Genomic DNA, 144,179 nt, shown 5'->3' with positions numbered 1-144,179 from the left:
TAAGCATACATTGATCAGTGCATGTCATGCCTTTGGAAAAGGTCAACTGAACCAATAAAATTAAATGTAACTACAGTATTGTCCTGTGTCCATATTAGCTTGAATAGGAGATTCCAATTTGATAATCACATCAATGCTAGAATAACATGAAGAGAGAGATGTCTGTCACTAGGACCAATTGTACAGACAGTACAATAAAGGATGAGTTAACAAGCATTTGAAATGACTCAAACTTTATTCAATTTATTTATTCATTCAATCATTCGAGAGCTTCCTCAGGTACACGTTTTTGTGCAGAAATGACCTAATATTGGAACATTGTACGGAGAACTGTGGGAAGCATCGCAACCATAGGATAGCACCAAGCAGAATGCAAAAATAAAACAAAAGCATCCAAAACAAAATTTATCTGTAAACTTACAAAGTATGGAACAGAATTTTTGGAATACTGCTTCAGTAAAATCATTGAGCACGAATAAGAAATTCTGATCCACAGCGGCACACAGTTTGAAGCAATCATGTGTGATTCAATCCCTTGTGCAGACAATTTCTCAATCTCAGCCCCATCATTGAGAGGAGGCACATAGTGGAAGCCAAGCAAGACTCAATGGGGTGCAGGAAAAATTAGAGGAATGCTATTCCTAACTCTTTCTTCCACATCTCCTGGATACTGGTACAGACTGTCATTGGGAAGATCGGGGAGTAAGTCTACCTGTGCCTCAATGGCTCTAGAGGCTCAGAAAGGAAGGACTGGAGAGAAAATGCAATTTAAAATAAGGAAATTGTTGATCAACAAAGTAAATTTTCTCTCTCAAGATAAAGCCTGCTATCAATAGGTACAATTTCAGTTAAATCAGTACAATCATTAGAGAGACATAAACAATGACATTCACCGTTCTGTGTCTTAGAACAGGGCCTTACAATCAAACAAAATTTGAACTAGGCATTTCTTCACATGCGTTTCTGCTCAAAGAATGCATCATTCGTGCTCTTCATATTTACCATGCACTAATAAAAAAGACTTGGTGAGGGGAATTTTATCCCTACCCGCCCGGCGGAAACCCGTGAGCAGTTAAAATGACACCGATTTCCGCGCCCGCCCGCTTCACTCTGACCTCCTGAGCAAATGGCAAAAGCATCCGCCTGAAACTGCTGGGGTCCTTCTTTAAAATGCAGATCAGGATCCAATGACATCATCATTTTAACTCTGACCTTGGGGGGGGGGGGGGAATGTCGCTGCGGCTTTCTCGCCAGGTGAAAACGGCGAGTTGGCACTACGCAGGACGAGAAGAGACCATTTAAAGTACGTTTTTTTAAAACTTTTCTCGTGGGGCCTGGAGGAGCAAGAATGTTTTTTTCCAGACCCAACAAGGGACGTATAGGTCTCCCCCCTGCCCCAGGCTGCCCCCTTTCCCTCCCCAAGACCAGCCTGAAACCACCGACTTACCTTTTTGCCAGTGAGACCTCCGCTCCCACCCACCAACCAACTGCTGCTTTCCACCTGTTTCGGGAGGGCAGCTGATAAGGTCCGGTGTTAAAGCTTGCCCTGCCCCGCCCCCTCCCAGTTAAAACTCCCCCTTTGGAATACAGAAATTAACCCATTTTGTGTATGATTTCATATTGAAGAAGTAGTTTTGTAGATGCTCAATATTTTACTGATGTTTAATCTGTAATAATAACATTCCTTCCTGCCTCTCATGAATTGACCTAGTTTTCTTAGTACAAGTAACATAAACAAAGCACTAGTCTAAATTTTAACTGAATATATGATGGTTAAACATGTGACACATTACTTAAAAAGAACAAGAAAATTGTAATACTGTGTAAACAATGACTGAACTCGCTGTTCGTCTTACCCATTACGTTTCTCATGTTATATATTTACTCACAAGGCTACCCTTGCATTAAGGGCACACACCAAACTTGAGTTCTACCTCCATAAAAAATGAATAAGTTCCCCCCACTTAAACCATTTTTTTTGCACTGTATTCAATTAAATACAGTGTCACAGGAAATGAATTAGTGGGCTTCACAAGACACAATTGAGAACACAAGTGGTTTGAAATTGAACAATGAAGCATTAATTATTACACAGTTGGGGGTTAAATTACAATTCTTCCTTTCGTTTCACAATGATCTGTCTCACTAGTGATAAAATTTGTGGCTTTATTTCTGCGACTGAGACAGAAGGTTCCCAAGCATCCACCACCTTGCCATTCACATCCACAAGATACTTCCAGAAATTCCAGTTTGGTTCCATCCCAGAGGAGTCTATGATGAAATGCAGAAAAAACTCTAATTATGAGAATTTTAATAACCTTCAGATTTACTGTACACTGATTTTTATGAAAATACTTGCATTTATATAGCACCTTTAACTTAGTAAAACATTCCAATGTGCTTCACTAGAGCGTTGATACCAATTCGCACAAGGGGATATTAGGATAGGTGACCATAGAATCATAGAATGGTTACAGCACAGAAGGAGGCCATTCAGCCTGTCGAGCTCATGCCAGCTCTCTGCAAGAGCACGTCAGCTAGTCCCACCTTCCCACCACCCCGCCCTTTCCCCGTAGCCCTGCAAAATATTTTTCCTTCAGGTACTTATCCAATTCCCTTTTGAAAGCCACAATTGAATCTGCCTCTATTACCCCTTCAGGCAGTGCATTCCAGATCCTAACCACTCGCTGCGTAAAAAAGTTTTTCCTCATGTCGCTTTTGGTTCTTCTGCCAAACACCTTAAATCTGTGTCCTCTGGTTCTCAACCCTTCCACCAATGGGAACAGTTTCTCTCTATCTACTCTGACTAGACTCCTCATGATTTTGAACACCTCTATCAAATCTCCTCTCAACCTTCTCTGCTCTAAGGAGAACAACCCCAGCTTCTCCAGTCTATCCACGTAACTGAAGTCCCTCATCCCTGGAATCATTCTCGTAAATCTTTTCTGCAAATCATAATTTTCCTTCTGTCACGCTGGGGAAATATTTATTAAATTTAAGTTTCTTAATTTTAAGTTATGTCCAATATCTTTAAATTTAATACTAAAGTTGTTGCTTGATGAACTTAAACAGCTGTTAGTGGAAAGGGTTAACTCCTCTGCAGGTTTTTAAGAAGGTGGAGCGAAACATTGTCAGGAGCACGCAATTGCGTCACTTCACGTAAATTTTTTCAAAACTTTCCCAATCAAAAAGGACAGTTGTGTTTTCACACTTTAACTAAACATGAACAGAACAGATAAAACAAAATAGCACGTCGGTAAAACTTTAAATTTCTCTTTTTATTCCTCTTTTTAAATCGGCATCTCAGCAGCTTTTCCTGGCTTTCCAAATGACTGTTTTTTTCCCTTTGCTGAGTTTTCAGATTGGTTAGCCTGCAAATTAGATCTTTTTCCTCTCTATCTCCCCCCTCTCTCTCCTGCACTTTATGCTTCACCTCCTTCAGGCTATCTATCAACTGTTCCCGGTGATATGCCAACGCCATTGTATTTCTGGTTTTACCTTTCAACATACTCTTTACCGCTCCCTTCTTTTGGAGAGAACAAAATACTATACTCAGTCTAAGCAACAATCACGTGCGTTTGACCGAGTCCCTCCAGTCCCCCCGACCGGAACTTTATAACTCCGAACTCTGTGACCCCACTTCTGACACCACTGTAAGATTAGGATCACAGGCCACACACAGATTACCCAAAGGATTCTAGCAGTTGCAAGGCTTTTATTAAAGAGCTACAGTTTTAAAGCATAATCAGATATTACATATGGTTTAAGCTAAGTATATAATAGACATACAACCCATGACAGTAGAGAGCAATCTACGACTCCCGAATCGGAATGCCACAACCGGACGGACAGGGAGGCAGTACGGCGGTCTCGGATTGGGTGGATTCCTGCAGTCTGCAGCAGAGGTCATCTCTCCGTTGGGTCATCTCTCAAGCTGTTGGAGGTGTTAGGCCGTCAGCCACCTCAGAGGCTAAACTTGACCAAGATGTTAGGCCGTAGGCACCTCGGGGAAGCCTTCGCCCCTGACTGCCTGATTTCCTCTCTTGGTCGTCTATATTTATAGTTGTTTTGGTGGGCTGGTAATCACCTGGTGTCAATCATTTGATCCCCCATCCTATTGTCCAATTGTGAAGCGGGAAGGCATCCCTCACTGTCCCTTTCTGCATTACTGACGAGGCCTCCCTCTTATCTTTTTGAGGAATGTTTTGTTATGTTTCTTTAAGGACATTTTATGACTTTTTGGCTCCATTTTTGTCTATTATCCCACCACCCTGTGTTGTTTTGCATTTTAGGATTCCCTTATCACTTCTATTTGTCTTTTGATGCTTGATATTCGACCTCGCTGGCATTTCTCCTATCTGTTCCCGGCTGCATGTTGTCAGTCTCTGTTCTAAGAATTAAAACCCAGCTTTGAATCTAACAGCTATTTCTTACACCTCTCTAAGGCCTTCACATCCTTCCTAAAGTGTGGTGCCCAGAATTGGACACAATACTCCAGTTGAGGCCGAACCAATGTTTTATAAAGGTTCATCATAACTTCCTTGCTTTTTGCCTCTATTTATGAAGCCCAAGATCCCGTATGGTTTTTTAACTGCTTTCTCAACCTGCCCTGCCATCTTCAACGATTTGTGCACATACACCCCCAGGTTTCTCTGTTCATGCACCCCCTTTAGAATTGTACCCTTTAGTTTATATTGCCTCTCCTCGTTCTTCCTACCAAAATGTATCACTAAAAGCTTAAAGTAGGTTTTATGGGGCATCTTAAAAGAGGAGAGGGAAGTTGAGAGGCAGAGAGGTTTAGGGAGGGAATTCAAGAGCTTAGGGCCTAGGCAGCTGAAGGCACAGCTGCCAATGATGAAGCGATTAAAATCGGGGACGCGCAAGAGGCCAGAACTGGAGGAGCGCAGATATCTCGGAGGCTTGTAGGGCTGGAGGAGATTAGAGATAGGGAGGGGTGAGGCAATGGAGAGATTTGAAAACAAGGATGACAATTTTTAAATCGAGGCGTTGCCAGATCGGGAACACAGGCATGATGGGTGAACGGGACTTGGTGCGGGTTAGGATACGAGCAGCAGAGTTTTGGACGAGCTCAAGTTTAGGGAGGGTGGAAGATGGGAGGCCGGCCAGGAGAGCATTGGAATAGTCAAGTCTAGAGGTAACAAAGGAATGGATGAGGGTTTCAGTGACAGATAAGCTCTGTTACTGCCCTGTTTCTGCCAGGTGGAGGGAGTTAAAAATCGCCTTTATGTGCTTTCAGCAAAGGTCTGTTACATGTGCTGCCTCAGCAGCTATCAGACACAGACATGCCCAAAAAACGTGGCTGCCAACAGCTGAAACCCTCCCGCATGCTCCACACAAGCTGGTGAACCTGATTTACTATTACTGGCCTGTATCAAGGAAGTAGTCACTGAGATTCTAATGACCCTGCCCTCTTCCCACCCCCCCCACCCTCCTCCTCAGTGGATTTACCCCTCCCATAAAGTCATTGGGGGAAAAATTCAGTATCGCCCCGTTTGGGACGCCATTATCGGCCATGCGCAAAGTTTAGCGCCTGGCGCTAATTATTGCCTCCGACGGCAAACTTGGCTTTTATCGCCCCTGGAGGTGGTTGGAGCGCTAAATCAGGCGCTTCACAACTGTCTTAATGCGTAAATGCCGAGGAGCGAGGTGCTACCTCAGAGCGCGGGCGAAGCAAGGAAGAGCAAATCAAAATGAACCTGCAAAGTGCTGCTCAGTACCCAAAACTCATTCACACAGCATTGAATCTCTCCAGAAGTCTCTCTCTCTCAGAATGCGTGGTGCAAAAATGTCACCAACAAAAAAAGGCAGGAAGTGGTCGCCTTTAAATAGCGCTCCCCCAGTCCCTTTCTGACTGCAAATCGCTCCCCTCAACCTGTCGTTGCTAGCGGCAGGCGGTAAGGCAGGGTGCGCCACTCAGTATCCGGTCCGGGGCGCTACCGGGGCGTTGTGCGCTCGACTGACGTCACGATCTGCCGGCGCAGGAGATCGTGGCGGTAGTGTTTAGCGCCGCGCAATATGTCTAGTTAATTTCGCGAGCGGCGCAAACATCGCCGCGCCCGGGCACTAGTTGCTTTGCACCCCATCAGTGCCCTCTTAAGGCGCTAACGGGAGGCGCAAGCAACTGAATTTTTCCCCCATTCTCTCTTCAAAACCGATCTCCTAAAATGATAAAAATAAGACTCCAGCAGGTCTTTTAAACATGTGTTTTAGCAGGCTAATATAAAAAATGGTTGTAGATGAGGGACTAATGATTGTTGGGATCTCGTATTGATGGGATGTAAGTGGAACAGCCATTGCTATTTTATCTGCCTGCTCACCCTCCTATCCACGTGTCCATTCTTCTATCAGTCTTTCTACTGCATGGAGCTGTATCACACCACAGGCTGCATAATCTAAAGGATAGTAAACAAGCGTGCAAGAGATCCTGAGACGCACTGTTCACAAAGGGGAAATATTGCAAATCTATTTTTCTGGTTTTCTTTGAGGGTGTAACAAAGGAGCTTGAAAGAAGGGTTAAGGCAGTAGATGTGGTGTACTTGGATTTCAGTGAGGCCTTTGATACAATTCCTCTAGAAAGACTGCTATTGAAAATAATGAAAGTGGGAATCGGTGGAAATATTTTACAATGGATGCGTAATTGGGTGACCTCAGAGTGGTGCTGGTATAGGACATATCATCAGCCTGAGAGAATGTTAGCAGCAGAGTCCCACAGGGGTCTGTTTTGGGACCTCTTGTTTAACATCATAAATGATTTGGAACTAGGAGTCACAAGTGGCTAAATTTGCAGATGATACAAAGTTAGTGAAGGTGGTAGACTGCAAAGCTGAACAAGATAAGCTACAGCGGAATTTGAATAAAATTGGGAATTTGGTAGACAGGTGGCAGATGAAATTCCATGTAGAGTAATACAAAGTGCTTCACATGGGAACCTAAAACTCCAGGAAGGAACTATTACTTAAATGGAAAGAAAACTAAGTGTATGGAAAATGAAAGAGATCTGGTGGGGGGGTACTGATTGACAATAAACTGAAGCTATCACAGTAACGCTCGGTGGCAGTGAGTAAAGCAAATCAGATGATAGGTTGTATTAATAGCTGAATATTGAGCTAAAATAGTAAGGTATATCTTTATAAATCATTGGTGTGACCACACTTACAATACTGTGTACAGTTCTGGTCATCACAGTACAAAAAGGATACTGCAGCTATTGAAAGGATACAGAAGAGAGTAACCAGAATGATTGAAGGGATGGAGGGATTTGATTATAATGAGCCACTGTGCAAATCAGGCATGTTCTCACTGGAAAAGAGGTCAAGAGGTGATATTATTGCTGTTTTTAGGATTCTAAAGTGACTAGATCATGTGGACCATGACAAGCTATTTCACCTTGTCCAGAACAGTAGAACCAGAGGACACGGCCTGCGCTTGAAGGGGAGAAAATGGAAAACTAATCTGCGGAAATATAATTTCAGGAAGTGAGTGCTAAGTTTATGGAGCAAGCTCCCTAGGGAGACGGTGGATGCAGATAGTGTTTGTTCATTCAAATGCAAATTAGATAGATTTCTTTCAGAAAATACTATTTGAGGATACAGTACAAGAGTAATTTGAGATGTGATGTATGATGAGTGTAGCATGCTCGGGAGGACAGGTGACTTTGGACCTATGGTTCCTAAAACTTTCCACCACTGGGGTTTTCCTCTCCTCATGTCCGAGTCTGTTGTAGACTAATTGATAGAGATGGATTGCCATGATTAATCAACAACTCCATTATTGTTGTATCATCTGACTACCACAATGGTAAACTAGATAAATCCTTGGTCTTTTTTTGTCAAGCAATTCTTATGTTCCACAGTTTAGCCCACGCCATTCTGTTTTACACAAGACCAGTTTTAATTCATTTAATTTTCTTTATTTGCTCTTGGGATGTGGACAACACTGAAACAATTCTCCCTTTAATTTTTTTTTGGGTGCGCGGCCCCTTTAAGGGGCTGTGCGGCCCATTCTAAATATAGCGCATGTGCGTTTTTACCTATTTAAAAGCCAGCTCAACGGCTGCGCGGGAGGTCCAGAGCGTGGCCACAAAACTTAAAGGGAATGTTGCTGACAAGCCAGTATATATTGCCCATCTCTGGCTGCCCTGAGGACATTAAGGCCGAGATTTTCCAGGGGGGTCAGTGGGCGCGATCGGTGGCGGGTCGGATAGGAAAGTGTTTTTTTTCCCCCCAGCAGGTCGGGACCCCGCTGTGAACCCGCCGCCATGCGCCTTTCCCTGATGTCGGGTCGGTCAGCACTGAGCAGACACAAACACGCAGCGGCGGGGGACCCAATTCAGGTAATTATGACCTTGTTCAGAGATCATTAAGAATACATTTGAGCTCACATTTTGATTTTACGTGCTCGCCTACGGGGTCCTCGCTGCTCATTAAGTCTGTTAAGCTAAGGCAGGAGGTCAGTGGCCATTGAATCAGCTGTTGAGTTGACAGCTTCAAATATAAAGTAAAAGCTCCCACCTTACAGAGATATGTTCCATCAGCCACAATCCTCCTCACTGCATTTCCACAAAACATTCACCATGCTGCAAGTCTTTACACAAGTCTCCATCCAGTCTGACCTCATTACCTCTCTCACCATTGACAGATCGCTTCTGTCATCTCTACTTCACCTGCCATCTATTCCATCAGCATGGGTGCCCTTTACACTCTCACCTTGGTCCTCAGATTCCCACCACAATCAGCCCCAACTCGAGCAGCACCAGGCACGCCAGCGGCACAAACACCAACCTTCTCCGCAATCAACTGATGCTGCACAGGACAGAGGGCAACAGTACCCGACCACATTGCTGCCCGGGACACTGTACACCCTGGCTGCCACATGATGCCCAGGTTGGCACCACCCCACACCAACACCATAAAGCATTCCTACAATGCCCAAGCCATTCCTTTCACACTCATCACCATTGCGGGGGGTACTGTTATGTCTCACCATTCACTGCAACTCACTAAGACACTTCCAAAGGTGCACACAAATCTGTCCAAGATTGGAGATGGTGTGGAGATGCCGGAGTTGGACTGGGGTGGACAAATGTAAGAAGTCACACAACACCAGGTTATAGTCCAACAGCTTTATTTGAAATCACAAGCTTTCGGAGCGCTGCTCCTTCGTCAGGTGAAGTGGAGAAATGCATAAAGACACAGCTTATATAGTCAGAGAATAATGTCAGATGTTTACAGGTAATCTTGCCAACTGCCATTTATACACCTCGGCAGAGAGATAATCACAGCAATCAAAGGTGTGAATGGTGTCCAAACAGGTCAGTCAGGAAAACATTACATCAAAGAACAATGAGGTGGGGTCACAAGGGGTCAAATATTGCAGATGCTGGGGTCTGTATGAAAAACAAAAAAAGACAAAAAACATATTTTTTTTTTGCTGGAAATCACAGCAGGTCCGGCCGCATCTGTGTAGAGAGAACAAGCCAATGTCAACTCGAGTCTGGATGACCCTGCGTCAGGTGGGGTTACATGTAGCGTGACATGAACCCAAGATCTCGGTTGAGGCCGTCCTCATGGGTGCGGAACTTGGCTATCAGTTTCTGCTCGACGATTTTGCGTTGTGTGTCTCGAAGGCCGCCTTGGAGAATGCTTACCCGAAGATCGGAGGCTGAATGTCCTTGACTGCTGAAGTGTTCCCCGACTGGGAGGGAACACTCCTGCCTGGTGATTGTTGCGCGGTGTCCGTTCATCCGTTGTCGCAGTGTCTGCATGGTCTCGCCGATGTACCATGCTCCGGGGCATCCTTTCCTGCAACGTATGAGGTAGACAACGTTGGCCGAGTCACATGAGTATGTACCATGTACCTGGTGGGTGGTGTCCTCACGTGTGATGATGGGATCTGTGTTGATGATCTGGCATGTCTTGCAGAGGTTGCTGTGGCAGGGTTGTGTGGTGTCGTGGTCGCTGTTCTCCTGAAAGCTGGGTAATTTGCTGCGAACGATGGTCTGTTTGAGGTTAGGCGGCTGTTTGAAAGCGAGTAGTGGAGGCGTGGGGATGGCCTTAGCGAGGTGTTCATCGTCATCGATGACATGTTGAAGGCTGCGAAGAACATGGCGTAGTTTCTCCGCTCCGGGGAAGTACTGGACGACGAAGGGTACTCTGTTGGTTGTGTCCCGTATTTGTCTTCTGAGGAGGTCGGTGCGATTTTTCGCTGTGGCCCGTCGGAACTGTCGATCGACGAGTCGAGCGTCATATCCCGTTCTTACAAGGGCGTCTTTCAGTGTCTGTAGGTGTCCATCGCGTTCCTCCTCGTCTGAGCAGACTATATTCTCTGACTATATAAGCTGTGTCTTTATGCATTTCTCCACTTCACCTGACGAAGGAGCAGCGCTCCGAAAGCTTGTGATTTCAAATAAAGCTGTTGGACTATAACCTGGTGTTGTGTGACTTCCTACATTTGTCCACCTCAGTCCAACTCCGGCATCTCCACACCATGGCTACTATCGACACCACAAACTGCCGGCTCAAAGTGGAGAGGATCTCCAAGAAGATCGCGCATATCGACACAGACATCAAGTTTCTACAGAGATGCAAGAAAGCAGACAAGATCCCGAAAGGACTACAGATCACGAACCCACTCAAGTCGACCTACAACACAGACTACGCTGAGAGACTCTGCCGTCGTACCTCTCGCACACTCCTCAACCATTTTGTACACCAGCTCTACAGCAGACGCCACAACCTCGAAACCGAGATGGAGTCCATGTTCTCAGCCTGTGCTCAGGACACAGCAGACCAGCTACGAGACACCGCCAAACAAACAAGGCAACGGAACTACGCTACCTACATGCACACCAAGAACAGGAAGCTTGAGAAACTCGGCATCACCAGCAGCAGCAACCAAGGCTCCCCCGGTACCACGATTGAAACCACAGGGAAATCCATCGTCAACCTGTCAGACCACACCCTTCAACCAGATGAAATTGAAGTTCTCAGCCGAGGGCTCAATTTCTGCCCCACCACCAAAATGGACCCCATCGGTCTCGCGGCAGACACAGAGGAATTCATCAGGAGAATGAGGCTCTGGGAATTCTTCCACAAATCCCAAGATGTCAGCAGCGAACCCAATGAGACAATCAATGATCCGGAACAGCAGACAGAGGGATCCGCAGTGCAGCAACCGAAGAAGAGTCAAATTGGACCCCTCCGGAGGGTCGCTGCCCTAAGCTTGACATGTATGCTCAAGCTGTCAGGAGATGCATCAACGCCAGATTCATCAGCCGCACTCACAAGACAGTCCAGAATGTCACCCGAGCACAACGCAACGCCATCCACGCTCTCAAGACCAACCGCAACATCGTCATCAAACCAGCAGACAAAGGAGGCGCCATCGTCACACAGAACAGAGCGGACTATTGCAAAGAAGTATACCGACAACTGGACAACCAGGAACACTACAGACAGTTACCCGCAGATCCGACCAAAGAACACACCCGCCAACTCAACAGACTGATCAAGGCCTTCGATCCAGACCTTCAAAGCATCCTACATGCTCTCATCCCACGTACTCCCCGCGTGGGAGACTTCTACTGCCTCCCAAAGATACACAAAGCCAACACACCCGGACGTCCTATCGCATCAGGCAACGGAACCCTGTGTGAGAACCTCTCTGGATATGTCAAGGGCATCCTGAAACCCATCGTACAGGGAACCCCCAGCTTCTGTCGCGACACTACAGACTTCCTACAGAAACTCAGCACCCACGGACCAGTTGAACCAGGAACACTCCTCGCCACAATGGACGTCTCGGCACTCTACACCAGTATCCCCCACGATGACGGCATCGCTGCGACAGCCTCAGTACTCAACACCAACAACAGCCAATCTCCAGACGCCATCCTACAACTCATCCGCTTCATCCTTGACCCCAATGTCTTCACCTTCGACAACCAGTTCTTTACCCAAACACACGGAACAGCCATGGGGACCAAATTCGCACCCCAATACGCAAACATCTTCATGCACAAGTTCGAGCAAGACTTCTTCGCTGCACAGGATCTCCAACCAATGCTATACACCAGATACATCGACGACATTTTCTTCCTATGGACCCATGGCGAAGAATCACTGAAAAGACTACACGATAACATCAACGAGTTCTATCCCACCATCAAACTCACCATGGACTACTCCTCAGAATCGGTTTCATTCTTGGACACACGAATCTCCATCAAAGACGGACACCTCAGCACTTCACTCTACCGCAAGCCCACGGACAACCTCACGATGCTTCACTTCTCCAGCTTCCACCCTAACCACGTTAAAGAAGCCATCCCCTATGGACAAGCTCTGCGAATACATAGGATCTGCTCAGACGAGGAGGAACGCGATGGACACCTACAGACACTGAAAGACGCCCTTGTAAGAACGGGATAGTGGCATAGTGGTTAGCACTGTTGCCTCACAGCGCCAGAGACCCGGGTTCGAATCCGGCCTCGGGCGACTGTCTGTGTGGAGTTTGCACATTCTCCCCGTGTTTGCGTGGGTTTTCTCCGGGTGCTCCGGTTTCCTCCCACAGTCCAAAGATGTGCGGGTTAGGTTGATTGGCTATGATAAATTGACCCTTAGTGTTAGGGGGATTAAATACATGGGGTTACAGGGATAGGGTGGGATATGTGTTGGTGTAGGGGTTACGGGGATCGGGTGGGATATGTGTCGGTGCAGGCTCGATGGGCCGAAATGGCCTCTATCTGCACTGTGGGGTTTCTGTGATTCTGTGATTCTGTGACTCGTCGATCGATAGTTCCGACGGGCCACAGCGAAAAATCGCACCGACCTCCTCAGAAGACAAACACGGGACACAACCAACAGAGTACCCTTCGTCGTCCAGTACTTCCCCGGAGCGGAGAAACTACGCCATGTTCTTCGCAGCCTTCAACATGTCATCGATGACGACGAACACCTCGCTAAGACCATCCCCACGCCTCCACTACTCGCTTTCAAACAGCCGTCTAACCTCAAACAGACCATCGTTCGCAGCAAATTACCCAGCTTTCAGGAGAACAGCGAGCACAACACCACACAACCCTGCCACAGCAACCTCTGCAAGACATGCCAGATCATCAACACAGATACCATCATCACACGTGAGGACACCACCCACCAGGTACATGGTACATACTCATGTGACTCGGCCAACATTGTCTACCTCATACGTTGCAGGAAAGGGTGCCCCGGAGCATGGTACATCGGCGAGACCATGCAGACACTGCGACAACGGATGAACGGACACCGTGCAACAATCACCAGGCAGGAGTGTTCCCTCCCAGTCGGGGAACACTTCAGCAGTCAAGGACATTCAGCCTCCGATCTTCGGGTATGCATTCTCCAAGGCGGCCTTCGAGACACACGACAACGCAAAATCGTCGAGCAGAAACTGATAGCCAAGTTCCGCACCCATGAGGACGGCCTCAACCGAGATCTTGGGTTCATGTCATGCTACATGTAACCCCACCTGACGCAGGGTCATCCAGACTCGAGTCGACATTGGCTTGTTCTCTCTACACAGATGCGGCCGGACCTGCTGTGATTTCCAGCAAAAAAAAAATATATATATGTTTTTTGTCTTTTTTTTGTTTTTCATACAGACCCCAGCATCTGCAATATTTGACCCCTTGTGACCCCACCTCATTGTTCTTTGATGTAATGTTTTCCTGACTGACCTGTTTGGACACCATTCACACCTTTGATTGCTGTGATTATCTCTCTGCCGAGGTGTGATAAATGGCAGTTGGCAAGATTACCTGTAAACATCTGACATTATTCTCTGACTATATAAGCTGTGTCTTTATGCATTTCTCTACTTCACCTGACGAAGGAGCAGCGCTCCGAAAGCTTGTGATTTCAAATAAAGCTGTTGGACTATAACCTGGTATTGTGTGACTTCTTACAAGATTGGAGAGTGTTGAAAATAAAAGTTTCAATGTTTGACAGCACATTAACAGAAACTTTACATGGACATTGCATAAAACACCCAAGTGCCTACCCTTGTATGTTGTTAGTTGGTATAATTGCACTAGGATGAGGGCGAGTGTGAGGGGTGGCTAGTGAGATGGAACTATGATAATATAGATAGCGAGGGATGGATGGAGGTCCAAGGTAAGTTGATGTGAGTAAGCATGTGCAGGAGTAGGGTAGGGAAGGCAGAGTGATGGGAATGTGATGAAAGGCACAGCAGGATGAGGTTGAGTGTGGCTTTGTACTAACGTTTCCTCATCTAATGAGATCATTGAAAGGTTTGTGCCACTGCACCCAGGTCCTCCTGACCACATCCCTGCTTGTGCCCACCTGTGCAATGTGCAACAAGGCTGTGTTGATCTCCTGGTGAGGTCTCTGCCACCTATAGAAAGGGAAGAGGACCTCCCTGTGTGCTGTGACTCCCTCCATAAGCATATGGAGGGAGTCATGTGAGAGCCTGGGTGCAGCCCTGTACCTCTGTGTAGTGCTCGTCAGTGTTTGCAGCACCTCAATGCTGTAGAACACTAACAGCACAACTGTCAAAATAAATTTGGACATGGTCCCTTTAAGGAAACCGGCTGATGACGTCACCAGACCCGCTTCCTCTAATTGGCCGGGAAATGCGCTGGATGGGCTTAACAAGCCCAATCAAGGTAAATTAATTTCAGACAGCGGGATGGAGCCAGCAGCGGGGTCGGGACCCATCGAGGTCAGCAAAATCGCGGCATTAGAGTCATGGAAGTCCTTTTATCCCTGGCTGTATCAAGTTATTTCTCGACTTAAATTTCATCTGGCTCAAGAAATTGATCTTAGGATCTGAATATGAAATGGCTTTGCTGTTTCTTCAGTTGATATTTTAGAATCTGAAAAAGGAAGTTTCCTTTAGAAATGTTTATCTTTCCTGGGGAGCACAGAGATTTCATTAACTGAGATGCCAAACCTTTCTACGCAAGAACAAACTGCAACAGAAAGGCTGTTGGAAACTGGCCCCTCTGGAACAACAGCTTCACTGAAATGATGGTCATCTCGGGCCTATAAGCATCTTATAGGTGATGCATTTTAGGGGAGGCTAGACAAGCATATGAGGGAGAAGGGAATAGAGGGTTATGCTGATAGATTTAGATGAGGAAAGACGGGAGGAGGCTCGAGTAGAGCATAAACGCTGGCATGGACTGGTTGGGCCGAATGGCCTGTTTCTGTGCTGTATATCCTGTGTAATCCTATGTAATCTTAGTTGCCATGATAGGCTCAAGGAGCTGGATCTCTACACTTTAGAGAAGTGTAGACTTAGTGGAGATTTGATTGAAGTTTACAAGATGATGAAGAGTTTAGATTGTGTTTGTGTAGACAATTTGTTTCAACTGAATAGGTTAGGGAGGATTAAGAGCCACAATCTCAAGTTATGCAAGGGCAGAACTAGGTTAGATGTTAGGAGGTTCTTCTTTTCCCAGAGAATAGTGGACCTGTGGAACAGGCTGATGCAGTCAACATCGATTTCCTTTGAGTGAGAGCTGGACCTGTTCCTGGCTGGTTCAATTTCCGGTCTGCATTAAATTAGCTGAACTCAGTTGAGGTGATAGTTGGGGCACTACATTTGCTAGGCTAGAGAGGAGGAACTTAGCTAAGGCCCCTGTTCCTGATTATTATGTGCAGCACTGCTGTGTGAAGCTATAACATAGTTTGTCAAGCAATGATGCTGCAGAACATGAATTCATAAGCAGTGATATTGGGAAATGTTATTTGACAAGCAACATTTTCCTGGCTTATTTTACTGCCCAATTTCAAGCAAATGCTATGGAATATATATTGGCTAATTTAAAATTCTAGCTCTGCTTCTCATCAGGTCTATAAATACTAGAGCTTTAAACTTAGCTTTTTTAAAACACAACAGCCTTGCCAGTAATAGGGTCATGTTCTCTGCTTCTGTTCTCTATCTGGAAGCTTATGGAAGACTCCCACTGAACACCAGCAATAAGCCCAGATTGTCAGCATTTATATTCACATGGTTCACCACTGCAGCTCCCCCTCCCATTCACATGGTTCACCACTGCAGCTCCCCCTCCCATTCACATGGTTCACCACTGCAGCTCCCCCTCCCATTCACATGGTTCACCACTGCAGCTCCCCCTCCCATTCACATGGTTCACCACTGCAGCTCCCCCTCCCATTCACATGGTTCACCACTGCAGCTCCCCCTCCCATTCTCAACTTCTCCATCTTTGGCCTCATTCACAGTTCCAACCAATCGCAACTCAAACTTCAGCAACAGTATCGCATCTTCTTCTTAGGCAGTCAGCAGCTTGCTGGATTAAACAGGGGGACTTTTCCAATTAGTGCTCTGGCAATATGTGCCTCCAGTGGACAAGAACTGCAAGATTTGACCAATAATTTAAATACACCTCCGAATCTCTGATACGTACATCCAGTGGGCGAGGCTTCTCACTCAGAGTCAGAAGATTATCCCTATTGACTTTGATGGTTTCAGACCTTAGTTACTTCTCATTTTCTGTCCAATTTCTCTCATTCACACTCCACTTTGCTACCTTCTATTTTGGAGTTTAAACATGCTTTCTCAATCAGATTGAGATGGTCTGCGTGCATCCCTCAGCACCTTTCGCCTTTTCCCACTAAATAGAAAAACACCCTCCTTTTGTACCGGTATTTGTCCAGTGACATTTACTTGTTGCCCCTCCCTCTTTGTTTTAATCAGTCCCACAACAGGACTCACCTATCTCCCCTTTCCAGTTCTGATGAAGGGTCTCTACCCAAAACATGAACTTATCTTTTCTCTTTTCAGATGCTGACAGGCCTGCTGTGCATTTTCAATATATTTTTCTTCAATTTAACATTTCTTTTCATATTTTACACATGCTCAGTGCATCATAGAGCTAGAAATTTAAACCAGTTGCATGACACATTATTAAAACATAGTACTGTGAGGAGCCAGGATTGTGCCCAATTGCTAAATTAAAACCCTACCAGCCAGACTTTCAAGTTGTGGGACAGAGAGCAGCCACTCTTACATAAAGTCATAAGACATAGAAATGCGTTCTCTGCATAAGAATAATGATGATTAAACCTTCCAGAGATGTTGGGGAACATAGGGTCTAATGAGAGGGAGGAATTGAATGAAATCAGTATTTTGTAGGGAAATGGTGTTAGGGAAATTGACAGCATTAAAGGCCGATAAATCCCCAGGGCCTGATAATCTACATCCTAGAGTACTTAAGGAAGTGGCCCAAGAAATAGTAGATGCATTGCTGGTCATCTTCCAAAATTCTATAGACTCTGGAATAGTTCCCATGGATTGGAGGGTCGCTAATCTATTTAAAAAAGGCGGTAGAGAGAAAACAGGGAAGTCTGACATCGATAGTGGGGAAAATGCTAGAGTCCATTATAAAAGATGTAATAACAGAGCACTTGCAAAACAGTGACAGGATCAGACAAAGTCAACATGGATTTACAAAAGGTAAATCATGCTTGCCTAACCTACTGGAATTTTTTGAGGATGTAACTGGTAGAATAGATAAGGGAGAACCAGTGGATGTGGTGTATTTGGACTTTCAGAAGGCTTTCGATAAGGTCCCGCATAAGAGATTGGTGTGCAAAGTTAAGGCACATGGGATTGGGGGTAAGGTACTGACTTGGATAGAGAACTGGTTGGCAGACAAGAAGCAGAGTTGGAATAAACGGGTCTTTTTCCGAATGGCAAGCAGTGACTAGTGAGGTACCGCAGGGATCGGTGCTAGGACCCCAGTTATTCACAATATATATTAATGATCTAGACAAGGGAACTTGATGTAATATCTCCAAGCTTGCAGATGACACAAAGCTGGGTGGGCGTGTGTGCTGTGAGGAGGATGCAGAGAAACTCCAGTATGATTTGGACAGGTTGGGTGATTGGGCAGAAGCATGGCAGATGCAGTATAATGTGGATAAATGCGAGGTTATCCACTTTGGTGGCAAAAACAGGAAGACAGATTATTATCTGAACGGCAATAGATTGGGAAAAGGGGAAGTGTAACGAGATCTGGGTGTCCTTGTGCACCAGTCGCTGAAGGTAAGCATGCAGGTGCAGCAGGCGGTTAAGAAGGCAAATGGTATGTTGGCCTTCTTAGTGAGAGGATTCGAGTACAGGAGCAAGGATGTCTTGCTGCAGTTGTACAGGGCCTTGGTGAGACCACACCTTGAGTATTGTGTGCAGTTTTGGTCGCCTTATCTGAGGAAGGATGTTCTTGCCATGGAGGGAGTGCAGCGAAGATTCACCAGACTGATACCTGGGATGGCAGGAATGACGTATGAAGAGAGATTGGGTCGATTATGCTTATATTTGCTAGAGTTTAGAAGAATGAGAGGGGATCTCATTGAAACTTATAAAATTCTAACAGGACTAGACAGACTAGATGCAGGAAGGATGTTCCCGATGGCGGGAGAGTCCAGAACCAGGGGTTACAGTCTAAGGATAAGGGGTAAGCCATTTAGGACTGAGATGAGGAGGAATTTCTTCACCCAGAGAGTGGTGAACCTGTGGAATTCTCTACCACAGAAGGCAGTTGAGGCCAACTTATTAAATATATTCAAGAAGGAGTTAGATATATTTCTTAAGGCTAAAGGGATCAAGGGATATGGGGAGAAAGCAGGGACAGGGTACTGAATTTGGATGATCAGCCATGATCTCAGTAAATGGCGGAACAGGCTCAAGGGGCCGAATGGCCTACTCCTGCTCCTATCTTCTATGCTTTCTATTATACACAAAATAATACTGCAATTGTGATGCCTTACATGGCTAAGTAGCTTACCAACACTCAGTCTCGGCTCACAAGTGAAAAATGACCACTTGAGCAAGGTACCAGAGGCTAATTGATGCCAGTGGAGAGGTTGTGGGGGAGGGGGGTAAAATTGGCAAAAGAAAGCCTAGGAAATATTGCTACTGCTTCATACTGGACCTAACATCCAAAATGTTCAAAACTCCATTTCAGGAAAAAAAAATGCACTATTCAAAACTGTCCACAAAATAACACATTACCAACATGCATTGAGATTTACCTCAATCCTGATAAAAAGTTTGGCTGGTCTAGGACAATGGATAATTAGGAAACTAGGAGAATGTTACTGGAAATTCACATTGTGAACTCTGATAACCTCTTCTTATGGAGACGCTACTGCACTTTTTGAATAATGAAAAAGGATTCTATTGATAATTTGTTTCACAGTTCAAGCTAAATAGTCACTCCTAAATTCTAATGAATCTCATTCTTACCTGTTAAATATTTGAATGCTGCATTCGCACCAGTGCCTTTGACAATGATCTTACTGAACATGGGGAAGGAAACGCCATAGGTCCTTCGCACAAACCTTTCAATCTCTTGGTCAGATCCTGGCTCTTGATTCCCAAACTGGTTACAGGGGAATCCCAGAACATTGAAATGCATTGGGCCCAGTTCCCGCTGTAGCTGCTGCAGGTCTTTGTAGTGACTTTCTGTGAAGCCACATTCACTGGCAACATTAACAACTAATGATACCTGCAAAATTAGAACAGAAAGATTCAAAATGACTGCAATTTAGGATTAAAAACAAAAGTAACGACATAACAGTGACACATATACAGCACATTGCCTACATGTAAACAAAACCCCAAAGAATTAATAAACTACAGCAGAAGTGTCCAAACATGTTGCCTTTGTGGGCCACTTAGGCGCTTACCATGGAACCTCGCAGATCATATATTAAGTTTGGGTACCACTGCTCTATAATTCTGAAACAATGACACTGAGAATTGGTTTAATTGCCTCTCTGAAAGGGATCCAGGAAATCAGTTCCAGGTCACTTAATCTAAAGAATCACGGGGTGGATTACCGTAAAATCTGGTGTAAATGAGTGCATTTACCTTACAGCAATGACAAAACTCGACTTCTATGCAGAGCTCAGCAAGGTAAATGGGACAGCATTGCTACCTCCAAAGGGACCAAGACCAACCTACTAAAGAGATGGTACATGCCAGAACTTAGGGTCCCCACGGGTGAGTACGCACTGGGTACTCACGCGTAGGCCCAACGAAAGTGCCTGTTTCGTGCATGCACTGCACATGCACGGGAAACCGGAACTTCCTTTCCCTTAAAGGAAGGGGTTCACAGGTCGAACGCATGCGCCGGAGAGGCAGCGCGTACGCCTGGAACTTCCGGTGTTTTTGCAGGTTTCTCCAGGAGGGTAAGTCTCCAGGAGCTACGCTTCTAAAAAGCAGTCGCAAGGCCTGCTTTTAACAAGGTAAGTGGAGAATTAAGTAAAATTAAAACATTTTTTCCCACAGGTTTATTATTTTTAAATACTTTAAAGAAAGGTAAGTTTATTTTTAGCCCTGTTAGAAACTGTAATTAATTTTTTCAAAAATTTAAATTATTGGCCCAGAAATTCGGGTCTCCACGGGTGAGTACGCATGGGGTACTCACCCGTAAGCCCAATGGAAGTGCCGGTTTTGTGCATGCACTGCGCATGCGCGGGAAACCGGCACTTCCATTCCCCTGAAAGAAGGGGTTAAGAGGTGGAATGCATGCTCAGGAGAGGCAGCGTGTGCGCATTGAACTTACCTTCTCGGGAAAACCTGCAAAAAAAAATGTAAGTCTCCAGAAGTTAGACATATAAAAAGCAGACACAAGGCCTACTTTTTACAAGGTAAGTGGTGAATTAATTAAAATTAAAACATTTTTTCCACAGGTTTATTATTTTTAAATACTTTAAAGAAAGGTAAGTTTATTTTTAGCCCCGTTAGAAAATAAAATTATTTTTTTCAAAAATTTAAATTATTGTTTAAAATAGTTATTTCATGTAATTTATAGTTTATTTAAAAATGTGATTTAAAAAAAATTTATTTGAAGATTTAGTGATGTTTTGGGGCTTATGGTATTTGTCAAACTTATGAATGAAGCATTCCCTGCTCCGATTGGCTCTCCACGGCCCACGTGATCCCAGGGGACGCATCGAACTAACTGCGCCCCTGGGGTACGCAAGCACTGCGCGCCGGCAGTTGGAGGAGGCCCAGGATCGGAATCCCACGCGGGCCCACAGCTCAACGACCGGCGCGCAAGGTAAGTGCAGGTCGGAGGCTTGCACCCGCGGGAAGCCCCCGACCCAAATTTCTGGGCCAATGGTTTTCACTGGTGCATCTAGAAGCAGTATTACTGCAGCAAACGGGAACGGTAGCATCGTGGTAATGTTACTGGACTAGTAATCCAGAGGCCTGGACTAATGGTCAGGAGACAAGAGTTCATAATCCCACCATGGCAGTTGTGGAAATTAAATTCAGTTAAATAAATCTGGAATAAAGTGCAAGACCATGTAACTACCGGATTGTCATAAAAGCTTAGGGAAGGAAATCTGCCTAACTCCAGACCCACAGCAATGTGGTTGACTCTTAAATGGCCTATCAAACTCACCTTCTCAAGGGCAATTAGGAATGGGCAATAAATGCTGGTCTTGCCTCCCATGAATGAACATACAGAAATGACAGGCAGGGAAAGACCATCTGGTCAATCAAGCCTTACATGATTGAAACTAATCCAAAAGACCCCATGCTTATTTTCCTGGTACATGAAAGTCACAAAGTGCAGCCATCACAAGCTGAATCTTAGCTTCACTAAATTGACTGTTTCTGAAGATTTTACAATATCCATATTAGATGATAAATTGGACATTCTCTTCTCAGATGATTGGAGAAGGGAATGGGGTAGCAGTGTTGCCAGATAGTCAACACTTTCAATTAAACATTCTCTTCTCAGACTCAATTTTAATTAAAACTAACAAAGGAACAGTGTGCCAAGATATTACATTCTTCATTGTGGATTTGTTGTCATAACATGTCGCCAACTTGGTCCAAGCATGTGCATGTGATGATACTGATTATTGCCAGGTCTTCGTCGCTACAAAAAGGCAGCTACTTCCATCTCCTCCCATACAATTCTTCAAAGTGTGGTATTCACCGCAACCATGCCAATTGCTATGTTTGATCAGGTTATCCATAGCTCTTACCATCGATATGTTTGTACGGTTCAGAGCAGGCCATTGTTTCCTCGGTCATGTTTTATCCAGATGGCAGCCTTCGGTAAGCTGGATTCGCGGTGTTGAGAAGTGACAAAAGCCTTTATTCTGCATACAACTGGCTCAATACAGTAGTTAAGTAGTCTGCCATTCAGTGGCAGTGTAGTTGCAAAGCTAAGCCTTGATTATGGCATCTGTTTGGTAATGGGTACATGACTGAAAAGAATTTTTTGTTATGCTATGTGTTTGCCACTGAAGGTCACTTCTTTGTGAATTGCAGGTGGACCAGTGATGGCAAACACATAGACAGCAGGTATTAATGTGGATTGTAAACTGCTCGGAATCTTTCATAACCAACCAACAATGTATAGCATCATAATTTTAATTCAGAAACAAAATAAACTTAATTCCTGCATGCTTGGATAAAACCATGGCAACTGATTGAAGCATTCCTGCTTTTAGCCAAATCTGTTATTTTTGCTCAGCCCTAAATGGAAAAAAAAGAGACTGCAGTTGTATGTCCCTCTCCCCTTTCCTCTTAGCACTGTTTCCAAGGCAACGATTCATAGAGGGAAAAATGCAACAGGCTCCTCGTCACATCTGTCATTGAGCTGACCATGGGAGGGCAGAGAGATGTTAAAAGTGGACCGATTAAAGGTGTATTACCTGAATAATGCCATTACTGGATTTGCAGATGTTCTGAATCTGATTAAATAGAGGGGCCTAGAAATTGGATCAAGGCCCGAAAACGGGCAGTGTCACGGGCCAGCGCTATTTGTCTGCGTCTGTTCAAAGTGGTCCAGGCAGCACGCAAAATTACTGCTGCCTGCTCATTATAATGATCTCAGCGCTAAACGCGCTGCTGATTGGTTTAGCGCTGAACAGGTGGGCCAATATCAGGTGCAGTCTACTGGCCAGTAATGTTTGGCCTAGACTCTCTGCACTACTTAAAGGGGAGGTGCTTTGTTGCAGCAGCACCTCATTGTCAGTCTGGATGAAGACATAGCTCAGCAAACCAGAGAGAAAGCAAGAAGGTTTTTGGATGCTGCACTCAAGGCCTTGGTGGTGGCAGCGGAGAGAAGGTGGGCTGTCCTGTTCCCGCAGGGTGGCAGAGAGCCATCCAAAGCTACCAGTAGAAGGCTCTGGCAGGAGATAGCTACCTACGTCACGGCCACCAGTGTTATTCGAAGGACATGGATCCAGTGCCGAAAGAAGTTTAATGACCTCACACGGCAGGTCAAGGTGAGTAAAGGCTTCAACAAATGTCATATCCCACCATCTGCACCACAAGCCCCTCACACTGCTCAATGCACCACACCCCCATCACTCACCTACCAACAATTTCTAGCTATCACCATTCATACCTCAATCATAGCTTCACTTCACCCTTACCACTGCTGCAACATTCACACCCACATCTCACACCTTGCACACACTGACAACTATTCAACTATGTCAGGCTTATCACACAAACACATTGCACTACACTCACTGACTTGCTTCCCTTTCTCTTGCAAGCAAAGGTGGCTCATAACCATCGGGAACAACAGCAGACCAGAGGCAGCGGCCGAGGCCGTGGCAACGGGAGAGGTGGAAGCCCTTGCTGACAATGACGGTCTGGTCATTCCTTATCCTTCTTCTCACATCCCACTTGCCCCTCATTCCACAATCTCTTCTCACTTACAAACTGCTGATGGTGTAAGCATGAATATCTTCCCCCCTCGCTTCGCCACAACCCGACTCTCGTGCCTTTCTGCTTTCAGATACCCAAGAACTGCCAGCAGGCCAGCCTGTCACTGAAATCGTGGAGGAGAGTGATGGAGGAGAAGAGACACCGTCACTGCCTCTGACACTCACAGACACCAGCTCAGAGGGTAGTATAGAGGCAGGATCTGCACATGGTGAGTCACCAGGCACGAGTGGGCTGCAGCAAGGCCAGGGGAAAGGGTAGCTCGGGGGCCAGCTCCCCGAAGGGCGAGTTCACACATGCGTTCTGCGCATGACTCAGATGATGACCTCGATGGGGCGACCTTCAGAAGAAGGGTGATGGGCATGCACACAGAAAAACTAGGTGCAATGGCAAGCCTGCCAGAGAGCCTCTTGTCAATGTCAAGGAGCATGGAGGAGTCCGGCTCCAACACTGCACGGGGCTTCATGCAGAGCTTGGAGCCAGTGATTTCCAGGCTGGAAATGATGGGCTACACCAGGAGAGACCTTGTGGACGCTGCCATGATGCTGGGTGTGATGGGCGATAACGCGGCTTCCATAGCAGCACAGGCGGAAGCAGCTCAACGTCTCAGTGCTGCACTGGAAGCACAGACTGCTCTCCTGCACGCTCAGCTTGCTGCCATGCAAGCTCAAACTACTCGCATGCAGGCTCAGCTTGCTGCCACCCAAGCTCTTGCAGCTGCCATCGTTGCTGGGTTTATGAGCATCAAAAAGGGCTTGCAGGGTATAGCAGCAGTCCAGCAATCTGACCTCCAACAGATTGCTAGGAATGCTGAGGTGCCGCCCCAGGGGAGTGGCAGTGAGTCTGTGGAGCAAGAACCTGCTGTCCTCTCTCAGGATGACAGCATTCCTACTCCCACCACTGCCTCTCCGCCATTGCCCTTGCCGCTGCCTGTCATCCAGACAGCCCAGACTGCTGTTGCCCATGCTGAAGTGGTGCAGTCTGAAGCCAGGCCTTCCAGGTCCACAGCTGGTTGAGGTCATCCTGCAAGGCCATCTGCAGTCTCGCCCACTGAAAGTCAGCAGCCTTCCAACAGCCATGCTGCAGCCACTGGGGGTGCACTGCGTAGAAACGCTAGAGTAGGAACAGGCACCCAAACGACAAGCACTAAGGGAATGCACAAAGCTGATTAGTTGATATTGTAATGTTGATTGAATTGTGATAAATGTATTCATTTTGTTTGGAATATGTGTTTTCTGGTGGCTCTCATTTCAGCTTTGTGCCCAGGAGGATGCGGTAATGTTCCATGACATTGGGATGGTATGATCGGGATGTGGTCAACAATGGGGATCTGGGGTTTCATTCACTGGAATCGGAGTCTGATGAAGCTTTCATGGACAGCCCGTCCGCAACGGGGATTGGCTGCCTGCCTCCTCCCTTCCTCCTCGTCCTCATCCTACTCCTGAGGTGGCCGCACAATTCCTGGTGGCAAGGGCTGTGTCCTCATGATGGCCAAGTTGTGAAGCATGCAGCAGACCACCAGGAAATGAGACACCCATTCCAGTGAGTACTGCAGGGCTCCTCCAGAGTGGACAAGGCAGCGGAACGGTTGCTTCAGCACCCCGATGGTCTGCTCGATGACATTCCATGACTGTCATTATGAGAGTGCTGGGCAGGAGTGGTGGGGTTGCTGAGGGGAGTCATCAGCCAGGTGCAGAGCGGATAGCCCTTGTCTCCGAGCAGCCACCCTTGGGTTTAACGTGGTGGCTGGAAGATTGCTGACACAGGATGAAGGCATCATGACCGCTGCCAAGATAGTGGGCAATGTCCATCATGATGTGCTGGGCGTGGTCGCACAACAACTGGACATTAAGTGAGTGGTAGCCTTTGCAGTTACGGAACATCTCAGCAAAGTCACGTGGGTGCAGTTGATGGCGCCCTGCACCATGGGGAAGCCCGTTATCCTGGCAAAGCCACATGTACACTCCTCCTGCTTCTCTTCTCTCTGTTCAGAGAGAAGACAATGAAATCCCTTCTCCTACTGTAGAGAGCCTCTGTGACCTCCCAGATGCAGCGATGGACGGTGAACAGTGAGATGTTAGCTATGTCTCTTGCTAAGGATCTGCTGGCAAAGAAATTGAGGGCCACGGTGACCTTGACGGCTACTGGAAGAGCAGTGTTCGCTGTGCTTGGAGGCTGCAGGTCTGGTTGCAGGAGGTGGCAGAGTTCTGTGACCACCTCCTTGCTGAAGCAGAGCCTCCTAATTCACAGTTCCTCGCTTAAGTGGAGGAGTGCTCTCGTAAACCCTAGGTGGGTAAGGCCTCCTGTTGAGAGCCCTTCCCCTCTTCTTCGCTGCATCCACTCCCTCTCCCGAAGATACTCGAGCATGAGGAGGACTGCAAGTAGAGCCCCCATGACTGTGAGCAAGTGTTGTGAGCAGAAGCCTTTAAGTGAGAATGAAGGTGTTCTCCACTTGCACCAACACTCCCTGTCACCTCAGCTGCAAGAGTTGCAGAAATTTACACAGAGTCAGTCAAACTGAGAAACCATGTCAGCTACAAGTTATTGATGATGATCCCTTTAAATGGCGCTGCTGGAGGCTCCTTCCTGCTACTGAACGCTTGGTCAGATGGTTGTGCTTAGCCCAGGCCGGTAAGTGGAGCAGCTACGGCAAAAATGGCAGTTCAGGTGTCAAGTGAAAGTTGCACACTCACTGACATCACGATCTGCCTAATCTAAATATCTGCAGCGAGCACAGGCATCAGCAGCGCGGTCGTCCTGGCCAAAATGGCCGGCAGAAGTAGGCAGAAGCGAGACAGCTGCCATTTTTCCTTCACAACGGGCCTTAATAGCCAGTGCTAAACCCCCAAATTTCTAGGCCAGGGACTCTACGGGCAGGATTTTCATTGAGCCATGGAGTCGGGCTTGGAGGCGCGCGGGGAGTTAAAAAAAAAAAAACACAAAAACTGGCGGGCAGGCGGGTCCCCCCCGCCGCCTGATTCCCAGCTCCGAGCAATTTTAACTCCGGCGTGTCTGATGGTCCCGACTCCATCCCGCATCCAACAGGCGGGACTGGTCGTTAAGGCCCTTAACAACCACTAAATGGCCTCTATAATCCTATTTTGAAAGGCCCTTGCGAATTTAACCCTTTTCCCACATGAAACACGCCTGGTGGGAAACACAAATGTGAAACCTGGCGGGAGCACTATTGGATTGCTGACTATCAACTGCAGGTCAACCATTAAAGAGGAGATTTGATCAGCCATGATTTGCAGGTGGCAGGACTTAGTGGTCTCAGGTCTGGGGCAACATTTACAAGGCTTAACCGCACCTGTGGAAGGTTGGAGCCTCACACCCATCTCCAGTGTGACCTCCTGGGAAACCCCTCTCGCCACCTTCACTCAGCGCTTCCTCAACGGAGGCATATACCAGAAGCATGGGAGCCATTTATTTCCTTCTCATCTGGGCATTAGAGGAGCTCGAGCACTAGCCGTGGCAGCAGCAGAACCAGGAACAACAGCAGCAGCAGGAGCGCCAGGCTGCTGCTCACCCACCTTGGGCTGCACAGGCCAGAAGGGGCCAGCGCCTGGAAGCTCGTCAGCGCAGGAGATACCCCCCAAACAGGGTCTACAGACACAGGGTCACCTATCTCAACATGTCTGAGTAGCAGTGCCAAAGGCGGCTCTGACTTTCGCGAGAGGTAGTGACTGACATCTGCGCAATGCTACAGCAAGACCTGCTGCCCAGAGGACCAGGTGGACAAGCATTACCAGTGGCCGTCAAAGTCACCACCGCACTCAACTTTTTTGCCTCAGGCTCATTCCAGGGATCAGCAGCAGACATCAGCGGCATCTCCCAGGCGGCCGCACACACTTGCATCACGCGGGTAACCGATGCCCTCTTTGCCCTCGCACACAATCACATCCATTTCACCAAGGATCGAGCAAGTGTCACGGCGCGAGCGGTTGGATTAGCTCACCTGGCAGGCTTTCCAAGGGTGTAGGGCGTCGTTGACTGCACACGTGGCCCTTAAGGCACCCCATCGCAATCCAGGTATTTTTGTCAACCGCAACGGCTTCCACTCCCTTAACGTTCAGCTGGTGTGTGACCACAAGGAGGAAATATTGCATGTTTGTGCCATGTACCCTGGCAGTTGCCATGACTCCTTCATACTGCGCCAGTCTAGTGTGCCTCCACTCTTCAGTCCACCAGACCAACTTAACGGATGGCTACTTTGAGACAAGGGCTATCCCCTGAGGACGTGGCTAATGACGCCGTTGAGGAGACCATCCAACGAAGCTGAGGAGAGCTACAGCTCCAGCCACATGTCCACCAGATCCATTATCGAGCAAACCATTGGTTTGCTGAAGATGCGCTTCAGATGCCTGGATAGATCAGGTGGAACCCTGCAGTACTCAGCAGCCAGGGTCTCCAGAATCGTCGTGGTTTGCTGTGCACTTGACAACATGGCACAGCATCGTGGCTTGCAGATTCCTGAGGACCAAGTGGCTCCTCACATATCCTCCTCAGATGAGGAGGAGGGCGAAAACGAACATCCTGCAGAGGCCCATCAACCAGCGGCAGCATTACGCGAGAACATTGCTGCCCGGGATGCAAGGAACGCACTCATCCTGGCCAGATTTGCTTAGCCTAGTCAAACAAACACTTTTGCCTCGCAGCTTCTTACCAGAGCATTGACAATGGCTAAGAACCAGAGGATTCCTAGCACTCTGACCACCATACTGACAGTTGCAAGTATGCCTAAGCCCTCAATGTGGAAGTCCCAATAGCGAAATGACAGATGATACAACTGCAACATTTGCCATCAGAAATTTTATGTATATTAACGAAGTGATGGCATTTTTGCAGTAAACACAAAATTGCACCGAAGTGACTACCCTTGTGACTATTTGTGCAGAATTTTCCTCTTACACGTGCTCCTACGTGGTGCCTCCCCTGTGGCTTCAGCAGATGTGGAGGCCCCTTGCTCACTTTGCTGCTGCTCCTGTCTCGACAGCTTTGGCGGGCATCCTCTGGGGTGGCGAGCCTGTGAGGGCTCGTCAACAGTCTGCTGCTCCTGTGGCTGTGCAGGGGTTGAGACGCCTATCTCACTTGGGTGTGGACTCTGGTGGGGCTCTGACCGAGGGCTCTGCAGTGGCATGGAAGTGTGAGCGCTTGGAGAGGAGCCCCCACTTCCTTGAGGTCTGCCACCAACCTCCCTCTCATGGGTCAGGTCCCCCTCAGCGCCTGCAAGTGGCTGGAGAGCACCTTGCTGCACATCAGGAGGGCCATGGGGACCCGTATCTGCAATAGCAGTCCTACTCAGAAGGACTTCCATGAAGGTCTGGTTTCTCTGTTCAATAGATGCCCATCACTCCTCAAGAGATGTCATTCTATTCTGAACAATGACCATGTTTTCCATACCCTGGCGACTAAGCTCCTCCATGGCCGTAGCCATCCTCTCCTCTGCGGTAGCCATCCTTTCCACGGAGGTTGCCATCCTTTCCATGGTGATGCGTTCATGCGCCAATGACTCCACAAAGGCTCTGGTCATGGTCGCTATGGACTCCTCCATTTGCTCCACACTCGCAGCGACCCTAAAGACAAAACCTGCCAGAGACTCCTGCATCTGTGCCTGGAGTTCCATCACCGCTGCTCTCATGGATGGACCCAGAGGCAGAGGGTCGACATGCTGCTGAGCCGAGCTGTCAGAGTCCTGTGCCCTCCGACTAGGACTCTCCACTGCTGTCCCTGTCTCCACAATCTGCTGATGCTCACTTGTGAGCTGTGATACACCAGGTGACAACACTACTTTAAGACCCGAAGGTCCCACCGAGGTGAGTGTGTCTGCGCTGGTGCTGGGTGCGCAGATTTCTGGTGACGCTGCGCCCTCTGAGGAGTCTGGCTGCTCAGCCTCTTCTTCCTGGCTAGGGGGGACGGATGCTTGTGATAGTCCTGTGGGGGAGTAAAGGAAAGAGTCAGAGATGTGATGCCAAGGCTCCATGCACATTGCTTTTTGCAGATGCTCATAAGTCCATCTGTTAGAGCTTCACAATCATTATCAGCAACTCATGCAATGTCAAAGAGAGAGATGGGAAACTTTTCTGTCACCAGCTTGCTGTGTTGCACCCGTCTGTCCATCCCCCACATGCGCATCTTCCTCCAGTCCCACTATTTCGAGTGCCGCCTCCTCCCAGGGGGTCAGGTGGACTATAGAGGCTGTCCCTCCTCCTGTCCTCGCTCGCTCTCTTTTGTTGTGCGCTCTCTTTGCCTGCAATGAGGGAGACAAGTGGAGGTTGAGTGAGAATGAAGGAGTGAGTGTAGAAATTGCATAGCATACATACTTAGAAGGAAACAAAGATGGAGTGAGGTGGCAAGACCAAGGGCCCTCCCTGTGTGTTGTCAGTTGTTTTCATAGCATCAGAGTGATAGGGAGTGTGAGGGCTGCATGCTCGAATAGTTACGTGAATGTGAGCATAGAGAGAGAGGGAATGGGTAAGGGTGCATAGATGTCAGTGTCAAGTGGGATGTGGAGGAAGAGATTGCTAAAGCTGAGTGCTGGTGAGGAAAGGCAATGGGGGTCAGATTGAGGGTGATGGGAAATTCATACTCACTTTTCCAGTGCGCATGGTCATAAAGGTCATGAAATCTTTTCCTGCACTGAATCCAGGTTCGCCGTGTGACTCCCAAGGAGTTGACCTCCTCAGCCACCTGCATCCACACTGCCTTAGTCTGCTTCGGAGGCCTCTTCCTCCCTGAGGAAGGGAAGAGCACCTCCCTGTTGGCCCTAGCCCCATCCACCAATGCCTGCAGGGCCACCTCGTCGAAACGAGGAGCTGATCTGGGCCTCCTGCTTGTCATCTTTCCTGCAGGTCCCTCTGACACCAAATGGAGAAAGCTTGGCAGCCTACAGAAGCAAGGCTTGCTGTTGACCTTAAATGCAGCAGCAATGATGACGTCATCGGAGGGGACTTTCAGTCATGAAAAACCCATTTGCAAAGGCTTCCCACACGTTGGAAATCAATTGGCCAATTAAGTTAAAATTGCATCAATCTCCCACATCTATTTAGATTCGTGTGGGGAACACGGAATTCGGATAACACGACACCATCCCGCACCCGAGTTAAAATCCTGCCCTACAACTCTACATTACATATTCATATGGACACAAGACTTTTTGAAAGAAAGAAAACTTTATTATGCAGACTTATAAAGCAATTATTAAGAACAAAAATCAAATAAGGGAACAAGAGATTGAGTGCAAAACCTTCTTCCCATGGAATTTTGATTATTCTTTATATATTTTCCCTGTATATCGACTCCCCATTACTCTAGTGTCATAGGAGGGAAGTGCATACACACAATCCTGCAAACAGCTGTGGCATCCACCCTCTCCCCCGACCCCGACCCGCACAGACACAAACAAAATCCTGTGGATCAGTACCTCACCTTTTAAAAAACGTGAGGTCATATTTTCACATCATATAAAATTTAATATTTTTTTAATCTTTTTATGATTGATTTGGACCATGTTACAAAAAGTCAGGATTTCTTTGGAGGATTTGCTCTTCTGGAAAATGTTACTTGAAAGCCTGACCATGTAGCATGCTAGCGTTTCAACTGCATCACTTTTCTTGCTCTTCAAATGCCATTTTCTTTTGAACAGCTATTCAATTGATCAATTGTGCCCTCTTGTGGAAATTATATGCAAAACAATCAGCAATAGATATATATAAAAATCTTTCTTCACAAGGGGCTTAGATAGAAAGAACTTGCATTTATATAGTACAATAGCAAAATACTGCGGATGCTGGAAATCTGAAATAACAACAGAAAATGCTGGAAATACTCAGCAGGCCAGGCAGCATCCGTGGAGAGAGAAACAGAGTTAACGTTTCAGGTCTGTGACCCTTCATCAGAACGGGAAAAAGCTGGAGATGTAACAGATATTAAGCAAGTGTAGAGACACGGGGAGGGGGGTTTAGGAGGGGAGGAAGGAATTGAAAGAACATATAGGGGTAGATTTTCCTGAAGCTGTCGGGAAGGAGGCGGGACTACAACTTTCAGCCAATCCACAAGAGTTCTTGACAGATTAAATATCAGTGTTTCACAGTTGTTTGAAGCTGTCAAACACTGACAGTCTGAGTTCTAACCTGAGTCCTTCTACACAGACTTAGTTAGAACTCTCAGCAGCACTCAAAGCTGAAGGCTGTCACTTTTGACAGATCGCAGCCATTCAGCTTTAAGTGCCAGCTGAGTGATGCGCTCTCGACGCCTACAGGAAGAAAGACTGTTAAGGTAAGTACAGGTAATTTAAACTTCTTTAGACACTTTAGACACACCAAACACACTTACCTTTGCACTCATGCACCCATCTCTCACCTGAACACCGACATCGCGACCCCTCCAAGTCCTTCAACCCGACGGCCCGCCTGCTCTAACCTGGCGTGGTTTGGAGCCGTCGGGAATCCCACACGACACCCCTCAAAATAGGGATTAGGCTAAAAACTGTTAACATGCAGTTAATTGGCACTAATCTCTTCCCGCCTCAGGTCGGCGGGTCCCAGTGCGGGGCGGGTACCCACCTCCTCTGAAACTTGCGTAGAGTGGGGTTTTGGGCGGGTTGGTGTCGGGACCCCCGAATTTGGGAAATCCCCCCCCCCCCCAACACGCCTGAAACCCCGCCTGACGGCTCCAGGAAAATCGACCCCATAGTGTTCTAAAACACAATATGTTCTTTCAATCCCTTCCTCCCCTCCTCACCGCCCCCCCCCGTCTCTGCACCTGCTTAATATCTGTTACATTTCCAGCTTTTTCCAGTTCTGATGAAGGGTCCCAGACCTGAAACGTTAACTCTGTTTCTCTCTCCACGGATGCTGCCCGGCCTGCTGAGTATTTCCAGCATTTTCTTTTGCATTTATATAGTGCCTTTCATGACCTCAGGAGGTCCTGCTGCCAGCAAGGCAAGTGGGCCCGAAATTCCTTTCATTAAATGGGTGAGCTGCCTGCGCAGGTGCGACAGGGATGTGTAACTGCAGTCTCTGTTCATTTAAAGCGGAGCAAGAATTACAAATTTGGCTAAAAGCAGGAAGGTCTCCATCAGCTGCCATGGTTTTATTCAAAGTCACTTAATTTAATGAAATGAGGCCCGGGGCCCTATTTCAAATCAGCCTCAGGCCTCCCCGCTGGGGCCAGGCGAATTTCTACCCCAATTTGTTTTTGCTGATTGCTGCTCTGATAAGACTAGACACACGATGCGCCAAGTCTCCAAGCATCACTGCCAGTATTGGATTCTTTCTAGGGTTTGGAAACCAAAACAGATCTGTATGAATTCTTGACCACGAAGGATCACTTCAGTGGGGAAAAAAAAGCAATCTGGTTATCATTCAGAGGGTAATGGTTAGATGTAATGTGGTCTTAATCCTGCTGTTGCAATGGGGAAGTACCATGGGGAAAGGTTTACAGGAAAAGTTTACCGCCCAGAAGGTCATTCAGCCCATCATGTTTGCAACAGCTTGAGCAATCCAAAACTAATGCCACCACCCCACCTTCTCCCTGTAGCCCTCCAACTTCCTCTGCTACAAACATTTATCCAATCTTCCCTTAAAAGATGTAAGGGAGTCTGCCTCAACCATTCCCTGCAGCAAAGCATTCCACGCTCCAACAACTCGCCGCACAAATAACTTACTGCTAACTTCTCTCCTCAATCTCTTAATGATCAACTATAAATCGATGACCCACCATCACTAACTCCCCAACCAGACAAAATGATCTTTTCCTATTAGCTATCAAAACTCTTCATAAGTATAAAAAGCTCTTTAGTTTTATAGCTCTATAGAAATAGCCCCAGTATCTCAAATATGGTTTCCCATCCCTGGCATCATCCTGGTGAATCTACGCTGTATGTTGGCTGTGGTTTGAATATCCTTTCTATAATAGGTTGCCCAAAATGGCACACAGTACTCTAACTGTGGCCTAACTAATGTTTTGTATAAATTCATCTTTTTTTTTTCTCTTGTACTCTATGCCCCTAGTTATAAACCCCACATTTCTATTGTCCTTTCTATGGCTTTAATCTGCCTGCACTCTCACTTTCAGGGAATTATATATTTGAATTCCTAGACCTCTCTGTTCACTACACCCTTCTGTGTCTTTCCATTAAGTGTATACTCTCATTCCTCGTTTTTACATCCCAAAATGTATTACCTCACATTTATCCACATTAATTCACTTTTCTGCCCATTCCGCCAAGCTGTAGCCTGCACAAAAGGCTACTATTTAAGGTTGAATCCTTTGGGATTAGATAGCAGATTATGGGTTGGATAGGGAACTGGTTGTGTTCTCATAGACAGAATGTAATTATTAATGGTAGCAGTTCTGCGTGGGGACTGGTCACTAATGGAGTCCAATAGGGATCGGTGTTAGTGTCGTTGCTCTTCACTATCTTTATCAATGATCTGGATGAAGAGATCGGGGGGGGAACTGTCTGCACGTTTGCAGATGACACAAGGATATCTGCTAGTATAAGGACCCTAAATGAGAAAAATAGATTGCAGGTAGAGCTAGATGTGATGAGAGAATAGGCCCGTATCTGGCAGGTATCTTAATATATTTTAATGCAGCATTATGCACTTGGGTAGGGGCAATGCCAAACATGTGTACACCATGCAAGGTTGTGTGTTCAAGGCTGTTGAGCAAGCCTGGGTGTTTTAGTGTATGAGCCATTGAAAGTGCAGAGGTACCACCAACGCCGCCTCCGCAAGATCCTGCAAATCCATTGGCAGGATAGGCGCACCAATGTCAGTGTTCTCGCTCAGGCCAACATCCCCAGCATCAAAGCTTTGACCACGCTCGATCAGCTCCGATGGACGGGTCACATCGTCCGCATGCCCGATACGAGACTCCCAAAACAAGCGCTCTACTCGGAGCTCCGACACAGCAAGAGAGCCCCAGGTGGGCAGAGGAAACGCTTCAAGGACACCCTCAAAGCCTCCTTGAAAAAGTGCAACATCTCCACCGACACCTGGGAATCCCTGGCCCAAGACCGCACAAAGTGGAGGAGAAGCATCCGGGAAGGCGCCGAACACCTCGAGTCTCTTCGCAGGGAGCAAGCGGAAGCCAAGCACAAGCAGCGCACGTCAACCCAAGCACCCACCCACCTGCCCCTTCAACCACCGTCTGCCCCACCTGTGACAGAGACTGTAGGTCCCGCATTGGACTCATCAGTCACCTGAAAACTCATTTTTAATGTGGAAGCAAGTCATCCTCAGTTCCGAGTGACTGCCTAAGAGAAGAGTAGAGAAAAGTTATGCTGAACCTTTATAAAACGCTGGTTAGGCCACAACTGGAGTATTGCGTCCAATTCTGGTCACCACATTTTAGGAAGGATGTGAAGGCCCTTGAGAGGGTGCAGAGGAGATTTACCAGAATGGTTCTGGGGATGGGGGATCTTAGCTACAAGGACAGGTTGGAGAAGCTGAATTTGTTTTCATTAGAGCAAAGGAGGTTGAGGGGTGATTTGATAGAGGTGTACAAGATTATGACTGGTTTGGATAGGCTAGACGGGGAAAGGCTGTCCCCACTAGTTGATGGTACAAGGACTAGGGGACACAGATTTAAGGTTTTGGGCAAGAGATACAGGAGGAATGTGAGGAAAAACTTTTTTACGCAGCGAGTGGTGAGGACCTGGAATTTGCTGCCGATGGAAGTGGTGGAAGCGGAGACACTCAATGTTTTCAAGGGGTGACTGGATAGGTACTTGAGGGAAATAAACTTGCAGGGCTACGGGGATAGAGCGGGGGAATGGGACTGACTGGATTGCTCTACTCGATGGGCCGAATGGCCTCCTTCTGTGTCATTATGACTATGACATTCCCATGAGGTGGAAAAGAAGGACATCCAAAGCTAGAGCTCCCTGGATGATTAAGGATATAGAGGTTAAAATGAGCACAAAAAGGAGGCTTATGACAAATGTAAGGCTCATAATACAGTAGAGACCAAGCTGAATATAGAAAGTACAGAGGAGATCTAAGAAAAGGGATTCAGAGGGGTAAAGAGAGAGTCTGACAATAGATTAGTGGCCAACATAAAGTAGAAACCAAGGCCATAATTTTTACCTGTCGACGTGCTGGCAACGGAGGAGCCCTGGATCGCGTGGGGAACCCGGAAGTTACAGCAGTGGCTTTTTAACAACGCAATTGTATTTGCATCTGACTTCCGGGTTTCCTAACCAATTAACATGAGCGGGCGTGATGATGTCATGCATGGGTCCAATTCAGCTCTGAATGCCACCTTAACAAGGGTGGATAAAAACCTACACCTGGTCGTCATCGCCCCACTGTGACAAGGCCTTTTGTGTGGCAAGTGGCCTTGTCACTTGTAATGAATGGTAAGACATGACTTAACTGCGAGCAATGGGAAAGGAATGGTTTGGTCATTGTAGGATTGCTTTGTGGTTGGGGGCGGGGAAAAGTGGGTTCAGCATCTGGATGCCAGATGGGTACACTGGTGCAACCTAACTAAATCGTGCCATTATGAGGCCATCCCGGGCAGCAATGTGTGCCGCTGCTGGTGCCATGCCCACAGTTCCTCCTCCTCCAAACAAGCTCTGCACTCTGCGCCTTGCTCATCCTGCAGCTCCAGTCCTCGCTGCTGTGCTCTGTTGTGCAGAGCACAGCATACCATGATCATTCTGGAGACTCTGGCTGGTGTGTATTGATGGGCAACTCCAGATCTGTCCAGGCATCTGAAGCGCATCTTCAGCATCCCGACTGCTTGCTCTATTACACATCTCGTCGTCATGTGGCTTTGATTGTAGCATTCTTTGGCCTCTTTGCTTGGCCTCCTCAAGGGTCTCGTCAGCCACGTCTTCAGTGGATACCCCTTGTCTCCAAGCAGCAGCTGGTAAGTCTGGTTGGAGGTGCGAAGAGCTGAGGGAGGGTGGACTGGCGCAGGACGAATGAATCATGACAGCTCCCTGGGAATCTGGCATACACCTGCATGATGATCTTTTTGTGGTTGCAGTCGAGCTGCACAATGATGGAGTGGAAGCCCTTACGGTTCATAAACACTCCTGGGTGATCTAGGGGTGCCTTGATCGCCACATGTGTACAGTCGATGATGCCCTGCACCTGTGGGAAACCAGCCAGAGCTGCAAACCCGAGCACCCGCTCATTCTGACTGGCTTCATCGGTGGCAAAGTGCAAATAACTGCCTGCCCTGACAAACATGGCATTGGTCACCTGGGTGTTGTAGTTATGGACGGCCAACTGCGAAATCCTGCAAATATCTCCTGCGGATCCCTGGAATGAGCCTGAGGCAAAGAAGTTGAGGGCGGTAGTCATTCTGACAACCACTGGTAACACATGTCCACCAGGTCCACTTGGCAGCAGGTCTTCTTCCAGCAGGCTACAAATGTCAGCCATGACCTGACGTGATACCCTGAGCCTCCTGTGGCACAGGTGTTCAGTCATGTCCAGGAAGCTGATCCTCTGCCTATACACCCTGTGTTGGGGATATCTAAATTGCTTTAAATTGGTAATCCACCTCTCCCAAGGGGGTTTCTCACTCACAGCCAAACGCGCTCCAGTTAAATGCAGAAGTCGGTGGGTTGAAGCCGGCCTCCCGATGCGCTGTCAATTTCAGTGCATTTAAACATCCACCCGCTCCCAAACCTACTCACTCTTTCCTATTAAAATTCCGGCCCAAGTCTTTTATAAACACATAAATAGTAAAAGGGTAGTCAAAGGAAGGGTGGGGCTGATTAGGGAGGCAGAGGGCATAGTTGAGGTACTAAATGAATACTTTGCATCTGTCTTCACTGGAGAAGTGGATGCTGCCAATATAGCAATAAAGGAGGAGGCCGTAGCAATATTGGATAGGATAAAAATAGATAGAGGAGGTACTTAAAAAGTTGGCGGTCCTTAAAGTAGGAAAGTCACTCGGTCCAGACGGGATGCATCCTAGGTCGCTGAGTGAAGGAAGGGTGGAAATTATGGAGGATCTGGCCACAATCTTCCAATCCTCCTTGGATGTGGGGGTGGTGCCAGTGGACTGGAGGATTGCAAATGTTACACCCCTGTTTAAAAAAGGGGAGAAGGATAAACCCAGAACTACAGGCCATTCAGTTTAACGTCACTGGTGGGGAAACTTTTAGCGACAATAATCTGGGACAAAATTAATTGGAATTTGGAAATGAATGGGCTAATAATGAAAGTTAACACAGATTTGTTAAAGGCAAATCGTGTTTGACTATCTTCATTGGGTTTTTTGATAAAGTAACAGAGAGGGTTGATGATGGTACTGCAGTTGATGTGTGTATATGGATTTCAAAAAGGCATTTGACAAAGTACCACATAATAAACTTGTTAGCAAAATTAAAGCCCATGAGACTAAATGGACAGTGGCAGCATGGATACAAAATTGGCTAAGGGGCAGAAAGCAGAGAGTAGTGATTAGGGTTGCAAAATTCAGGGAATTTTTAAAAGAGGAAACTTTCAATGGGAATTTTCGGGAATTTTGAGTTTTTTTGCACACTGATGGTTTTTGTCTCTGACCCTTATATTATCTTTGTCGTCAAAATAGACATACTGTTCCATACAAATAAAAACAGGCTTTCAAAACTTTATTTAGGTTATAATTTTGAACTTTATTGAACCCCCACAAAAAAGACCCATCTAAAATAAAATAAAAAGAGCGTCAGCTTATTTAGCCTGTAATTTGTCCTTATTTTGTCCCTTTGAGTCTTCTACTCATGAGTCTTCTGAGTCTTCTACTCCTCATTGCTCCTCCTGATTCTCTGACTCTGGCTCTGACGTGTCCATTTCCTCCTCTGTGTCAGTGTCTAGCTGTGTGGTGGACACTTCTGTATCTGGCTCAATAAGTTGTAGGTTCGCCCGGATAGCCACCAGTTTCTCCACTCTCGTTAGTCAGCCTGTTGCGCACCTTTGTATGCATATTCCCAAAAAGTGACCAGTTTCGTTCAGAGGCCGCTGATGAAGGTGGGATTTGGAGTATCACCGATGCAATAGGTGACAGGGCCTCAGATGCACAAAGTCCCTTCCACCAGGTATGTGCACTGATATGCTTGCATGATTCCCATATCCCATCCCCATTCCAAAGACCTTGCTTGGTAGAGAACTTTGCCAGACTTCCCAGGACTTTGCCCACATCCAGATTGAGATGGTGTGAGAGGGTAGAAATCACACTAAGCGCTGTTGATCTGTTCTCCAGAAAGTATTGGTCTCCCAACATGTTTGGGTCCAGCATGTATGCTGCAGCATGAATCGGCTTGACACAAAATTCTTGACGCGTCTGTATGAATTGAACAATTGCCTTCTCCTCTGCTTTGAGCAACAGGGATGTGAGTAGGGCAATGCTGATTTGTTCTTTTAAATCAGTAAAAAGCCTGAGAACATCTGACAAGACAGCGTCATCTCCTTCAATCTGAGCAATTGCAGATGCTACTGGAGAGAGTAGTTTAAGGCTGCTAACCACTCTCTCCCAAAACACATCATCCAGCAGTATTTTCTTGATGGTGGTTTCCATATCCCCAGACTGGGATATTGCCATTTCTTGCAGCGACTCCTTACCCTCCAGAAGGCTGTTGTACATTATGACAACATCACCCCATCTAGTGTTGTTGGGCAGCTTCAGTGTGGTGTTCTTGTTCTTTGTCATTTGCTTGGAGTTGTAGGTTGCTGCAACTACCTGTTTTCCCCTGACATACTTAACAACTTGCTTGGCTCTCTTGTACAGTGCTTCCATGGTTCTCAAACCCATGATGTCCTTGAGGAGCAGGTTAAGCCCATGAGCTGCGCACCCAATAGACGTAATATGAGGGTAGGCCTCCTCCACTTGAGCCCAAGCAGCCTTCATATTCGCAGCATTGTCAGTAACTACTGCAAAGACCTTTAGTGATCCAAGATCGTTGATGACCGCTTTCAGCTCATCAGCAATGTATGTGCCTGTGTGTCTGTTGTCCTTCGTGTCTGTGCTCTTGAAGAACACTGGGAGAGGAGTGGAGACGATGTAGTTTATGATGCCCTCCCCTCGTACATTTGACCACCCATCTGAGATAACTGCAACACAGTCTGCCATTGCTATCGTTTCTTTGAGTTTTCCTTGGACTCTGTTATACTCAGCCTCCAGCAAATAAGTAGACAAAGCATGTCTGGTGGGAGGACAGTATGCAGGGCGAATAACATTGAAAAATCTCTTCCAGTACACATTGGCTGTGAGCATGAGGGGTGAGCCTGTTGCATATACAGCTCGAGCAAGGCACTCATCTGCATTCTTCTGGCTATGGTTATCCATTGTATCAAAGAACCTTCCAAGTGGGCCAGGAGTTGCTGATGATAAGGAGCCTGATGCTGAATGAGAACCATCATCTTCTTGAATGGAAGAAGAGGAACTCTGGGCTGACTGCTGTGAGCTTTGAGTGAAGTTGTTGCATTTGGATAAATGCTGCTGCATCTTTGTGGCATTCTTTACATATGGCTTTCTACAGTGTTTGCACATGTACACAGTCTTTCCATCTTTAATGCCTGGGGTAAAATGCTTCCACACATCCAACGGTAAACGTGGCATTGTTCTATGCAGAGAAATAAAGGGCATTCATCTCTGTGTCGAACTGCGGTCGATCAGCACGATTGCAACAGGGTGAGTACATTTTTGCTGATGCTCCATGTGATGGAAGCATGACCTGTACACACACGACGCTACATCACCAATAGTGTATTATTTTGTATATTTTAAATTGAAGGACAACAGAGTTCAACAAGTAACTGGTTTATTTGGTATAAAGTCTGATTTACTTACTGCATCATCACAACATCAGCAGAAAACAAAATGACTTCCCTCAGGACCCCTAACCTGGATCTTAAAAAAACTATAGCAGTCTTACAGATGCCTGCAGGCCAATCACAATTCGATATGCAAATATTACAAATAGAGGGAGCTAATCGCTCATCCACTCATCCAACCAATCAGGACACATTTGTTCACAGTCACACACAAAACTTGTAATTATTAAAACAAGCCAAGTAAGAAGATAAACATATATTGATTAAGAAATTCCTTAATAATTAAGATTCCATCTCTGTTAGTAATTTTAAGAGAGGACCTGTGGAAAAAAAAGAAAGAAATACAAAAAAAACAATATTATGCTAGCATGTGCTTTTTTGGGCAAAATTCCCAAAATTCCCAAGCTAAACTTCCCGTGGAAAATTTCTGGAAATTTACCGGAAACTTTCCACCCCTTTGCAACCCTAGTAGTGATGAACAATTGTTTTTCAGACTAGCGGGAGGTATACAGTGGTGTTCCCTAAGGGTCAGTATTGGGACCACTGCTCTTTTTGATATATATTAATGACCTGGGTATACAAGGCATAATTTCAAAGTTTGCAGAGGACACAAAACTTGGAAATGTAGTAAACAATGAAGAGGATAGTAACAGACTTCAGGAGGACACAGACTAGTGAGATGGGCAGACACATGGCAGATGAAATTTAACAGAGAAGTGTGAAGTGATATATTTTGGTAGGAAGAATGAGGAGAGGCAATATGAACTAAATGGTACAATGTTATAGGTAGTGCAGGAACAGAGAGACCTGGGGGTGTATCTTTGAAGGTGGCAGGACAAGTTGAGAAGGCTGTTAAAAAAGCATATGGGATCCTTGGCTTTATTAATAGAGGAAGAGAGTACAAAAGTGAGGAAGTTATGCTAAACCTTTATAAAAAAAACACTGGTTAGGCCTCAGCTGGAGTATTGTGTTCAATTCGGGTCACCACACTTTAGAAAGGATGTCAAGGCCTTAGAGAAAGTGCAGAAGAGATTTACTAGAATGGTGCCAGGGATGAGGGACTTCAGTTATGTGGAGAGACTGGAGAAACTGTGGTTGTTCTCCTTAGAGCAGAGAAGGTTAAGAGGAGATTTGATAGAGGTGTTTAAAATCATGAACAGTTTTGATAGAGTAAATAAGGAGAAACTGTTTCCATTGGCAGAAGGGTCAGTAACCAGAGGACACAGATAGAAGGTGCTTAGCAAAAGAACCAGAGGCAACAGGAGGAAACTATTTTTTACACTGCAAGCGGTTGTGATCTGGAATGCGCTGCCTAAAAGAGCGGTGGAAGCAGATTCAATAGTAACATTCCCAAAAGAGAATTGGACAAACACTTGAAGGGGGAAAATGTACACGGCTATGAGGAAAGAGCAGTCCAGTGGGACTAAATAATTGCTCTATCAAAGAGCTGGGACAGGCAGCTGGGCCGAATGGCCTCCTTCTGTGCTTGAATGTTCAGACATAGGTAACTAATTTTACAAAGTGATGGTCCTAGCCATGAAATGGAACAGATTGGGTGCACTAGTTAACTTAAATAATAAATGAATCACTGATTTACTTAATTCGAGGTGCGCAGCTTTACAGTATATATCTATATAAACTTTATAGCAATAAAGTAAACGCGTTTAGGGGGGAACGTTAAACTGTTCCATTGACGATGCCACGTATACAGTCGTTGTGCTCAAAGGGGCCTCCATGATTCCCTATAATCCGGTTCAATGACAGCAATCTCTACTGATTTAGGGCTAATAGTGAGTAGTGTCTGTGCGCGAAGTTCACAAGTGTTAGTCGTGTAAAACCTTCGTGCTTCATGCAGAGGTGAGTTTGCACAGCCCCATTACCGTGCCCGGTTAGTAACGGGTGGAGTTGTCAAACTTACCGATCCTCTGTACTTCTCCAGTGAAATTAGCTTCCCTCTAATGTTTACACCCTTAAAGGAGTAAAAATCTTTGGTTTTCTCTTCGGACGGCAGGACGAGTAAGAGCAGTACCGTGGCCACCGCGAGTAACATGGTTACGAATAACAAAAGGAAACTGAGTTTGGGCAGGACGGCGGCTCTGCTCGGCTGCTTCGGAGCCGATTCCTGCATCACTGGCTCATGCACCGAGATAGGGCGCTTTCACAGCCGTACCACCGCTCGCCACTCAGATTAGACAGTGCCGCAAAACGGTCGTAATAAGTTCCAGAACCCACCAAAAATGTATTTGGCGCCTAATGTTTACCAACAGTCGTCAATAAGAAACGTTCTCTTTTCAATTACTTGCTTTTGTTTTATTACCCCCCCCCCTTTTCTGAAAGAGGCGTCAACATAGGGCAAACTGAGCCATATCTCCTGGATTCCGAATAAACTCAAGAGGATTAGCCTTTTGCCAGTCATTAAGTACCGAGACATATTTGTTACAGCTAAACTGCTTGGGATAATCTTAACTTTTGACTTCGATGGAAAGGAAAATCGAGAGAGGTGTATAACAAGCTCCAACTCCTCGAAAAAGCATGCCTTTCTTAAATAAAACGATGTTGACACACTGTGCTGCCCCAGTGTCATCAAACAAAACAAACAAAAGTGCCCCCTCTTCATAGAATCATAGAAAAGAGGCCACTCGGCCCATCATTTCTGTGCCAGACAAAAAAGAGCTATCCAGCCTAATCTCACTTTCCAGCTCTTGGTTACAGCACTTCAAGTGCATATCCAAGTACTTTTTAAATGCGATGTGAGTTTTTGCCTCTACCACCCTGTCAGCCAGTGAGTTCCAGACCTCCACCACCCTCTGGGTGAAAAAAGTTCTCCTCAACTCCCCTCTAATCCTTCTACCAATTACTTTAAATCTATGCCCCCTGGTTATTGGCCTCTCTGCTAAGGGAAATAGGTCCTTCCTATCCATTCTATCAAGCCCCTCATAATTTTATACACCTCAATTAATTCTCCCCTCAGCCTCCTCTGTTCCAAAGAAAAGAACCCCAACCTATCCCATCTTTCCTCATAGCTAAAATTCTCCAGTCGTAAATCTCCTCTGTACCTTTTAAAGGGACACAGTTGATAGAAAACGAAATCATAAAATAAAGGAAACTTATACAATTAAATAATAATATTATCACCTGTGTCGATTATGCACTCCAGTCCGTGCAGTATCCACCGGTCGCAGAAGGCCTCAAGCGTACCGGTGGACACCGCATGCTCCTTCTCCAGGGCTGCCTGGACATGGACAAAGCCATGGAAGACAGTCAAGCAGCTAAAGTAGCCAAAAAGCACGTGTTTAAGTAAAAAACGTGAATGTGGGAGTTATACTGAGGACTGTGAAGCTCTGTCACTGGCTTGTGTTAATGACCTTTGATCAGAATTTTAGCTATTGTCCCTCTGATAGTTCAGTGAGCAAATGCACTAGTTCCACTTGATAAGTTAGATTAAGGTAGGATTTATTGAAAGATGTTCATTTGTGAATAATAATATGTTTATTTGATATGCTAGCAGTGTGTTATGAATCTTTACAGTCTGAAGTGATAATCTTCAATCCCAACAAAGTTTTTGATAGCCTGGAATCATCTTTTGTACACCTAAATTAATTTGATTTGGTGAACATTTTACAAGATGTGGAACTGGATAGTACAATGAGATAATACTCTGCCTTTGTGGGGCAGACTTGATGGGCCAGCTGGTCTTTTCCTGCTGGTCAATTTCATATGTTTGTATGTTTCCAACTTTTGGACCCAAGTTCAAACTCAGACCAGGTTAATAGAATAAAAATGTCCTCTCGCTGATGGCCATGTGAAATGAATTTGGGCAGTAGCAACCCATTTCCTTTTTGACATGCACCTACAGCACAAAGCTCCCCACATTGGTACTAAACAGATCTCTTAGAGTCTATATGGATAACTAGATGGGAATTTAAAAAAAGATCACTGATGCAGTGGAGTTGGTATGTTCTTCTAAGACTGAGGTTACGGTACATTGTTGTGGCAGAGTAATGGAAGCTTTACCATAGAGCTGACAATCTATACTTGACCTTAGTATTTGAAGTGGACACTAATAACATGTTCAATCCCCTATGTCAACATTCTCATCTTGATGAGTACAACAAAGATATACATTTAAGGCAAAAATTATTAACTAAATGGAAGCTATTCAGATACTATACTCAGACTGAAAGGTAGCAATTTACACAAGAGGAATATTATTGAACCCATTCTCCTTAGAGCAAGGTATGTGTCAGAGATGCCCAGTCTCATCCTTGTTAGTATTGTCACCAGCGTATTTCGCTGTAACTATCAGGGAATATAAAGGTAGTTAGAGAGGTTTATATTGTCTCAGTGATCCACATGATTTCCCAGTTGGCCAATGACATTTTGCTATTTTTAAAAGACCCTTTGGTTAACACTTTTGAAGCTGCTAAACACAACTGAGATAATATAATTGCAAAATACTGCGGATGCTGGAAATCTGAAATAACAACAGAAAATGCTGGAAATACTCAGCAGGCCAGGCAGCATCCGTGGAGAGAGAAACAGTTAACATTTCAGGTCTGGGACCCTTCATCAGAACTGGAAAAAGCTGGAGATGTAACAGATATTAAGCAGGTGCAGAGATAGGGGGGAGGGGGGTTAGGAGGAGAGGAAGGAATAGAAAGAACATCCTGTACTTTTGTAAGAGGCAGGAAAGTTAAAATGTTGCAAATGGGAATTGCAAAAATCATACTGCATGAAAAATGGGGGCAGGGATAATTATCTGAAATTGTTGAACTCAATGTTGAGTCCGGCAGACTGCAAAGTGCCCAATCGAAAGATGAGGTGCTGTTCCTCGAGCTTACGTTGAGCTTCATTGGAACAATGCAATAGCCCGAGGACAGAGAGATCAGAGTGGGAGTGAAGCAGTGAATTAAAGTGACAGGCGACCGGAAGCTCAGGGTCACCCATACAGACTGAACGGAGGTGTTCCGCAAAGCGGTCGCCCAATCTGTGTTTGGTCTCCCCAATGTAGAGGAGACCGCATCGTGAGCAGCGAATACAGTACCTGTATATTAAATTGCAATTTCCGAAGGGACCGCTCCCTCCGCGACACCCTGGTCCACTCCTCAATCACCCCCAACAGCCCTTCTCCTTCACCTGGCACCTTCCCGTGCAAGCGCAGGAGATGCAACACATGCCCTTTTACCTCCTCCCTTCCCACTGTCCAGGGCCCCAAACACCCCTTCCAGGTGAAACAGCGATTTACTTGTACTTCTTGCAATTTAATATACTGTATTCGCTGCTCACGATGCGGTCTCCTCTACATTGAGGAGGAGGCCGCGGTGACGAGGAGGACGGAGCGGCTGAGGGACATCGTGCTCCCACTGCCACTGGATGCCAAAGAATTTACTTTCTGAACACGGTGCTGTAAAAATAGCGGACGTGTCCCTACGGGGAGTAAGCATTCCATTGTACTTGTACTTGTACTGGTTACATATGGCAAATAAAATTGAATTGAATTGAATTGAATTGAAGTGTGTTTGGTGTGTCTAAAGTGATTAAATAAGTTTTACATACATTTTCTTACCTTTTCAGCCTTCCTTCCTTTAGGTTCGGGGAGTCCCTCATCTCACCGGCACAGAAAGCAGAATGGCTGCGATCTGTCAAAAGTGATGTCCTGCAGCTTTCTGTGCAGGAGAGATTTCTAAATAAGTCTGTGGAGAAGGACTTGACGTAATAAAACTCACTACGCACTTGGTTTGAGCATAAAGCAAGGCTTTAATCAACTTGTTTCAGAACATGGAAGTCTAGTTGTATTTCACTAGCTCCTTGTCTTACAAAATGTCCCTGAAAAGCTGGGGCTACGCCCGAGTATTTATACTCCTTGGATGGCGCCACCAGCTGGCTGTCCAGCGTTATTTCATAAGTAGTTTCTTGATGATGAGATTTATAACAGGACTCATGTTAGAAGTAAGACTGTCAGTGTTTGACAGCTTCAAACAGCTGTGAAACACGGATATTTCATCTGTCAAAACGTCTTGACAGGTGAAATTTCAGTCTGTGACATCACCTGTTGCCGGCTGTCCCTTAATTGGCCTGCTGAGCCCGCCGGGAGGGCTCAACAAGGTCAATCAAGTTAAAATCGCGTGGATTGGCCGCATCTCGATGGAGGCGGGACTACAACCCCGAAAGTTGTAGTCCCGCCTCCAACCCGACTTCTGAATGAAAATCCAGCCCAATATTTATCAAACAGTCAGACTTAGTATCACAATGCATTTGTGAGTTTGTTGCTTTACTCTATTCAGTTGGATCCATCTATTGGATAAATATCTCCTCTAATAGATTTATGATGTTTGTCTGCTATCACTCAAAGCTTTGTATTCAATCCCACTCCCAAATGAGAGATAAAAAAATTGCATAACTTAGACATTTGTTTAGAAAAAAATAATTGTATTTTGTTTCTGATATTGTGGGAAGAAGCCAAAAATCTGTGAAACTAAAAAGGGGAAGTAAAGCCTAGGAGGTACTTTATATTCACAATACTCCTCCTTTTCATAGATGTAAATGATAAAGTCACCTTAAATTTATTTGACATTTTTGTAAAAAACATAAACTTTCCAGCTGGCGTAGAGATCCTCAAGGAAGACTCCCTCCCTGTTATGCTGTTCTGGTAAAATCATTTTCTTTATTTTTTCAAGGAACGTGAATGATGTTGGAAAGACTGCATTTATTGCCCATCCCTAGTTGCCATGGGAAGGTGGTGTGAATCCTCTCCTTATACCACTGCAGTACTTGTGGTAATGGTGCTCCAAAAATGCTGTTAACTAGGCATTTTGACTCTTCAATAATGAAGGAATGATGATATATGACAGAGATAGGATGGTGTGTGACTTGTAGGGGAACTTAGGGTTGACAGTAGTGAAGCATGGGCTGCTTCATTATCAGAGGATTTGTGAATGGAGCTGAACATGGTGCAAACATTGACGAATAACCCCACTCCTGACCTTATGACAGAGGGATGGTCATTGATGTAACAGCTGAAGATGATTGGGTTGAGGATAATTCCTGAGGGACTCTGGCAACGAATGTCCAAATTATTTCAATTTGATGAAAATCGGGTGAGTTCTATAACAAGCAGGCAATCTGCTCTGCCAGATTACCGTTCAGGCAGTAGAGGTGAAAATTATCCCACATATTACAGCCATACCACTGTTTCCCAGGTTGGGTTTCTGTTCAGGCCAGTTTAAAGTTGTTCCAACCACTATTTACAATGGAACCACTTTGGGATGCACTGAGGCATAAGGTGAGTTTATGAACATCAGCAACAAGTTACATTTATATAGTACCCTCACATTGAACAATACCTCAGAGTACTTTTGGGGGATTGTGGAGCATACCATGCAAAAGACTGGGGAGGGGAAATTTGAACCAAACACATTCCAAGAGATTATTTTTGGAAGACTTTTGAAAGAGGTGAGAAAGGTTCGAAGGTGAAAGGCTTTTGGGAGACAGATTTAAAGGACATGCTGCTGGAGAAGATCATACTGGCAATATGAGACTAAACTATGGTAGGATTTTTGAGGATTATTTAAACAGCAGCCATTATGGATTTAGAAGCAAAAGGTCCTACCTCAATAACCTCCTTGAATTTTTTGAGGAAGTGATATCTGAAGTGGGCTGTGGAAAACTTTACAACATGGTGCACCTTGACATCCAAAGATATTTGACAAAGTTGTGCATGAAAGGCTATTACTACCTCAGCTTAAGAAGGTGGGGATTCAAGGTAAAGCATTAGAATGGATAAGAAATTGACTGAAGGGTATGAAGCAACAGGTTAGAGGAGTTATATTGAGTGGGCTAATGTGTTGAGTGGAGTGGCCTAAGGATAGGTGTTTGGACCTCTAATGTATTCTAATTTAACAACATGAATTCAAAAGTTCAAAACAAATTGGTCAAATTCACAGATAATACCAAAGTCGGAGGGACATTTGAAATTGAGGATGCAGCTGAAGATCTACAAAATGAGCTAGACTAAATATATAAGTGGGCAGAGCAATGGTAGATGAAATTTAATATGGACAAGAGTAAAGTACTGCAGAAGGTAAAATGTGTGACATAAGCATTCCCTGTGTAGTGTCAAAATAGCTAAGGACAAAATTGAAAGAGACCTAACAGTTTTAATAGCCTCAATGCACAACATGTCCCATCAGTAAAGAGCAGGAATCAACAAAACAAAAACAAGAGCATTGAACTATATAGCCAAAATAAATGGGAAGAAACTATGCTTAAACTGAACAGTACTCTAGTGGTCAGATGCACCTTAAATACTGTGCCCAGTTCCGGTCACCAAGACACTTGGGAGACAGCCAACTCATTGAAGCAGTTACTGTTGGAGGATAGAATATGAGGAGAAACTTCGGTTTATCAGTCTTAAATGAGGGTGACTGAGAGATAATATTTACAGAGATATATAAGATATCAGAAAGTTCTTTTTCACAAAGAGTGATCAACACATGGCATAGACTTGCAGGTAAGTAATGGAAACAAAAACCCTGGATCCATTTAATAAAATGTTAAATGCTGTAATGGGAAGGGGGCAATAAGGCTTTTCTGGGTGGATGAGCTATGATGAGTTAAATGGCCTTCTTAATCTGTATCTAATGTTACTGATGACATAATCTGCAGATATTGGATCAGCTTCCACATATGTGCTGATGACACCAGGCTCCACCTCTCTTGACCTCGCCACTGTCTGACATCCAGTTTTGGATAAGCTGCAATTTCCTCCAGTTAAACATTGGGAAGGCCAAGACCATTGTCTTCGGTCCCTGCCACAGACATCATATCCTTGCCACTGACTCCATCCTCTATCCCAGTCAGCCATTGTCTCAGGCTGAACTATAAACTGTTCACAACTTCAGTGTCTTATTTGACCTATAACTGAGCTTCCAACCCATATCCTCTCCATCAAAGTCTGCCTATTTCCACCTCTGTAACATTGCTCAATTCTGCCCCTACCCAGCCCATGTGTTATTGAAACCCCCATCCATGTCGTTCTCACTTCCAAATTCAACTATTCCAATAGTCTCCTGGCCAGCCTCCCATCTCCACTTTCCATAAATCTAAGGTAATTTAAAACTGTTTCCTGCATCCTGTTGCGCAACAAGTTCCTTCGCTCATTACCCCTGTCCTTGTTAACCATCATTGACTCCCGGTTCCCCAACACCTCAAATTTAAAATTCTCATTGTCTTAAAATCCATTTTCTTCCTTACATCACTGTGAATTGCTTTGGAACATTTTTCCAAGTTAAAGGTGTGATATAATTGCAAGTTGTTATTGTTGGTTGGAGGACAAGAAGCTTGAAGTTGATGGGTTAGTGAGGCAGAGAGCCAATGTAGCTTGGCTTTGACAGAATTGATTGGTGTATGAAGTGTTGTGCACGAGAGAACACAGGCTAGAGTTTAGGATTTTAATTTAGGTTTGTGAAGGCTAGAGGAGGGGAGGGCAGTGATGAGAGTACTTGAGCAAAGCAATTCTGGAGATGATGAAGACATGGGATAAAGGCGTTTGGCAGTGGAGGGAGAGGTAAGTCTGTATTATTCCACATTATTATTGTTCCACAGGTGGAAATATTCATTCTTGAGCAATTGACAGAATGTGGGAATGAAAGTCAATTTAGGTTTCAGCAGAATAATCTTTTTCTCCTAGTTTCTAATTTTATTCTATAAAAAATGTAAGTACTTTGAATAAAAATAACTTTGCTTCTCCTTTAACTTTTTTTTTGGTATGTGAAAGGTTGAATAGCAGAGAACCCTAATAGGTCATTGTTTATCTTTTTTTTCACTAAATTGCTTCCACCTCTGTTGCTTGGGTCGGCTCCACAGCAGGAACCGGGCCATCTTGAACAGCTCACCTAAGTGGCCAGTATTTATGTTTGCGGAAAAAAGATAGTGAGTGAGTGCCCGCCCGCAGAGTATTTGGCAGTGGGAGGGCCATCACAGACTGATCATGTTCTCAGCCCACGGCCACACTCGCGCACTTTGCAGCTGGGGATGCCGGCTGGAGACCAGGAGCATGCACTCCGGGTGTCTCCCGAAAGCCGGCCTCAATTGCTGTGCCACTGCCTGCATCTGCAGCATTCTCCTGCGCTGCTGAAATCACCGACCCGTCCCCCTCAGCGCGCACGCGCGGCCCCATGTGCCGCGGAGGCTCTCGGGACTTGTAGTTTTCTTTTGAAGGGAAGGGAAAAAATCCGAATCTCCGACTGTGACGCCACCGGAAGGCGTCGCTGCGCCTGCGCGCTGCAGTTTTGTTTTGTGGACGGCCTGCTGGTGGTCGGGAGCTTTTACCAATAAATAGATGGTGGGACGCGCTGGGGCGCGCTGGCTGAGCCTGCCGGTAAGAGTCTGGGGCCCAGGCCTGGGCAAGCGATAATATTATGTATATAAATCTAAAAATAATGACCATGTAATTATGTGCTGCTCACCGACAGGGATTTCGGCGCTTTCGTTTAGGTCTATTTTTTTTTAGGCCATTGACAGGTTTAAAGCGCTGGAGGGGGGGGTTACACACGGTATTTACTCTCACTTTATCGGCATCCCCGGGAGAAAGCGAGAGCGTTTAACCCAAGCATTTGTCTCCCTGATCCAAGAGCGCCGCAACCGCCCAGTGAGCCACAAGTGTTCCTGGGCCAGAGGTTGTACTTTGGCCATTTGACTGGATCTCTTGCTGTATTACCGCTGTACACGATAATATTAGTCCTACTCCTGTGTGTGTTTACGTGGATAGAGGCTGCTTTGTATTTATTTTTGTGCACAACTTGCCTCCTCCTAAAAGGAACCCCGATTTGAATATTTTCTGATTTTTGTATCCCCGCGTCTGTTGTTGGTCGGTTGTGTCCTATAGTAATTTTAAATTTTACTTGATGCTTTTAAATTGGGCATTAGTATTTATTAAAAGGGGGGGGGAAACTACGAAACCCCATTTGAATCAGGTACATCAAAGTGAGCCTATTGGAAAATGAATGTAATTAAATATGCGGGGTCTTTATAAATAAATCTGACGATCGCTTTTGTGCTAGATCTACTCTGGATAAAAGATGGGTGATTTTGAAGTCTCCAAATATAGCAGTGCAATTTGTAAATTTACATCTATACCCTGTTTAGGGTTAATACTGTAATTTGTACATTCTAATAAAATGCATTACATTGTAATTGCTGCCACAAATGATCAACAATATAAACTATTTAACTTAAATATCTGATTTAGTAAGTTACAGTAGACATTTGTTATCACACCCCCTTCCCCTGCCATTCGCAGAGTAAGACATAGTTTTTTTTAAGTGTTTTATTTCTGGCACCATCTCTTGCAATATCCAACTTTTCTCCACAAAAATCAATTCTGTAATCTTGGTTTGTTTACATTACTAATCTTTGCTCCTTCTGAAATCTGCACCAATCCAAGGATAAAAAGCAATGTTAGTAGCATATGTATGCTGGCTGTTATACATGGAAAATTTTGACAGCTTTGTACAGTTGACTCTACGAAGGGTAGATATATAATTATATATCTTTTGAAAATCACTTTAGGTGTGTCAGGGAAGAGAGAAGATGGCCTTTTAAGTCTTTTTAATCATTCACATTTGTTATAAATAAGAATGCAGTGCAGCTATGGTGTATGCTTGAAATGAAATATACAAAACATGAAAATGGAATGTGGATTGAGCTGACTAAACTGCATGGTATTTGTTGAGCAATCTAAAGTGAACACCCAAGTTTTAGCAACTCAAAAATTCAATGTCAACTAATCTCAATGATCTTTGTCACGCGCGTATGCTCACTTTGTTTATGAACATCTGGTGATGCTTTCTGCAGTCCAAGAACCTCACTCACTGTTGAGGCTCACATATGAATGATGATTATTGTACTGCAATACTGGAGGGTGATTGAAACTGAAACTAAGGGGTGTGGTAAACCACTTGTTGTTGTTACACACTGTTGTACCTATGCATGCCTCAACATGTCTCGGCTGGCTCCACCCACACAGGCCCAGGTATAAAGGTGATTGACCTGCAGCCCCCTGCCTTCTTGGAACCCAGTCAACCACGAGAGGCATGCTCTGTTCTTTGCTAATAAAAGCCTTTAGTTACTCTCTTAACTCTCAGTCTTTTATGAGTAATTGATAGCGCATCAATTTTATTAGCAAAAACAAAATGTCGACATTTGCTGAACAGCAGGCTGCTGCACCAAACGCTGAGCAGCAGGCTGCTGCACCAAACGCTGAGCAACAGGAGCTGCTGCGAGCCCTCAGACCAACATGCCTGGACCTAGACCCCCAAGAAGCGGGTTCGGCTACCAAATTCGCGCATTGGCTGCGTTGCTTCGAGGCCTACCTGCAAGCCTCAACTGTGACCCTGGACGAAAACAAGTTGGAAATCCTGGCCTCAAAGGTGAGCCACCAAGTTTATACAATAATCCAGGACGCGACGACCTACGCGGCGGCTATCGGTCTGCTAAAAGGGCAATACGCACGCCCGGTAAATACGGTCTATGCCCGGCACCTCTTAAGATCCCGCAGACAGCAGCCCGGGGAATCGGTGGAGGCCTTCCTACGGGCACTACGGATACTCGGCCGAGACTGCGATTGCAAAGAAGCATCAGCCGCAGCACACACGGAGGGACTGATCCGAGATGCTTTCGTTGCGGGTCTAAGGTCCGACTACTCCCGGCAGAGACTGTTGGAAAAGGGAGAAATGGACCTGAGAGAGGCAGTGTCCCTCGCGCCCTCGCTCGACGCGGCCCACAGGAATATGGACGCCTTCTCCCCTAACCGCTCCGCAACGTGGACGCCACAACCTTGGGTCATGGGACCGCCACCTTCAACTGCTGCTGCGATGTCCAAGGCACAGAAATGTTCTGTCGAAAAGGAGGCCCAGGCCATTGTGGAAGCTGTGCGACATTGGAGGCATTACCTGGCCGGAAAATGATTTACCCTGCTCACTGACCAGCGTTCAGTAGCTTTTATGTTTAATAATAAGCAGAGGGGCAAAATCAAGAATGACAAGATCTTGAGGTGGAGAATCGAACTCTCCACCTACAATTACGATATCTTGTACCGGCCCGGGAAACTCAATGAGCCCCCAGATGCCCTATCACGTGGTACATGCGCCAACGCGCAGGTCGATAGACTGAAGACCCTCCACAATGACCTCTGCCACCCGGGGGTCACCAGGTTTTTTCACTTCATCAAATCCCGTAACCTGCCCTACTCCATCGAGGAGGTCAGGACCATGACCAGGAACTGCCAAATCTGTGCCGAGTGCAAACCGCATTTTTATAGGCCAGACAGAGCAAGCCTGATCAAAGCCACGCGCCCCTTTGAACGGCTGAGCGTCGATTTTAAAGGGCCCCTCCCCTCCTCCGACCGCAATGTGTACTTCCTCAACATAATTGACGAGTACTCCCGTTTCCCGTTTGCCATCCCTTGCTCAGACATGACCAGCACCACGGTCATTAAATGTCTGAATGACCTCTTCGCCTTGTTCGGTTTCCCTAGCTATATTCATAGCGACAGGGGCTCATCCTTTATGAGCAACGAACTCCGGCAGTACCTGCTCTCGAGAAGTATCGCTACAAGCAGGACCACCAGCTACAACCCCCGGGGGAATGGCCAGGTGGAAAGGGAGAATGCGACGGTCTGGAAGGCAGTCCTTTTAAACTTGAAATCTAAGGGCCTTCCGACCTCTCGCTGGCAGGAAGTCCTCCCTGTGGCGCTCCATTCCATTCGGTCACTGCTCTGTACAGCCACCAATGCTACCCCTCACGAGAGAATGTTCTCCTTCCCCAGGAAGTCCACATCGGGGACCTCGTTACCGACATGGCTGACTTCTCCAGGACCCGTCCTACTGCGGAAGCACGTGAGGTCCCATAAGACGGACCCCCTGGTCGAGAGGGTGAGCCTCCTCCATGCCAACCCTCAGTATGCTTACGTGGCGTACCCGGACGGGCGGGAGACACAGTCTCCATACGAGACCTCGCACCTTCGGGTGCTCCCGAAACACCCCCCTCGCCATCCACCACTACCCACGCCTACCCCCCAGTACGCTTACGTAGCGTACCCGGACGGGCGGGAGGACACAGCCCCCACACGAGATCTCGCACCTTTGGGTGCCCCTGAAACACCACCATTGCCATCCACCACAACCCAACCCCGCTAGACGGCATGCCACAGCCCCAGGACCCGTCATTGACCACCCAACCACTCAATGAGACGCCAGACTCAACGTTGGATGCTGCACCATCACCGCCGCCACCACGACGATCAGGACGGCATACAAGGCCACCTGATAGACTTACTTACACGAACCTTTAGTACACTTCACCCCGCCGGACTCAATTTTAAACAAGGGGTGAATGTGGTAAACCACTGGTTGTTGTTGTTGTTGTTACACACTCTTGTACCTATGCATGCCTCAACATGTCTCGGCTGGCTCCACCCACACAGGCCCAGGTATAAAGGTGATTGACCTGCAGCCCCCTGCCTTCTTGGAACCCAGTCAACCACGAGAGGCATGCTCTGTTCTTTGCTAATAAAAGCCTTTAGTTACTCTCTTAACTCTCAGTCTTTTATGAGTAATTGATAGCGCATCAAGGGGAAGGGGAGAAAATTGGCCAAAAAAAGGAAAATAAGTTTCAAGCCGTTGTGTTCACAACAGTATTATTTGGCTTGCCCAGTCTCTCTACATAGAACCATGTTTGCAATACAGAATTATGCCATTTGGCCCCTTCTGTATGTGCCAGCTCTCTGCTAGAGCAATCCAAAATGAATCCCCCCTGCCTCATGCTCTCTCCATGACTCTATTACATTCCCCTCGTTCAAATATTTATCCACTTTTCCCTTAACAGATGCAGTTGTCTTTACCTCAACCACTCTGTGACAAAGCATTCCATTCTCTTAACAACCCTCTCTGTAAAGACATTTTTTCTAACCTTTCTCTCTCGGTGACTATTTTAAATTGTTACTGAGTCCCCAACCAGAAGAAATTGTTTTTCCCTATTCTCTCAGAATTTTAAAACTGTTTATTAAACCTTCTCTGCTTCAGTATAAATAGTCCTAGTATCTCCAGTCTCTCCCATCCTGACACCATTCTGTTGAATTTACATTATGGCTTTAATGTACTTTTCTATAAGGGCTGAACCGTACTCTAACGGTGGCTTACCCAATATTAGGTCCAAATTTACCATTACTTCTTTTGTACTTTATACCCCTATTTATAAAACTTAAAATGCTGTTTTTTTTATATATACCTGCATTTGCACATTCAGGGAATTGTGTATTTGAACCCCTAGGTCTGTCTTCTCATCCATATCCTTCAGCAACTTTTCTATAGTGTGTTCCCAACCCTTGTTTTTCCTCCCAAAATATATTACCTCACATTTATCCTCATTAAATTGCACCTTCCAATTGTTTGCCCATTCTGCTAACCTGCCTATGCCTTCCTGAAGTCTTTTACTGTCCATCTCGCTGTTTGCCAAACCATCTACTTTTGTGTCATCAGCAAATTTAGAGGTGGTGTTCCATGTCTGTCCGTCCATTGTATTTTGCTCTGGGGCAGGTCCTAACTCAAGTTTCACACACACAACTTGTCCATTGGAGGCACGTGTGAATGTGTCATAAATCCAGTATTCAGAGCCGGTGCTCTAGTCTCCGTTGTTTGGAATGGGGCATGAACCAAACGCTTCTGACTCAAAGTTGGGACGAGTTCCATGTACCCAAGTCCACATTACTATATACACAGGGAACACAAGTAGGCCCTGCAATGACTCCTGACCCTTCAGCGTCATATGGAAATTATGCTGGAGTATTGCCTGAAATGGCATCTTCAACCAAGTACCACCAACCATCAGTTGCAAAAAGCTAGTGCCACTTGTGAACTCACTAGTATCCTAAATGGTTGTCATCTTAAGCATAATACTCACCCTGTTTACTTGGGCACCACCCTCGAGCGGTCATTAATTTACAAAAACCATATACTTAAAACTGCTGAGCAAGTCAAAACCCGAAATAACCTAATTGCCAAATATTCTGGCTCAGCCTGGGAAGCAAACGCTTCTACTTTACGTTCATCTGCTCTTGCACTCTGCTATTCAGTTGTGGAATATTGTCCTGTTTGGGCTTGGTTACTGTATACTAAACTGGTGGATCCTCAACTACATGCTACTATGTGTTTTGTGTCAGACACATTGCACCGTACTCCCCTCCCATGGTTACCAATCCTCTGCAATAAAGCTCCTCCAGATGCAGTAGCAAAATTGGTGACTAGATTTCATGACAAAATCATGTTGCAATTCATTCTGATTTGTTCTATCCACCAACAGAATGGCTCTTTTTGAGGTACCCATTATAGGTCAACCTTTCCTGATTCTTTTGACTTTTCCTTACCAACTTGCTGGAAGAAAGAGTTGACGGCAGATGCTCATAGATAACCATATCATCTCTGACCCTATAGACTGTCAACTAAGGTTCAATTGGCCATGTTGTATTTGGATGCTTTTCAACTGCTTTCGAACTAGAGAGGGACAGGGTACCTCAAATCTTCATCTATGGGGCCTTCATGTGACATCAAGTACAAACCATGTCTCACACTGAATCATGCCCACTAACGAAATTATCTGGTGACCTACATGTTATGCATGCTGGTGATGACAGTGCCCTAAAATGGTTGAAATTATGTGCCGACTGCATATACCAAATAATAATTGACCTCTGGGGCGTACCGCTTCCAATCTGAGCAACACCCAGTTACCCTAACTCTCTGTATCGTGTCCCACAATCAACTCTCTGTTCATGCTGCTACTCTTCTCATTCCTCTTGTACAATACACCTGAATTCTTCTGTCAAGCCTGTTGTGCTACACCTTATCGAACACCTTCTGAAATCCATATAAACTACATCTACTGCATTGCCTTTATCTGTCGAATCGGTAACTTCTTCAAAAGAAACTACTAAATTTGTCAAACACAACTTGCCTTTAACAAATCCATGTTGGCTGTCCTTGATTAACTGATGCATTTTTAAATGTTATCTTGAATTATGGATTCTAAGAATTTGTCCACAAAGGATGGTGGACTAACTGATCTGTAGTTACCTAGTTTATCCTTCTCTGCTTTCTTGAACAAAGGTGTTACATTTGCTACTGTCCAGTCCAGCAGCACAATTTGCATATTTATGGATTGAAAAATTGTGGCGCAAACTCCATTATCATCATTGGACTTCCTTCAGCAGCCTAAGGTGCATGCTATCAGTGGCTTATCCACCTTGGGTTCTCTTTTTTTAGAACCATTCCTTTTCTACAGTTATCACTGACAATTGTTTCATATCCTTCTCTAGTATACCTACACTCTCATTTCTGCCATCATTTGTAAAAAAAACAATGCAAATTATCTATTTAATATCTCTGCTATATCTTGGTCCTCCACAGTTAGATTCACTCCATCCCTGAGTAGTCCTACCCCCTCTTTAACTATTCTTTTGCTTCTTGTATGTTTAGCAAAGCCTTTACTATCTATTTCCATATTATCTGTTCGCTTTTAATCTCCCTACTTATGTTTTCTATAGTCTTCACTATTGTTAGTCTTAACTGTTTCATGAGCTTCCCTTTTAAGTTTCACTTTAATTTTATTCTCTCTACTTAGCCATACAACTCTTCTTTGATGCTTTCCCTTTTCACCTTCGAGGAATGTATATTTTATATACTCTATGCATCTCATATTTGAAGATTTCCCATTGCTCACCTGTCAACCTATTTGCTAACTTTTCTGCCCAGTTAATTTGGAGAGGTCCCTCCTTAACCCACTGAATGATGCCACCTTCCAGTCCACCACCCTTATCTTTGACTCATCGTTATTCTTTTCTATTCTTGCATTGAACATAACTATGTTGTGGTTGCTGTTTCCCAGTTGTTCTCTTACAAGAGTTATTTGCTCCACTTTGTTTCCCAGAACTAACTCTAGTAATGCTTCTTGTTGAACTAAAAACATACTGATCCAGGAAGCAATCCTGCATGCATTTTAAAAGACATACCCTACTTTGATCACGTATATTACTTTTATTCCAGTCTATCTTGGAATAGTTAAATTCTACCCTTCAGCCAGTTATTTCTTCCTGAATCCTCACATCTTTGAGGTTAATTAGTAATCTTTAGGGTGGAACTTTGCAAGTCTAAGTATACATTGTCATAGGGTTTACCATAATTGACTTAGGTTGTCACTTCCTCAAAGAAATTAAGGAGATTGGTCAGGCAGAATCTCCCTATCTTAAACCTTGTTGACTGCTATTTACCTGTACAACAAGTTAGTAATGTTCAAGTGTACTTCTGATAATCGAAGGCCCACTACCACCACATTCTCAAGGGCAACTAGGGATGGGCAATTAATGTCTGCCTTGCCAGCGACACCCACATCAACAAAAATCAATAAAGACTAATGGGTTTGTAGTTGCCTGTGTCTGTTTTGTCAACTTTTTTGAATGTGGGTACCAGGTCTGCCCATTTTCAATCTACTGGTACCTCCCCAGTGTCCATTGACTCCTTCATGATGATTGTCAGTGCCTCACAAATCTCCTTGCTAATCTCTGTCAACACTCTGAGATAAATGCCATCGAACCCATGGGATTTATTTGTTTAAAGCCCTTTCAGCTTGTCTAGGAATTCAGCTTCATTTATATTGGTCTTGAATTTTGGGGGAGGGCATGTTGTTTATCTCTTCTCTTGTGAATGCTCTGAGGAAGTGATCATTCAGGATATTTACCATCTTGTGCTCATCCTCAGTTTCAAGCCCATTTGCCTTTTCTGTGATAGACCTTTTGCTGTTGTACTGTTGAAAGCATTTCTTACTCTTATATTTTGCCTCTGCGGGTAAGCTTTGTGCTAGGTCTCTCTTAGTCCCTCTGATTGCCTTTTTATATTGTTTCCACATGACTTGATTTAGGGTGACACTTGTTTAGTCTGAGCTTGTTGATCTTGGGTATGTATTTGTCTTGCATGTCCAGCATTCTTTTAAAGGTCTTCCCTTTGTCTTCTATTGAAATGTTGACAAACATCCTCCTCCAATCCATTTGTCTTAAATCATTGCTGTCAAGTAAAATTAATTTTAGTTCTAGAGAAGTTGGACTGTGTCTGGGCTATGCAGCAATCGCTGAAGACACAGTTAACTGAGAGCTTGAGTGAAGGATTTGTTTAAGATTTAATTTTTAATAATGTAAGTAAAAGTTTCATTGCACTAGTGTTCCAGCAGATTGTGGAATCGCTGCAGTTTTATGGCTACAAGGTGAGTTTCTAATCTAAAGCATGCTGTCAGGAAGACATGCAGTGCTGTGATTTTTGCATATGGGTAGGTTGAACCAATTGTAGCTGTGCACTAATAAATGATTATAGACTGACCCTATTTATCGGTCTGTTTTTTTTACAGTGACAGATGGTACCAATACCTGCAACTTGGTTTCTTCAAGATGAGATTGATGTAGGATCTTGTAGATAGCAGGCATGATCAAAAATTAGAAGTAAAAATGCTTCAGTGCCAGAGATTGAAATTTCAGTGTAGAATTTCCTAAATCTGTGGTTGAGGAAACCGTAACATTAGACTGTCATCTGGAAGTAGGACCAGCTGGATCAGAATTGAATTTAAACTGTGTCTAAATGAAGATTAAACCCAGCATTAAACATATGCTTAAAATGCTGCTCACCTTTATAAGTCTGATACTGGCTCAGTCACTGATGTTCATAGACATTATTTTAACATCTCTCTCTCTATTTTATTCTAGTGGTGGTGTGTAGAGGTCTGTGTGGCCCTGTGGTTCTGTAATCACAATGAATTATTTTGCTGACCCTGAGCCCAGAAAACTTGCGGGGAGGAGCTACAGTACAAAAAGTTTGCTGCTTCAAATGTATCGGAGTCAGGTTTAGTACAACTGGTAGGTTTCATTCTATTATAGTCAAACTTTAACCACTTTTTAAAAAATCTGTCTGCTGATATATCTAACGTCTGAAACGAGCACTCACAATTGCTTTCATTTCATAACATAAAACATCTGGTTCTGACTCCCATATGCTCGGCAGTCACAGTGTAAGTAAGCTTTTTGAATGTAGTTTTACTTTGACTGGCTGTTCTGCAACAGCAAATCAGATCATGTTACTATTACTCAAATCTGATGTTGAATACACAAGATGAGTTGCAAAACAGAAACTATTCAGGTCAACTATCATTCAGCAACCTCAATATTGTAATATTTCTTGTTTTGGGGCAAATTTGATTGGATTGACAAGGTACAGCTGAATTTTGATAACACTTACAGTTGTAAATTGAATAATCTGGTTGATGGATTACTGTGTTCTAATTCACAGTTCTTTTTAGGTACCTGCCCTCCCTATTTTACTCTCCAGAGTATGTATCTGCTATGTCCACAGGATGGGCACAAGTCACCCACTCCCAAGCCTCTGCCAAAGCCACAATGATTTTGACTGCTGGCTAGTGCATAAGAACAGGAACAACTCTTCCTCTGATTTTTTTCCCCTTCCTCTGAGGAAGCTTCATACAATATCATTGCTCAGATTGGGAATTCTGAGCACAAATGCATGTTCCATCTCTCCTTCGTGCTGCATGTTAGTGCTTAAATATTCTGTAACACCACACCATTTACAGAGTTGTATTTTAATTTCCCCGAATGCACTATAAAACCTGACACTTTTTAAAGAATTTTTAAATTTACTTTTGAATATCATTATTGGTTTTGCAATTCATGGGGTTTATTTTTAATCTTAATTTAGTGATTCCCCTTAAGCCTTTTAGACCATACTCTCTCATCCCCCCTATTAAGTGAATGGTGTGGGCTGAACCAGTTTTGATTTATTTTAAAGATGACTGACCTACTTCCAATAGTTGTGTTGGGTGTTATGAAATGCCAATTAATGACGTGATTTTTAAAGACTATTGACCAGTCAATCTTTACCGCTTATGCAATTCCACATTTTCTGACTGGACTGATTAACACGAGTGCATCCGTAATCACTACAATCCTTAACAGGTTTTGTTTTATGTTTTTAACAGGAATTCAGCAAAAGCTGCTTGTTCCCTGGGTTATAGAACTGCATCAATCAGTTATTAAGTGACTGACTAAGCGATTTTAATTTTAAAAAGAAGGAAGAAGGTTGGCTCTTGGCAAAAAGAAAGAATACTGAGCGCTGTAACAATGGAAGAAGCTAAAAACATTAAGGATGAAGTGCACAAATCTGGGAAATCGCCCCGCCTTGTCCATGGAGAAGGTAAGGACATGAAAGTTACTGTGCAGAATGACATTGAACAAAAACCTTCCAAAAATCTAACTGAGGGCACTTCTCGAGACAGTGGCAAAACTGTTTCAAGCTGGATCAACAAAAAGTCAAAATGGAATGAAGAACTAATAGAAAGAAAGAACATTGAAAAAACTGCAGATGCAAAATCGGGCAGGAGTAGCAAACAAGACATGCCAAACTGTATGGCTGGCTCAAGGAATTCAGGAGCACGGAATATACATGATCAAGGTCACAGCCAAGAAAGTCGGGCATCAGGTGGAATGGCGTCAGTTGAAAAAATGAAACACAAGCAAGTTAAGACACAGCAGCAAGCTCTTGGGAAATTTGCAAACTCTCACACTGGCAGTGGTATAAAGGCTGTGAATGAAAAGGATTGTTTACCTGTGAAACCAAAGGAAGGGATGAAAATGGAGTGTACAGCACAGCCAAACAAGTCTCCTGTGCGTACAAATGGTGATGACAGCACTTTGCCTGGGAAATCCATGCAGAATGTTAAAGAAGTAGAAAAGAAGCCAGATGTTCCTGGTAAGGTGGATTATTCTAGGATTATATTTCAATTAAAATAGGTAGTTATTTACTATATAAATTTATATATAATTGATGGCATCTTACTAATGAAGCTTAAAGTGATGCTTCACTGTCCATTGTGAAAATATTCCTATCACAATTAGTCTGAGGTCACAGTAGTTTACCATGACATTTTTTCCCACCGAAATACATTTGTGGTATAAATAGGTAAGTGAAATACCTATTTATATTTCACTGCGCAAATGATCTCATTGCTTACTCGCATCACTGCTTTGGAACAATGGCAGTATATTTGGATATTAACGTGTAATAACCTGTATCCTTAGATTGAGTTCAGTGATCAAACAGAGTCTTGTTCAAATGCAGGACTTGGGAACTGGGAAGTGCATCAATTAGCACACTGTCCTTTTACTTCTTACACCTGGGTTTGAATTCAGACCAGATTGAGGGGTGCAAAGGGTCTTGTCTCTGACTGTAAGGGTCCTATGTGAAATGAGTGAACTCTCTTAACCCAGTTTTTAGTGGATGTGAACCCTTAATTTAGCACAATATTGGCAAACTTGCAAAAAGTGGCTACAAGGATGGCTAGTATGGGAAATGGTAATGATGCTCATACAGAAGGGGGTGTTCTTTTGAGGTTCAGATGAAGATACAGTGTTGAGGCAAAGTAGAAGGAGCTTTACTCTGCATTGAAATACTCTGTACCGAACTATTAACATTAATTAACAACATTGGGCCAGTAATTCCGGTCCCAACGCGCGAGTACGGACGGGGTACTCACGCGTGGGCCCGTTGGAAGTGCCGGATTTCAGCATGCACAGCGCATGCGCGGGAAGCCGGCATTTCCTCCAAGGGGGTTCAGAGGTCCAACGCGTGCGCGCAGGACTCTGCGCGCACGCGTTGAACTTCCTTCTTTTTGACAGGTTTGCCCGTGTGCAAGGGCCTGAACTTTTTACACATATAAAAAGGAGGCGTAAGGAGTGGATTCTTGAAGGTAAGTGGTCTATTATTTAAAATTATTACATTTTTTCCACAGCTTCATTGTTTTTAAGGACTTTACAGTAAGGTAAGTTTATTTTTAGACCCGATTTCTTAAAAAAAATTTTTTTTTCAAAAATTTTATTAATTGTTTAAAATAGTTTTTTTAAGTTATTTATAGTTTATTTAATTATTGGGATGTTTTTTAAAATTTTATTTAAAGTTAAACTAGTCTTTTGGGCGCCCGTACTTTTCATGAGTTTGACAGTCTTTACTATCAAACTCATGAATGAAGTTTCCCCTCCCCTGATTGGCTGCAGAGTGCTCACCTGATCCCAGCCGGCACATCGCACTAACTACGCCGCTGGATCAGGCAAGCACATCGCGCCGACATCTGAACCGGGCCAGTGACAGGAATTCCAAGCAGGCCCAGGCTTCAGATGTCGGCGCGCCGGGTGAGTGCACATCGGGGGCTTGCACGCGCGGCAAGCACCCGATCCTAATTTCTAGCCCATTAATGATTTTGTGGTTGTACCAAATGTAACTCTTGTGTAGGTGCTAAGGACCACCCCCATAAACTAGCTCTTGCTCCCTATGAACGTGATTGTGATCTTATTCTCACATATCTGCTAATGCAGTGTTGTCCAGGGTTAAACAGAACACCAAAAATAACAACAGAAAATGCTGGAAATACTCAGCAGGCCAGGCAGCATCCGTGGAGAGAGAAACCGAGTTAACGTTTCAGAATTCTGATGAAGGCTCCCAGACCTGAAACGTTGCAATACCTAAATAATTACTGATGCAATTTGGGTCACCATAGCCTATGTACATGAGTGGCTGTCACAGTAATTAATTTGAAGTGATCATCAAAATAATAGATATTAAAAATAGTCTACTATGATTTGAAATATGACGCATGTCCCTGTCAGTCACAAATATCTGCATTAAGTTAGTAGAAAAAGGAATTTCAAATCAATGCATTTGGAACATAGGAATTGCTGGAAAAAAGAAATCACAGCTAGTTCGCCTTCAACCCTCCTGGTTGTCGCATGATACAATGATAATGGAGTTGTTGACTAATCATAGCAATTAATCTCTACCAATTAGTTTACAACAGACCCAGACATGATGCGAGGCAAACTCCAGTGGTGCAGAGCTTTGGGAACCATAGGCCCAAAGCCACCTGTTCCTCCTAAGCAATGCTACATTTACTGCATCATGTCTCAAATTACTCATATACTGTATCCCAAAATGTTATTTTCTGAAAGAAATCTGTCTAATTTGCATTTTAATGAATCAATACTAACTTTCCACCATCTCCCTAGGGAGCCTGTTCCATAGATTGACCACTCGCTCACTGAAATATCGTTTCCGTACATTTGTTTTGAGTTTTCTCCCCTTCAAGCACAGGCCGTGTCCTCTGGTTCTACAGTTCTGGACAAGGTGAAATAGCTTGTCGTGGTCCACATGACCTAGTTACTTTAGAATCCTAAAAAACTGCAATAATATCACTTCTTCACCTTCTCCTCCAGTCGGAAACATGCCCAATTTACATAATCGCTCCTCATAATCCATCCCTTCAATCATTCTGGTTGCTCTCTTTATCTTACGTATGCAATATTTGTATCATGTAATTTCAAGGTCAACATTCCCTATCTGAGTGAGAGGTCCACTTGTTTTAAGCAGCTTTTCAAAAATGTATTTGTGTATGATTGGCCTCCAGTTTTTTAAAAGTTATTTCTCAGTTCCAGGTAGGCTATTGAATGGTGTTATTTGTAGTCGTTCAGGGTGGATACTGGCTTTAGCACAGGATATTACAGTGCTGCATGTGTGTAAAGAATGAAGAGGAATCTTAATGCAGCTGTAAGTAATTGTACGAAAACTACTTACTGAGGATTCAGTGTGCCTCATAATGAAACGTTGGAGCTCAGTAGCTCTGTACATTTTGTGGGGTCTTGAAGTTTAAGCTGTATGCTGGTTTCGTCATTTCCTGGCCCTTTAAGAGTTTCTGCTTTTTCTTTACTAGCCTGGGAGCAGCACGTGGTCATACAGTACAGTGCAGGGAAAAATGTTGAGAGTTAGAATGCATTCTTTGATCCATTGGTTTGTGTTGGTTAAGCAGCCTAAGTTGAACCCTTGCCTATGTAATTAGAGTTTTAATGTTATACTAAACTGAAACAGCAGAAGAGGTTCTCTTTTCTGTATAGCTGTCAGTGACAAACTGGAAAGATATTTTAAAATGTCTGTTTAGAATCATAGAATCATAAAATGATATAGCACAGAAGGAGGCCATTCAGGCCTTCATGCCTGTGCTGCCTCTTTGGTAGAGCTATCCAATCAGTCCCACTCCCCCTGCTCTTTCCCCATAGCCCTGCAAATGTTTCCACTTCAAGTATTTATCCAATTCCCCTTTTAAAGTTATTATTAAATCTGCTTCCCACCACCCTTTCAGGCAGTGTATTCCAGATCATAACAACTTGCTGTGTCATTTTTTTCCCCCATGTTGCCTCTGGTTCTTTTGCCAATTACCTTACATCTGTGTCCTCTGGTTACCGACCCTTCTGCCACTGGAAACAGTTACTCCTTATTTATTCTATCAAAACCTTTGATGATTTTGAACACCTTTATCAAATCTCCCCTTAACCTTCTCTGCTCTAAGGAGAACAGCCTTCTCTGCTCTAAGCAGAACAACCCCAGTTTCTCTAGTCTCGCCACATAACTGAAATGCCTAGAAGTGGACACAATACTCCAGCTGTGGCCTAACCAGTGTTTTATAATGGTTTAGCGTAACTTCCTTGCTTTTGTACTCTCTGACTCTATTTTTAAAGCCAAGGATCACATATGCCTTTTTAACAACAACAACAACTTGTAGTTATATAGCGCCTTAAACGAAGTAAAACATCCCAAGGTGCTGCACAGGAGTATTTTAAGACAAAAAATGTTTTGACACCGGTCCACAAGGATAAATTAGGGCAAGTGACCAAAAGCTTGGTCAAAGAGGTAGGTTTTAAGGAGCATCTTAAAGGAGGAAAGAGAGGCAGGTAGGGAATTCCAGAGCTTAGGGCCTAGGCAACAGAAGGCACAGCCACCAAAGGTTGAGCGATTCTAATCGGATGTTCAAAAGAGCAGAATTAGAGGAGCGCAGATATCTCGGGGGAGGGGGGTGGCTGGAGGAGATTACAGAGACAGGGAGGGGTGGGGCCATGGAGGGGTTTGAAAACAAGGATGAGAATTCTGAAATCGAGGCTCTGCTTAACCGGAAGCCAATGTAGGTCAGCGAGCACAGGGGTGATGGGCGAACGGGACTTGGTGTGAGTTAGGACACGGGCAGCTGAGTTTTGGATGACCAAGTTTACAAACAACCTTCTCAACTTGACCTGCCACCAAAGACTTGTGTACGTATATCCCCAGGTCTCTCTGTTCCTCCGCCCCCTTTAAAATTATACCATTTACAGGAAACTCTCTTATAACCGGCACCTAAATATCCAGAAATCTCTCTTAACCGGCAAAATTCAGGAGTAGGTTCAGGTAAGTTTTACTATATATTAGTGGCCATGTAACCGGGGTTCCTGCACCTGTGGCCGTGCAACGGGGACTCCTGGATCTGTGGCCGTGTAACCGGGACTCCTGCACAAGTGCCGTGTAACCGGGACTCCTGCACCTGTGGCCGTGTACGGGGCTCTCATACCGTGGTAAGTATACCTCTCTGTAATCTGGACTTTTTGATCAACCGGCACCACGCCGGTCCCGTCGGTGCCGGATAAAAGAGTTTCCTGTAGTTTATATTGCCTCTCCTCATTCTTCCTACTAAAATGAATCGCTTCACACTTCTCTACGTTAAATTTCATCTGCCATGTGTCTGCCCTTTTCACCAGTCTGTCTATGTCCTCCTGAAGTCTGTTACTATCCTCCTCGCTGTTTGCTACATGTCCAAGTTTCGTGTCATCTGCAAACTTTATGTCCAGCCACAGAGCTTGAACTTCCTACTAGCTGCATGCTTCACCAGTGTACTGTCCAGCTGTTGGGACAGATCAGTTCTATGTAGTTGATCTGTTTCTACATGAGAACTGTCTCTTGTAATTTCTAAAGCTCTCCCTGTTCAGTTTCTGCTAAGTTTAAAAAGTTTGCTGTAATTGAATAAAAATATAAAGATAGATCAACAGTACAGCTCTTCTGGATCCCCGGTACACACTCCACTTACTTACACTTTATTAAAATGAATAGACAAGCCCTTTGTTTACCCTTTTTCTCCTCCCACAAATGAAACTAAAACAGGAATGTGGAATGAACAGAAAAAGAGAACCAGGAAACTTGACTGAGTTAAGGAAACTGAATCAAACATAACGCAAGAAATATCTTCGCTCTTGCACTGTATATTGAAAATACTGCCACAGCTACCTTCTTTAATATTGAAAAATAAAAGTAATACTTTGGAATTGAAGTACAAAGTACGATTACATAGTCAATTGGTGTATCATTAAATATGCTAGGTTGGGGAAAAGATGTTGGTATGGTTGTTGACTAAGTGGTGAAAATGGTGGCAACATCTGTCATAGAATTTGATGGGATGTATAAAGACCAATTCTCCGATTAAAAATCCCAGTGTGGAGCCTCACTGACTGAGAGTGCGCATTCGGAAACCAGCCCCATAATGTTGGGGTGTGTAGATAAATCCATAGAATGTTTGAGAAAACAATGCACTCCAAAGCATTGGTCAGACAGTGTTTTTTTTCCTCTTAATTTATTTGTGTTCATTAGGACCAGAGATGTTCCTGCCATTTCAGCATTCATTGTTCGTAACAAGCATTCGCAGATCAAGTGTAGCAGATCTAAATGCAGAGTGACAGTTTTTTTCCCCCATTTCCTCTGAGTGAGATGGCTAATTAGTACCAAACTAAGGACAGTTTTATTCTATAACCCCATTCCTATGAGGAACTGGATTGAGACTGCCCAAAATAATTTCCCGTCAGTTTGGATTTGATCACGGGTCTTGGTTGAAAGGGTAATATGTAACTCACTGCACCAACCATTTCCCCAACAATCTGTTTCTTTTGAAATTTTGTGAGTAACGTTACAGCTGGGGAATGGAATCCTTTCTGCTTTGAGCATTCAGTGTAAAGTATACCATGATTTGATGCAGAGACAAGCTCTTTGAACTCTGCCTCAATAATGTACCTCAGAAGAGCAACCTTACTACACCAGAATAATGCTTTTCAAATTTCCACACCAACCTTTTAATCGAGCAATTTAGTGCTGAATTATTGTGTTGTTTTGCGCTGTGGTCTCCTGAATTGAAACTACCCAAACTAATTCCACAGAGGATCCTTGCAGCCACCAGGCAAAAAAACTTCCGAGCTGGAAGACGAGAGGTTTATGTCTAATTCACTGCATATTGATCTTATCTGTCACAGCTTTCATTTGGGGCAAACATGCAGAAGTGTTTCAAAAATAGTGTTATACATTTGTAATGTTTACAGGTAAAACAACTGCTACAAATGCAAACAAAGCGCATCCTTTAAAGAAAGACAATCCAGAGAGTGCACCGGTGATTGATGAGTCTAAAATGACAGCAGAACAACAGCTTGGACTGAAACAAGCAGAGGAAAGGCTGGAGAGGGATTATATCTCTCGTCTGGAAAAGGTAGGACATGTTTGATTTGTTTTGAAAGTACAATTCGGGTTACAATGGTATTAAAGTTGAATTTAAAACCAAGAATGAATAATACTGATTATTGGACAGGTGTAAATTTTTTGGGGGGGATTTCTGTAAAATAGAACGTACGGTAGGATTTTTAACAGAAATGTATTCCTTAATTTAGCATTGTTGGTAGAAGAATTGTATTAATATTGTAATGTTATTGCTAATGAACTCTCAAAACTGATTTATTTTAGACGAGGCAGAAGAAAGTAAAAAATAAATGTGTTGCACCGTTCCTGACTGAGAGTGGTTTTGAATTGTTTTAGCAAAGAATCGCATAGACATGATGGGCCAAATAGCTTCCTTCTCTGGTGTAAACTGCAATGGTTCTGAGGAGGTGCTTGGGTTCTACTCGACCCTTCCCCAGTTGAGCAAGAACTACTGAAATTTGGACCTCAACAAGTCAGGATCACAAGTGTCAACCCATGTCCCACAACTCTGGAAGTCTGGCACAGTGCATTGCTACACCAGGGTAGTTGCTACCTAAGACCATTGTTTTCAATGCAGCAGACTGGTTGGATAGCAGTTACCTTTTGCCTTTTAAGCCTTCAACCTAACCCTCATTTCCTAAGCAGACAACTGTTCACTAGCAGTCCGTCTTACCTTTTTGGGGTAAAAATCCAGAAGTGCCCATTCCATAACACTTTAAAAATAAAATACAAAAAAAAATGTTTGGGAAGATTGCAGGTACATTATTGATTATTTTGATCGAGTCAAGAACTCCGGGGAGGGTCTGACAGACTAGAAGCAGGCAAATATAGTTTCCATATTCAAAAAGTTGGCTTGTCAACTGTAAATCCATTAGCCTCACTTGACTAATTGAAAAAATAATTGAATTAGTCATCAGAAGCAAAATGAAAGAATATCTTTATGAAATGGCTAACAGGGCTTTAGAAAGGACAGATCTTGGTATGTTGACCATGCTCATAGAGACAGTCAGAGGAGGAAGCCAAGATCTTATAAAGGGAGCTGCACAGTTGCACCTGAGGCCCAGGCTGATTAATAGTAAATGATGTTCAGCAGGGACAAATGCAAGTAACAATAGGAGATGCATATAAAGAAACTTATAGCACTTCATAGCCAATTACAGTACAAGACTGCACCTCTGACAGTGCAGCACTCCCTCAGTACTGCACTGGAGTGCCATTATGGATTTTGTGCTTAAGTCTCTGGAGTGGGTCTTGAACAGACAACCTTCTGATTCAGAGGCGAGAGTGCTGTCACTGAGCCACGGCTGACACCTATTAGTTTTCAATAGTCTTCTATTACTATTTGAATAGCAATAAAATGACTTTATTTTAAATCCTGTCTGAATTTGGTTTGGTTGCATCATTACAAACTGAGGGGAGGGGCTGGGGGGTAGGTGGGAAGTGTTTTGATCATGATCCTCCAGCTATCATGAGGCGTGGGCCAGGCTTGATGGACCAGCTAGTCTTTTCCTGCCTGTCAATTTCACATGTTCGTATTCATTCTTATGAAAAATTGGATAATGTTAAGACTCTTGCTATCCTGTAGAATAATAAAATAAATCCCTGACTGATTATTGAATATGATTTTAGATTTTGCAGTACAGTGATTCAGCAATTACACCTTTCTAACTGTGTTAGGTGTGAACCTTTTCTAAGATACCAGGGTTCTTAAAAACTGAGAAACAGAGGAGGGTGCAGAGGGAATTGTGATTTTTCCAGTGACATTGAACTTGTAAAGTGCTTTATGTTCATAGCGTTCTAATCTAGGTTCTAGTAGAAAAACTGCTAAGTATTGCAACATTTTAACTGTTGCACCGCTGGTTTTGTATTTTTACCTGAAAGTTGAATCTCGTTAATGCAATTTCTAGAAAAAAATTGAATAAACTTACTTTCTGTAAATATATTGCAGATTTTGTGATTTATGATCATTGTAAAAATGGGAAAGCACACATAGGTTTTGCATTTAATTAATTTACGATATAGGTGTGAATGTCATTTTCATTGTCGGTAGTAATATTTTGCATGTGAAAATCAAAAGTAATAATTCATACTGTTGAAATAGATGCACATAATGTTCTAGAATTTTGTACGGGTGCACTTAAGGTTATGTCACTGTTCATATGCCCATAGAATAACAAAGGCCTCGCCGATGATGGTGAGATCCAGGCTCTTGTTTGAAAGATCATTGTGACGGTGGCTTCTTGTAGTCTAGATCTTTCACTTGACTGACAGAAATACTCGCCATCCAATATTCTTTATAAGCTAGTAATTCATTATATTATAACATTCCTCGTTGTCACTGAAGCTTTGTTATATTTACTTTTTGTTTTAAAGCGTTCATCAGAATATCCTTCATGTCAGTACCTATGCAAACTTTGCCTAGTTCACATCGAAAATATCCAGGGAGCTCATAAGCATATAAAAGAAAAACGGCATAAGAAAAATATTACAGTAAGTGCTTTCATTTAATATAAAAACAGAAAATGCTGGAAATACTCAGCAGGTCAGGCAGCATCTGTGGAGAGAGAAACAGTTAACGTTTCAGGTCGATGACCTTTTGTCAGAACGGAGTGCTTTCATTTGTTGTACATTTGCATCTAATTCTGGAAAGTTTACATTTTTGTAACTGGTAGCAAGTTCTGTATTAAATGCTTTTCCAAAATGAGTGACCTTTTAAGTCGTACGCATACAAGTTACCCTGTTAGATAAAATATTTTTGAGATAAAATAATAAAATATTTTTATCTAATGTTGAACGAAGAATCATATCAAAAAAATCTTTTTGATTTTTGGACTGTGTGCACATAGTACTGTTAGATTTCAAGGTGTAAAAGATTTTTGATTTTTGGACTGTGTGCACATAGTACTGTTAGATTTCAAGGTGTAAAAGATTTTTGATTTTTGGACTGTGTGCACATAGTACTGTTAGATTTCAAGGTGTAAAAGATTTTTGATTTTTGGACTGTGTGCACAGAGTACTGTTAGATTTCAAGGTGTAAAATCTTTGTGATTTTTGGACTGTGTGCACATAGTACTGTTAGATCTCAAGGTGTAAAAGATTTTTGATTTTTGGACTGTGCACATAGTACTGTTAGATTTCAAGGTGTAAAAGATTTTTGGTTTTTGGACTGTGTGCACATAGTACTGTTAGATTTCAAGGTGTAAAAGATTTGTGATTTTTGGACTGTGTACACATAGTACTGTTAGATTTCAAGGTGTAAAAGATTTTTGATTTTTGGACTGTGTGCACATAGTACTGTTAGATTTCAAGGTGTAAAAGATTTTTGATTTTTGGACTGTGTGCACATAGTACTGTTAGATTTCAAGGTGTAAAAGATTTTTGATTTTTGGACTGTGTGCACAGAGTACTGTTAGATTTCAAGGTGTAAAATCTTTGTGATTTTTGGACTGTGTGCACAGAGTACTGTTAGATCTCAAGGTGTAAAAGATTTGTGATTTTTGGACTGTGCACATAGTACTGTTAGATTTCAAGGTGTAAAAGATTTTTGGTTTTTGGACTGTGTGCACATAGTACTGTTAGATTTCAAGGTGTAAAAGATTTTTGGTTTTTGGACTGTGTGCACATAGTACTGTTAGATTTCAAGGTGTAAAAGATTTGTGATTTTTGGACTGTGCACATAGTACTGTTAGATTTCAAGGTGTAAAAGATTTTTGGTTTTTGGACTGTGTGCACATAGTACTGTTAGATTTCAAGGTGTAAAAGATTTTTGGTTTTTGGACTGTGCACATAGTACTGTTAGATTTCAAGGTGTAAAAGATTTGTGATTTTTGGACTGTGTACACATAGTACTGTTAGATTTCAAGGTGTAAAAGATTTTTTTTTCCTGTTCTCTGCCTTTAGGAAAAACAGGAAGAAAATGAACTTCGTAACCTAATCCCGCCAACTCCTGACCATCTGGCTGCATTGAATTCTGCCGTGTTACAGGCTGCACAGCAAGAAGGGATTTCAGAGCAGGATTTCCAAGTCCGGAAAAATATCGTGAATGAGATGGAGAAAATTATTCAGCAGCATTTGCCAGGTGTGAATTGCTTTGTGCTGTGGCTCTCCAACTGGTCACAAGCAGATCATGTGGAATAATGCCCACTATCCATGAGCACACATTTTCAATTTTGTATACGCAAAACACTGATTTCTACTGCATGTATTGTTCATACTGGTGGTCATGGATTAAACTAATGGCAATAGCATTAAGGTTTGTATGGGAAGAGCGATTATACCTTTCTGAAGGATAGAGTGAATGCAAGTAAACTTCAAGGAAAGGAAAAGATGGAATAGGAGAGATTGAAAATGGCTTGGGACTGGGGGATCATGGAAGGGAAACCATCAGGATTAGAGGTCCAGGAAGCAGAGGTTCCAGTAGACCTGGCAGAATTAAATTTGGTGCTGGTTATAATAGAGGGAGGTTGTAAACTAATATCGCCAAGATTAGAGTTAAAATAAGCCAAAAAGTCAGCTTTCTATTTAGGAATGTAAAGGAGAATCCACAGCAGTTATGATGCACAGTTTTGAACAAGGGACTATGCGGAGCAGTCACTGGAGGGGTGGAAAAAGAGTAGTTGTCACAAATATGTTCTTGTTGAAACTTAAATACCACATTGTGGTGATCCACTTCAAGTCAAATATAGTACCCTAATAAGTACTTCCTTTGTAAACCAAATGAATAAAAGTTCTTATTGCTCATAAGTTTTATGAGCGTGCTACAAATTGAGCCATAGTTATACTACAAAGTATAGAAGGGTTATTGATGCATTAGAATGTTCATCTATACAAGATGAGTCTAAATAAATCTCTTGTTTTTTTTGTTTTGCAGATTGCTCACTGAGGTTGTATGGCTCTTGTCTTACAAGGTTTGCTTTCAAAACTAGTGACATCAACATTGATGTAAAATTCCCCTCCCATGTAAGTGATAGCAAGTGTTTTCATTAATATTTTTCAACATGTAAACATGAGTCATATGATGGACATATTCTCCATGTGTGGAGTTAATCATTTTAACCAACATTGTGGTGCCACAGAATTATATTTTATAGGCTTTGACCTTGCAATCATAACCTCATTTAAAATGAGAAGTTTTTTTTTTTTTAAAGAAATTATAATTTTTTGTTTCTTCTACCACTGCTATTTTGTAAATGTTATCTTCAGATCCTTTCCCAACAAATCATTCCCATTCACAAGAGAACCTTTGCCAAGCACGTTCTGACAACACTCTCTTGAACTTGCTGCCTGACATATTTGCCGCAGCTTGTCTTGCTCTCCAAATTTCTCTCATACTCTTGGCAGTGATTGGGAATTGAATGTGTCTATTGTTTTGGGGGAGACTCTGCGTAGCAAACAGAACGTGGAAGCGAGACTTAACCTGGTCAAATATTTGGATGTGACAGAATCTATGGAAGCTTTTAGGAAATCTGGATTTTGATTCAGATCCATGATATCTGCATCCCTGAAATGGAGTGATAACATTTTTCAGGATCCAAAGCATAAGCATCTCTTGAATGTAATTTGGAATTGATTAGCATACAATACAATAGCACTGTAAGATTTCCAACTGTCCTATAATGTATAATAAATACTATAAATAAAATTATACATGTTAATATTATGCAATGTGCAGTGGTTTCAAAATTTGCTTTATGATTCTTCTTTCTCCATTGTGGGAATTTAGTTTTGTTTATAATTGTTTCTTTTTCAGTTAAATCAGCCAGATGTTTTGATACAAGTGCTGGACATTATTAAAAACAGTTGTAAGTTCACTGACTGCCTTTGATGATTTTAAGGTTTGACTATTAAAACTACTATGGTTTGTGAAGGTAGTGGGGAAATTGGGTGGAACCACAAAGTGAGCCTCCACATGCTGAGTTCCTGATTGCAGCCATGCAGTTGTGTCACATGGAAGCTGAGTGCTTCTTCACTGGCAGACAGAAAAGAAACCCTACATTTAAGCAGTTCCTACTGGCCAGTTGCAGCATGGCATTGGGCAGAGGTCTGGAATCTGGTTGCCAGTGCCCTCTTGTGTTCCAAAGGGAGCACAGTGCAAGGTAGACTTAAATGATGCAAGGAGATTTACAATCAAGAAATGGAGCTAATTGTATGATACTAATTTGATGACATAATCACGTAACATTCAGTAATTTCTGTCAACATCAACAAGAGTTTCCAAACCCACTTACAAACAAAATAAAATGAGTTTATATAATTTTCCTCAACAGTGTGCTCTACATTAATTCTGATTATAGGCATGTGGTAGAGGTGGGTCTCATTTCTTTTCAGCATGTATTCAGATAGTGTAGATCACTTACATAAAGATGTCGTGATCATCAAACTAAATGGGCATGTTCTCACTGGAAAAGAGGAGGTTGAGAGATGATATGATTGCTGTTTTTATGATTCTAAAGGGACTAGATAATGTAGATCATGTCAAACTATTTCACCTTGTCCAGACCAGAAACAGAGGACACGGTCTGCGTTTGAAGGAGGGTAAATTGAAAACTAATTTGCAGAAACAATATTTCAATGAACAAGTGGTCAGTATAGGAAACAGGCCCCCTAAGGAGATGATGGAAGCAGTTAGTATTGATTCATTCAAATGCAAATTAGATGGATTTTTTTCAGAAAATAACATTTTGGGATACAGTATATGAGTAATTTGAGACATGACCTATTGTAAGCGTAGCATGCTTGGGATTAACAGGTGATTTGGGGCCTATGGTTCCCAAAGCTCTCAACTACTGGGTTTTTACTCATGTTAGGTCTGGTTCTGTTGTAGACTAATTGATTGCTATTAGTCAACAACTCCATTATTGTTGCATTATGCGACTACCAGGATGGTAGAAGGCAAACTAGATGGACCTTGGTCTTTTTCTGTATAGCAATTCGTATGTTCCTAAATAGTCTGCCATTTAAAAAAAAAAAAAGAAGAATTATTTAACATTTAGATCTTGCATCAGTTAAACTTAATTTTAAAGTTATGCAGAATTTCTTCTTGCATTTGTCCTTAATGTATTTAAAACTTTACCTTCCAGCTTTATATTCAGATGTCGAGTCTGATTTCCATGCCAAAGTTCCAATTATCTACTGCAGGGATATAAAAAGGTTTGTATAAGCTGCAATTACAGGAAAACATTTATTTTATTCTTTCCTGATTGTTCATGGAAGCTTCTTGAATGTAATTTAGAATGTATGGAAGATACAGCATAACAAATGCCGTGATATGGTTTATGTTTGACTCTTGGAGATGGCCTAATAGCTTGCGTGCTCAGAATGACTTGTACAGGTCATGCAAGGTCCATTCAGAGGAAGGGTTTCCACCCGAACAATGACCTTTCTTTTCTCTCTTGGCTCCTGACAGACCCATTGTATATTTCCAGCATTTTCTCTTGTGTTCATTACAGATTTCCAGCTTTCAGTTTTTTAAACCTCTAGGATATGTTCTGTATCACATAATTGTACATGCTGTGTTCTCTTTATGCAGTGAATATATAATTTGCAACAAAAAGCCTTTAACATGAAGGTGTTGCTTTAATTATAATAAGTAATCATGTAGACTTATTCGCACCTTTCTCTGAAAGTCAATGGCCCATGTTGAAAATCCAAGTTGACAAGCATATAAATACTCTGAAGCGCCCTGATGAGAGGAAAACATTACTTTTTATGTCGCCATTTAAATTAAAACGTATTAATAATAATAATAATCAACTTTTATTGTCATTGTTAGTGCACAAGTGCAGTACAACGAAATGTAGGCTTGCGGCTCCCGAGAGTGTACATTTAGATTAAGACATTTAAACATTCAACATACATTTGGCTTGTAATACATTAACATAAACATAACCATAATAAAGTGCATTGGCAGATGTGCAGGCTTTAGGGTTTATTTGTGGAGTTCAGTAGGATGACAGCCCTGGGAAAGAAGCTGTTCCTAAATCTGGTCGTACGGGTGCGAATGCATCTGTAGCATCTCCCAGATGGCAGGAGGGCGAACAGACTGTGGCTGGGGTGGGTAGGGTCTTTGATGATGGACCGTGACCTCCGTAAACAGCGTTTCTGGTATATGTGCTCTATGGTCGGTAGCCGGGTGCCGGTAATGCGTTGGGCAGTTTTGACTACCCGCTGCAGGGCTTTCCGGTCATAGTAGCTACAGCTGCCATACCATACTGTGATACAGTTCGTCAGGATGCTCTCTATTGTGCAGCGGTAAAAGTTAGAGAGGATCAGGGGTGACAGGTTGCATCCCTTCAGCCTCCTTAGGAAATATAGGCGCTGCTGGGCCTTCTTCACCAGAGAGGAGGTGTTGAGGGACCAGGAGAGGTCTTCCGTGATGTGGACTCCGAGGAACTTAAAGCTGTCCACCCTTTCCACCACAGCCCCATGGATGTGGATGGGGGTGTGACTTCCGCCTTTAGACTTCCTGAAGTCCACAATGATTTCTTTGGTTTTCTTGATGTTAAGGGCCAGTTTGTTATCGGCGCACCACTTCACGAGATGCTGGACCTCCTCCCTGTAGGCTGACTCATCGTTGTTGGTGGTATACTGAACACCCCACAAGAGCAGGTAGTTTATAAACAAATCAAGTCACACCTATCCCAATGGCACTTTTTTTTATTCATTCATGGGATGTGGGCGTCGCTGGTGAGGCCAGCATTTATTGCCCATCCCTCATTGCCCTTGAGAAGGTGGTGGTGAGCCGCCGCCTTGAACAGCTGCAGTCCGTGTGGTGAAGGTACTCCCATAGGTCTGTTAGGTAGGGAGTTCCAGGATTTTGAACCAGCGATGATGAAAAAACGGCAATATACTTCCATGTCAGGTTGGTGTGTGACTTGGAGAGGAACTTGGAGGTGGTGGTGTTCCCATGCGCCTGTTGCCCTTGTCCTTCTAGGTGGTAGAGGTCGGAGGTTTGGGAGGTGCTGTCGAAGAAGCCTTGGCGAGTTGCTGCAGTGCATCTTGTAGATGGTACACACTGTAGCCACGGTGGTAGAGGGAATGAATATTTAAGGTGGTGGATGGGGTGCCAAACAAGCGGGCTACTTTGTCCTGGAGTTGCAAATGGAACTGAACACTGCAATCATCAGCGAACATCCCCACTTCTGACCTTTATGGTGAAGGGAAGGTCATTGATATGCCGGGCCATGGGGTTACAGATTGTGGTGGAATACAATTCTGCTGCTGATGATGGCCCACAGCGCCTCATGGATGCCCAGTTTTGAGCAGCTAGATTTGTTCTGAATCTGTCCCATTTAGCACGGTTGTAGTGCCACACAACACTATGGAGGGCGTCCTCGGTGTGAAGATGGGACTTCGTCTCCAGAGGGACTGTGTGGTGATCACTCCTACCAATACTGTCATAGACATGAGATTATTCACTTTGGTAGGAAGAATAGAAAAACAGAATTTTTTTAAATGTTGAGAAACTATTAAATGTTGGTGTTCAGAGACATTTAGGTGTCCTCGTACAGGAAACGCAGTTAGCATGCAGGGAGGAAAATGGCATGTTGGCCTTTATTGCAAGGGGGTTGGAGTACAAGAGTAAGGAAGTCTTGCTACAATTGTACAGGGCTTTGGTGAGACCATACCTGGAGTACTGTGCACAGTTTTGGTCGGCGATGGTAATGCCGTTGAATGTCAAGGGGTGGCCGTTAGACTTTATCTTGTTGGCGATAGTCATTGCCTGGCACTTGTGTGGCACGAATCCACTTATCAGCCCAAGCCTGAATGTCGTCCACGTCTTGCTGCATGCGGGCATGGACTGCTTCATTATCTGAGGAATTGCGAATGGAACTGGACACTGCAATCATCAGCGAACATCCCCACTTCTGACCTAGGACACTGCCCTGAGAAACTCCTGCAGTGATGTCCTGGGGCTGAGATGATTGGCCTCCAACAACCACACCATCTTTCTTTGTGCTAGGTCTGACTCCAGCCAGTTTTCCTGATTCCCATTGACTTCAATTTTACTAATAATTATTCAACTTTATTGTCATTGTACAATGCACAAGTACATGAACAACGAAATGTGATCTTGCAAGCTCCCATGAGTCCAGTACAAATAACATTAACATTAAACGTAAATAGCACCGTCCTGGGAGAAGCAAAGCCGCTGCATCTGTGCGCGCCGCCATTCCATTTCCACCATTCCTCCTGTCCGACAATCTTCAGCCCAACGCCCGGGCCTGCTCACCAGCCGCCCCTCCCGGGGCTCCTTCCGTGACCTTCTCACCAACCGCCCCTCCTCGGGGCTCCTTCCGTGACTTTCTGCACCTGGTCTTCCCTGATGGTCACCCCTCCAGGTACTAACCAGGCCTGGCTCTGCTTAGCTTCCAAGCCTTGCCAGTGACCCTGTCCCTAGTCCCAGGAACAGGGCTCCTTAATGCTACACTTGGTCAAAAGCTGCCTTGATATCAAGGGCAGTTACTCTCGCCTCACCTCTGGAATTCAGCTCTTTTGTCCATGTTTGGACCAAGGCTGTAATACGGTCTGGAGCTGAGTGGTCCTTGCGGAACCCAAGCTGAGCATAATGTGAGCAGGTTATTGGTGAGTAAGTGCCGCTTGATAGCACTGTCGACGACACCTTCTATCACTTTGCTGATGATTGAGAGTAGACTGATGGGGTGGTAATTGGCCAGATTTGATTTGTTTTGCTTTTTGTGGACAGGACATACCTGGGCAGTTTTCCACATTGTTGGATAGATGCCAGTGTTGTAGCTGTACTGAAACAGCTTGGCTAGAGGCACAGCTAATTCTGGAGCACAAGTCTTCAGCATGACAGCCGGGATGTTGCCGTGCCCATAGCCTTTGCTGTATCCAGTGCGCTCAGCCATTTCTTGATATCACGTGGAGTGAATCGTATTGGCGGAAAACTGGCTTCTGTGATAGTGGGGACCTCAGGAGGAGGCCCCCACCATCACAGAGTACTGATTCATCAGCTGAGGGAGGGCGATAGGTGGTAATCAGCAGGAGGTTTCCTTGCCCATGCTTGACCTGATGCCATGAGACTTCAAGGTGTCCGGAATCAATGCTGGGGACTCCAAGGGCCACCCCCTCCCTACTGTATACCACAGTGCTGCCACCTCTGGTGAGTCTGTCCTGCTGAAGGGATGGTGAATGAGGAATCTGAGATATTGGCTGAAAGGTATGATTCTGTGAGTATGACTATGTCAGGCTGTTGCTTGACTAGTCTGTGGGACAGCTCTCCCAATTTTGGCACAAGTCCCCAGATGTTGGTGAGGAGGACTTCGCAGGGTTGACTGGGCTGGATGTGCTTTTGTCGTGTCCGAATCCGATGCCTAGGTCGATGCCAGGTGGCCCATCCGGTTTTATTCTTATTATACTTTGTCATAGCAGTTTGGTACAATTGAGTGGTTTGCTAGGCCATTTCAGAGGGCAGTGAAGAATCAGCCACATTGCTGTGGACCTGGATTCACATATAGGTGAGACCGGGTAAGGATGGCAGATTTCCTTCCCTAAAGGACGTTAGTGAACCAGCTGGATTTTTACTATAATCCGGTAGTTACATGGTCACCATTACTAGCTTTTTATTCCAGGCTTCATGGAAAATAATTGGGAATGGCTCAATGAGGCTTAAAACCCTGAGTTCAAACTGTAGATATAATATAAACATGTCTAAACTGTACTCAATCTATACTCAGTTCATAGTAGTTTGAATCTAAACTTGTTGGCTTAATGGTAGCTCTCTTGCCTCTTGTGTCAGAAGGTTCTGGCTTCAAGTCCCACTCCAGCGGCTTGAGCACATAATCCAGGTTGACACTTGTGTACAATACTGAGAGAATGCTGCACTTTCGGAGATGCCTTCAGCTGAGACTTTAAACCGAGGGCCTGTCTGTCTCCTCAGGTGGACGTAAAAGATCCTGTATCGCTATTCGGCGGAGGACAGGAGAGTTCTCCTAATGTCCTGGCCAACATTTATCCCTCAACCAAAACCGCCAAAGCAGATTATCTGGTGATCATCTCATTGCTGTTTGTGGGACCTTGCAGTGTTCAAATTGGCTGCTGCGTTTCCCTACATTCCAACCCAACAGTGACTACACTTCAAAAGTACTTCATTGGCTGTAAAGCACTTTGGAAGCTCCTGAGGTCATGAAAGGCGCTATATAAATGCACATCCTTTCCTTTGTACTATCACCCATCTTTTTCTTACAGGTTTAGCCCCATGCTCCAAACTGCAGCCCTATTGTTAGCCATTAAAACTTTTTTTTTCTCCTCTTCACCCCTCATTGAATACTCACGTCCAAACTGCCTAGTTCATAGAACAGAGTATGATAGCCTAAGCCACAATCATCTCCATCTATGTCGAACATACTGTAGCATTATTACAGGAGGTGCAGTAAATGGAATTTACTTGCAGGCCATTTTTTCTTACTCTCTAAATTCTCAACTGAGTCTGGCAGACCTGGCCTCTGGGGAAAAATGTCCATATCCAGGACTGGGATTCAAACTAGTGTTGCTTGTCAAAAATCTAACAATTGGATTTTAGCTTCTAGGCCATGATGATAAATAAACAGTTTATTCTTTTAAATGCAATATTCTATAGAAGATGTTTCAGAATGTTATGTATTCTCTTCACCTGCAGTGGTCTGATTTGTAAAGTCAGTGCAGGGAACGATGTGGCCTGCCTTACTACTAATCTACTGGCAGCATTGGTCAAACTGGAGCCTCGACTGATCCCACTGGTTCTAGCATTTCGGTGCTGGGCAAAGGTGTGTATTTTCCTTCAGAATTAAATGTTTTGACCTTAATCACGATGGAGATGAACAGTTTAGTCATTCTTCTAACATTTGGGATATATATTCAAAAAGTTGTTCACAGCTGTGCACTAAATATTATTAAAGTTTTCATAATTAAAGTACTTTTGTTTTATTTAAAATTAGTAGTTACAGGGGTGCATCGGTCAGCCAAATAGCTGGAGTTCAGTTCTTCATTCTGGAATATATTTCTTTAAAAAAAATTCTGCAAGAAAGGCTCACAAAAATTGGGATGATTGTATACCACCTCATTTGTGATATGGATGCTGTTTTCTCTCGTTTGAAAGTCAGAGAAAGAAAGTATAGTAATAGACTGAAACCAAGAATTATTGGTACACTTCATACAAGTGGGAGAGTGGCTCACGAGTAGCATTCCTGTCTTTGAGTCAGACAGTTGTGGGATTAAGCCCCACTCGAGGACTTGGGGGCATAATCTTGACTGAAACCTCATTGCAGTACTGAAGGAGGGCTGCATTGTCAGAGGACTCTTGTAACATGTATTGCTCAGTACCACATTGTGCACTGTACCACTAACATTGTACCACATAGCGAGAGACATAAAAACAGAGTAAAAGCTTCTATAGGTATATAAAAAGGAAGTGATTAGCAAAAGTAAACGTGGGTCCCTTACAGGCTGAGACAGGAGGAATTATAATCGGGAATAAGGACATGGCAGCAAAATTAAACAAATACTTTGGGCTCGATTTTAACTCGGGTGCGGGCTGTTGTCGTGTTATCCGAATTTCGTGTTCCCCACACAAATCTAAATGGATGTGGGAGATTGATGCAATTTTAACTCAGGATTTCCAACGTGTGGGAAGCCTTTGCAAAGGGGTTTTTCATGACTGAAAGTCCCCTCCGATGACGTCATCATTGCTGCTGCATTTAAGGTCCACAGCAAGCCTTGCTTCTTCTGCAGGCTTCCAAGCTTCCTCCATTTGGTGTCAGAGGGACCTGCAGGAAAGATGACAAGCGGGAGGGCAAGAGCAGCTCCTCGTTTTGACAAGGTGGCACTGCAGGCATTGGTGGATGGGGCTAGGGCCAACAGGGAGGTCCTGTTCCCTTCATCAGGGAGGAAGAGGCCTCCCACTCAGACCAAGGCTGTGTGAATGCAGGTGGTTGAGGAGGTCAACTCCTTGGGAGTCACCCACAGAACCTGGATACAGTGCAGGAAAAGATTTCATGACCTTCAGCGCACTGGAAAAGTGAGTATGAATTTCCCATCACCCTCAATCTGATCCCCATTGCCTTTCCTCACCAGCACTCAGCTTTAGCAATCTCTTCCTCCACATCCCACTTGACACTGACATCTATGCACCCTTAACCATTCCCTCTCTCTCTATGCTCACATTCACATAACTATTCCACCATGCAGCCCTCACACTCCCTATCACTCTGATGCTTTGAACACAACTGACAACACACAGGGAGGGCCCTTGGTCTTGCAACTTCACTCCATCTTTGTCTCCTTCTAAGTATCTATGCTATGCAATCTCTACACTCACTCCTTCATTCTCACTCAACCTCCACTTGTCTCCCTCATTGCCGGAAAAGAGAGCTCACAACAAGAGAGCGCGAGCCAGGACAAGAGGAGGGCCACCCTCAATAGCCCACCTGACCCCCCTGGGAGGAGGCCGCCCTGGAAATCATCGGCATTGAGGATGATTCGCGCGTGGGGGATGGACAGATGGGTGCAACACAGCAAGCTGGTGACAGAAAAGTTTCCCATCTCTCTCTTTGACATTGCATGAGTCACTGATAATGATTGTGAAGCTGTAACAGATGCACTTATGAGCATCTGCAAAAAGCGATGTGCATGTAGCCTTTGCATCACATCTGACTCCTTTACTCCCCCACAGGACCAGCACAAGCATCCATCCCCCCTAGCCAGGAAGAAGAGGCTGAGCAGCCAGACTCCTCAGAGGAAGCTGCAACCTCTGAGGGCGCAGCGTCAGCAGAATTCAGCGCACCCAGCACCAGCGCAGACACTCGCACCTCGGTGGGACCTTCGGGACATAGAGTAGTGTTGTCACCTGGTGTATCACAGCTCACAAGTGAGCATCAGCAGATTGTGGAGACAGGGACAGCAGTGGAGAGTCCTAGTCGGAGGGCGCAGGACTCTGCCAGCTCAGCTCAGCAGCAGGTCGACCCTCTGCCTCTGGGTCCATCCATAATATCAGCGGTGCTGGAACTCCAGGAACAGATACAGGAGTCTCTGGCAGTTTTTGTCTCCAGGGTCGCTGCGAGTGTGGAGCGAATGGAGGAGTCCATAGCGAACATGAGCAGAGCCTTTGTGGAGTCATTGGCGCATGAACGCATCAACACGGAAAGGATGGCTACCTCCGTGGTAAGGCTGGCTACCGTAGAGGAGAGGATGGTTATGGTAGAGGAGAGGAGGGCTATGGCCATGGAGGAGCTTAGTTGCCAGGGTATGGAAAACATGGTCATTGTTCAGAATAGAATGATATCTCTTGAGTGATGGGCATCTATTGAACAGAGAAACCAGACCTTCATGGAAGTCCTTCTGAGTAGGACTGCCATTGCAGATATGGGTCCCCATGGCCCCCCTGATGTGCAGCAAGGTGCTCTCCAGCCACTTGCAGGCGTGAAGGGGGAGCTGACCCATGAGAGGGAGGTTGGTGGCAGACCTCAAGGAAGTGGGGGTTCCTCTCCAAGCGCTCACACATCCATGCCACTGCAGAGCCCTCGGTCAGAGCCCCACCGGAGTCCACACCCAAGTGAGATAGACGTCTCAACCCCTGCACAGCCGCAGGAGCAGCAGACTGTTGACGAGCCCTCACAGGCTCGCCACCCCAGAGGACGCCCACCAAAGGTGTCGAGACAGGAGCAGCAGAAAGTGAGCAAGGGGCCTCCACATTTGCTGAAGCCACAGGGGAGTACGCGTAAAAGGAAGATAAAGCACAAGTAGTCACAAGGGTAGTCACTTGGGTGAAATTTGATGTATTGTTAGGAAAAACCATCAGATTAATAATGTTAATTAAAAATCTGATGGCTACTGCTGTAGTTGTGGCATGTGTCATTTCGCGAATGGGACTTTCACATTGAGGGCTTAGGATTACTTGTAATTGTCAGTATACTGGTCAAATAGCTAGGAATCCGCAGAGCCTTGGCCATTGTCGATGCTCAGGTAAGAAGCGGCGAGGCAAAAGTGTTTGATTGACTAGGCTAAGCAAATCTGGCCAGGATGAGTGCGTTCCTTGCATCCCGGGCAGCAATGTTCTCGCGTAATGCTGCCGCTGGTTGATGGGCCTCTGCAGGATGTTCGTTTTCGCCCTCCTCCTCCTCCTCCTCCTCCTCCTCCTCCTCCTCCTCCTCATCTGAGGAGGATATGTGAGGAGCCACTTGGTCCTCAGGAATCTGCAAGCCACGACGCTGTGCCATGTTGTGAAGTGCACAGCAAACCACGACGATTCGGGAGACCCTGGCTGCTGAGTACTGCAGGGCTCCACCTGATCTATCCAGGCATCTGAAGCGCATCTTCAGCAAACCGATGGTTTGTTCGATAATGGATCTGGTGGAAATGTGGCTGGAGTTGTAGCGCTCCTCAGCTTCGTTGGCTGGCCTCCTCAACGGCGTCATCAGCCATGTCCTCAGGGGATAACCCTTGTCTCCAAGTAGCCATCCGTTAAGTTGGTCTGGCGGACTGAATAGCGGAGGCACACTAGACTGGCGCAGTATGAAGGAGTCATGGCAACTGCCAGGGTACATGGCACAAACATGCAAAATCTCCTTCTTGTGGTCACACACCAGCTGAACGTTGAGGGAGTGGAAGCCCTTGCGGTTGACAAAAATACCTGGATTGCGATGGGGTGCCCTAAGGGCCACATGTGCAGTCAACGACGCCCTGCGCCCTTGGAAAGCCTGCCAGATGAGCTAATCCAACCGCTCGCGCCGTGACACTTGCTCGATCCTTGGTGAAATGGATGTGATTGTGCGCGAGGGCATCGGTTACCTGCGTGATGCAAGTGTGTGTGGCTGCCTGGGAGATGCCGCTGATGTCTGCTGCTGATCCCTGGAATGAGCCTGAGGCAAAAAGGTTGAGTGCGGTGGTGACTTTGACGGCCACTGGTAATACTTGTCCACCTGGTCCTCTGGGCAGCAGGTCTTGCTGTAGCATTGCGCAGATGTCAGTCGCTACCTCTCGCGAAAGTCGGAGCCGCCTTTGGCACTGCTGCTCAGACATGTTGAGATAGGTGACCCTGCGCCTGTAGACCCTGTTTGGGGGGTATCTCCTGCACCGACAGGCTTCCAGGCGCTGGCCCCTTCTGGCCTGTGCAGCCTCAGGTGGGTGAGCAGCAGCCTGACGCTCCTGATGCTGCTGCTGTTCCTGGTGCTGCTGCTGTTCCTTGTTCTGCTGCTGCCACGGCAGGTGCTCGAGCTCCTCTAATGCCCAGATGGGAAGGAAATAAATGGCTCCCATGCTTCTGGTATATGCCTCCGTTGAGGAAGTGAAGGTGGCGAGAGGGGTTTCCCAGGAGGTCACACTGGAGATGGGTGTGAGGCTCCAACCTTCCACAGGTGTGGTTAAGCCTTGTAAATGTTGCCCCAGACCTGAGACCACTAAGTCCTGTCACCTGCAAATCATGGCTGATCAAATCTCCTCTTTAATGGTTGACCTGCAGTTGATAGTCAGCAATCCAATAGTGCTCCCGCCAGGTTTCACATTCGCGATTCCCACCAGGCGTGTTTTACGTGGGGAAAAGGGTTAAAGTTGCAAGGGCCTGTTAAAATAGGATTATAGAGGCCATTTAGTAGTAATTAAGGGCCCTAAAGACCAGTTCCGCCTGTTGGATGCGGGACGGAGTCGGGACCATCAGACACGCCTGAGTTAAAATTGTCCGGAGTCGGGAACCAGGCCGGGGGTGGGTGGGGGTGGGGGGGGGGGGGGGGGGGGGTTCCGCCCGCCAGTTTTCGCGATTTTAACCCCCCGCACATCTCCAAGCCCGACTCCACGGCTCAATGAAAATCGAGATAATTGGATGCATTGGTTGTCATCTTCCAAAATTCCATAGATACGAGAACAGTTCCTGCAGATTGGAAGGTAGCAAATGTAACCCCACTATTTAAGAAAGGAGGGAGAGAGAAATCGGGGAACTACAGACCAGTTAGCCGACATCAGTAGTAGGGAAAATGCTAAAATCTATCATTAAGGACGTGGTAACAGGGCACTTAGAAAATAATAATAGAATTGGGCAGAGTCAACACGAATTTATGAAAGGGAAATCATGTTTGACAAATCTGTTAAGAGTTTTTTAAGGTTGTAACTAACGGAATAGATAAGGGGGAGCCAGTGGATGTGGTGTATTTGGATTTTCAGAAGGCATTCGATAAGGTGCCACACAAGAGGCTATTAAACAAAATAGGGCTCATGGGATTGGGGGGTAATATACTAGCATGGATTGAGGATTGGTTAACGGACAGAAAACAGTGTAGGAATAAATGTTTTTTGGGGGTTGGCAGGCTGTAACTAGTAGGGTACCACAAGGATCAGTGCTTGAGTCTGAGTTATTCACAGTCTATATCAATGATTTGGATGAGGGGACCAAATGCAATATATCCAAGTTTGCTGATGATACAAAGCTAGGTGGGAATGTAAGTTGTGAGGAGGATGCAAAGAAGCTTCAAGGGGATATAGACAGGCTAAGTGAGTGGGCAAGAACATGGCAAATGGAGTATAATGTGGAGAAATGTGAAGTTATCCACTTTGGTAGGAAAAATAGAAAAGCAGAGTATTTTTTAAATGGTGAAAGATTGGGAAATGTTGGTGTTCAGATGGACCTGGGTGTCCTTGTACACGAATCACTGAAAGTTAATATGCAGGTACAGCAAGCAATTAGGAAAGCAAATGGTATGTAGGCCTTTATTACAAGAGGATTTGAGTATAAGAGTAAAGATGTCTTACTGCAGTTATATAGGGCCCTGGTGAGACCACACCTGGAGTATTGTGTACAGTTTTGGTCTCCTTACCTAAGGGAAGGATATACTTGCAATAGAGGGAGTGCAACAAAGGTTCACCAGATTGATACCTGGGATGGGGGGATTGTCCAATGAGGACAGATTGAGTAGACTAGGCCTATATTCCCTGGAGTTTAGAAGAATGAGAGGTGCTCTCATTGAAACATACAAGATTCTTGCAGGACTTGACAGGGTAGATGCAGGGAGGATGTTTCCCCTGGCTGGGAAGTCTAGAACCAGGGGTCACAGTCACAGAATAAGGGGTCGGCCATTTAGGACTGAGATTAGGAGAAATTTCTTCACTCAGAGGGTGGTGAATCTTTGGAATTCTCTACCCCAGAGGGCTGTGGAGGCTCAGTCGTTGAGCATATTCAAGACAGAGATTGATAGATTTTTGGATATTAAGGGATATGGGGATAGTGCATGAAAGTGGAGTTGAGGTAGAAGATCAGCCATGATCTTATTGAATGGCGGAGCAGGCTTGAGGGGCTGAATGGCCTACTCCTGCTCCTACTTCTTATGTTCTTAATTGCCTCCTCGGCAATAATGAAATGTTGTTCTATTTTATTTTCTAAAATCTAGTTAATTAAGTCTCTCTGTACATCTGTGAAATAGTGGATTGCTAATCAAGATCTGCAGCTTCTCTAGCAATAGCTTCTCTTCCCACCCTCATGCTGTCACCTCAGGAGTCCCCCTAGAATCCATCTTTTGCTGAGTCCTCTTCCTCATCTACATGCTGCCCCATGGCAATATCATCCAAAGATATTGGTTCAGCTTCCACATATACACTGATGACACCCAGCTCTACCTCTCCACACCTCTCCACTGACTCTGTGCTATCAGCCTACTTGTTTAATATCCAATGTTTAACTGGAGAAAACGACGTCTTGGATAGTTTTCTCCAGCTAAACATTGGAAAGACCAAAGCCCTGGCACTAACTTCATACACTTGTCATTGACTCAATCCCCCTCCCTGGCTGCTGCCTCAGGCTGGACCAGAGTTTGCAGCCTCATTTTCCTGTTTGGCCCTGAACTGATTTTCCAACCCCATATCCTGTACATCATAAAGACCACTTACTTCCACCTCCAGAACACTGCCTGCTCCTACCTTATCTCATTTGCTCTTGAACCTTTATTCATACCTTTGTCATCTCTGGACTTGCCTTTTCGATATCTCTCCTAGCTAGACTCCCCCTTCCATTCTACATAACCTTCAGCTCATCCAAAACTCTGTTTCTCTTATCCAATTCTGCACAGTGTCTCACTTGCCCATCACCTCTGTGCTTCCTGATCTGCTTTGGCTTCCAGTCCCAAAACACTTCAAATTTAAAATTCTTACCCTTGTGTTTAAATCCTGTGGCATCATTCCTCCCTATTTCTGTAACCTCCCAAACTCATTGTTCCTCTGACCCTGGCTTCTTGCGCCCCCGCTCCTCTCTCTTTCCCCCCCCCCCCTCTCTTTCCCCCCCCCCCCCCCCCCCCCCCCATGGCTCCAGCATTGGCAGGCGTGCTTTCAGTTGCGTAGGCCCCATGCTGTGGAAGTCTCTCCCTAAACTCCTCTGCCTCTCCACCTCCCTCTTCTTCGTTTGGACCCTGTTTAAAACCCACCTCTTTGACTAAGCTTTTGCTCATCCCTTACAATCCTTTCTCCTTTGGCTTGACGTCCGTTTTTCCTTGCATCTCTGAAGCACCTTGGAACATGTTCTACGTTAAAAGTATTGTATAAATGTTGTTGTCCAGTTTTCATATTGCTTCATCACCAGGCATGAGCAGATGGAACAATTCTTCCCTGCCTGACTTTTGAAAACATTTAGGTTGTAATAAGCTATATCTATAATTATCTATTTAAAAATCCTTCAAATCCTTTTTCATTTTAGGTGTGTCACATAGACTGCCAAGCAGAAGGTGGCATTCCCTCCTATTCATTTACATTGATGGTAATCTTCTTTCTTCAACAAAGACAAGAGCCTCTTTTACCAGCTTACTTGGGCTCATGGGTGAGGATCATATGCTTTTTCTATGAGGAGGGTTCATTCTTCTGTTTTCCTTTTGATATTCACATCTGATCCTGTTTAGCTTATTATAACAAGCATTAGAAACACCAAATCACATAGCTAACACTTTTCTAAGTTGTAGCAGCACATATATTTACAATTGCTGCGTGTTTACTTATGTAAGGCATCATCTCAACAGTATCAATGTTTTATTGTGCAACTGAAACAACAAATCTTTTTTTAAACGTGTACCGTAAGCTGTTCTCCCAATTTTTATTTTGAGCTACTGGAGAAAGTTCACTTGTCACTATTTTTTGCAATCCTAGATTGAAGGCTTTGACTTGAAAAAAATCGATGAGTATCACCTGAAAGGACTACAGAACGATGAATATGTATTATGGGAGCACAGACCAGCAAACTCTGGGGAAACAAAAAACACAAACAATGGAGATGGCAAAAGCTCAAATAAAGCCGATCACAGAAAATCTTCAAACAAAAAAACAGAAAGCACTGAACCCAATAACCAAAGTAGTTCATTGAAGGAAAAACAAGGCAAAGTAAGTGCAGTATATTGCTCTTTTTTATTTTTTTTTAAACTACACTGGTATAATTTGTGTAGTATTCTTATTAAGGTTTTTGATATTTCTTGAGCAGTGCAAGTGTAGAAGTTTTGTGTAGAATTGTCGTACTGTTACTTTACTATAGTATTAACTATGAATTGCTTAGGTACACAATTTTAATATACGATCCAGGAAAAATTGAATTGCTAAAAATATCCATGTATTAAAGGATTACATTTCCAGCCCAGATAGTTAGCAATGCAATTTCAAGTCTCAATAATATTCACACTCATCTACCCACATTAGGAAACTTTTTAAAGATTCTTGTCTGAACAGCTAAATGCTTCATCTCTGAAGAGGAAAGTGTAACAGAAGCAGCCTACATCATTGAAACTCTCTATAGATTTAAGTACTGTATTACTGGGTGGTAGCTGTGTATTAGGCCACACCCCATCCTACTACCTGAAGGGAGAAGGGTTTGAAGGGAAGAGGTGACCAGAATGACAAATATAAATGAGAAATAAATCCAGTTAACACAGGTGAAAACAATGAGCATAGATAGAATATATGGCTTTGGATTTTTACTACCTATGTATGTAGATATTCTTATCCATTATCACAAACCAATAAGTACTTAAATTAACTTTGTAATAATTTTTATTGTAGATTGACTCATAACTAATCCTCTGTTTAAAAAATATATATATTTTTGATTCTGCATTTTCTTATTGTACAGTTTCTGCTGAGATTTGGCCACTTTAGAGCCTAATTTGGAGGTAACTTTCTGGCACCTAATTTTGCAATGGAATTGGTTTAATTTGTTATGTTGACACAGCTCTGGTTTCTTCCTAGTACTGAAAACTTAAACTGACATTTTAATGACACAAAGACCTGAAGAGACTTTTTATAAATCATTTGTCGACACTTTCTCGTTTCCTTCTTAGGCTGCATTGAAGTTTGGTTCATCACATCAAGTTTCTCTTGGACACCTCTGGCTAGAATTACTGAAATTTTACACACTAGAGTTTGCATTGGAAGAATACGTCATCTGTATACGGGTAAAAGATCTTGTAACAAGAGAGCATAAAAACTGGCCGAAAAGGAGAATAGCCATTGAGGGTGAGGTGAACATATAATAACAGTTAATATGTATAATAAATAAAATAAAATGCTCATCAACCAATCAAAACTTCGTTTTCTGATAAAGTGAATGCTTGGCAAATTTCAATCTCCAAAATGATAAAATCTTACAAGATTTTTTTTGGGGGGGGAAATGAGGTGAGGTTTGGAAGGGTACTCATTCAGATGAGATGTCTGTGCCAGTGAATGGAACCTCTGATACTATTTCCAGTCCTTGTAGTACCAATATCTGCTTGATTCAGTGGTAACACTCTCACCTCCAAGTTAGAAAGTTGTGGGTTCAAGCTTCACTCCAGGAGTTGAGCACATAACTCTTTCAGTGCCAAACTCAGCCAGAAGGCGACTGCAACATTTTATATGTTAATGATGGGTTAAACTTTATTATTAAAATAACATCAGTGAAAAATATTTGGAAAATGGATTTCTCTCTTACTGCTTCCCTTAGGAAGAGCCTCTTTCATATGACTGGGCTGATAACTGTATTATCAGTGCATGCAATTTTTGTGTCAGTATGCTCATCAAGATGAAAAGTAACAATTTCTGGTTTACAGAGAGAAGATATAGTGCAGAGACCCTATTATTTACTATATCAGTGTGCCTAAACCTAATTTACTGCACCACTGGGACGTTTGTATTTCTGGGGGAGATGCTGAATTTGCACCAACCATGCCAAGTTTTAGGGTAATTTTTGAGCGCAGAACTTGCATTGGGTACTGATTTGCGACTGACCTAACTTCTTTCATAGAGGCACAGTGAGAGATAAAGAGAAAGTTTGGGGGTCAAATTTATCTTGTGTGGTAACGCAAAACAGGAGATAGGGAATCAGCAGCCCGTTTAATACGCCGCCCGATTTTCTTTTCCATTGACTCATGGAAATGCAAAGATAAACCCCAGCCTCTCTTCTCCACTACTAACCGTCTTCTTAAATCCCTCTCCCCTGTCTCCTCTACCCTCATCTCCGACAACAAGTGTGAGGAATTCATGGACTTCTTTGTCTCTAAGGTTGAGACCATCCATTCAGCTGCCTCTGCCACTTCCCTTCCTTCCCTTAGGGCACCGGACCAAACTTCCTCTAAGGTTCCCTCCTGCCCTAGCCCTGAACTCACATCTTTCTCCAGTTTCTCTCCGATCTCCCCTCATGACCTCTCCGCGCTCATCTTGTCCATGAGACCCACTTCCTACTCCTTCGACCCTATTCCCACCAAACTGCTGACCACCCAACTTCCTTTTCTGGCTCCCATGTCAGCTGACATTGTTGACGGTTCTCTCTCAGGTACTGTCCCCCTCTCCCTTAAATCTGCCGTCATCACCCCGCTCCTCAAAAAAAAAACCTTGACCCCCTCCGTCCTTGCAAACTACTGCCCCATCTCCAACCTCCCTTTCCTCTCAAGTCCTTGAACGTTTTGTCACCTCCCAAATCCGTGCCCATCTTTCCCGCAACTCTATGTTTGAATCCTTCCAATCAGGTTTCCACCCCTGCCACAGTAACGAAATGGCTCTCATCAATGTCACAAATGACATCCTTTGTGACTGTGACAAAGGTAAACTATCCCTCCTCGTCCTTCTCGACCTGTCTGCAGCCTTTGACACGGTTAACCACCCCATCCTTCTCCAACGCCTCTCCACCGTCGTCCAGCTGGGTGGGACTCCAAAATACATTCGACAAGGTGCCACATAAAAGGTTACTGCACAAGATAAGAGCTCATAGTGTTGGGGGAGTCATATATTTGATTGGATAGAGGATTGGCTAATAACAGAAAACAGAGTCGGGATAAATGGGTCATTTTCAGGATGGCAATCTGTAACTATTGGGGTGCCACAGGGATCAGTGCTGGGGCCTCAACTACTTTCAATCTATATTAATGACTTGGATGAAGGAAGCGAGTGAATTGTACCCTTATTTGCGGACGAAACAAATATAGGTGGGAAAGCAAGTTGTGAGGAGGACATAAAGAGTGCAAAGGGATATAGCTAGGTTAAGTGAGTGGGCAAGAATTTGGCAGATGGAGTATAATGTGGGAAAATGTGAAGTTATCCACTTTGGTAGGAAGAATAGAAAAGAAAAATATTATTTAAATGAAGAAAGACTGCAGAATGCTGTGGTACAGAGGGATTTTGGTGTCCTCGTACATGAAACACAAAAAGTTAACATGCAGGTGCAGCAAGTAATTAGGAAGGCAAATGGAATGTTGGCCTTTATTTCAAGGGGGATAGAGTATAAAAGTAGGGAAGTCTTGCTGCAACTGTATAGGGCGCTGGTGAGACCACACCTAGAATACTGCGTACAGTTTTGGTCCCCTTATTTAAGGAGGGATATACTTGCATTGGAGGCAGTTCAGAGAAGGTTCACTAGGTTTATTCCTGAGTTGAAGGAGTTGTCTTATGAGGAAAGGTTGAGCAGGTTGGGCCTATACTCATTGGAGTTTAGAAGAATGAGAGGTGATCTTATTAAAACATATAAGATTCTGAGGGGGTTGGACAGGGTAGATGCTGAGAGGATGTTTCCCCTCGTGGGGAATCTAGAACTAGGGGGCATAGTCTCAGAATAAGGGGTCACCCATTTAAGACAGAGATGAGGAGGAATTTCTCCTCAGAGAGTCATGAATCTTTGGAATTCTTTACCCCAGAGAGCTCTGGCAGCTGAGTCAATGAATATATTCAAGGCTGAGATAGACAAACTTTTGAGCAACAGGGGAGTCGAGGGTTATGGTGAGCAGGTGGGAAAATGGAGTTGAGGCCAAAATCAGATCAGCCATGATCTCATTAAATGGTGGAGCAGGCTCGAGGGGCCTATTGGCCTACTCCTGCTCCTACTTCTTATGTTATGTTCTTATGACTGCACTCGCCTGTTTCCATTCTTATCTATCTAATCATAGCCAGAGAATCACCTGCAACGGCTTCTCTTCCCACTCCCGCATCGTTACCTCTGGTGTCCCCCAAGGATCTATCCTTGGCCCCCTCCTGTTTTCCATCTACATGCTGCTCCTTGGCAACATCATCTGAAAACACAGCGTCAGTTTCCACATGTATGTTGATGACATCCATCTCTACCTCACCACCACTTCTCTCGACCCTTCCACGGTCTCTAAATTGTCAGACTGCTTATCCGACATCCAGTTCTGGATGAGCAAAAATTTTCTCCAATTAAATATTGGGAAGACCGAAGCCATTGTTTTCGGTCCTAGCCACGAACTCCGTTTCCTGGCCACTGACTCCATCCCTATCCCTAACATCTGCCTGAGGCTGAACCACACTGTTCGCAACCACGGTGTCATATTTGACCCTGAAATGAGCTTCCGACCACATATCTGTGGCATAACTAAGACCGCCTATTTCCACCTCCGGAACATCGCCCGTCTCCGCTCTTGCCTCAGCTCATCCGCTGCTGAAACTCTCATCCGTGCCTTTGTTACCTCTAGACTTGACTATTCCAATGCACTCCTGGCTGGCCTCCCACATTCTACCCTACGTAAACTTGAGGTGATCCAAAACTCGGCTGCCTGTGTCCTAACTCGCACCAAGTCCCGTTCACCCATCACCCTTGTGCTCGCTGACCTACATTGACTCCCAGTTAAGCAACGCCTCGATTTCAAAATTCTCATCCTTGTTTTCAAATCCCTCCATACCTCTGTAATCTCTTCCAGCCCTACAACCACCCCCCCCGCCCCCCGAGATATCTGTGCTCCTCTAATTCTTCCCTCTTGAGCATCCCTGATTATAATCGCTCAACCATTGGTGGCCGTGCCTTCTGTTGCCTAGGCCCTAAGCTCTGGAATTCCCTGCCTAATTATGTAATGAGAAAGGATTAATTAGCAATATTGTGCGAGGCCCCTTGGGTCGGAGTGATCATAATATGATAGAATTCTTCATTAAGATGGAGAGTGAAGTAGTTGACTCAGAGACTAGGGTCCTGAATTTAAATAAAGGAAACTACGATGGTATGAGGCGCGAGTTGGGTAGGATTGATTGGGGAATGTTACTCAAAGGGTTGACGGTGGATAGGCAATGGCAAACATTCAAAGATCGCATGGATGAACTACAGAATTTGTTCATCCCTGTTTGGCATAAAAATAAAACAAAAAAGGTGACTTAACCGTGGCTAACAAGGGAAATTAGGGATAGCATAAGATCCAAGGAGAGGACATATAAATTGGCCAGAAAAAGCAGTAAACCTGAGGATTGGGAGCAGTTTAGGATTCAGCAGAGGAGGACAAAGGGATTAATTAAGAGGGGGGAAATAGAGTATGAGAGTAAGCTTTCAGGGAACATAAAAACTGACTGTAAAAGCTTTTATAGATATGTGAAGAGATAAGGATTGGTGAAGTCAAGGGTAGGTCCCTTGCAGTCAGAATCAGGGGAATTTATAATGGGGAACAAAGAAATGGCAGACCAATTAAATACATACTTTGGTTCTGTCTTCACAAAGGAAGACACAAATAACCTCCCAGAGATGTTGGGGAACATAGGGTCTAATGAGAGGGAGGAACTGAATGAAATCAGTATTTATAGGGAAATGGTGTTAGGAAAATTGACGGGATTCAAGGCCGATAAATCCCCAGGGTTTGATAATCTACATCCTAGGGTACTTAAGGAAGTGGCCCTAGAAATAGTAGATGCATTGCTGGTCATCTTCCAAAATTCAATAGACTCTGGAACAGTTCCCATGGATTGGAGGGTAGCTAATGTTACCCCACTATTCAAAAAAGGTGGTAGAGAGAAAATGGGGAATTATAGACCAGTAAGCCTGACATCGGTAGTGGGGAAAATGCTAGAGTCCATTATAAAAGATGTAATAGCAGAGCACTTGGAAAACAGTGACAGGATCGGATCGGACAAAGTCAACATGGATTTACAAAAGGTAAATCGTGCTTGACTAATCTACTGGAATTTTTTGAGGATGTAACTGGTAGAATAGATAAGGGAGAACCAGTGGATGTGGTGTATTTGGACTTTCAGAAGGCTTTCGATAAGGTCCCGCATAAGCGATTAGCATGTAAAGTTAAGGCACATGGGATTGGGGGCAAGGTACTGACTTGGATAAAGAACTGGTTGGCAGACAGGAAGCAAAGAGTTGGAATAAACGGCTCTTTTTCCAAGTGGCAGGCGGTGACTAGTGGGGTACCGCAGGGATCGGTCCTGGGACCCCAGCTATTCACTTCTATATAAAAATGATCTAGACGAGGGAACTAGATGTAATATATCCAAGTTTGCAGACGACACAAAGCTGGGTGGGCGTGTGTGCTGTGAGGAGGATGCTGAGATGCTCCAGTATGATTTGGACAGGTTGGGTGATTGGGCAAAAGCATGGCAGATGCAGTATAATGTGGATAAATGCAAGGTTATCCACTTTGGTGGCAAAAACAGGAAGGCAGATTATTATCTGAATGGCAATAGATTGGGAGAAGGGGAAGTGCAACGAGACCTGGGTGTCCTTGTGCACCAGTCGCTGAAGGTAAACATGCAGGTGTAGCAGGCGGTTAAGAAGGCAAATGGTATGTTGGCCTTTGTAGCGAGAGGTTTCGAGTACAGAAACAAGGATGTCTTGCTGCAGTTGTACAGGGCCTTGGTGAGACCACACCTTGAGTATTGTGTGCAGTTTTGGTCGCCTTATCTGAGGAAGGATGTTCTTGCCATGGAGGGAGTGCAGCGAAGATTCACCAGACTGATACCTGAGATGGCAGGAATGACGTATGAGGAGAGATTGGGTCGATTGGGCTTATACTCGCTGGAGTTTAGAAGAAAGAGGGGATCTCATTGAAACTTATAAAATTCTAACCAGACTAGACAGACTAGATGCAGGAAGGATGTTCCCGATGGCCGGGGAGTCCAGAACCAGGGGTCACAGTCTAAGGATAAGGGGTAAGCCATTTAGGACACGGATGAGGAGGAATTTCTTCACCCAGAGAGTGGTGAGCCTGTGGAATTCTCTACTACAGAAGGCAGTGGAGGCCAATTCATTTAATATATTCAAGAAGGAGTTAGATATATTTCTTAAGGCTAAAGGGATCAAGGGATATGGGGAAAAGGCAGGGACAGGGCACTGAATTTGGATGATCAGCCATGATCTCATTGAATGGCGGAGCAGGCTCGAGGGGCCAAATGGCCTACTCCTGCTCCTATCTTCTATGTTTCTATGTTTAAACCTTGCTGCCTCTCTACTTCTCTTTCCTCCTTTAAGATGCTCCTTAAAACCTACCTGTTTAACCAAGCTTTTGGTCACCTGCCCTAATTTCTTCTTATATGGCTCGGTGTCACATTTTTTGTCTTATAACACTCCTGTGAAGCACCTTGGGACGTTTGACTACATTAAATACACTATATAAATACAAGTTGCTGTTGTTGAAAAGGAAATTGGGTGGTGTGTTAAACAGGCTGCCAATGTCCTATCGCCTGTTTTGTGCTTCCGCCCAAGGCGAATTTCTCCCACTTTGTGTTTGGCCTGGAATTAAAGCCTGCTGTTAGAGATATGAAGACTGTATTTACTCAGTGTGCTATCAGTGCTCAGCAGAGGAAAAGATTAACTTGTTCCAAGACAAATGTTACTATAAGCTTTTTTATTTGTATTTTCCTCCATTTAATTTATTTTAATTCTTCCAGCCTATCCTTTTCAGGTTTTTTCTCCCAATACCATTCCCTAACTTGAAAGTAATAGCAGACATGACCATTGCTGTGCAAACCCTGTGCTGGCTGCTGGGAGGTGAAGAATAACCTTATCTTTGTCTTCTCTTGTTAGCTCTGGTGGGATTCAGAGCTTTCCCTGTGGGAGTCGCCTCATCCTGTCCCTCCATATCGGCAGAATTGTAATGTGCTACCTTAGAAAATATACTGAGGTCTCAGTAGTAAATTCTTTGCACTTCCTGTATCTCCAGCATAAAGCATACTACACAAGTGAATAATTTGAAATGAAGTTTCTGCTTTTCTAGAGTGTACCTTTCTTTCTGTTTGCTGTTTTTAAATAAACAGATGTTTCAACAAAAAAAATTAAAAATCCTAAACCACCTTCAGACTAAGTCACAGTGACAGCCCTGCAGTAATACCTTTACATTTCTGAGAACTGTGCTATAAATGTCATTGAATGTATTTTGTTTAAGTACAGTTGATGTATAAGGAAAAATGTTGGGCAATATAATTGCTGTTAACTTTTTTTTTTTTTAAATAGACCCCTTTGCACTAAAGAGAAACATTGCTCGGAGTTTGAACAGCCAGATGGTATTTGAGTATATTCTGGAGCGATTTAGGACTGCATATAAATATTTTGCATCTCCTCAAATGAAAGATGGGATCAAGTTAAAATCAGATGCTAAAAAGAAAGGGAAAGTCAACAATAAAAAGCCTGTAAAATCTGAAGAACGTTCAGGAAACTGTTGTCTGCCACAAAAGGGAACTGCAGTAAAAAGAGATATTAAAGAACCTTCCACTGATGGAGAAATGACAAATGGAACCAGTGACTGTGGAACACTAGTATCTGCTAATGCAAGTGTTGAATCTACTGAAAATGTTAAAACAGGTTTTGAGCGTTTGGAATTGAAGAGTGTTTCATCTTCCACCAGTGGAATTGCAGTGAATTTGATGGGGAAACCAGACACTGGCAACTGTACAGGAGATCCCAGTGAAAGATTGCTCAGTTGTGATTCAGTGGAACAATCCACTAAAAGACTGGAGGTGTCTGATTTTTCAGAGAGTTGTTCCAAGCAGGCAGAGCTGGAAGAGTTAGGACATGGGTCCAGCAGTCTGGAAAATGTGATGCCACCAGCCAGTTTGCAGTTGCTTAGACATAAAGATAGTTGCAAATTAGGAGTACACTGCTCTGAAGGAACAAATTGCACTGCCAGTTGTGTTTCAACTACCTCACAGACTTGCACAACAGAAACCGAAGCTCCTAGCTACACTGTTATTGATGACACTAAGAATGCATCAGAAACAGGAGAACTACATTATGTCTTTGAGAAAAGCATTCTAACAAATGGAAAGGCAAGTTATTTAGATTTGCATGAACTGAGTTATGTGTTATAGTGCATACTTTAAAAAAAATATATAAGACAATTAGAATCATCCTTGTATCTAGAAGCAGTAATATCTCACTCCTGCAAGTGCAAGGAATGTTCTAGGACAAGACCCTACAGTGGGTTTATTTAGGAGTACAGTATATATTTATTGAGAAAATATGTCCCTGCATTTATTTTAAAAAACTCACAATAGATAGGCTCCCAATTGAAGCTGCAATTGCAAGTCTCTCAATTCGAGTCTCCATTTACACTATTTTCGAGGCTTGATGTGAATTGTCTGAACTCAGTCTTCTCCCCCCTCACCCAGCTTTGACGCTTAATTATTTTTAATAAAGAAGTGAAGGTCTGGCAATCAGAAACTGAGGATTGAAGTATTATGTGTTGAAGGTGGCCACACAAATAACAGCTCTGGTTAGGAGGTTTAGACATATTAAGAAGTTTTAATTAAAGTTTTGTAGTTCTAAGAAAATGCATATTTTAAACAGATATATTAAAATATAAAGATACTGCAGGAATTCGTATTATTTAAAAATGTGACATACCTAGACATTTGATTGCTTTTGAAAATAGGTATACTTGGGGACATCCTTGTCTTGCTCTGCTTCTTAAATGTATGAAAGGATCACAACAACACAAACTTCTGTTTAGATTTCCATGCCAAACTTCAAAATCTGAGTAGAAGGTGGATCATGACATGTGCGTATAGTCTGATTGAATGGACTCCTTTACAGATGCCTTGCCAGACTGACCACTGAGCTCGAGCACAGAATGCACATCTTTAAATGTAGTAGAAACACTAAAATAGTCTGAATATATTTCAGAGTACAGTACATTTACAGTAATTCAAAAATGTTGAAAGTGAATCCTTTTTAATTTTAAAGAGGTTTTCATCCCTACACTTCAAAATCATTTGCATGTTTTTTATCAATTGCATTTGGTATTCTTAGTTAATACTTTGTCTAACTATATAACCCAGTTTTAATTTCTTACTTTCATTTATGGTATACAAGAAGACAACAGTCACTATGTACTGGTTGGAGATGAGTACTGGATTGAGTGAGGGTAGGCCACCTGGATGTTTATGTATCATGCATGAATCATAGAATGATTACAGCACAGAAGGAGGCCATTTGGCCTGTCGAGCCCATGCCGGCTCTCTCCAAGAGCACTTCAGCTAGCCCCACTCCCCTGCCCTTTCCCCATTGCCCTGCATTTTTTTTCCTTCAGGTACTTATCCAATTCCCTTTTGAAAGCCACGATCGAATCTGCCTCCATTACCCTTTCAGGCAGTGCATTCCAGATCCTAACCACTCACTGCGTAAAAACGTTTTTCCTCATGTCACCTTTGGTTCTTCTGCCAATCACCTTAAATCTGTGTCCTCTGGTTCTCGACCTTTCCGCCAATGGGAACAGTTTCCCTCTATCTACTCTGTCTAGGCCCCTCATGATTTTGAACACCTCTATCAAATCTCCTCTCAACCTTCTCTGCTCTAAGAACAACCCCAGCTTCTCCAGTCTATCCACGTAGCTGAAGTCCCTCATCCATGGAACCATTCTTGTTAATCTTTTCTGCACCCTCTCTAAGGCCTTCACATCCTTCCTAAAGTGCGGTGCCCAGAATTGGACACAATACTCCAGTTGAGGCCGAACCAGTGTTTTATAAAGGTTCATCATAACTTCCTTGCTTTTGTACTCTATGCCGCTATTTATGGAGCCCAGGATCCCGTATGCTTTTTTAACCGCTTTTTCAACCTGCCCTGCCACCTTCAACGATTTGTGCACATATATCCCCAGGTCTCTCTCTTCATGCACCCGCTTTAGATTATACCCTTTAGTTTATATTGCCACTCCTCATTCTTCCTACTAAAATGTATCACTTCGCACTTTTCTGCATTAAATTTCATCTGCCATGTGTCTGCCCATTCCACCAGCCTGTCTACGTCCCCTTGAAGTCTATCACTATCCTCCTCACTGTTCACTATACTTTCAAGTTTTGTGTCATCTGCAAATTTTGAAATTGTGCCATGTGCACCCAAGTCTAAGCCACTAATATATATCAAGAAAAGCAGTGGTCCTGGTACCAACCCCTGGGGAACACCACTGTGTATCTTCCTCCAGTCCGAAAAACAACTGTTCACCACTACTTACTGTTTCCTGTCACTTAGCCAATTTCGTATCCATACTGCCACTGTCCCTTTTATTCCATGGGCTTTAACTTTGCTAGCAAGCCTATTATGTGGCACTTTATCAAACGCCTTTTGAAAGTTCATGTACACCACATCAACCGCATTGCCCTTATCAACCCTCTCTGTTACCTCATCAAAAAAACTCAATCAAGTTAGTTAAACACGATTTGCCTTTAACAAATCCATGCTGGCTTTCCTTAGTTAATCCACACTTGTCCAAGTGACTATTCATTTTGTCCCTGATTATCGTTTCTAAAAGCTTCCCCACTAGCGAGGTTAAACTGACTGGCCTGTTGCTGGGTTTATCCTTGCACCCTTTTTTGAACAAGGGTGTAACATTTGCAATTCTCCAGTCATAAGAACATAAGAAATAGAGCAGGAGTAGGCCATTTGGCCCTTCGACCTGCTCCGCCATTCAATAAGATCATGGCTGATCTTCTACCTCATCTCCACCTTCCTGCACTATCCCCATATCCCTTGATTCCCTTAATATTCAAAAATCTATCGATGCTGTACCTGCATGTTAACTTTCAGTGATTCATGTACATGGACACCCAGGTCCCTCTGAACACCAAAACTTCCCAAATCTCACCATTTAAAAAATACTCTGCTTTTCTATTTTTCCTACTAAAGTGGATAACTTCACATTTCTCTACATTATACCCCATTTGCCATGTTCTTGCCCACTCACTTTCCTCCTCACAACTTACATCCTCCTCACAACTTACATTCCCACCCAGCTTTGTATCATCAGCAAACTTGGATATATTACATTTGGTCCCCTCATCCAAATCATTGATATAGATTGTGAATAGCTGAGGCCCAAGCACTGATCCTTGTGGTACCCCACTAGTTACTGCCTACCAACCCAAAAATTACCCGTTTCTTCCTACTCTCTGTTTTCTGTCCGTTAACCAATCCTCAATCCATGCTAGTATATTACGCCCAATCCCATGTGCCCTAATTTTGTTTAATAACCTCTTGTGTGGCACCTTATCGAATGCCTTCTGAAAATCCAAATACACTGGTTTCCCCTTATCTACTCTGCTAGTTACGACGTCAAAAAACTGTAATAGATTTGTCAAACACCATTTCCTTTCATAAATCCGTGTTGACTCTGCCCAATCCTATTATTATTTTCTAAGTGCCCTGTTACCATGTCCTTAATAATAGATTCTAGCATTTTCCCTACTACAGGAAACTTTGTGCTATCCGGCACCCACGGGACCGAGCTGCTGCCGTTGCCTAAATAGTGCCGTACTCTCCAGAGTTAATGTTGAGAGATACGGAGATTCTTATCTCCGTATTTGACAACAAACACTGTTGCTTAGCAACAGCTTCTAAACACATAGGTGTGGCCCTAAAGCTCTGTAGCTGAAGCTGTTGCTATAGCTACAGACCTTGCACAGCTTGACTGTTCAAACAAAGCAAAAAAAACAAACAAAAAGAATTAAAAATGGCTGCTGATTTTTGCCGGTGGCTCCAGATTGCCAGATAGCTCACCTCCAGATAGCACAAAGTTTCCTGTACTGATGTCAGGCTAACTGGTCTGTAGTTCCCCGTTGTTTCTCTTCCCTCCTTTCTTAAATAGTGGGGTTACATTTGCTACCTTCCAATCCGTGGGAACCATTCTAGTATCTATGGAATTTTGGAAAATGACAACCAATGCATCCACTATCTCTTTCAAAACCCGAAGATGTAGGCCATCAGGTCTAGGGAATTTATCGGCTTTCAGTCCCATTAAGTTCTACTAATACTAATTTCTTTCAGTTCCTCATTCTCACTGGACCCTTGGTTCTCCAATATTTCCGGAAAGTTTTTTGCATCTTCTTCCATGAAGACAGACACCAAAGTATTTGTTTAATTTCTCTGCCATTTCCTTATTCCCCATTATAATTTCTCCTGTCTCAGCCTGTAAGGGACCCACATTTACTTTTGCTAATCTTTTCCTTTTTACATACCTATAGAAGCTTTTACAGTCTGTTTTTATGTCTCTCTCTGGTTTACTCTCATTCTATTTTCCCTTTCTTTATCAATTTCTTGGCCCTCCTTTGCTGAATTCTAAAATCCTCCCAATCCTCAGGCTTACTAATCTTTATAAGCCGCTTCCTTTGATCTAATGCTGTCTTTAACTTCTCTTGTTAGCCACGGTTGGACCACTTTTCCTGTGGGGTTTTTATGCCTTAAAGGAATGTATATTTGTTGTAAATTATGTATTCTTTAAATGCTAGCCATTGCTCGTCCACGGTCATACCTTTTAATGTAGTTTCCCAATCTACCTTAGCCAACTCGCACCTCATACCTATGTAGTTTGCTTTGTTTAGATTTAAGCCCCTAGTTTCGGATTTAACTAATTCACTTTCAAACTCAGTATAAAATTCTACATATTATGGTCACTCTTCCCTAAAGGCCTCTTTACTACAAGGTTATTAATTAACCCTTTCTCGTTCCACAGTACTAGATCTAAAATATCCTGTTCCCTAGTTGGTTCCTCAACATACTGATCTAGTAAACTGTCTTGCATGCATTCCATGAATTTGTCCTCCACACTATTACTGCAAATTTGGTTTGCCCAGTCTATGTGTAGATTAAAGTCCCCCATGATTACTGTATTACTCTTGTTACATGCGCCTCTAATTTCCTGATTTATACTCTGCCCTACATTACAATTACTGTTTGGAGGCCTATAAACAACTCCCACCAATGATTTTTGCCCCTTGCTGTTTCTTAGCTCCAGCCAAACTGATTCTACTTCTTGATTTTCAGAGCTAAGATTCTTTCTCTCTACTGTCTTTATCCCATTCTTTATTACCAGGGCTACCCCTCCTCCTTTTCCATTTTGCCTATCCCATCTAAAAGTTATGTATCCTGGAATATTCAGTTCCCAACCTTGGCCACTTTGCAACCACGTCTCCGTTTTGGCTATATTGGATCAAACCTGTTAATTTCTATCTGTGCTGTTAATTCATCTGTTTTGTTGCGAATGCTTCGTGCATTCAGATATAGTCCTTTTAGCTTTGACTTATTTCTCTTTTTCCCTGATGTCACCTTATTCACTGATGCCTTATTACCTTTGTTACTCTCCCTGTCCCTTCCTGACCCACTCTGCTTATTTTTACCCAAAACTCTACTCTGCTCTAAAGCCTTGACATTTCTCTCGCTTCTTTTAAATTTACTCTTTCCTGAATCCTCCTGCCTCCCCTTCATTAGTTTAAAGCCCTGTCTACTGCCCTAGTTATTTGGTTCACCAGGACACTGGTCCCAGCCTGGTTTAAATGGAGCCCATCCCAACAGAATAGCTCCCTCTTTCCCCAGTACTGGTGCCAGTGCCCCATGAACCAAAACCCCTTCCTCCCATACCACTCTTTGAGCCACGCATTTAAACCTCTAATCTGTTTGAACCTATGCCAATTTGTGCATGGCTCAGGTAACAATACAGAGATTATTACCTTTTGAAGTTCTCCTTTTTAATTTGGATCCTAGCTCCTCAAACTCCCTCAGCAGAACCTCATTCCTAGTTCTACCTATGTTGTTGGTTCCTACATGGACCATAACAACTGGATCCTCCCCCTCCCACTCCCAAGTTCTTCTCCAGCTGCAAGGAGATGTCTTTAACCCTGGCACCGGGTAGGCAACACAACCTTCGGAACTCTCGGTCGCGGCTGCAGAGAACTGTATCTATCCCCCTGACTATACTGTCCCCTACCACAACTGCATTCCCTTTCACTCCCCCACTTGAATGGTCTCCTGCACCATGGTGCCATGGTCATCCTGCTCATCCATCCTGCAGGCTTTTCCCTCATCCACACAGGCAGCAAGAACCTCATACCTGTTGGACCAGGACAAAAGCTGAGGTTCCTTCAGCACTGCACCTGGGGTCCCCTTACCTGCCTGAGTTGCAGTCACACCCTCCTGTCCCTGACCACTAACCAGACCTGTACCACTACCTAACCTAAGGGATGTGACTGTCTCCTGGATCAAAGTGGCCAGGTAACCCTCCCCATCCCTGATGCCCCATGATGTCTGCACCTCAGACTCCAGCTGTGAGCGGAAGTTCCTCAAGATGCAGGCACTTATGCAAACATGGTTGTCCGGGTTCACAGTGCTCTCCACAAACTCCCACATGCTGCAGTTGCAGCACACCACCTGCACTGCCATCCCTATATGATCTTGTTTTATTTAATTAAATGTAATTAAATTTGTAATTCGGTAACTTAGTTTACAGTGTCGTTTCTTGACTACTTACTTGATCTAGATTAAGTTGAGGGTACTGAAATTAAATATTTACCTGTAAAACAATGCACTACAAGTAGTGTAGGCAAAAGTAACAACTCCTTTCCCCTCTTCTCCAAATTCCCAAACAAAGCACTCTGTTCAAGTCCACTCCGTTTAATCCCGCTCTGTGCAGTCCTCTGGCACCAGCCTCGTATCCAAGGAGGATTGGAAGATTATGGCCAGTACCTCTGCAATTTCCACCTTTACTTCCCTCAGCATCCTAGGATGCATCCCATCCGGTCCTGGTGACTTACCTACTTTAAATACAGCCAGCCTTTCTAGTATCTCTTTATCAATTTTTATCCCATCCAGTATCTCATCTACCTCCTCTTTCACTATGACTTTGGCAGCATCTTCTTCCTTGGTGAAGACAGATGCAAAGTACTCATTTAGTAACTCAGCCATGCCCTCTGCCGCCATGCGTAGGTCTCCATTTTGGTCCCTAATCGGCTCCACCCCTCCTCTTACTACCCGTTTGCTATTTATATGCCTGTAGAAGACTTTTGGATTCCCTTTTATGTTAGCTGCCAATCTATTCTCATACTCTCTCTTTGCCCCTCTTATTTCCTTTTTCACTTCCCCTCTGAACTTTCTATATTCAGCCTGGTTCTCACTTGTATTCTCAACCGGACATCTGTCATACGCCCCTCTTTTTCTGCTTCATCTTACTCTCTAACTCTTTTGTCATCCAGGGAGCTCTGGCTTTGGTTGCCCTACCTTTTATCCTCATGGGAATGTACCCAAACCATCTCCTTTTTAAAGGCAGCCCATTGTTCGATTACAGTTTTCCCTGCCAATCTTTGATTCCAATTTACCCAGGCCAGATCCATTCTCAACCCTCTGAAATTGGCCTTCCTCCAATTAAGTATTTTTACTCTACATTGCTCCCTGTCCTTTTCCATAGCTAGCCATGGTTGAGAAAAAGTGAGAGATTGACTTTAATAATCAGGGGTAACGTTACAGCCTGGAATTGATGTCTGAGGGAGAGTAAGTGGAGGGTTGGGAGAGAATTGGAGGACAAAGTCCAGGGGAGCCGAACACCAGAAGCACTCCAAGGAGAAGGGACAGAGTATACAGTTTGGGAGTTCTGGAGGGGTCTTTAGAACAGCTGGAGTGGGCAGCAGAAGATAGTTCGCATCTACAAGCACTTGAGGGGGTGCCTCAGGACTATGATCAATAATGTAGCAGATGCTGACGTCATTGAGCACTCAAAGGGGGGGAGAGGGGACTGCACACTCTGTAATAGGAAACAAGCATATGATGAGCACAGTGTGGCTGTGGGGATTGGAGTGACTGCAGTGGTCAGGAGAGAAGAGCAGAGCAGTAGAAATTTGAGCTGTTGTCATGAATCGCAAAATCCATAGTAGCAAATCTCAGAAGGCAAAGGAAGAAAAACTGGCATCACTTAGCAAGGGAAAAAAGGGAAAGCAAAGAACATCTTGGGAGGATTGCCCATACCTAAAGCATCTAAAGATTGGTATTTTATTTATTTTTGATGTTTTGGTGCATTGAAGTAGTCATTAGATGAGTTAGAACTTGTGGGATGCCTGCAGAGGGGCACACAGGACGGAGGCCCAGTGGAAGAAAGCAAATTGCAATAAGGAGAAAAGCTCAAACCCCTTGGGAGGCAAACTTGATGGGCTTCCAACAAGACCTGGGCAATTTTATGGGTAAAATTTAGCTAGCTTTTGGGAATTATTTCAATTTCGTGTTTTATGTTTAAGATTGTTGCTGGGGGGGGGGTATATCGTCAGCTGGTTAAGAAACCAACATGGCCACTGAAAGATATCAGGAATTATTCATTTTGCTGCAGTTGCTGGCTGCCTCTGATAACTGTGAGGAAAAAATAACTGATTTTGTGTAGGCTGGTGATTTATACTCAGTAGTTTTTCCTAATTACCTATGTTTGTGTAATTCAGTATGGTTAACTTGACATTAGTTATTTGACCCAATCAGTTAGGATCTGGGCATTTTTGGACTCTTTGTAAGGCTGATAGAAGTATATCTTCTCATGCGTTATGGATGTAAACTAAAGGCAAGAATTTTAGAACATAAGATTTAGGAGCAGGAGTAGGCCATATGGCCCCTCAAGCCTGCTCCACCATTCACCAAGATCATGGCTGATCTTCGACCTCAACTCCACTTTCCGCGCCCAATCCCCATACCCCTCAATTCCTCGAGTCAAAATCTGTCTATCTCCGCCTTGAATATCCTCAACGACTTGAGCATCCACAGCCCTCTGGGGTAGAGAATTCTGAAGATTCACAACCCTCTGAGTGAAGAAATTTCTCCTCATCTCAGTCCTAAATGGCCAACCCCTTATCCTGAGACTATGCCCTCTAGTTCTAGACCCTCCAGCTAGGGGAAAGCCACTCAGCGTCTACCCTGGCAAGCCCTCTCAGAATCTTTTATGTTTCAATAAGATCACCTCTCATTCTTCTAAACTTTAGAGAGTATAGGCCCATTCTACTCAATCACTCCTCATAGGACAACCCTCTCATCTCAGGAATCGATCTAGTGAACCTTTGTTGCACCGCCTCTAAGGCAAGTATATCCTTCCTTAGGTATGGAGACCAAATCTGTACGCAGTACTCCAGGTGTGATCTCACCAAAGCCCTGTACAATTGCAGCAAGACTCCCACCACCAAACTTATCTTCCCCTCCCCTCCCCTTTCAGCATTCCGCAGGGACCGCTCTCTCCGAGACACCCTAGTCCACTCCTCTATCACCCCAAACAGCCCTTCCCCTTCGCCTGGCACCTTCCCGTGCAAGCGGAGGAGGTGTAACACCTGCCCCTATACCTCCCCCCTCCCCACTGTCCAGGGCCCCAAACACCCCTTCCAGGTGAAACAGCGATTTACTTGTACTTCTCGCAATCTAGTATACTGTATTCGCTGCTCACGATGCGGTCTCCTCTACATTGGGGAGACCAAACGCAGATTGGGTGACCGCTTTGCGGAACACCTCCGTTCAGTCCGTAAGGGTGACCCCGAGCTTCCGGTCGCCTGTCATTTCAATTCACCGCTCCATTCCCACTCGGACCTCACCGTCCTTGGCCTCTTGTACTGTTCCACGGAAGCTCAACGTAAACTCGAGGAACAGCACCTCATCTTCCGATTAGGCACTCTGCAGCCTTCCGGTCTCAATATCGAGTTCAACAATTTCAGATCATAACCTCGGCCCCTATTTCATTTTTACTTATATTTTTCCACTCCTTTCCTCCCCCCCCCCCCCCCCCCTTTCCTTTTGTTTCTCTCTCACACCTGGCAGCTATCTTTTGCCCTGCCAGTACACTTTACACCTAATCCCAGCCTATTACCATCTCGTCTAGCTTCTAATCTCTTTTACTTCTTTTGGTTCTTTTATTCTTTTGTCCGATCGCAGCCCTGCCTTCGATCTAGTTCCTTTTCTCTCCAGTTTTGAAGAAGGGTCAAACCCGAAACGTCAACTCAAATTTCTCTCCACGGATGTTGCCTGACCTGCTGAGTTTTTCCAGCATTTTCTGTTGTTATTTAAGACTTCCTTACTGTTGTACTCCAACCCTCTTGTAATAAAGGCCAACATACCATTTGTCTTCCCAATAGCTTTTTGTACCTGCATGTTCATTTTTTGTGTTTCATGTACAAGGCCACCCAAATCCCTCAACACCAACATTTAAAAGTTTCTCACCATTTAAAAAAAAAATTCTCTTTTTCTATTCTTCCTACCAAGGTGAATAAACTCACATTTCCCCACATTATACTCCATCTGCCATCTTATTGCCTACTCACTTAACCAGTCTATATCCCTTTGCAGACTCTTTGTGTCGTCCTGACAGCTTACTGTCCCACCTAGCTTTGTATCATCAGCAAACTTGAATACATTGCACTTTGTCCCTCCATCTAAGTCATTAATATAGATTGTAAATAACTGAGGCCCCAGCACTGATCCTCGCGGTACCCCACTAGTAACAGCCTGCCAACCTGAAAATGATCCGTTTATCGACCGGGTCAAACTGGCTCCCCCGAAAGGGCACAGGATTATTGGGGAAAAGAGGGAGCAGGGAGTAGCAATAATAAAGCACTATAGAACCATTCATGGGGGCACTCAGAAAATCTCCCGATTTCCCTAATGACCCGTTCAGGCCCTGGAGGTGAGCTTTCAGTTTATAGTCGATATTCTATATTTAAAAATTGAGTGGTCACTTTTGAGCCAGCTGATTGAGCTATCTTTGTCACCTGTTAGCAAGCATATTGTGAATGTTAGTTTCTAGTAAGCCCATTGGGCACCTGTCACAGACAACCAGATAGCGAGTGAAAATAACAATTGCATTGGCGTGAACAATATTTTAAAAATAAAATTGCTAATCCATTTCAGATTATTTTTATTTTCTTTGCTCCAGCATGGCTCGCACAATGTTTTTTTCCATTTATCCTTGATAGATTTATCAGAATAGTGCCCCACCCCTAGTCTATGTTATCAAACGCAGCTCTTATTCCCCTGCCGTTTGCCCATTAAAACTGTATACTTGGGTTTGGTCATATGTCTGTGCTATTGCCCTAAGTCAAATCAAATGTTACTTTTATTGATGCCAGCTTTTTATTTCCAAATTGTTTTTAAACTGAATTCAAATTCTCAAACTGACATGGTGGGATTTGAACTTGTGTCCTCTGAATTAGTCAAGGCCTCTAGATTGCCAGGCTATTAGCACAACCACTACACTTCCTTGCACTTCAGTTATAAGGGATAATTTTAAGAATATTGGACTTTTCTTAACTGCAAGCAGAATTTTCTAACGATACTGTTATTAGATCAAAATTGAAAGAAAGAAAAGAAAGACTTGCATTTATATAGAGCCTTTCATGACTTCAGGACATCCCAAAGCGCTTTGCAGCCAATGAAGTACTTTTGAAGTGTAGTCACTGTTGTAACGTAGGAAATTGACCCAGTAGAAATTCATATTTTCCCTGTTAATTGATGTAGAGGTTAATGCATCTGTTCTTATTGGGGAAATATACTCTATTGAATTTCCCCTTCAACCCACGATGTTATAGAGAGTTGTCTTCTACTTGTCCCTTGTTAACACATTAAACTGGTGGTTTAAAGCAATCTGGGAGTGCTCATTTTGTACCGAACTTTCCATTTTATGACACTCTGGTGTTGCTGCCGCTACTCAACATTTCTAAAGTAAACTGAACAAGGAACGAATGAGAGAGACCGATAATAGGCGTATTTCTCTTTATAATATTTAGGATTTTATGACAATTCCCCTTTAAGTCGTTTGTTTTTAGAGTGTTTAAAATATGTTTACTGTATTGCGAATTGGCTCAGTTGCCCCATGCAGTTATTTCCATGGGATGGAAACCTTTGAATTCAAGCCTTATCCAGTGAACGTGAGTTCATACTTGATGCTAAAACTGCTGAAGTGTAATGGTAAGGGGATATTACATTGTTGGAAACAGCATTCTTTGCACAAGTTATCTCTGCCTGTCCTGTGGACAGTAAAGATTTTTTTTTATTCGTTCATGGGATGTGGGCGTCGTTGGCAAGGCCAGCATTTATTGCCCATCCCTAATTCTGAATGTTTATCTCTGTTTCCCCAAGTCACCCTCCCAGACCCAATATAAGCCAGTTATGCAAATTAGACTACCCTGATGAAATATTTTGGAACGTTAATAGATAGTTGTCAAGCAATTCAATAGTGGTATGAAATTGATATATGCTGATTTTTATCAGTGCATGAAAAGGCTATTGAGCGGTTAAACAAAACATGTGCAAGTGACCAACATGTAACATACCTGTCGATCATTGCTCAAGGCCCCTTATTCCAATATAAGACAATATAAAACAATCTTGCATTTTAGTCATCTTTTAGTCCTTTATTCCAGTATATCACCTTAGATTACCATGATGCACTACATCTTGAAATAAAAACCATCCTTAAGGAAATGGATTACTTTTAATAAGCATATAATATGACCTAACAAAAATCTATATTCGAGTCAAACTTGCTCCTGAAATGAATTTCCTATAGATACTTGTTATTCCATTAATGATTGTATGTTACAAGAGCTTTTCCACAGACTGAAACAAATGGTGGCATAGGAGACTCGATTTTAAACTAGTTATGGCATCTGACCCTTAAGTCTGAATTTGCTGCATCACTAAAGCATTACGTCACTGGGTGATGAAACCCTCAACCTTGCTAATACAATAAATGTGCTTGAACAAGCTGCATATATTTGCTGGATGGGGCCTGTTGATATTATTTTGGAACACACTGCACTCATTACAGCTGTTAATGTAGTGATGGTTTTTCTTTTGCTTTAAACTTGTTTGTCTAATCATAGACACATTTGATTTATTACAGAAACTCAATTGTAAAGAAATAATTGAAGGTCTGGCAAAAGTTCTCAAGAAGCATCCAGGTAGGTGATTTGTTTCAGATAAGAACATTAAACTTTTGAAGAAATTATCTATATAATCTTCATTAGTGAAGTTATTGAGTTTTTACTACAGCCTGCATTTCATTTGCATGAATGATTACACTTGAGTCTACTGCTTTTCAGTTTTTGTTTTATTGATAGTAAACCTATACAGGTAGACTATCCTTTATCCGAAAACCTCGGGACCAGCCGAGTTTCGGATAAAGGAGAATTTCGGATTTCGGAAGGTGGGTCGGCGGGGGTCCGCGGGGGGTCGTGCGCACGACTTACGCTGACGCTCAGCGTAAGTCAGTCGGGGTCGGCGGGGGTCGGGGCCGGCGGGGTCCGTGGGGGGGTCGGCGGTTGTCGGGGCTGGCGGGGTCCGCGGGGGGGGTCGGCGGTTGTCGGGGCTGGCGGGGTCCGCGGGGGGGTCGGCGGCTGGCGGGGTCCGCGGGGGGGTCGGCGGTTGTCGGGGCTGGTGGGGTCCGCGGGGGGGTCGGCGGCTGGCGGGGTCCGCGGGGGGGTCGGCGGCTGGCGGGGTCGGGGGCTGGCGGGGTCCACGGGGGGGTCGGCGGTTGTCGGGGCTGGCGGGGTCCGCGGGGGGGGTCGGCGGTTGTCGGGGCTGGCGGGGTCCGCGGGGGGGTTTGGCGGTTGTCGGGGCTGGCGGTTGTCGGGGCTGGCGGGGGGGGTCGGCGGGGGGTCGTGCGCACGACTTACCCTTTATCCGAACTTCCGGAACCCTCTAAAAACCGAAGGTTTTTTCGTTCAGCTTAAGTCGTACGCACGACTTACGCTGAACGAAAAAACCTTCGGTTTTTAGAGGGTTTCGGTTTTCGGAAGTCCGGATAAAGGGTAGTCTACCTGTATTGATCTTTATTTTACATAACAAAGTTTAGGTCATTTAGATCAATCTTCGACAATTAAATGAGGAAAGTATTGTACCAATATCTCCTATTTTGTTAGGTTTGAGAAACATCTTGCCCATAACAACAGCCAAAGTGCCTATTGTAAAATTTGAACACCGGCAGAGTGGGTTGGAAGGAGATATCAGCTTGTACAACACTTTGGTAAGGAAATCATAGAATTGTACAGCACAGAAGAAGGCCATTCGGCCCATCGAATCTGCGCCAGCTCTTTCAAAGAGCCAATCCAGTTTGTCCCACTCCCCCGCTCTTTCCCCATATCCCTGCAATTTTTTCTCCTTCAAATATTTATCCAAGGCTGCTATTGAATCTGTATCCACCACCCTATCAGGCAGTGCATTCCAAATGCTAACGACTCGTTACATTAAAAAAAAGTTTTCCTCATGCCGTCTCTGGTTCTTTTGCCAATCACCTTAAATCTGTGTCCGCTCGTTATCAACCCTTCAGCCATTGGAAACAGTTTTTCTTTATTTTCTGTATCTAAATCCAACACCTCGCTCAAATCTCCTCTTAGCCTTCTCTGCTCCAAGGAGAACAAACCCAAATGCTCTAGTCTATCCATGTAACTGTATTCCCTCATCCCTGGAACCATTCTAGTAAATCTCTAAAGCCTTCATGTCCTTCCTAAAGTGTGGTGCACAGAATTGGACACAATACTCCAGCTGGGGCCGAACTAGTAGTTTTGTATAGGTTTAGCATAAATTCCTGGCTTTTGTACTCTATGCCTCTATTTATAAAGCCCAAGATCCCATATGCTTTATTAACTGCTTTGTTAACCTGTCCTGCCACTTTCAAAGATTTGTGCACAAACACCCCCAGGTGTGTCTGTTCTTGCATCCCCATTAAAATTGTACCATTTGGTGTGTATGTCTCTCCTCATTCTTCCTACCAAAATGTATCACCTCACACTTCTCTGCGTTGAATTTCATCTGCCATGTGTCCGTCCATTCCACCAGCCTGTCTATGTCTTCTTGAAGTTTATTACTATTTTCCTCAGTGTTTACTACACTTCCAAGTTTTGTGTCATCTGCAAATTTCAAAATTGTGCCCTGTACCCCCAAGTCCAAGTCATTAATGTATATCAAAAACAGCAGTGGTCCTAGTACTGAACCTTGGGGAATGCCACTGTATACCTCCCTCCAGTCTGAAAAACAGCCATTCACCACAACTCTCTTTTTTACCCCTTAGCCAATTTTGTATCCATGCTACTACTGCCCCTTTTATCCCATGGGCTTCAATTTTGCTAGCAAGCCTAGTATGTGGTACTTTACCAAACATCTTTTGAAAGTCTGTATACAACATCAACCCTCATCCACCCTCTCTGATACTTCATCAAAAAACTCAAATCAAGTTAGTCAAACACGATTTGCCCTTAACAAATCCGTGCTGGCTCTCCTTTATTAGTCCATGCTTGTCCATGTGGCTGTTAATTTTCTCTTGGATTATTGTTTCTAAAAGTTTCCCCACCACCGACGTTAAACTGACTGACCTGTAATTGCCAGGTTTATCCTTCTCCCCTTTTTTTGAACAAGGGTGTAAAATTTGCAATCCTCCACCCCTGTATCTAAGGAGAATTGGAAGATTGTGGCCAGCATCTCCGCAATTTCTACCCTTACTTCCTCAGTAACCTAGGATGCATCCCATCCGGACCGGGTGACTTATCCACTTTAAGTACTGCCAGCCTGTCTAGTACCGCCTCTTTATCTATTTTTATCTCATCCAGTATCTCAGCAACGTCCTCGTGTACCATAGCTTTGGCAAAGCCCTCTTCCTTGGTAAACACCGATCCAAAATACTCATTTAGTACCTCAGCCATACCTTCTGCCTCCACCAATAGTTCTCCATTTTGGTCCCTAAGTGGCCCCACCACTCCTCTTGACAAAATCTGGACACTTTTTCTACAAATATGCCTGGGTCCATGTTAAGTATAGAAGTCTGTAATTTGAACAAAAGTTGAAAATTGCTTAGTAAGTAATTCGGTCATTAAAATGATTATAAAAATATGTAAACATGTTTTGTATGTGTGCTTTCATGTAATGTGAGGCAAGTATTCAATCTGTGATGCTGCAGGGCTGCCAGTAATAACTCTGCTTTTTGCAGGCACAACATAACACAAGGATGTTGGCTACATATGCTGCTTTAGATCCTAGAGTGAAATATTTGGGGTACACTATGAAGGTGTTTGCCAAGGTAAATTTACAACATAGTTTAAACGTATTTTTCATAGAGTTATCCTACCATTACATTTTGGACATGTATTGCAGTACTTGTTCTGGGTTTTTATATTTGTGTTCAAATTAGAATAAAAAGTAGAAGGGTGATTAGTAGATTGAAGCACCCCATGTGCTGTGCTGTAGCATTGGACCAAGACTTGGACCTATGGTTCCTCACACTCAGAATTCATAATTTTAACTATCTCATCAGGGGGAGGCGCTGAATGGAAGTTTGGCATTGCCAAAGGGATAAAGGCAATATCAAAGAGTAAGGCAGCCTGTGCCACTCACATGGCAAAGTTGCAAAGGCCTGGGACTCTGTCTTGACATTCAGGTATACGCCAGGAGAAAAATAAAGTTGAAATAGGGCAAAAAACAATTTTCAGTTTCACCCATTTGATTATTAGAATAGAATTTTAGCCCCACAGTATAAAATAAATTGTAATTTTATTTGTAACTTAGGTTGAACACTAATTCTGTAGTGAATTACTGTAAAGAACAGTATGATTTATCACAATATTGCGTGTTATCTTTCATGATTCATTTGCAATGCTATTTTTCAAAAGACCTGCATGCATATAAAATAGCAGTGAGATCACAAGCACAGTTTAAATAATGTATATTGTAGTAAAGATTTCCAGCATACTGAGGTGAGGGAGGGAGAGAGTTTGAGCTTGCAGGCTTCCAGGTATGTGGACATTTACTTAACATATTAAAAATTAAAGAAATAAACAATATGTCTGTTTCTGCAAGCAGAACAGGCTTATACTCCATAGAATGCAATAGATAATGAAACTCAGCAAATGCCTTCAGCATTGATCTTGTGTCCCAGTCCGCTTTTAAGTCTTCGCTTGGGAGGAGTAGAAAGGGTCCTTTTGCAGATGCAGATGAAAATCTGTGATAAATGATTTTAATAAATTTTAAAATCGGAACATAAATCATTTTTGTTGCATATGGATGGATGAATTTGATGATTGCCGAACCTCTTAAATTTAAATCTGTAGGTAACTAGGTAAAGAAAACTGCAGTTTCAATTGTGTGAATTTTAGCTTCTATATTTATAACTTCTGCTTCAAAAAAGATATTACAGAGCTCACCATCGCTTATCATTGTTTTCCGCTTGGTGTCTTTTCTTCATTAAAATGATTTCAAAAAGGCAATCGTGAAACAGAAAAATGGCTAAACATTTTAATAATTAATGGTCAATGTATAAACTTAAAAAAATTGCAAAATAGAAAAATCAAGTGGTTTTTCGCATTGATGTAGTGCTGTAGTATATTATCTCAATGCAACATTTACAGGAGGACACATTGATGACATTAATGGCACAGCTGTTTATGTTCACCCAACAGTTTAACATGCTTCAGAATCAGAGTGGGCAAGGGAAGGGAAGCAGAATATCCAGATGTTCATGTACAGAAACTATTGTACCTTTTTGTAGGGGTGTTTTTGGATAGTGTCACTTTTGGTGCAGAGCTGGAGACCAGTGGTGATGTACTCCCTTGGTCTGTCTGGCATCAACTGTTCCTTTCCTCTACAGCAGTACATTGTTGGAAAGGCATCCAGGAAGAGGCTCCAGACTGCTTGGTACTTTCCCAGTTCTAGGCAGAGGTCTTTTATCACATGCTTTGATTGGGATATGTTCACAAGTGCTTAATCCATGTTTGTGGTGGGAGAGCTGGGGTTTTGCAGTAAGAGGGGAGGTATCTTCTCATTGATAGGTATGACAGTTACACTACTCTGTACAGCACAGTGGAACATTGCACCATTGGCAACAGGGCTAGCAACCAGGGGAATGGGTCTGAAGGGAAGTCATTGTTGGTCAAAGTCCTTGCGAACGTGGATTTGAGGCAGGACCAGAGCATGTCCACGATCTCTCCAGTATTCATCTGATATGATGGTGTGGAATCTGTGAAGCATAAATATCGAAAACAAATGGAACATTCATGAATCATAGTATCTGAGCAGTTTCTTGTTTCAGTATTCTTTCTAACTGAAAAGATGCACTTTTTATAGCGCTGTGATATTGGTGATGCCTCAAGAGGAAGCCTGTCCTCATATGCCTACGTCCTCATGGTGCTCTACTTTCTACAGCAAAGAAAGCCACCAGTTATACCTGTTCTTCAAGAAGTGAGTATTAATGTTCCTAATGTAACAAAATGTAAATACTTTTGATGGTCTGTTGCATTGAAAATATGTGTACAAAGTGCTGCTCTGGCAGTATAGACAAAATACATATCCACTGAATGAATATATATCCGCTGAATTGTTGGAAAGGAAAGCGTAGAAGTTACATTTTTTTCAAAGTGCTATCATTTTTTAATTAAAGGAAATTATATTAATGCACAGTTTTGTTAATACAAATGTCAGTTTTAGCAGCACCATGGAGGCAATCAAATAGTGTCTCCCTCCCTACTACGCCATTCCAGTGGCCTTAATTATAAGGGGCATTTCCAACCTGTTGTGTGGTTTTCTGGGGTCTCGAGCAGCTTTTGGGCCACTCAAGTTCCACTCTGTGCTATTTCCAATGGAGTCACTTTTGTAGACATCCTGTAATAATTGACATAATCGGAGTGACCTAGCGGAGAGGAAGGCCCTAACTGAGGTCTCCATTACAGTGATAACATTGATTTTTTTGTTTAAATAAAAAGTCAAAAAATTTGGCAATAATATAATTTTCTTCTATTTAAAAAGGGAAGTACTTTGAACACAATGTTCTCCTTTCCTTTTCTTCCCTATTAATGCTTATTAACTTGGTCTAACATGCTTTCCACTATGTTTATCCACTAAGGACAGTAACTGCTTGTATCATTCACTGGTACATCAACTTGATGCAACTACCACAGCAGAATGTTTTTGGCTGAGCAGTTCCATTATCAGGAACCAGAAAATGATTTGTAAAAAATTACATTTTTCATAAGACTTTGCTTTTTTTAAGAACGTTACTGGCTGATATAGGGTTCTAAACTTTTCTGATCTTCTGGCTAACTTGACTGAAAACTTTCAGGCTATATGGGTACACACCCACTTGATTCTTGAAAATAATTTGTACAGTAAGATTATGGGCAGTTCTATCTATGAATTTAATACTGAAGATAAGCCTTCAGTACTGATTAAACATCTAGTGTTGCAATCATGGAATAGGAAGAATATCTTTGTTTCAACTAGTGTAAATACTCGAAAGTAATTCTGCCAATCCTCCAATGCAGTTTATATTTCTAACAGAGTGCACACTTTAATTGTTGTTTGAGAGTTGCTTATTTTAAGAGTTGGAAACTGTTCTTCATGCACTGTGATCATAGTGGTTGATCTCTTTTGCTTCCGTTTGTGGTAACACCATATTTTAGAATGCAGCGACGGCAAGCAGTGCTGCTGTTGATGCCAATGAAGAACCAGCAAGACAGCAGCCAAATTCAGTGATGGGTATAATTTTGCTTTGTGAGTATCAGTGCTGGTGTTCTGGAAGAAATTAGTACAAATACACAAGAATGGTGAAGGAGATTTTATCAAATTTATCATCCAAAGCACTGGGGCTGTCATTGTTGTTATTGTGTATGTGAATTTTTCTAAACTGAACATAAAAGCTGAAACCAATTTTTTGTAGATTTTTGATGGGAAAGAGGTGCCACAGAGAATGGTAGATGGATGGAATGCCTTCTTCTTTGATGATGTTGAAGAACTGGTAATCTATTATTTTCGATTAATTACTGCATGTTTTAGCTTGAAGGTAATGTAGCTGAAGTACTGGGATTTAAGTTACGGAAGTCTTTTTCAAATTGTTTAGAATCATAGAATTTTACAAGCGTGAATTTGGCTAGGACAAATAAAATTAGAGAGTTAAATGCGTGGCTCAAAGACTGGTGTGGGAGAAATGGGTTTTGCTTCCTGGGACACTGGCATCAGTACTGGGGCAGGAGGGAGCTGTTCCGTTAGGACGGGCTTCACTTGGCCAGTGCTGGGACTAGAGTCCTGGCGGATCATATAACTAGGGCTGTAGAGAGGGCTTTAAACTAACTAGTGGGGGGGAGGTTCCTAGAGAGCAAATAATAAAAATGACAACAGAGAAGGTCATAGACTTAGGTAGCAGTGGGGAAATTAAAAACCAGAGCGTGTCAGGAAGGGGCAGACGGTATGGAGTAAAAGGTAAAGTAATAAAAAGGGCAAAAGCAGGAACTAAGTGTCACAAAACATATTTGAAAGTTCTCTATCTGAATGCACGTAGCATTCGTAACAAAATAGACGAGTTAATGGCACAAATAACCACATATGGGTATGATCTTGTGGCCATTACAGAAACATGGCTGCAGGGTGACAATGCCTGAGAATTAAACATACCAGGTTATTTAACGATCAGGAAGGACAGGCAGGAAGGAAGGGGAGGTGGGGTGGCTATGTTAATAAAGGAAGGAATCACTGTAATAAAGAAATGATATTGGGTCAAAAGATCAGGATAATGAAACAGTTTGGGTGGAGGTAAGGAATAATAAGGGGAAAAAAACACTAGTGGGCGTAGTCTATAGGCCTCCGAACAGTTGCAACTCTGTTGGACAGAGTATCAATCAGGAAATAGTTGAGGCTTGTAATAAGGGAGCATCTATAATTATGGGGGATTTTAACTATCATATTAATTGGACAAATCAAATTGGGCAGGGCTGCCTTGAGGATGAGTTCATTGAGTGTATTAGGGATGGGTTTCTTGAGCAGTATGTAACTGAACCGACCAGGGAGCAAGCAACCTTAGATCTGGTCCTGTGTAACGAGACAGGATTAATTAAAAATGTCCTAGTAAAGGATCCCCTTGGAATGAGTGACCATAACATGGTTGAATTCCATATTGAATTAGAGGGTGAGAAGGTTGGATCTCAAACAAGCGTGCTAAGCTTGAATAAAGGAGACTATGAAGGTATGAGAGCGGAATTGAGTAGAGTGGATTGGGAAAATAGATTAAAGGGTAAGACGGTACATGATCAGTGGTGTACATTTAAGGAGTTATTTTACAACTTCCAAAAAATATATATTCCACTGAGAAGAAAAGGGTGTAAAAGAAAAGACAGCCATCCGTGGCTAAGTAAAGAAATTAAGGATAGTATTCGACTAAAAACAAGGGCATATAAGGTAGCCAAATCTAGTGGGAGGATTGGGAAAACTTTAAAAGACAGCAAAAAATAACAAAAAGATTGATTAAGAAAGGGAAGATAGATTATGAAAGTAAATTAGCAAAAAATATAATAACAGATAGTAAGAGTTTTTATAGTTATATAAAAAGAAAAAGGGTGGCCAAAGTAAATGTTGGTCCCTTAGAGGATGAGACCGGGAAATTAATGGTGGGAAATATGGAGATGGCAAAAACACTGAATGAATATTTTGTATCAGTCTTTACAGTAGAAGACACCAAGAATATCCCAACACTGGACAAACAGGGGGCTATAGGGGGGGAGGAGCTAAACACGATCAAAATCACTAAGGAAGTGGTACTCGGTAAAATAATGGGACTCGAGGCGGATAAATCACCTGGACCTGATGGCTTACATCCTAGGGTCTTGAGGGAAGTGGCGGTAGGGATTGTGGATGCATTGGTAATAATTTTCCAAAACTCCCTGGACTCAGCAAAGGTCCCGGCAGACTGGAAAACTGCTAATGTAACGCCCTTATTTAAAAAGGGCAGTAGACAGAAGGCTGGAAACTATAGACCGGTTAGCCTAACATCTGTGGTAGGTAAAATATTGGAGTCCATTATTAAGGAGACAGTAACAGGACATTTGGATAATCATAATTTAATAGGACAAAGTCAGCATGGTTTTATAAAGGGGAAGTCATGTTTGACAAATTTGCTGGAGTTCTTTGAGGAAGTAACATATAGGGTGGATAAAGGGGAACCAGTGGACGTAGTGTATTTAGACTTCCAAAAGGCATTTGACAAGGTGCCACGCAAGATTATTGCTTAAGATAAAAAATCACGGGATTGGGGGTAATATTCTGGCATGGATAGAGGATTGGCTATCTAACAGAAGGCAGAGAGTTGAGATAAATGGTTCATTCTCAGACTGGCAATCAGTAACTAGTGGTGTTCCGCAGGGGTCAGTGCTGGGTCCCCAACTCTTTACAATCTATATTAACCATTTGGAGGAGGGGACCGAGTGTAACATATCAAAGTTTGCAGATGATACTAAGATGGGAGGGAAAGTAGTGAGTGAGGAGGACATAAAAAACCTGCAAGGGGACATAGACAGGCTAAGTAAGTGGGCAGAGATTTGGCAGATGGAATACAATACTGGAAAGTGTGAGGTTATGCACTTTGGCAGGAAAAATCGTAGAGCAAGTTATTATCTTAATGGCAAGAAACTGGGAAAGTACTGAAGTACAAAGGGATCTGGGGGTCCTGGTGCACGAAACTCAAAAGGTTAGTATGCAGGTGCAGCAAATGATTAAGAAGGCCAATGGAATGTTGGCTTTCATTGCTAGGGGGATAGAATATAAAAATAGGGAGGTATTGCTTCAGTTGTACAAGGTATTGGTGAGACCGCACCTGGAATACTGCATACAGTTTTGGTGTCCATACTTAAGAAAAGACATACTTGCTCTCGAGTCAGTACAAAGAAGGTTCACTCGGTTAATCCCGGGGATGAGGGGATGGACATATGAGGAGAGGTTGAGTAGATTGGGACTCTACTCATTGGAGTTCAGAAGAATGAGAGGCGATCTTATTGAAACATATAAGATTGTGAAGGGGTTGGATCGGGTGGATGCGGGGAAGATGTTCCCGATGATGGGTGAAACTAGAACTAGGGGGCATAGTCTTAGAATAAGGGGCTGCTCTTTCAAAACTGAGATGAGGAGGAACTACTTCACTCAGAGGGTGGTAGGTCCATGGAATATGCTGCCCCAAAAAGCTGTAGAAGCTACATCATCATTACATAAATTTAAAACAGAAATAGACAGTTTCCTAGAAGTAAAGGGAATTAAGGGTTACGGGGAGCGGGCAGGAATTTGGACATGAGTCTAGGTTCGGACCGGTCATGGCCCTGTGGGTAGCGGAGCGGGACCAGGGGCCGTGTAGCCTGATCCTGCTCCTATTTCGTGTGTCTAATTCTGTTAGATTCAGGAGATGGTTTTGTGATAGTAGATTGGCGGTTAGGATCAGATCAGCCATGATCTTATTGAATGGCGGAGCAGGCTCGAGGGGCCGATTGGCCTACTCCTGTTCCTATTTCTTATGTTCTTATGTAAAGGTGGCTATTCTGCCCATCGTATCTGTGCCAGCTTCTTGGAAAAAAGCTACCTACTTAGTTCTTTCCTCATACCCTTTTAATTTGTTTCTTTTTCAAATATTTATTCACTTGAGTTCTGCTTCCAACACCCTTTCTGGTAGGGTATTTCATGTTCAAATTTTTACTGTATAAAAAAAAAAAAGTTCTTTCCCATTGTTCCTTTAGTAACAATAAATTTAATGCCGACTAGTTACTGCCTCACTGATCAATTGATAAGTTTTCTTTATCAATACACTCTGTTATTTCCTCAAAGAACTCTATTAAATTTATTGGACATGATGATTTGCCTTTTACAAATCTGTGAATTAAGGGTGTTTTTAATTAACCCATTATTTTTAAATATTTTATCCTGTAATAATCTCTCTAGAGGCTTTCCCACTGCCAATGTTGGATTGACCAGTCTATATTGTCTTGTTTATTCCTATCTCCCTTCTTGAACAGAGGTGTTACAAATCCTCCAGTTATCGGGCACAGTTTCCATATCCAACGATGTTTGAAAGATTGTGGTCAGAGCCTCTGCTACTTCCTCAATGACTTTCCTTAGTATTCTAGGATGTATGCCATCAGGGCGCAGGGCTTTTTCCACTTTTGAGTTCCAATAAGTTTTTCAGCACTAACTAACCTTTTCAGCACTTAATTTCCGAGAACTGCCTGCTTCCTTGTTGGATTAAAATGTATTGATCATGGCCAATTGCGTAAAGGACGTGATAGATCTTCAGATTGGGGAAATTGTACTAAATTACTTTGTTTAAGTGCCTTGTTTTACAGCTCAATATTGTAGACTTTTTTCTTGTATTGTACTGAATACCTTTTTTAATATTTCTTCTCTCTTGCTTTAGAAGAAAAGGTTGCCTGAATTTGGGAAGAACAAAGAATCAGTTGGTGAACTTTGGTTAGGCCTGTTGCGATTTTACACTGAAGAATTTGATTTCAAGGAGTATGTTATCAGCATCAGACAGAAGAAGCTTTTAACAACATTTGAAAAGCAATGGACTTCAAAATGCATCGCTATAGAAGGTATTTAACTTAATGCATTTATTCAGTTGTTGTTTATTTGCTTCAGTTGATATAATGTCACTAATTACAAAAACAGATTCTCATGCAATGTTTTAGGGACTAAATTAAATACGGGAAGATGTTGCACTCCCGTCTTTATACAGAGCAGCTGTAATTGTTATTTGCACTGACTATATAAGCAGCCTGATTTTTACTTTGTCCTTTTGAACCCCAGCAATAACTATCAGTATCATTATAGACAAGACTGGAGCATCATCCCCGGTGTCCCTTCATTACCTTCCCTCTACATCCCTCAATTTATGGCTATTGTTCTACCCCCTGTTGCTTTCTCCTGAAGGCTCAGGGCTATCATTTGTGCTGTAGCGGATCACTTTTTCAAAGCCCTCCATGGCCTCTCCCTTCCCTATCTCTGTAACCTCCTCAAATCCTACAATCAATGTTCCCTCTTTTTTTTGGGTATGCAGCCCCTTTAACGGGCTGCACGGCCCATTCAAATTCTCGCGCGTGCACCAATTTTTCCATTTAAAAGCCGGTCAGCAGCCTGCGCGGGACCTCCAGACTGCTGGGCGACCGCACAGCTTAATGGAAACATTGCCTACAACCCTCCGAGATATCTGCGCTCCTCCAATTCTGGCCTCTTGCGCATCCCCGATTTTAATCGTGTCACCATTGGTGGCTGTGCCTTCAGCTGCCAAGGCCCTAAACTCTGGAATTCCTTCACTAAACTTGTCAGTCTCTCTACATCCTTTAAGAGACTCCTTAAAACCTACCTCTTTGGTCAACCTTTTGGTCATCTGCCCTAATAGCTGCTTATGTGGCTCGGTGTCAAGTTTGGTTGATAATACCTATGTGAAATGCCTTGGGACGTTTTACTACGTTAAAGGCGCTTTATAATTACAAGTTGTTGTTGGTTTTGCTTCCATCTAGGAACTGATAAACCATTTAATATACTATATGCCATGAATGTTTGGGTTTTGCAGTAGCTTTTTCTGAGCTTATTTTTGCCCTATTTTTATGTTGAGAATATGGGTAGATGGTAGGAGCAAGAAAAGCCTAGGCCTAGCTGACTTATCACTTGGGTCAGCATGCATTGTGCACTCTGATCATTTTCTTCTCCTTCTAGCGCAAGCTATCTTTCTCTATTACCAGACCTCACAAACCATATCCTGTCCAGAAGGATGGAAAGTTGGCCTGTTACTGCTGCTCATTAGCCAGCCAGCAAGAGATGCATGAAAGCCCCCTGAAGTAATACGCCTCCCAGCTTTCCCTTTCCTTGTAGAAGAGTACTTGGCCTCCACTCACTGTCTTTGCTGCCCATCTGACCAACATTGGAAACTCTTTGGAGTTTAGTTGATCTTTTTGACGAACGAGTGTAATGAAGCTTCCTAACATTTTGTCACATATTTCAGTTTCCTAAAGTGTAATGTTCCCATTTTAACTTGTTAGTTTATAAGCAGATGGTATTTTCTGCTAGTTATTGATTTTCCTACTCACCATTGTTGTTTGTAGCTAAAACAACCTCGTTTTTTTTATGTTGCTTCGTCAACTGATCATGTATGAAATTTCACATTGATGCATCACTATCTGAAAGAAGTACAAAAAGATTAAATGGATAAAAGCGTTACAATATTATTAGACTATTCTGAGATCTTGAAATTTAAATCTAGTCTCACTATGGGTAGTATACATTTTCTAATAATTCTGTGATAGCAGAATGAATGAATGCAGGGAGTTAAACCCTTAACAAGATGCAATGATGCCAGAACTTGTTTTCCAGATCCTTTTGATTTGAATCACAATCTTGGTGCTGGAGTCTCGAGGAAAAGTAAGTCCTCTTTCATTTAGGCTGCTCACAAGTTTTGTGCATCAGAAGGCATGGGCTTAGTTCTGATTCAGATGTATTCTCTCTTTGCAGTGACCAACTTTATTATGAAAGCTTTTATTAATGGACGCAAATTATTTGGTACACCTGTATATCCACATCCTGGCATGGAAACAGTATGTGTATACAATTATTTTACTCTACCTTTCTTCTTTCTTGTAGATTAAATAATACATTACATACATTGTCAATCACAGCAACTTCTCTTAAATAGTTCCCCAGTAACGTCACCTTGCAGTGCTATATTAATTTATCAAATAATAAAATAAGTTAATTGTAATTATTTCTAACTGTGTTTGTCTAAAACAAGTACAGATATGATTTCATTGAGGAAGATCGAAAAGTGAATGCTGAGGATTGTCTCATAGAGGTATTTAAAATCATGAAGGGGTTTGACAGGGTAGATGTAGAGAAGATGCTTCCACTCGTGGGAGAGTCCAAAAATTGGGCCCATAAATTTAAGATAGTCACTAATAAATCCAATAAAGAATTCAGGAGAAACTTCTTTACCTAGAGAGTGGTTAGAATGTGGAACTCGCTACCACAGGGAGTAGTTGAGGCGAATAGTATAGATGTCTTTAAGGAGAAGCTAGATAAGCATATGAGGGAGAAAGGAATAGAAGGATATGCAGATGGGGTTCGATGAAGTAGGGTGCGAGGAGACTCGTGTGGAGCATACAAACTGGCATAGACCAGTTGGGCTGAATGGCCTGTTTCTGTGCTGTAAATTCTATGTAATTAATTACTATTAATATCAAATACAGCTATTAGAAATTGTATCTATGTTTCAAACTATATTGTGTATAGTATTGTATGGGTTTTACCCAGTGAAAGAAAGCTGAATTGATGATGGTCATCTTGTTGTCATTTTTTTTAAATACCAAATTCTTACAAGTAAAACTCAGCCCACTTTTAGATATGGTAATTACTGTCTTTTTGTTGTCCATTTCAACCTATTTTTCTCACACCTGAAGTTAGATATCCCTCAGTTGGCAATTTCAACAAGGATCTTGAGACCCATATAAATGATGGGAAGGAGGGAATATCAGGGGGGTGGAAGTTATGGAGATAATCATGGTCATCTAAACTCCACTACTGGAGTCCACATTGTGCTGTTTGGGAGGCTGCAAAGATACTGATATTGGATAGAAAAGAAACAAAGTAAAAGATACTGAGAAAGAAGAAAAGGAAAACCTGGAGGAAAGAAGCAATATTGAGCAACCACAGGAACGTGCAGCTTTATAGCACCTTTAATGCAGAAAAATATGCTGGCGCTTCACAGAACCATGAGGAAAAATGGATACTAAGCCAAAAAATGAAAGATTAAGAGGGATGATGAAAAATTTGGTTAGAGGTGGGTTTTCAAAGGAGAAATAGGAGGTGGAGAGTCAGCAAGATATAGGAAGCATATTCCAGAGTGTGGGGCCTGGGCAGCTGAAGGCATAGCCGCCAATGGTGGGAACACCGGGGGGGTGGGGTGGTAGGGGCCGGGGTGACGGAAGCCATAGTCCGAGGAACAGAGAGCTGGGTGGCATGAATTGTAGCGCTCGAAGAGGGATAGAAAGCAGCAACGTCATGGAGGGATTTATACACAAGGATGAGAATTTTACATTTGCATCTTTGGGGGACTGGGAGCCAGTAGAAGTCAGCAAGGACAGAGATGGTGGGCAACAGTGGTTTTCGAGGGATAGGATGAGAAGCAGAGTTTTGGATGAGCTGAAATTTCTGGAGGGTGGAGGATGAGGCTTGCCAGGAGAGCACTGATGTAATTGAGTCTCGAGGTGAGAAAGCATGGATGAGGAATTCAGCAGAAATGGGCTGAGGTATGCGGGCAGAGTTACAGAGGTGGAAGAAAAGAAAGACAGGTTTCCATCTATATAGCGCTTTTCACGACCACCGGACATCCCAAAGCGCATTACAGCCAATGAAGTACTTTATGAAGTTATGACAGAGGTGGAAGTAGGCAGTCTTTGTGATGTAGAGAATATGGAGTTGGAGACTCAGCTCGGGTCGATTAGAATGCTGAGGTTGCAAACAGTAACCAGGGAGAGGAATAAAGTCATTGGCGTGGTCCAAAGAAAGACGATGGCTTGAGATTCAAGATTGGATGTCAGACAAGTCAGCTGATAGCACAGAGACATTGAAGGAGTAGAGGGCCGTAGTGGTGGGTAGAGCTGGGTGTCATTAGCATACATGTGGAAGCTGACCCCCATGTCTGTGTATATCACCAAGGGGCAGTATGTAGATGAGAAAGGGGGGCAAGGATGGCTCCTTGGGGGACTCCAAAGTGACTGGATGGGACTGGGAAGAGAAGCCATTGCAGAGATGCTCTAGCTACCACTGGAGATAGGTGAGAGTAGAACCAAGCAAGGGCAGCCTCATCAATTTTTTCTCATGCCTCTGACAACTGAGGAGATGAGTTTGAAGAGGGTGGTGTCATTGATCGTGTTGAAATCTGTAGCGAGATCAAGGCGAATAAGGAACATGATGCACTACAGACATAGAGAATGTCATTCATGACTTTGATTAGGGCAGTTTCAGTTGAAAGAGGGTAGGGGATATGGGTGGTGAGATGAAGACAAAAAGCTGAACCAAAGGAAGCAAAACTTGGGACCTCTGATGGTTTTTAAATTTGAGATAAATAAATTTGCTGTTTTAAACTGTTTCTGTCCCTTTACATCTTTGTGTTAGTTGCTCATTGAACAAATTTAGTTTTTCCAGTGGTTAAATTTATATCCATGATGATCATGTGATCAATAAAGTTGAAATTATGGAAATAACTTTTTAGGATTACTTTTTCGATTCGAAAATCCTGACTGATGGGGAGTTGGCACCAAACGATAGATGTTGTCGTATCTGTGGGAAAATTGGACATTACATGAAAGACTGTCCAAAGAGAAGGAGGTAAGAAAGAACTTGCATTTATATACCACCTTTCATATCCTTGGACTATCTCAAAATGCTTCGCAGCCAGTTAATTAGTTTTGAAGTGCAGTCATTGTTGTATAGGCAAACATGGCAGCAAGATCACTCAAACAGAAATTTAGGTAAATGAAGATGGCTAGGAGGATGTGAGAGCATGGTATTGCCTGAACGATGGAAGGTGGCCAGGACACTGGGAGCACTCTCTGCTGCTCATCGTATAGTGCTAAGGGATCCCTTACATCAGACAGAGCCTCAGTTTAACATCTCATTCAAAAGACGGCACCTCTGACATGTAGTACTCCCTCAGTACTGCAGTGACATGTCAGACTAGATTATGTGCGCTAACCTTGGAATGGAGCATGAACCCACACCTTTTGACTCAGGTGAGATTTCTACCACTGAACCAAGTTGACACTTTGAATTGTTGAATAAGTTTTCAACTGGAATATTTGATTTGAGAAATGCCCTTTTCAATGCACAGACAGTATCTTCCCAGATCCAAAAACAGACTGTAGGCAGGACTGCATGGGACCAGCAGCATGGTTTAGAACTTTCTTCTTAAAAATTGTATTAAGGTTTTCTCTCTCTCTCTCTTTCTCCCCTCTTCCCTCTCCCACTCACCCTCCCTGGTGATGATAAGAACTTAATTTTGATGTTCAGCCATTAGGATAGTTTGAATCAATTAGTTTTGATATTTTACTGTAAACCCTGCAATACTGGATGAAAAAATGCCAGAAACCTGGAAAATCTTTTTGCTGCTTGTTTATATTTTAATAACCTGTTAATAAAACCAGCCAAAACTGGGACAGGTGGCAACGCTAAATTCACCCTTGCTTGCTACCATTTTTAAATAAAGGATTGTAATATTGACTGTGTATATGTTGTGTTAAGAATGAAGAAGAAAGAAAATGAGAAAGATGAAGAGAAGGATTCAAAGGAAGAAGAAAAAGAATTAAGAGAAAAGCGATGCTTTATCTGTGGTGACACTGGTCATATGAGAAGGGACTGTCCAGAATACAGAACAGCCCGACCAAGGAACAACACTGTGTCTGGTAATCAAACTATTTGTTTAGGGGAGAGAAATTATTTCATGATTTTTTTGCACATGCTAAGATTAGTAAGAACTGTTGTTATTCCCTCAAAATCTCTAGAAAAAATACTTTAAAAATACAATTTTTAAGTGATGCAGTATGTTGAGACAAAGAGGAACGATGTCGGGTTGTGCTTGTAATTCTCTTGCTTACTGTGCCCAATATTGGTAGTACTACAAGGAAGGTCAAAGGCAGATGTTCTTTGTCAAGAGGGACAGAAAATTGGAGAGTGAGTCACCCCATGCTGCTTTCTCATGTCTAGGAAATTCTAAAACAAAGGCTTGCATATATATTAGTGCCTATAAATTAGAAGACATCCCAGGTCACTTCACAGAAGATGGACACCAAGCAGTGGGGAAGAGTTAGGGGAGATAACCCAAAGCATGGCTGAAGCAATAGTTTTTTTAAATGTGGGGGAGAGTAGTGAGGCAGAGGAGTTTAGGAAATTCTGGAATGGTATTGCACAGGAATTGATGGTCTCTTTACCTGTCCTCATCCCAATGTCGTCAACATAATCAATATTTTGGCATCCTCAAAACAGCTAGCATCACTCCCTCTTTAAAAAGCCCTTCCTGGATCCCTCTGTTCTCTCCAGCTATGGCCCCATCTCTAGCGACCCTTCATATCTAAAGATTCTCAAATGTGTTATCGTCATCCACCTTAGTGCCATTTCTCACATAATTCCCTGTTTGACTCTCTTCAGTCATCTTACCTATCCTGCATCACTGAGACCTATAATATTTTGTGCCGTGGACATTATTTCTCCCCGACTGCTCTGTAGCCTTTGACACCATTAACCACTCTATTTTCCACCCAAGTAATTCCATTCCTATCTTTACAGTCCAAGGATTGAACTTCCTGGTCTGTATGTAACACACCACATGATGCATTTGCCCACTGAACCTTCAGGGGAGAAACAGATTACAGTTCTTATTAGTCCTTTCACAGCATTGGTGGAAATTAAATTCCATATTGATGGGGGTAACCGTGCTTAAAGAAATTAAGTGAGTATAAATGGGTGCATACTACATATATTAAAATATGTTAGCATTGGTGTAGTGGGATGATGTACTATTTGGAACTGAGACTTTTGTGCAATCGAGTGGCAGAGCATTCCCAATCTCAATGTGACAGCATACGCAGTGCCAAGGAGCCAGGCATTTCCATGCAGTGAAAAAAAGAAATTTGAAGGCCCAGTTATCCAGAGCAGCATATTAATATGACTTTGTTGCTAGCCTATAAGTGAAAGGCTCAAATCCATTCTTTTCTTCAGCTAAGGTGGTATAGCAAGACAGGACTTTAGTGGGGAATAAAGGAGCAATTACACAAGGAACGAAGCATTAATTAATTAAAAATTGTGCAAGAATTCAATAATAGCAATATTATTCAATATTAAATATTCATTTGCAGCTGCTGTATTTGGTATCTTGACAGAGATTGTGTTTTTGTCTTAAAGTTCCTCAGGCTACACGGAACCTGACTAATATACAGACAGTCGCAACTTCCCAGCCATCAGTATCACATTCAGGACATCATCAGGATTACCCACAACGTACAATGCAGCCCTCAGAATGTGTGAGTCATTTGTTTTTGGTTCTTTCATAAAGTACTGCAGTTGCACAGAGTTTCCTCCAGCATAGAAGACCCTACATTGAAATTGGCATATATAGTTTTTTTCAAAAAAATCTTTTTAAGCTTGCCACCCTGGAGAAACCCCTGGTTGTAACTGAGTTGAGATTAACAATATTATATGAAGATGAACAGTGTCACGGATATTCAGGAATCTCTATACTTACAGCTAAACGGTTGTAGTGACATATTTGTATTTGAAAATGGTATATCAGATAAATCCTTTTAGAACTATTATCACTTTAACACCCCCCCCCCCCTTCCCCCACACAATATTTTGTAAGTTATTTCCTCCCCTTTTAAAACCGGGTTTAGTGAAAGAATGTTAGAAACTGGAAATCCATTTACTGCAGCAATAGTTTGTCTCATTGCTTTTTTGTTTCTAATTTTCAGTCAGAGCCACATCAGACGCCTCCTTATTCTCCTCAAACTGCGCATCAGCAATTAACACCAAATTCATCTCAAACAGCTTCTGTTTCCCATCCACAGACCAAACAGGCTGCTTCTCAAAATAAGCTTGCACAGACACTTGCTCAACCAACCCATCAGGTTCAATTGCCCTTGTTTCCATACGCTCAGCCTCACCCAAGTCAGTATACCAATCTGCACAGCCTGGGCCTAATTCAGTCACATCAACCACAGCACCAGGTGCAAATGCCCACTAACTCTTGGCCTGCTGTCCTTCACTCTGCATCTGGCAACCATCCCAACATCACTTTCCCTATGCGGTCTAGCAGTAACACAGCTAATCCCAACAGTATGAATCTCAATGATCCTAGTATCATCTTTGCTCAGCCTGCTGCCAGGCCCATGGGTATCTCCAACACTCCTCACGATGGACAGTGGCACAATCACATGACTCGCAGCACACTAGTGGGAAATGGCACTCTGGGAACTTCAGGTATATTTCTTTTTCTCATTATATTAATATGTAGCTATTATTCTTCTAATATGTAATAGGCATGCTTAATTTTAGTTTTATAGTTCTTACTTCCAACAGTTTTATAGTACATGTACTTATATTTTTTATGTCTGATGTTATCAAGCAAAAATGACTCGGCCACAAATAACAACGAGGGGCAAGATTATCAAATGAAATGATAAATGAGCTTAAAGATGTGTAGCGCCATTGATAATTTGTGATGTAGCACTTCCCTGATGGTAAACGCCACAATACAGAGACCAGAAGATGCCCAGCCTGTGCCGAATTGTCTGGTTTCAGTTGGGGCAGATGTTGCTACAGTTACCCTCAGATGCTGGCTGGCTCTTCCCCCTTTCCATTCCAGTGCCACTGATTGGTATGCAGAGACTCCTGCTGAATGCACGCACATGTATTGATGTCGGGTGAAGATGAGATTGGTTCAATATCTTGTTGATGTTGTCTGTCTCACATGTGAAGAATGGTCACTGTAAGGCTACTGGGACCTGCAGAATCATACACTTGCAAGAGTTAGCGCCTCAAGCGAGAAGGGAAGAAAATGTGCAAACACTGAAAATGAATCCTGCTTTTGTGAGAAGTTGCGATTTCTATATGCACCTTATACAGAGACAGTAGAGCAGCAAAGTACTTCCTGTTTAATCGATTACTATGGACATTGCAACTAGATTACAAAATTACAGTATAAATTACACACACATACTAATAGTGTGCCACCATCAGTATTCATTTCATAAAAAAATTAAACCATTGCAAAATATTATGACCAACTTCAAGCCCATTTTATTTGTTTTTCTTCTTGAATGCTTCATTTTTAAGGGATCTCAACAGTAAAACTCATTGTGATAATTATTATCACGTGAAAATGTAGCTCCAACAGAAACAAAAAAGGAGTGATTAAGGATTCTGGGCTGTTTTTGTAGGGTAATTTAGCCTGTAATTTTCCTCTTCCTTCTCAATCCTCTCTTTTTCCATCCCTAAATAACTATGTTTATAGTTATTTTGAAAGTCAATCATCAATGACAACACCTTTTAACTCATTACTAATACTAATAAAAATTTATCTCATTAAACCCTACACAGTGTTTTTTGTTGAATTTAAGGGCCTAGAAATTCGGTAGGCTTAGCGCCGCTGTTGAGGCGCTAGCGGGCCTAGCGCCGGAGTTATGGCCAGTTTGGAAATTGAGTGGGTCCCTAAATCGGCGTTAGGCCGTTAGCGCTGCGCCGGCACCGATGACGTCATCGGTGTGCGCAGCGTCCCGGTTGCCATGGTAACCCGCCCGAACTCCGAAATTGACTTGCGGCCGCCTTGCCCGTGGCAGCCGCAAGCAACGTTCTGGCAGAGGTGCCTTACTGGACTTTGCGCCGGCGCATTAAAGGCCCCGCGGCGGCCGGCCGCTTTCCCGCCGGCCGCCTGGCCGCAGCTCCCTCCCCGGACTTCTCCCTCCCCCCCCCCCCCCCCCCCCCCCCCCCCGGGACAGATGCAAGCCCGGCACTTGTCCGAGGTGCCGGGCTCATTTTTACAATGATTTTCGCGGGCCGCGGCCGGGTGCAGGCAGCTCCTCCTTAAGGGAAGGAGGAGGCCTGCACTTCCCGAACCTGCCGCACCGCAGCGCCGGAATAGCGCCGCAATTCAGCGCGTAGCGCCAGTTTTCAGGCGCAAACAGCTTTCAGCAGCGCCGGCAGCCGTTTGGGCGCAGAACTAGTGAATTTTTGGCCCGCCCAGCGCGACTTAGCTCCGGCACTAACTTCCGGCGCTAAAGCCGTCGCTGCGCCAAAACCCAATTTCTAGGCCAAGATCTCTTTAGTACTGTATTAATATTTTGATTGTACTTCTGACAAAATGTTTTTAGCAATATGTTGGTGAAGTAAAGTAAGTACTTGCAACAAAATGTGTTAACAAGCTACCCTATTACAAGGATAAACGTGTTATTACAGAGGAATTAATACTAAGGAAGAAATAAATGCCACCCAGTTTGCAAAGGGGACTGAAGAATGCACTTTATAGGCTTCTTAATGTTCATTTTAGGCAATTATGTCTTACAACAAACATGTGACTTTTTTTTCCTCTACGGAAACATAGATCAAAGGTTTCAGGGACAATTTTCAAAACTAAATCCTCCACCCATACCTTGGGAGCATCATTCTCTTCCTCATTTTCAAGCACCGTGGCCTTACAGAATGCCTCAGAACTTCATTCAGCAGGGAAATACGAACTATCCTCAGCAGAACAAATCCTACTATTCTCAAGGTACCAAAAACAGCAAGTCATTCTGATTGGGTTTAACTATTGCAAAGTGATGAGGCAGGTAAATGTAGGAGGTTTGCATCTCACTTTATGTATCCCCTAGAGTATTATTGTCATAAATGGCTTTGAGAACAGGAAGTATGTCCTATACATTTTAATGAACTTTATGTACATTCCACCCAAATTATGATGGACCTTGGGAGCCAAGAATTTTTCTTGTTAAATCACAAGTATTAGGATCCCTCAGTTCTGTGATCCAGGATTTGATGAATTGTAAAAATTGTACCGGCAACTAAATGGATGGTAATCCTTGAGCAAATTGGTTCTGTTCTCTTTCTTTCACCCTGATTGACCAAGCCTTTCTGTGATACTGTGCAGGGTATTGCATATGCACTGCATAAATTGTGATGTGGAAGCTCATTAAAAACAAGTCCAAGACTTAGCAGAACCGAGAGGACAGGGAATAGGAGGATCAAATGCCATGAAATCTGTAGTATTTTATAGACTGAACGAACTGCTGGTTCATTTGGTAAAAGCAGCATGTAACTGAGCCATACAGACCAGTAGGCAAAGATGGCAGCTAATTTTGTAAACAGCAAACCGAGTTTCTCATCCATATAATGGTGAGTTCCAGAAAGCTTCTTTCATGTGTGCAAAGCAACTTGCGTGCATCTGCAAAGATTGAGAGCTATGTCCCATTCACACTTGTGCGAAGATCTTTTGCACACAGTATTGCAATTGAAGTCATCAATTTTTCCAGTTGCTGGAAACACCGTAAATACTATTCACAATCTACATTAATGATTTGGATGAGGGGACCAAATGTAATATATCCAAGTTTGCTGATGATACAAAGGTGGGTAGGAATGTAAGTTGTGAGGAGGATGCAAGGAGGCTTCAAGGGGATATCAACAGGCTAAATGAGTGGGCAAAACATGGCAAATGGAATTTAATGTGGAGAAATATGAAGTTACCCACTTTGGTAGGAAAAATAGAAAAGCAGAGTATTTTTTAAATGGTGAAAGATTGGGAAATGTTGGTGTTCAGAGGGACCTGGGTGTCCTTGTACACAAATCACTGAAACTTAACATGCAGGTACAGCAAGCAATTAGGAAAGCAAATGGTATGTTGGCCTTTATTACAAGAGGATTTGAGTATAAGAGTAAAGATGTCTTACTGCAATTATATAGGGCCCTGGTGAGACCCCACCTGGAGTATTGTGTACAGTTTTGGCCTCCTTACCTAAGGAAGGATGTACTTGCCATAGAGGGAGTGCAATGAAGGTTCACCAGACTGGTTCCTGGGATGGGGGGATTGTCCTATGAGGAGAGATTGAGTAGACTAGGCCTTTAATCTCTCGAGTTTAGAAGAATGAGAGGTGATCTCATTGAAACATACCAAATTCTTACAGGGCTTGTCAGCGTAGATACAGGGAGGATGTTTCCCCTGCTGGGGAGCCTAGAACCAGGGGTCACAGTTTCAGAATAAGGGGTTGGCCATTTAGGACTGAGATGAGAAATTTCTTCACTCAGAGGGTGGTGAATCTTTGGAATTCTCTACCACAGAGGGCTGTGGAGGCTGTCATTGAGTATATTCAAGGCAGAGATCGATAGATTTTTGAATATTAAGGGATATGGGGATAGTGCAGGAAAGTGGAGATGAGGTAGAAGATCAGCCATGATCTTATTGAATGGCGGAGCAGGCTCGAAGGGCCAAATGGCCTACTCCTGCTCCTATATCTTATGTTATGTTTACATTCTCACAAAGTAGGTCTGAAATCGGTGTGTCTGTAAAACCTGTAAATGTTCCTATTTTGGCAGGTCCTACGATCCACAGTAACCAGCGTTTTCCAATCATGCAGCAAGGAAGAATACGGATGAACTACATTCAGCAAAAGAAGTGACTTAAATGGAAATCCACACCATGATATACAGTTACAGAACCTTATTCATCTGGGAAGGGGGAGGAGGAAATTATTTTAAGACTGTTTTTAAACTGTATGATTTGTACATAGACCAAACCTGATTGTAATTTTTACTAGTTTTTTGTCGTGATGCATCACAATGTGACTTATGATACAGATCACATCTATTTTAATGCCTCCCATTTTTGAAGGTGGGGTAAAATCATTTTTTGTTTGAAGCTGATGGAACTGTTAAAAAAAAAAAAAAAGCTTTTAAAAAAAAAAAAAACTGGATTTATTTTCTCTCTGTTGTATTCATACTTTGGCTGCCTCAGACTTTGTATATGGTTCTTAAAAAAAAAAAAAAGAAAATATGGTTTAAAGATGGTCAGCTGTATTCAGAGCAAAAGTATATAGTGCCAAAAGCCTTTTAAAAAAAATAAAAATAAATAAACTGTAGCTTTTTAATCTGGTATTTTACTGTAATTATTTCTCCTCTGGACCTCCAGTTTAGTGCGTACAACCTATAATAAGATCGATTTCATTCATTCTGTATTTCATGTAGTATCAACAGTGAGAAACATGACTGTTTCTCAGCTGGTGAATCAAATATTGCATTGAGCTTAAGAAATATAATATTGCAACCTGTAAATTATGGACACCTTATGGATTGGCATGAGCTGTCCCTTTTTTGCAGGTGACCTTATTTTCAAAATGGTCATTGTAAGAACTGTAAAAAAAATAATCAGTAGAATGGAGAGCTCTTTACCCAGCATCCATAGCGGTAGAGAAACTGCTCTATTCCTGGGACAGAGCCGTGCAAATGTTCGATCCCAGAGAGAGAGCGCGCGCGGTGTCTCTGCCACTGTGCATGCTGGGTAAAGAGCTCCCCATTCCACCAAAGCTGTATTTTTCCGCTGTCGCCTCGCGCTGACCGGCATACACTGAGAATTTGGGGGCATAAAGGAAGCAAGCTGCAAGGGGAAGGGCCAGTGATCCTGACTCAGTGAAAGTTCCAGATACAGCAGTTTTGCAACAGGCTGTGTCTGTGTTTTAAGTTGTAAAAGGGCTTGGTGCATTGAAGGCTATCCATAGTTCATAATTTGCGAGTGTCTGTGGTTTCAGAGTACCTTTTATAAATTTTACCATGTAAGTTATTTGGGTCTCAATAAGTGCCTGCTTTTTGCAGGTCTCCGTTTTTTGTGAGTGTCCATTTATACAGGTTTCACGGTGAAAGGCAACCAGTGAAAAACAAACATCCAGCTCTGTCTCCCAATTTCATCCCATCTCTTCTGAAACTCCTTCAAATCCTTCCGGTCTGGCTTCTGCTCTTTTGACAGCACCAAATCGGCCCTAACCAGTTACAAATGACATCCTCTGTGATTGTGACCATTGTGCATTATCCTTCCTCAACCCTTCAGCAATGTTCAACACTTGACCATGCTACCTTTCTCCAATGCCTTTCCTCCATCACCCAGTTTTTGGGCTGGACTCAACTGCTACCTATACGAAAGTAGCCAGTGCATCTTCAATGGCTTCTCTTCCATCGCTTGCAGCTTAACCTCCAGAATCCCGCAAGAATCTATCAGACCCTTCCTCTTTTTCATTTACATGCTACCCCTAAGTGACATTGTTAGTAGCCTACACATGTACGCTGATGATTCTGGCCCTACCTCTTATGACCCCCGACTGCCTCTTTGCTGTCAAACTGCTTATTTGAAATCTAGTTTTGGATGAGTCTTAATCTCCTCCAGTTAAACATTAGAAAGACCAAAGCCATTGTCTTCAACCCTCACCACAAATTTCACTACCATGTCACTGCATCCATCCCCCTCCTTGGCCAGTGTCTCAGGTTAAAGCAGACTGCAACTCCAGCATCCTGTCAAACACTGAGCTGAGTTTTCAACTCCCCAACATCTCCATCACAACACCTACTTTCATTTCTGTAACATAACCTGTTTTCTACCCTTACCTCAGCCCAATCCATCTCTGAAATTCTCACACCTGTTTTTGCCTCTCGGGAGATTACATGGCTGCGGCAGGGGGTGTACGAAGGAAGTGTTTTGACCATAATGTTTCAGCCACATGGTGTGGGCCAGGCTTGATGGACCAGCTGATCTTTTCCTGCCTGTCAATTTTGAATGTTCGTATCACCTCCAGACTCAATTACTCCAATGTTTTTCTGGCCAGCCTCCCATCCTCCACCCTTCATAAACCTAGTTCATTGAAAACTCTTGCTTCTATCCTATCCCGCACTAAGTCCCATTAGGGCATCACTCTCCGTCTTGCTGACCTACATTGGCTGCCAGTTCCCCAACACCTCATACTTAAAATTCTTGTTTTAAATTCCCTGCATAGCCTTGCTCTCTTTCATCCTTGCAATCCTCTCCCAACTCTGTTCTACTGACTTGGGTGTTTAATGCATTCCCCCTCCCTTTGCGGCACTGTCCATTTAGCCACTTAGATCCCCTTCTGAAATTCCTCCTGCCTTTTTGGCCAACCCTTTGGTCACATCTGCCTCTGGGACAATTTTATAAGTTAAAGATATGTTATAAATGCAAGTTGTTATATCCTTCAGTTGCTCAAATTCTCACCCACTGAAAAGTAATTTTGACTATTAAGTAACTACAGTAACCGGCTTCTAATATAGTTGATTGATGCTCACATAATCTTTGAACTTACTCCCTGTAACTTAAGTAACCAGATTTCTCTCCTTTTTTAGAAAAGTTCATGAATTGGATGTCACTGGGGGACAGAAACAAATTATTTGCTGTAATGTAAAGTGGAATCACTCCTGCTACATGACAATCATGATTAAAAGCTTGGAAATAAGCAGAACTGCCTGTTGAAATAATATAATATGAAATGTATTGGACAGCACTTAATCACTAGTTTTCCTATAGTTAGTCTAAAATGAAGGTATTGAGGGACAGATAGATGGACTTGTGAACTCGAGAACCCTGCACTTTGTTTTCTGGCTGACTATTTCAACAATTGCTAGTTTATCCATTCTGATAAACCTAGTACTACTTTAATTGTTGTATCCCATCACCTGAAGAATCATAGAAGTTTACGGCATAGGAGGCCGCCATTCGGCCCATCATGTCTGGGCCGACCAAAAAAGAGCAATCCAGCCTAATCCCACTTTCCAGCTCTTAGTCCTTGGCCTATAGGTTATGGCACTACAAGTGCATATCCTAGTACTTTTTAAATGTGATGAGGGTTTCTGCCTCTACCACCCTTTCAGACAGTGAGTTCCAGACCCCCATCACCCTCTGAGTGAAAAAAGTTTTCCTCAACTCCCCTCTAATCCTTCTACCAATTACTTTAAATCTATGCCCCCTGATTATTGACCTCTCTGTTAAGGGAAATAGGTCCTTCCTATCCACTCTATCTAGGCCCCTCATAATTTTATACATCTCAATTAAGTCTCCTCTCAGCCTCCTCTGTTCCAAAGAAAACAACCCCAGCCTATCCAATCTTTCCTCATAGCTAAAATTCTCCAGTCCTGGCAAAATCCTCGTAAATCTCCTCTGTACCCTCTCTAGTGCAATCACATTCTTCCTGTAATGTGGTGACCAGAACTGTACGCAGTATTCTAGCTGTGGCCTAACTAGAGTTTTATACAGTTCAAGCATAACCTCCCTGCTCTTGTATCTTATGCTTCGGCTAATAAAGGAAAGTATCCCGTATACCTTCTTAACCACCTTATCTACCTGTCCTGTTACCTTCAGGGATCTGTGGGCATGCACTCCAATGTCCCTCTGTTCCTCTACACTCCTCATTATCCTACCATTTATTGTAAATGGTATTTAAACTTAGCTCCCAAATTCCTAGACCTCTCTGCCATCAAGACTACACTTCTCCACTGGACTAGTGATCTAGTGACGAGTGGAGCTCGGGGCCAGGGATCGTGAGAAAATCAGTGCTAATTTGATCCTGTGAGAGACAACATCATTCATGTCCAAGGCCGGGACCCAGGAGCGCGGATGAGCCCAGCAGCGAGGTCATGGCCCAGGAGTGGCGCAGCGGAGTCGGGGCCCAGGGAAGGTGCGGCACGAGCCAACAGCGAGGTCGGGAGGACCACAATGCATCCTACGAAACCCAGGCAGAGGGGACCTGCGGGAAGGAGGGAGAAGATCAGTAGGAGTATGTTTGTGTGTGTGTGTGTGTGTGTGTTAGGCCGTTGTAGCAGAGCCTGGTCTCCAATTGTCTTGGATCCCCTTGCCATTGGACCAAGACCTTGCTCTGTCAAGCCCGTGTGGTAGCTGGTGTGCAACGGCCACCCCACGTTAAAAAAATTCATGCACAGGCATCTTCCACCCTTTAAAATGAAGTTCGGAACCTGGAACGTCAGGACCCTCATGGACAACCCCAACAGTGACAGACCGGAACGCTGTACTGCTATCGTTGCCCGGGAGCTTAGACGCTTCGATATTGACATTGCTGCCCTAAGTGAGACCCGGCGGGCAGGGGAAGGCCAGCTCAAGGAGCAAGGCGGTGGCTACACCTTCTTCTGGAAAGGCAAACCCGAAGAACGATGCTGCCTCCATGGGGTAGGCTTCGCCATAAAAAATGAACTAGTTGGGCATCTCAGAGACTCTCCTAGCGGTATAAACGAGCGCCTCATGACTCTTCGGCTTACCCTAGGCCGGAACCAGTGTGCACGTCCCAACACTGGAAGCCGCAGATGAGACCAAAGAGGAATTCTACTCCAGCCTCAAACAATCCCTGTCCCGAGTCCCAACGGGCGACAAGCTGATCCTCCTTGGCGACTTTTAACGCCAGAGTTGGAAAGGACACAGACCTGTGAGGAGGTGTGATCGGCAGAGAGGGGGTAGGGAAAGCCAACTCCAACGGTACCACCCTCCTGTTGAAATGCTTAGAACATGGCCTTGTCATAACCAAAACCTTGTTCCATCAGAGAGACGAGTACAAGGCTTCATGGCAGCACCCTTGCTCCAAGCACTGGCATCTGCTGGACTACACTTGCAGGGAACATAAAAACTGACACTCAAAGCTTCTATAGATATGTAACTGCCTCTGGTTCAGAGTTACTCCACATGGATTCCAACTGAACTTCCACCCTTCATGTTTCGGATCCACCCAGGATTACAAATATCTCTTCGATATTCATCGTTCCTCGAACTACTGCTCTCGCCGCATCTTGAGATCAACGCCATGCGCCGCCACATGAACAACCTCGACCCCTCTCTTCAGCAGCACCGACGCACTCTATTTCAAAGCTGTCCGGGTCCACAGTTCCATTTCATCCTTCGACTCATCTGATGCTTCAACAAAAAACTTTTTTTCTTCCTTTCTGATGTCAAGGATCGCAAGCTTCATCAACTCTTGGACACTAACGCCCCTCCAGAACCTTCTTCCCCGTTACTTTCCTCTGATCCCATCCCTTCTTCCAATCTCACCCCCTGCCGTGTTTTCACTATCCCCTCTGACCTTCCCCTCTCTGACCCCGAACGATCAGTCCTCAGCAAAGGCCTGAGCTTCATCCCCTTACGCCCCCATCTGAATGAATTTTGAGCTCGGCACGATGCTGAGCTCTTCTTCAGTCGCCTTCGTCTCCGTGCCCACTTCTCTGGCCAGGAGTCTTCCCCCCGCACTGCTGATCCTTTCTCTCGCTTCTCTGGCCTCTTACCCTCTCTAGATCTTTTCATTGCTAACTGCCGACGTGACATCGGCCGTCTCAATTTCTCTGCTCCCCTCTCTCACTCCAACCTACCTCCCTCTGATCTTGCAGCACTCCGTTCTCTCCGATCCAACCCTAACATTATCATTAAACCTGCTGATAAGGGTGGTGCTGTTGTTGTTTGGCGAACCGACCTCTACCGTGCGGAAGCTGAACGCCAACTCTCCAACACATCCTCCTACCTCCGCCTGGACCATGACCCCACTAGCAAACATCAAGCCATTGTTTCCAAGTGTGTCACTGACCTCATCTCCTCTGGAGATCTTCCCTCCATGGCCGCCAACCTCATAGACCCCAACCCCGCACAGCCCGCTTCTACCTCCTTCCCAAGATCCACAAACAGGACTGCCCTGGTAGACCCATCGTTTCAGCCTGTTCTTGCCCCACGGAACTTATCTCTTCCTATCTCGACTCTATTTTTTCTCCCCTTGTCCAGTCTCTTCCCACCTACATTCGCGACTCTTCCGACGCCCTCCGTCACTTTAACAGTTTCCTGGCCCCAACTGTGTCCTTTTCACTATGGATGTCCAATCCCTCTACACCTCCAACCCCCCCCAGGACGGCCTTCGGGCGCTCCATTTCTTCCTTGAACAGAGGCCCAACCAGTCTCCATCCACCACCACCCTCCTCCGCCTGGCTGAACTTGTTCTCACATTGAACAACTTCTCCTTTGACTCCACTCACTTCCTCCAAATTAAAGGTGTTGCTATGGGAACCCGCATGGGCCCTAGCTATGCCTGCCTGTTCATGGGATATGTGGAACATTCTTTGTTCCAGTCCTACTCCTGTTCCTGGGACTAGGGACAGGGTCACTGGCAAGGCTTGGAAGCTAAGCAGAGTCAGGCCTGGTTAGTACCTGGAGGGGTGACCATCAGGGTAAGACCAGGTGCAGAAGGTCACGGAAGTAGCCCCGAGGAGGGGCGGTTGGTGAGAAGGTCACGGAAGGAGGGGCGGTTGGTGAGAAGGTCACGGAAGGAGGAGCGGCTGGTGAGCAGGCCCTGGCGTTGGGCTGAAGATTGTCGGAAAGGAGGAATGGTGGAAATGGAATGGCGGCGCGCACCGACGCAGCGGCTTTGCTTTTCCCAGTCATGGGAGCTTGCAAGATCACATTTCGTTGTTCATGTACTTGTGCAATGACAATAAAGTTGAATTATTGATTATTATTATACTCAGGTCCCCTCCCTCACCTCTTTTTCCGGTACATCGATGACTGTATTGGTGCTGTTTCCTGCTCTCGCCCTGAACTAGATAAGTTCATTCACTTTACTTCCAATTTCCACCCTTCCCTTACCTTCACATGGTCCATCTCCGACTCTTCCCTTCCCTTCCTTGACTTCTCCGTCTCCATTTCTGGCGATCGGCTTTCGACAAACATCCACTACAAGCCCACCGACTCCCACAGCTACCTGGACTACACTTCCTCCCACCCTGCTTCCTGTAAGGACTCTATTCCATTCTCCCAGTTTCTCCGTCTCCGCCGCGTCTGTTCTGACGATGCCACCTTCCATACCAGTGCTTCCGACATGTCTTCCTTTTTCCTCAACCGAGGATTCCCCTCTACTGTGGTTGACACGGCCCTTGACCGTGTCCGTTCTATTTCCCGCACTTCTGCTCTCACCCCTTCCCCTCTCTCCCAGAACCATGATAGGGTTCCCCTTGTCCTCACCTTTCACCCCACCAGCCTCCACATTCAACGGATCATCCTCCGCCATTTCCGTCACCTCCAACGTGATCCCACCACCAAACACATCTTCCCCTCACCTCCCCTTTCAGCATTCCGAAGGGACCGCTCCCTCCGCGACACCCTGGTCCACTCCTCAATCACCCCCAACAGCCCTTCTCCTTCACTTGGCACCTTCCCGTGCAAACGCAGGAGATGCAACACATGCCCTTTTACCTCCTCCCTTCCCACTGTCCAGGGCCCCAAGCACCCCTTCCAGGTGAAACAGCGATTTACTTGTACTTCTTGCAATTTAATATACTGTATTCGCTGCTCACGATGCAGTTTCCTCTACATTGGGGAGACCAAACGCAGATTGGGCGACCGCTTTGCGGAACACCTCCGTTCAGTCCGTAAGGGTGACCCTGAGC

General features: G+C 43.8%; 2 protein-coding genes across 3 annotated transcripts; one reads left to right on the top strand and one right to left on the bottom strand.

The window, feature by feature from the left end:
- Positions 1–216: 216 nt before the first annotated feature.
- Positions 217–42,792, bottom strand: gpx7 (glutathione peroxidase 7). Of its 2 annotated transcripts, none has more exons than XM_085982966.1 (3): positions 42,451–42,792; positions 19,386–19,552; positions 217–2,271 (listed from the first exon to the last, which is right to left on the bottom strand). In XM_085982966.1, the coding sequence occupies exons 1-3, from the start codon at positions 42,658–42,660 to the stop codon at positions 2,103–2,105; spliced, it is 546 nt and encodes a 181-aa protein (XP_085839092.1). In that variant the 5' UTR covers positions 42,661–42,792; the 3' UTR covers positions 217–2,102. The 2 variants fall into 2 exon arrangements, with proteins under 2 accessions (XP_085839092.1, XP_085839091.1); XM_085982965.1 differs by having other exon boundaries at positions 19,291–19,552; positions 42,451–42,788.
- An 8,012-nt stretch (positions 42,793–50,804) lies between these two features.
- tut4 (terminal uridylyl transferase 4) lies at positions 50,805–136,850 on the top strand. The gene is made up of 29 exons (XM_085978225.1): positions 50,805–50,910; positions 60,331–60,480; positions 61,614–62,383; positions 68,842–69,005; positions 71,366–71,482; positions 72,893–73,070; positions 73,863–73,951; positions 74,742–74,793; positions 76,072–76,141; positions 81,633–81,759; positions 89,658–89,777; positions 90,101–90,331; positions 91,279–91,453; positions 98,634–99,486; positions 107,306–107,418; positions 112,229–112,348; positions 113,309–113,412; positions 115,369–115,458; positions 117,498–117,611; positions 119,086–119,163; positions 123,589–123,766; positions 125,544–125,591; positions 125,682–125,764; positions 128,437–128,552; positions 129,465–129,625; positions 131,121–131,239; positions 131,687–132,194; positions 134,314–134,481; positions 136,299–136,850. The coding sequence occupies exons 3-29, from the start codon at positions 61,756–61,758 to the stop codon at positions 136,379–136,381; spliced, it is 4,887 nt and encodes a 1,628-aa protein (XP_085834351.1). The 5' UTR covers positions 50,805–50,910; positions 60,331–60,480; positions 61,614–61,755; the 3' UTR covers positions 136,382–136,850.
- Positions 136,851–144,179: the final 7,329 nt, after the last annotated feature.

The sequence above is a fragment of the Somniosus microcephalus genome, chromosome 3, assembly GCF_052327205.1.
Source record: "Somniosus microcephalus isolate GS21.2 chromosome 3, FLI_Smic_1.0, whole genome shotgun sequence".
Taxonomy (NCBI): Eukaryota; Metazoa; Chordata; class Chondrichthyes; order Squaliformes; family Somniosidae; genus Somniosus; species Somniosus microcephalus.
Note: the sequence above shows the minus strand (reverse complement) of the source record. Positions and strands in the feature narration are given on the sequence as shown.

Coding starts and splice junctions, on each gene's coding strand:
- gpx7 (XM_085982965.1), bottom strand. CDS start 42,660: ATGCAGGAATCGGCTCCGAAGCAGCCGAGCAGAGCCGCCGTCCTGCCC. Junction 19,553..42,450: donor TGGAGAAGTACAGAGGATCG/GTAAGTTTGACA, acceptor CTAATTTTGCAG/GTATCATTAGTTGTTAATGT. Junction 2,272..19,290: donor AGCATTCAAATATTTAACAG/GTAAGAATGAGA, acceptor ATTTCATCATAG/ACTCCTCTGGGATGGAACCA.
- tut4 (XM_085978225.1), top strand. CDS start 61,756: ATGGAAGAAGCTAAAAACATTAAGGATGAAGTGCACAAATCTGGGAAA. Junction 62,384..68,841: donor AAAGAAGCCAGATGTTCCTG/GTAAGGTGGATT, acceptor TAATGTTTACAG/GTAAAACAACTGCTACAAAT. Junction 125,765..128,436: donor CACATCCTGGCATGGAAACA/GTATGTGTATAC, acceptor ATAACTTTTTAG/GATTACTTTTTCGATTCGAA.